Source organism: Scyliorhinus torazame, chromosome 19 (assembly GCF_047496885.1).
Source record: "Scyliorhinus torazame isolate Kashiwa2021f chromosome 19, sScyTor2.1, whole genome shotgun sequence".
NCBI lineage: Eukaryota > Metazoa > Chordata > Chondrichthyes > Carcharhiniformes > Scyliorhinidae > Scyliorhinus > Scyliorhinus torazame.
This window is the reverse complement of record NC_092725.1, coordinates 22,058,013-22,202,191: the sequence shown is the minus strand read 5'-3', so window position 1 is coordinate 22,202,191 and position 144,179 is coordinate 22,058,013. Positions and strand designations below refer to the sequence as shown.

The following is a 144,179-nucleotide window of genomic DNA, read 5'->3' as shown; positions in this document are numbered from 1 at the left end:
TTGGGGAGTGTGGCACTGTCGGAGGGTCAGTGTTTTGGGAGTGTGGCATTGTCGGAGGTTCAGTGTTTGGGAGCGTGGCACTGTCGGAGGGTCAGTGTTTGGGGAGCGTGGCACTGTCGGAGGGTCAGTGTTTGGGGAGTGTGGCAGTGTCGGAGGGTCAGTGTTTGGGGAGCGTGGCTCTGTCAGAGTGTCAGTGTTTGGGGAGCGTGGCACTGTCGGAGGGTCAGTGTTTGGGGAGTGTGGCACTGTGGGAGGGTCAGTGTTTGGGGAGTGTGGTTCTGTGGGAGGGTCAGTGTTTGGGGAGTGTGGCACTGTCGGAGGGTCAGTGTTTGGGGAGTCTGGCTCTGTCGGAGGGTCAGTGTTTGGGGAGTGTGGCACTGTCGGAGGATCAGTGTTTGGGGAGTGTGGCACTGTCGGAGGGTCAGTGTTTGGGGAGTGTGGCACTGTCGGAGGGTCAGTGTTTGGGGAGCGTTGCACTGTCAGAGGGTCAGTGTTTGGGGAGTGTGGCACCGTCAGAGGGTCAGTGTTTTGGAGCGTGGCACTGTCGGAGGGTCAGTGTTTGGGGAGCGTGGCTCTGTCGGAGGGTCAGTGTTTGGGGAGCGGGGCACTGTCGGAGGGTCAGTGTTTGGGGAGCGTGGCACTGTCAGAGGGTCAGTGTTTGGGGAGCGTGGCTCTGTCAGAGGGTCAGTGTTTGGGAGCGTGACACTGTCGGAGGGTCAGTGTTTGGGGAGTGTGGCACTGTCGGAGGGTCAGTGTTTGGGGAGTGTGGCACTGTCGGAGGGTCAGTGTTTGGGGAGTGTGGCACTGTCAGAGGGTCAGTGTTTGGGGAGTATGGCACTGTCGGAGGGTCAGTGTTTGAGGAGCGTGGCACTGTCGGAGGGTCAGTGTTTGCGGAGCGTGGCTCTGTCGGAGGGTCAGTGTTTGGGGAGTGTGGCACTGTCGGAGGGTCAGTGTTTGGGGAGTGTGGCACTGTCGGAGGGTCAGTGTTTGGGGTGCGTGGCACTGGCAGAAGGTCAGTGTTTGGGGAGCGTGGCACTGTCAGAAGGTCAGTGTTTGGGGAGCGTGGCTCTGTCGGAGGGTCAATGTTTGGGGAGCGTGGCTCTGTCGGAGGGTCAGTGTTTGGGGAGAGTGGCACTGTCGGAGGGTCAGTGTTAGGGGAGAGTGGCTCTGACGGAGGGTCAGCGTTTGGGGAGCGTGGCTCTGACGGAGGGTCAGTGTTTGGGGAGCGTGGCACTGTCGGAGGGTCACTGTTTGGGGAGCGTGGCACTGTCGGAGGGTCAGTGTTTGGGGAGCGTGGCACTGTCTGAGGGTCAGTGTTTGGGGAGTGTGGCACTGTCGGAGGGTCAGTGATTCGGGAGCGCGGCACTGTCGGAGGGTCAGTGTTTGGGGAGTGTGGCACTGTCGGAGGGTCAGTGTTTGGGGAGCGTGGCACTGTCGGAGTGTCAGTGTCTGGGGAGCGTGGCACTGTGGGAGGGTCAATGCTTGGGGAGTGTGGCACTGTCGGAGGGTCAGTGTTTGGGGAGTGTGGCACTGTCGGAGGGTCAGTGTTTGGGGAGTGTGGCACTGTCAGAGGGTCAGTGTTTGGGAGCGTGGCACTGTCCGAGGGTCAGTGTTTGGGGAGTGTGGCACTGTCGGAGGGTCAGTGTTTGGGGAGTGTGGCACTGTCGGAGGGTCACTCTTTGGGGAGTGTGGCACTGTCGGAGGGTCAGTGTTTGGGGAGTGTGGCACTGTCGGAGGGTCAGTGTTTGGGGAGTGTAGCTCTGTCGGAGGGTCAGTGTTTGGGTAGCGTGGCTCTGTCGGAGGGTCAGTGTTTGGGGAGTGTGGCACTGCCGGACAGTCAGTTTTTGGGGAGCGTGGCACTGTCAGAGGGTCAGTGTTTGGGGAGTGTAGCACTGTCGGAGGGTCACTCTTTGGGGAGTGTGGCACTGTCGGAGGGTCAGTGTTTGGGGAGTGTGGCACTGTCGGAGGGTCAGTGTGAAGGGAGCGTGGCTCTGTCGGAGGGTCAGTGTTTGGGGAGTGTGGCACTGTCGGAGGGTCAGTGTTTGGGAGCGTGGCACTGTCGGAGGGTCAGTGTTTGGGAGCGTGGCACTGTCGGAGGGTCAGTGTTTGGGGAGTGTGGCACTGCCAGAAGGTCAGTGTTTGGGGAGCGTGGCTCTGTCGGAGGGTCAGTGTTTGGGGAGCGTGACACTGTCGGAGGGTCAGTGTTTTTGGAGTGTGGCACTGTCGGAGGGTCCGTGTTTGGGGAGCGTGGCTCTGTCGGAGGGTCAGTGTTTGGGGCGCGTGGCACTGTCGGAGGGTCAGTGTTTGGGGAGCGTGGCTCTGTCGGAGGGTCAGTGTTTGGGGAGCGTGGCTCTGTCGGAGGGTCAGTGTTTGGGGAGTGTGGCACTGTCTGAGGGTCAGTGTTTGGGGAGCGTGGCACTGTCGGAGGATCAGTGTTTGGGGAGTGTGGCACTGTCGGAGGGTCAGTGTTTCTGGAGCGTGGCTCTGTCTGAGGGTCAGTGTTTGGGGAGTGTGGCACTGTCGGAGGGTCAGTGTTTGGGTAGCGTGGCACTGTCGGAGGATCAGTGTTTGGGGAGCGTGGCACTGTCGGAGGGTCAGTGTTTGGGGAGTGTGGCACTGTCAGAAGGTCAGTGTTTGGGGAGTGTGGCACTGTCAGAAGGTCACTGTTTGGGGAGCGTGGCTCTGTGGGAGGGTCAGTGTTTGGGGAGCGTGGCTCTGTCGGAGGGTCAGTGTTTGGGGAGCGTGGCTCTGTCGGAGGGTCAGTGTTTGGGGAGCGTGGCACTGTCGGAGGGTCAGTGTTTGGGGAGCGTGGCACTGTCGGAGGGTCAGTGTTTGGGGAGCGTGGCACTGTCAGAAGGTCATTGTTTGGGGAGCGTGGCACTGTCAGAAGATCAGTGTTTGCGGAGCGTGGCACTGTTGGAGGGTCAGTGTTTGGGGAGTGTGGCACTGTCAGAAGGTCAGTGTTTGGGGAGCGTGGCTCTGTCGGAGGGTCAGTGTTTGGGGAGTGTGGCACTGTCAGAAGGTCAGTGTTTGGGGAGCGTGGCTCTGTCGGAGGGTCAGTGTTTGGGGAGCGTGGCTCTGTCGGAGGGTCAGTGTTTGGGGAGCGTGACACTGTCGGAGGGTCAGTGTTTTGGGAGTGAGGCACTGTCGGTGGGACCGTGTTTGGGGAGCGTGGCTCTGTCGGAGGGTCAGTGTTTGGGGAGCGTGGCACTGTCGGAGGGTCAGTGTTTGGGGAGCGTGGCACTGTCGGAGGGTCAGTGATTGGGAGTGTGGCACTGTTGGAGGGTCAGTGTTTGGGGAGCGTGGCACTGTCGGAGGGTCAGTGTTTGGGGAGCGTGGCACTGTCGGAGGGTCAGTGATTGGGAGTGTGGCACTGTCGGAGGGTCAGTGTTTGGGAGCATGTCACTGTCGGAGGGTCAGTGTTTGGGGAGTGTGGCAGTGACGGAGGGTCAGTGTTTGGGGAGTGTGGCACTGTCGGAGGGTCAGTGTTTGGGGAGTGTGGCACTGTCGGAGGGTCAGTGTTTGGGAGCGTGGCACTGACGGAGTGTCAGTGTATGGGGAGCGTGGCACTGTCGGAGGTCAGTGTTTGGGGAGTGTGGCACTGTCGGAGGGTCAGTGTTTTGGGAGTGTGGCACTGTCGGAGGGTCAGTGTTTGGGGAGCGTGGCACTGTCGGAGGGTCAGTGTTTGGGGAGCGTGGCACTGTCGGAGGGTCAGTGTTTGGGGAGTGTGGCACTGTCGGAGGGTCAGTGTTTGGGGAGTGTGGCACTGTCGGAGGGTCAGTGTTTGGGGAGTGTGGCACTGACGGAGGGTCAGTGTTTGGGGAGTGTGGCACTGTCGGAGGGTCAGTGTTTCGGAGCATGTCACTGTCGGGGGGTTAGTGTTTGGGGAGTGTGGCACTGACGGAGGGTCAGTGTTTGGGAGCGTGGCACTGTCGGAGGGTCAGTGTTTGGGGAGTGTGGCACTGTCGGAGGGTCAGTGTTTGGGAGCGTGGCACTGTCGGAGGGTCAGTGTTTGGGGAGTGTGGCACTGTCGGAGGATCAGTGTTTCTGGAGCGTGGCTCTGTCCGAGGGTCAGTGTTTGGGGAGTGTGGCACTGTCGGAGGGTCAGTGTTTCTGGAGCGTGGCTCTGTCGGAGGGTCAGTGTTTGGGGAGTGTGGCACTGTCGGAGGGTCAGTGTTTGGGGAGTGTGGCACTGTCGGAGGGTCAGTGTTTCTGGAGCGTGGCTCTGTCGGAGGGTCAGTGTTTGGGGAGTGTGGCACTGTCGGAGGGTAAGTGTTTGGGGAGTGTGGCACTGTCGGAGGGTCAGTGCTTGGGCAGCGTGGCTCTGTCGGAGGGTCAGTGTTTGGGGAGTGTGGCTCTGTCGGAGGGTCAGTGTTTGGGGAGTGTGGCACTGTCGGAGGGTCAGTGTTTGGGGAGCGGGGCACTGTCGGAGGGTCAGTGTTTGGGGAGCGTGGCACTGTCGGAGGGTCAGTGTTTGGGGAGTGTGGCACTGTCGGAGGGTCAGTGTTTGGGGAGTGTGGCACTGTCGGAGGGTCAGTGTTTGGGGAGCGTGGCACTGTCGGAGGGTCAGTGTTTGGGGAGTGTGGCACTGTCAGAGGTTCAGTGTTTGGGGAGTGTGGCACTGTCAGAAGGTCAGTGTTTGCGGAGCGTGGCTCTGTCGGAGGGTCAGTGTTTGGGGAGTGTGGCACTGTCAGAAGGTCAGTGTTTGGGGAGCGTGGCTCTGTCGGAGCGTCAGTGTTTGGGGAGTGTGGCACTGTCAGAAGGTCAGTGTTTGGGGAGCGTGGCACTGTCGGAGGGTCAGTGTTTGGGGAGCGTGGCACTCTCGGAGGGTCAGTGTTTGGGGAGTGTGGCACTGTCAGAAGGTCAGTGTTTGGGGAGCGTGGCTCTGTCGGAGGGTCAGTGTTTGGGGAGTGTGGCACTGTCAGAAGGTCAGTGTTTGGGGAGCGTGGCACTGTCGGAGGGTCAGTGTTTGGGGAGCGTGGCACTGTCGGAGGGTCAGTGTTTGGGGAGTGTGGCACTGTCAGAAGGTCAGTGTTTGGGGAGCGTGGCACTGTCGGAGGGTCAGTGTTTGGGGAGTGTGGCACTGTCAGAAGGTCAGTGTTTGGGGAGCGTGGCTCTGTCGGAGGGTCAGTGTTTGGGGAGTGTGGCACTGTCAGAAGGTCAGTGTTTGGGGAGCGTGGCACTGTCGGAGGGTCAGTGTTTGGGGAGCGTGGCACTGTCGGAGGGTCAGTGTTTGGGGAGTGTGGCTCTGTCGGAGGGTCAGTGTTTGGGGAGCGTGGCTCTGTCGGAGGGTCAGTGTTTGGGGAGCGTGGCACTGTCGGAGGGTCAGTGTTTGGGGAGCGTGGCACTGTCGGAGGGTCAGTGTTTGGGGAGCGTGGCACTGTCAGAAGGTCATTGTTTGGGGAGCGTGTCACTGTCAGAAGATCAGTGTTTGCGGAGCGTGGCACTGTTGGAGGGTCAGTGTTTGGGGAGTGTGGCACTGTCAGAAGGTCAGTGTTTGGGGAGCGTGGCTCTGTCGGAGGGTCAGTGTTTGGGGAGTGTGGCACTGTCAGAAGGTCAGTGTTTGGGGAGCGTGGCTCTGTCGGAGGGTCAGTATTTGGGGAGCGTGGCTCTGTCGGAGGGTCAGTGTTTGGGGAGCGTGACACTGTCGGAGGGTCAGTGTTTTGGGAGTGAGGCACTGTCGGTGGGACCGTGTTTGGGGAGCGTGGCTCTGTCGGAGGGTCAGTGTTTGGGGAGCGTGACACTGTCGGAGGGTCAGTGTTTTGGGAGTGAGGCACTGTCGGTGGGACCGTGTTTGGGGAGCGTGGCTCTGTCGGAGGGTCAGTGTTTGGGGAGCGTGGCACTGTCGGAGGGTCAGTGTTTGGGGAGCGTGGCACTGTCGGAGGGTCAGTGTTTGGGGAGTGTGGCACTGTCGGAGGGTCAGTGTTTGGGGAGTGTGGCACTGTCGGAGGGTCAGTGTTTGGGGAGTGTGGCACTGACGGAGGGTCAGTGTTTGGGGAGTGTGGCACTGTCGGAGGGTCAGTGTTTCGGAGCATGTCACTGTCGGGGGGTTAGTGTTTGGGGAGTGTGGCACTGATGGAGGGTCAGTGTTTGGGAGCGTGGCACTGTCGGAGGGTCAGTGTTTGGGGAGTGTGGCACTGTCGGAGGGTCAGTGTTTGGGAGCGTGGCACTGTCGGAGGGTCAGTGTTTGGGGAGTGTGGCACTGTCGGAGGATCAGTGTTTCTGGAGCGTGGCTCTGTCCGAGGGTCAGTGTTTGGGGAGTGTGGCACTGTCGGAGGGTCAGTGTTTCTGGAGCGTGGCTCTGTCGGAGGGTCAGTGTTTGGGGAGTGTGGCACTGTCGGAGGGTCAGTGTTTGGGGAGTGTGGCACTGTCGGAGGGTCAGTGTTTCTGGAGCGTGGCTCTGTCGGAGGGTCAGTGTTTGGGGAGTGTGGCACTGTCGGAGGGTCAGTGTTTGGGGAGTGTGGCACTGTCGGAGGATCAGTGCTTGGGCAGCGTGGCTCTGTCGGAGGGTCAGTGTTTGGGGAGTGTGGCTCTGTCGGAGGGTCAGTGTTTGGGGAGTGTGGCACTGTCGGAGGGTCAGTGTTTGGGGAGCGGGGCACTGTCGGAGGGTCAGTGTTTGGGGAGCGTGGCACTGTCGGAGGGTCAGTGTTTGGGGAGTGTGGCACTGTCGGAGGGTCAGTGTTTGGGGAGTGTGGCACTGTCGGAGGGTCAGTGTTTGGGGAGCGTGGCACTGTCGGAGGGTCAGTGTTTGGGGAGTGTGGCACTGTCAGAGGTTCAGTGTTTGGGGAGTGTGGCACTGTCAGAAGGTCAGTGTTTGCGGAGCGTGGCTCTGTCGGAGGGTCAGTGTTTGGGGAGTGTGGCACTGTCAGAAGGTCAGTGTTTGGGGAGCGTGGCTCTGTCGGAGCGTCAGTGTTTGGGGAGTGTGGCACTGTCAGAAGGTCAGTGTTTGGGGAGCGTGGCACTGTCGGAGGGTCAGTGTTTGGGGAGCGTGGCACTCTCGGAGGGTCAGTGTTTGGGGAGTGTGGCACTGTCAGAAGGTCAGTGTTTGGGGAGCGTGGCTCTGTCGGAGGGTCAGTGTTTGGGGAGTGTGGCACTGTCAGAAGGTCAGTGTTTGGGGAGAGTGGCACTGTCGGAGGGTCAGTGTTTGGGGAGCGTGGCACTGTCGGAGAGTCAGTGTTTGGGGAGCGTGGCACTGTCGGAGGGTCAGTGTTTGGGGAGCGTGGCACTGTCGGAGGGTCAGTGTTTGGGGAGTGTGGCTCTGTCGGAGGGTCAGTGTTTGGGGAGCGTGGCTCTGTCGGAGGGTCACTGTTTGGGGAGCGTGGCACTGTCGGAGGGTCAGTGTTTGGGGAGTGTGGCTCTGACGGAGGGTCAGTGTTTGGGGAGTGTGGCACTGCCAGAAGGTCAGTGTTTGGGGAGCGTGGCACTGTCGGAGGGTCAGTGTTTGGGGAGCGTGGCTCTGTCAGAAGGTCAGATTTTGGGGAGCGTGGCACTGTCAGAGGGTCAGTGTTTGGGAGCGTGGCAGTCGGAGGGTCAGTGTTTGGGGAGCATGGGAGTGTGGCACTGTCGGAGGGTCAGTGATTCTGGAGCATGGCTCTGACGGAGGGTCAGTCTTTGGGAGCGTGGCACTGTCGGAGGGTCAGTGTTTGGGGAGCATGGGAGTGTGGCACTGTCGGAGGGTCAGTGATTCTGGAGCATGGCTCTGACGGAGGGTCAGTCTTTGGGAGCGTGGCACTGACGGAGGGTCAGTGTTTGGGGAGCATGGGAGTGTGGCACTGTCGGAGGGTCAGTGATTCTGGAGCATGGCTCTGACGGAGGGTCAGTCTTTGGGAGCGTGGCACTGTCGGAGGGTCAGTGTTTGGGGAGTGTGGCACTGTCAAGGGTCAGTGTTTGGGGAGCGTGGCACTGTCGCAGGGTCAGTGTTGGGGAGAGTGGCACTGTCGGAGGGTCAGTGTTTGGGGAGTGTGGCACTGTCAGAGGGTCAGTGTTTGGGAGCGTGGCTCTGACGGAGGGTCAGTGTTTGGGGAGCGTGGCTCTGTCAGAAGGTCAGATTTTGGGGAGCGTGGCACTGTCAGAGGGTCAGTGTTTGGGAGAGTGGCAGTCGGAGGGTCAGTGTTTGACGAGCATGGGAGTGTGGCACTGTCGGAGGGTCAGTGTTTGGGAGCGTGGCAGTCGGAGGGTCAGTGTTTGGCGAGCATGTGAGTGTGGCACTGTCGGAGGGTCAATGTTTGCAGAGCGTGGCACTGTCGGAGGGTCAGTGTTTGGGAGCGTGGCTCTGTCGCAGGGTCAGTGTTTGCGGAGCGTGGCACTGTCAGAGGGTCAGTGTTGGGGAGAGTGGCACTGTCGGAGGGTCAGTGTTTGGGGAGCGTGGCTCTGTGGGAGGGTCAGTGTTTGGGGAGCGTGGCTCTGACGGAGGGTCAGTGTTTGGGGAGCGTGGCTCTGTCAGAAGGTCAGATTTTGGGGAGCGTGGCACTGTCGGAGGGTCAGTGTTTGGGGAGCGTGGCACTGTTGGAGGGTCACTGTTTGGGGAGCGTGGCACTGTCGGAGGGTCAGTGTTTGGGGAGCGTGGCTCTGACGGAGGGTCAGTGTTTGGGGAGCGTGGCTCTGTCAGAAGGTCAGATTTTGGGGAGCGTGGCACTGTCAGAGTGTCAGTGTTTGGGAGCGTGGCAGTCGGAGGGTCAGTGTTTGGGGAGCATGGGAGTGTGGCACTGTCGGAGGGTCAGTGATTCTGGAGCATGGCTCTGACGGAGGGTCAGTCTTTGGGAGCGTGGCAGTCGGAGGGTCAGTGTTTGGCGAGCATGGGAGTGTGGCACTGTCGGAGGGTCAGTGTTTGGGGAGCGTGGCACTGTTGGAGGGTCAGTGTTTGGGGAGCGTGGCTCTGTCGGAGAGTCAGTGTTTTGGGAGCGTGGCACTGTCGGAGGGTCAGTGTTTTGGGAGCGTGGCACTGTCGGAGGGTCAGTGTTTGGGGAGCGTGGCACTGTCGGAGGGTCAGTGTTTGGGGAGCGTGGCACTGTCGGAGGGTCAGTGTTTGGGGAGCGTAGCACTGTCCGAGGGTCACTGTTTGGGGAGCGTGGCACTGTCCGAGGGTCACTGTTTGGGGAGTGTGGCACTGTCGGAGGGTCAAAGTTTGCAGAGCGTGGTACTGTCGCAGGGTCAGTGTTTGCGGAGCGTGGCACTGTCAGAGGGTCAGTGTTGGGGAGCGTGGCTCTGTCAGAAGGTCAGATTTTGGGGAGCGTGGCACTGTCAGAGGGTCAGTGTTTGGGAGCGTGGCAGTCGGAGGGTCAGTGTTTGGGGAGCATGGGAGTGTGGCACTGTCGGAGGGTCAGTGATTCTGGAGCATGGCTCTGACGGAGGGTCAGTCTTTGGGAGCGTGGCAGTCGGAGGGTCAGTGTTTGGCGAGCATGGGAGTGTGGCACTGTCGGAGGGTCAGTGTTTGGGAGCGTGGCAGTCGGAGGGTCAGTGTTTGGCGAGCATGGGATTGTGGTACTGTCGGAGGGTCAGTGTTTGCGGAGCGTGGCACTGTCGCAGGGTCTGTGTTTGCGGAGCGTGGCACTGTCGGAGGGTCAGTGTTTGGGGAGCGTGGCACTATCACTGGGTCAGTGCTGCATCAGGATCCTCTTGTTTAAACCTTGTTTGTTCACAGTTTTCCCCCTTTCATTTTTGTGCTATTACAATTTCAATCCACAGACAAATAATGGACCTGTGATTTTAGAACAAAGAAATGTACAGCACAGGAACAGGCCCTTCGGCCCTCCAAGCCCGACTAAACTACAACCTTCTTCACTTCCTGGGTCCATATTCCTCTATTCCCATCCTATTCATGTATTTGTCAAGATGCCCCTTAAATGTCCCTATCATCCCTGCTTCCTCCACCTCCTCCGGTAGCGAGTTCCAGGCACCCACTACCCTCTGTGTAAAAAACTTGCCTCGTACATTTACTCTAAACCTTGCCCCTCTCACCTTAAACCTATGCCCCCTAGTAATTGACCCCTCTACCCTGGGGAAAAGCCTCTGACTATCCACTCTGTCTATGCCCCTCATACTTTTGTAGAGCTCTATCAGGTCGCCCCTCAACCTCCGTTGTTCCAGTGAGAACAAACCAAGTTTATTCAACCGCTCCTCATATCTGATGCCCTCCATACCAGGCAACATCCTGGTAAATCTCTTCTGCACCCTCTCTTAAGCCTCCACGTCCTTCTGGTAGTGTGGCTACTAGAATTGAACACTATACTCCAAGTGTGGCCTAACTAAGGTTCTATACAGCTGCAACATGACTTGCCAATTCTTATACTCAATGCCCCGGATGATGAAGGCAAGCATGCCGTATGCCTGCTTGACTACCTTCTCCACCTGTGTTGCCCCTTCCAATGACCTGTGGACCTGTACTCCTAGATCTCTCTGACTTTCAATGCTCTTGAGGGTTCTACCATTCACTGTATATTCCCTACCTGTATTAGACCTTCCAAAATGCATTACCTCACATTTGTCCGGATTAAACTCTATCTGCCATCTCTTCGCCCAAGTCTCCAAATAATCTGAATCCTGCTGTATCCTCTGACAGTCCTCATCGCTATCCGCAATTCCACTCACCTTTGTGTCGTCTGCAAACTTACTAATCAGACCAGTTACATTTTCCTCCAAATCATTTATATATACTACAAAGAGCAAAGGTCCCAGCACTGATCCCTGTGGAACACCACTGGTCACAGCCCTCCAATTAGAAAAGCATCCTTCTACACACATTGCTACTCTCTGCCTTCTATGGCCTAGCCAGTTCTGTATCCGCCTTGCCAGCTCACCCCTGATCCCATGTGATTTCACCTTTTGTACTTGTCTACCATGAGGGACCTTGTCCAAGGCCTTACTGAAGTCCATATAGACACCATCCACTGCCCTACCTGCATCAATCATCTTTGTGACCTCCTCGAAAAACTCTATCAAGTTAGTGAGACACGACCTCCCCTTCACAAAACCATGCTGCCTCTCACTAATACGTCCATTTGCTTCCAAATGGGAGTAGACCCTGTCTCGAAGAGTTCTCTCCAGTAATTTCCCTACCACTGACGTAAGGCTCACCAGCCTGTAGTCCCCTGGATTATCCTTGCTACCCTTCTTAAACAGAGGAACAACATTGGCTATTCTCCAGACCTCCGGGACATCACCTGAAGACAGTGAGGATCCAAAGATTTCTGTCAAGGCCTCAGCAATTTCCTCTCCAGCCTCCTTCAGTATTCTGGGGTAGATCCCATCAGGCCCTGGGGACTTATCTACCTTAATATTTTTCAAGACGCCCAACACCTCAGCTTTTTGGATCTCAATGTGACCCAGGCTATCTACACACCCTTCTCTAGACTCAACATCTACCAATTCCTTCTCTTTGGTGAATACTGATGCAAAGTATTCATTTAGTACCTCACCCATTTCCTCTGGCTCCACACATAGATTCCCTTGCCTATCCTTCAGTGGGCCAACCCTTTCCCTGGCTACCCTCTTGCTTTTTATGTACGTGTAAAAAGCCTTGGGAACCCTATTTGCCAATGACTTTTCGTGACCCCTTCTAGCTCACCTGACTCCTTGCTTAAGTTCCTTCCTACTTTCCTTATATTCCACACAGGCTTCGTCTGTTCCCAGCCTTATAGCCCTGACAAATGCCTCATTTTTCTTTTTGAGGCCTACAATATCTCTCGTTATCCAAGGTTCCCGAAAATTGCTGTATTTATCCTTCTTCCTCACAGGAACATGTCGGTCCTGAATTCCTTTCAACTGACACTTGAAAGCCTCCCACATGTCAGATGTTGATTTACCCTCAAACATCCGCCCCCAATCTAGGTTCTTCAGTTCCCGCCTAATATTGTTATAATTAGCCTTCCCCCAATTTAGCACATTCACCCTAGGACCACTCTTATCCTTGTCCACCAGCACTTTAAAACTTACTGAATTGTGGTCACTGTTCCCGAAATGCTCCCCTACTGAAACTTCTACCACCTGGCCGGGCTCATTCCCCAATACCAGGTCCAGTACCGCCCCTTCCCTAGTTGGACTGTCCACATATTGTTTTAAGAAGCCCTCCTGGATGCTCCTTACAAACTCTGCGCCGTCTAAGCCCCTGGCACTAAGTGAGTCCCAGTCAGTATTGGGGAAGTTGAAGTCTCCCATCACCACAACCCTGTTGTTTTTACTCTTTTCCAAAATCTGTCTACCTATCTGCTCCTCTATCTCCCGCTGGCTGTTGGGAGGCCTGTAGTAAATCCCCAACATTGTGACTGCACCCTTCTTATTCCTGATCTCTACCCATATAGCCTCACTGCCCTCTGAGGTGTCCTCCCGTAGTACAGCTGTGATATCCTCCCAAACCAGTAGCGCAACTCCGCCACCCCTTTTACATCCCCCTCTATCCCGCCTGAAACATCTAAATCCTGGAACGTTGAGCTGCCAATCCTGTCCTTCCCTCAACCAGGTCTCTGTAACGGCAACAACACCACAGTTCCAAGTACTAATCCAAGCTGTAAGTTCATCTGCCTTACCCGTAATACTTCTTGCATTAAAACATATGCACTTCAGGCCACCAGACCCGCTGTGTTCAGCAACTTCTCCCTGTCTGCTCTGCCTCAGAGCCACACTGTCCTTATTCCCTAGTTCTCCCTCAACGCTCTCACCTTCTGGCCTATTGCTCCGGTGCCCACCCCCCTGCCATACTAGTTTAAACCCTCCGTGTGACACTTGCAAACCTCGCGGCCAGGATATTTATGCCTCACCAGTTTAGATGCAACCCGTCCTTCTTATACAGGTCACACCTGCCCCGGAAGAGCTCCCAGTGGTCCAGATAACGGATACCCTCCCTCCTATACCAGCTGTTTAGCCACGTGTTTAACTGCTCTATCTTCCTATCTCTAGCCTCACTGGCACGTGGCACAGGGAGTAATCTCGAGATTACAACCCTAGAGGTCCTGTCTTTTAACTTTCTGCCTAGCTCCCTGAACTCCTGCTGCAGGACCTCATGCCCCTTCCTGCCTATGTCGTTAGTACCAATATGTACAACAACCTCTGCCTGTTTGCCCTCCCCCTTCAGGATTCCCTCTACCCGTTCAGAGACATCCTGGACCCTGGCACCAGGGAGGCAACATACCACCCTTTCTGGTGGTCACCCATTTCTCTGCCTGCACCTTGTGTGTGACCACATTTATATATAACTGCGATCTATGACGCTTTCCACCACCTGCATGCTCCTAAGTGCATCCAATTGCTGCTCCAACCGAACCATGCGGTCTGTGAGGAGCTCCAGTTGGGTGCACTTTCTGCAGATGAAGCCATCCGGGACGCTGGAAGAGTCCCGGACCTGCCACATCTCACAGTCAGAGCACTGCACCCCTCTAACTGACATTGCGCCAATTAATTAATAAATTAAAGTTAAAAGTTCAAATTAAAAAAAAAAAAGTTTCTGTTAACTATCTGTTTCCTAGCACTAGATTTCTACTATAAATGTGAAAGCTAAATACAGTACTCTCCGATCTCTGGCTTAGATACCCCTCTAAATTATAATTAAGTAATTATGTTTAATTAGTTACCAATGCTTAGTTTTTAAAATTTAGTGTAGATTGCCAACCAGCGACTCAGGTCACAGCTTTTCTGTGATGTCACTTCAGTTTACCCCCCCCACACACACACAATTTGAAAAGGTAATAAAAGTAAAAATGAGTAAAAATCACTTACTTACCTTCTGAGGGTCTCAGATGTTCTCAGGTTCTCCCCTGCTGATTAAAAGTTACAGGCCAGAAGAAAGAGAGAGAACAAAACAGTAGGGAAAAAGCACCTTCTCCCACTCTGCACCGAATTACCTCACTGCACCAAATTACCAAGTTTCAAACTCTCACTCTGTCTGTGTCTCACTCACTCAGGCTGTGTCTGCTTCACCTGCGCAATGCTTACTAAGTGCGCTTTCTGTCTGTCTTTTATACAGACTTTAGGATGACTCACACTAAAACTTCAAAGAGAAGAATACAATGTGTACCTTTGTGCCCCTAAACAGGCCTCAGTTGACTGACAGATAACTGCCTCTCAGCAATTAGGGTGGGGGCAGCTTCAGCCAATCAGACACTAATCTACACTGCACTTTTAACTGAAAAACAGCAGATTTAGATTCATCACTTACCTTTCCTGGTTACCTCACTGCACCAAATTACCAAGTTTCAAACTCTCACTCTGTCTGTGTCTCACTCCCTCAGGCTGTGTCTGCTTCACCTGTGCAACGCTTACTAAGTGCGCTTTCTGTCTGTCTTTTATACAGGCTTTAGGATGACTCACACTAAAACTTCAAAGAGAAGAATACAATGTGTACCTTTGTGCCCCTAAACAGGCCTCAGTTGACTGACAGATAACTGCCTCTCAGCAATTAGGGTGGGGGCAGCTTCAGCCAATCAGACACTAATCTACACTGCACTTTTAACTGAAAAACAGCAGATTTAGATTCATCACTTACCTTTCCTGGTTACCTCACTGCACCAAATTACCAAGTTTCAAACTCTCACCCAGTCTGTGTCTCACTCACTCAGGCTGTGTCTGCTTCACCTGCGCAACGCTTAAGGCAGACTTTGCCTTTAATTCGAGCTGGAGGAATCAGTGATGACTCAGTTTGACTGACGTGGCTGGCGGCCAATGAACTGACTCAAAATGCTGGGCTTTGCCGATAACCGGTGGTGATTAGTCCTGATTTCTCCGGAATATTCTCAGTGTGATGAGGCTGGGTTTTTAGTCTCACTTTTGGTCCTGAAGCTGGAAGAAGCGGCTCTGCTTCTCTCTCTCTTTGCTACGATGAAATCTCTCTCGCAAACTGTAAAGGATTGAAATTAAAACTTGGCTGGAGGCTGGGTTTGATGAGCGACAAAGTGTCTTTCGAGATATGTAGTCTGACGGTGTGTAATGATATATATATAGTCAGGTTAGTGAAGGATTAATAATTACATCTCTGTGTAAATCAAACACTAGAGGGCGTTACTGTATTTAAGACAGCCTCTCAGGGAATTCTGGGAGTAGTATAAGGAGAAGTATGGTGAAAGCACAAGAAGAAGCTTAAGAGTAGATAGAGCTACCACGAGGTTAGGTCATAGCGTAGCTAGTGACTAGATAGATTATTGAATACTGTAAGACAGATCCAATATCGTTTAATTATTATCTGTAGCTCAGTAGAGTGTTTGAACTTCATTTAATTAGTAGCGGAATAATAAATTAGTTTTGTTTCAATCTTTTGATTGGTGTATTTTTTGTCAACAATACATTGGGTTATTCTGGAAGAAAAGACAAAGAATACAACATATTACCAACCATGGTAATGTAACAAGATGGGCATTTAATTGATGGCCCAGGTTAATAAAGGCTCGATTGTCTTTCCAGAAGAAATCCTACAGCCTGTGAGTACTGAATGAGAGTTCCTGCCAGAAGACCATCACCAACTTCACATTGGTGGCTGTGGTCAAGCGGCATGCTGGGAGGACAACCTGTGGCAAAGAGTTCAAAATGGAAAGCAAGGGGCGGGATTCTCTGCCCTGCCGCACCCATTTTCCGCTGCGCCCCCTCACCCCCCCTCCGCCGGCTGCTGGATCCTCTGTCCTGCCAGTCGGCCAATTGGGTTTCCAGTTGTGGGCCACCCCCTTGCCGTCAGGAAATCCGCGACCCGAGAGTGCGCTGCTGGTGAAGGGGAGGATCCTGCCGATGGAGAATCCAGCCCAAAGACTCATCGTTTTTACCTCAAACCTGATTATTTCCCCCCTTTCCACCCCTCTGCGTTTGTCTGTCTTGTATTTATGAACAATGGTTGGGGCAGTAAAGTGGGAGGTGGTTAGCTTGCCATTATTCTAATGTCATTACTGAAGATATCATCTTTATTTCTCTTATAAATGAACAGTAATTATGTTTCAACTTACAAACCTGATAAGTGTAATCATTGGGCAGTTCAGGGACAACGTTTTCCTGAATTTTTTTTTGAATTATTGTTTAATTCACTTTTGGGTTTTTTTGGAAAATATTTTATTTGTAATTTTCACAGTTTTAACACATTAACATTCCTTAAACAACCGCACGGGCCGACACACGCAAAAAACAGAAAAATAACATTCCTGACTACCCCCGTCCTATTTCCTAATAACCCGTATACAAAGTCTCTGTCCTTGTCTGACATTGCCATGCCCCCCATTCCCCCCCTCCTTACTGCTGACGTTCAATTTTTCTTGAAGAAGTCGATGAACGGCTGCGACCTCCGGGTGAACCCCTGAATTGATCCTCTCAGCTGAACTTAATCTGAGAATTTAGCTTGAGAAATCCCGTCATGTCACTAACCCAGACTCCTGACTTTGGAGGCTCCGAGTCCACTCCATCCCAGCAAAATCCGTCTCCGGGCTACCAGGGAGGAGAAGGCCAGAACATCGGCCTCCCTCCCTCCCTGGGCCCCGGATCTTCCGATACCCCAAATATCGCCAATTCTGGACTCGGAGTCACCCTCCCTCCCAGGATCTCTGACATGACGTCCGCAAATCCGCCAGAATCCCCTCAACTTCGGACACGCCCAGAACCTGTGCAAATGATTCGCCGGGCTTCCCCCCCCCCCCCCGCAGCGTCCGCACCTATCCACCACTTCCTCAAAAAACCTGCTCACCCGGGCTACCGGCCTGTGGGCTCCATGGACCACCTTAAACTGGGTCAGGCTAAGCCTGGCACACGGCGAGGAGGTGTTGACTCTCCTCAAGGCCTTTTCCCAGAGTCCGACTTCCAACTCCCCTCCCAACTCCTCCTCCCACTTCCTCTTCACCTCCCCGATTGGGACCCCTTCTCACTCCATCAATTCCTTGTATATCTCTGAGACCCTCCCCTCCCCAACACCTGTTTTTGACATCACCTTATCCTGTCGTCCCCTCAGGGGGCGGCGAGGAAAGCTTGGAACCTGCCTCCGGACAAACCGAAACCCATTCCCACCCGGCAACTCAAACTCCTCCTCTAATGCCTCCAGGCTCGGGAAACCCTCCGGAATGAAGAGATCCACAAACCTCTCAATCCCTGCCCGCTGTCACCTCCTAAAGCCCCATCCAGTGGCCCCCGGAACAAAACGGCGATTGTCACAGATCGGTGACCACACTGACTCTCCAATCCCATGTGCTGAATCCATTGCTCCCACACCCTCAGGGTTGCCACCACCACTGGGCTTGTTGAGTACCGAGCCGGCAAGAACGGCAGGGGCGCCATCAATAAAGCCTCCAAACTCGTACCCTTATCGGATGCCGCCTCTACTCGCTCCCAAATCGACACCTCCCCCTCTACCCATTTTGTTGGCCGCCCAGTAATAATTAATAAAACGCGGGTGGGCCAAGCCCCCTTCTCCCCGCGACCCCGTTCCAGGAGTGCCTTCTTCACCCGTCGGGGATTTACCAGCCCACACAAAACCCGAGATTATCGCATTCATTTTCCCAAAAAAGGCCTTCGGGACAAAAATTGGGAGGCATTGAAAAAAGAGCAGCCTCGGGAGGACCGCCATCTTCACCGTCTGTACCCTCCCCGCCAGTGTCAGCGGGAGCACGTCCCACCTGCGGAAATCCCTTTCCATCTGACCGGCTGCTTTACCCAAATTTAACTTGTGGAGCTGCCCCCAATCCTGAATCCCCAGATACTGGAGCTCTTCGCCACCACTTTAAAAGGTGGCTCCCTCAGTCTCCTTTCCTGCCCCCGTGCCTGAATCGCAAACACCTCGCTCTTTCCCATGTTTAACTTGTTGCCTGAAAACCGCCCAAATTCTTCCACTGTCTCCATGGTTCCGGTCATTCCCGATAAGGGAATAGCGTAGATGGGCTTTAGAGTGGTTTCACAGGTCGGCGCAACATCGAGGGCCGAAGGGCCTGTACTGCGCTGTAATGTTCTATGTTCTATGTTCTAACGGGTCTGTGATATAAAGAAGTCAATTGTCCGTGTTGAGCGAGGCCCTATGCCCCCCCCCCCCCCCTCACTATCCCCCGCCAGACATTCGATGACCTAAGGACCATTGCCAAGGGCTCTATGGCCTGGGCAAACAGTAGTAGGGAGAGCGGGCATCCCTGTCTTGTCCCCCTACAAAGACTAAAACATTCTAACCGGACCCGCTTGGTTCTTACATTTGCCATCAGAGCCTGGTATAGCAACCGGACCCAATCCACAAATCCCTGCCCAAACCTGAACCTGCTTAGAATATCCCATAGGTAATTCCACTCCACCCGGTCAAAGGCCTTTTCTGCATCCATAGCTACTCCTACCTCAACCTAGCGCCCCTCCACTGGCATCATTATAACATTTAAGAGTTGTCTAATGTTGGACGTCAGGTGTCGTCCCTTCACAAATCCCGCCTGGTCCTCCCCGATTATCTCCGGGACACAGTCCTCAAGACGTGTTGGCCAAGATCTTTGCCAGCAATTTAGCGTCTACGTTCAAAAGGGAAATCGGCCTGTATGATCCACAGCTCTCCGGGTCCTTACCCCGTTTCAAGATGAGAGAGATTAATGCCTGTGATAGTGTTGGGGGGAGCACTCTCAGCTCCTTGCACTCATTAAAGGCCTTAACCAGGAGCGGCCCCAGTAACCCAGAAAACCTCTTATAAAACTCCACTGGGAATCCATCCGGTCCTGGGGCCTTACCCGATTGCATTGCCCCCAATCCGTCTATCACCTCCCTGTGTCCAATTGGGCCCCCCAGGACTTCCACCAGCTCCTCATCTACCTTCGGGAACTCTAGTCCCCCAAAAGATTGCCTCATGCCCTCCTTCCCGGCTGGGAGTTCTGATTTATAAAGTCGACTGTAGAATTCACAAAACACATCATTTATTGCCCCCCCCCCCCCCCCGGGTCCACCACTACCTTCCCCCTCATATCCTTTACTTACCCAATTTCTCTTGCCGCCTCCTGCTTCCTCAGCTGGTGTGTTAACATCCTGCTGGCTTTCTCCCCATATTCATATATTGCCCCTTTTACCCCCTTCAGCTGCCCCTCTGCCTTACCTGTGGGCAGGAGCCCAAATTCCATTTGAAGTCTCTGACGCTCCTTCAGGAGCTCCTCATCTGGAGACTCCACATATCTCCTGTCCACCTGTAAGATTTCACCTACCAGCTTGGCGAACTCGGCCCGTTCATTCTTCTCCCTGTGGGCCCGAATCGAAATACATTCCCCTCTGATAACCACCTTCAATGCTTCCCAAACCACCCCTGCCGCTGCCTCAGCCATGTCGTTGCTCTTTATGTACCCCCGAATGGCCTCCCTCACCCGCTCACAGATCTCATCCTCCGCTCGCAGCCCTACATCTCACCTCCAGTGCGGACACTGGGTCTTTCCTGTGCTCACCCGTAGGTCTATCCAGTGTGGGGTGTGATCCGACACCACGATTGCTGAGTATTCAGTACCCTCCACCCCCGCTAACAGCGTTTTGTCAAGTACGAAAAAGTCTATCCTGGAATATACCTTGTGCACATGGGAGTAGAATGAATAGTCCTTGGCCTCCCGAATCTCCACGGATCCACCCCCACCATGCGCTCCATGAACCCCCGCAGCTCTTTCCCCATTGCCGATACATTTCCCGACCTGGAACTCTAGTCTCGGATATAGAACCGTGTTAAAATCTCCCCACATAATCAGCCGGTGCGAGTCCAGGTCCGGAATCTTCCCCAGCACCCACCTGACAAACACGACATCATCCCAGTTTGGGGCGCATATATTGACCAACACCACTGCCATTCCCTCCAGCTTCCTGCTAACCATAATAAATCTACCCACCCCCCCGCCCCGGGTCTGCCTCTATCTTCCCCACCTCGAATGCCACCTCTTCATTAACCAGAATTGCCACCCCCCGCGTCTTAAAGTCCAATCCCGAATGGATCACCTGTACGACCCATCAATTCTTCAGTCTGACCTGGTCTCCCAGCTTCAAGTGTGTCTCTTGCAGCATTGGCCTCGTCGCCTTCAGCTGCCTCAAGTGTGCAAACACGTGGGCTCTTTAACTGGCCCATTCAGTCCACGAACATTCCACGTGACCAGCCTGCTCGGGGAGGGCACCTCCCCTGTCGATCAGCCATGACCTTTCCGAGGCCAGCCCTTGGCCTAAGCCCCGCCCATCACCTGGCCCGCCCCCCCTCTCCCCACCCCCCCCCCCCCACCCCCCGGCATCTACCGTCATCCACTCTCCTCCTTCAACACCCTAAAAGTCCCCTCCTCGTCAGCAGTTTATCCCCCCCCCCCTTCCATACATAATTAATCTTCAGCTCATCCCCCACTTTCTTCCGTGAACTAGCCCTCCCAGCTAGCCTGGCAGCTCCCACCCCCTGGCGCCTAGCATCCTACCACCTGCTGTTCCCCCCCCCCCCCAACTCTCAGTATAAGTTCCCAGAACAATGGCACAAAGCACAAAAAACAAACAAACAATCCCTCCCGAGGTCCAAGCACATTGGCCCAGCCTTCCTCCTTTAACAAAATCTGATCCAGTCAAACCCGTTCAAACAGGGTGTGGTGGTATGTATTGGGGGTCATGTGGGACTGTGAAGCCGTGATGCTATTGGCTGACAGATCCCGGGTCCTGGTTGGCTGCTGACTCCTAGCTCCGCCCTGAAGGCGGAGTATAAGAACCCGAGCTTCTCCCCGCCGCTCCATTCTGTTGCTGAACTGCTGGGGACAAGTCTCGCTTAATAAAGCCTCATCGACTTCATCACTTCTCGTCTCTCTCGTAAGTCATTGTGCGCTACAATTTATTAAGCGAGACTTGTCCCCAGCAGTTCAGCAACAGAATATAAATTGTAGCGCACAATGACTTACAAGAGAGACGAGAAGTGATGAAGTCGATGATGCTTTATTAAGCGAGACTTGTCCCCAGCAGTTCAGCAACAGAATATAAATTGTAGCGCACAATGACTTACGAGAGAGACGAGAAGTGATGAAGTCGATTGAGGCTTTATTAAGCGAGACTTGTCCCCAGCAGTTCAGCAACAGAATATAAATTGTAGCGCACAATGACTTACGAGAGAGACGAGAAGTGATGAAGTCGATTGAGGCTTTATTAAGCGAGACTTGTCCCCAGCAGTTCAGCAACAGAATGGAGCGGCGGGGAGAAGCTCGGGTTCTTATACTCTGCCTTCAGGGCAGAGCCAGGAGTCAACAGCCAACCAGAACCCGGGATCTGTCAGCCAATAGCATCACGACTTCACAGTCCCACATGACCCCGAATACAGACCACCACACAGGGCCAAATGGAACAGACCGAGAGAAAAAAAAGCAAAAGCAATTATACATGCAGAACCTCAAACACCTTTTCGAACATCGCAAATTAAATTACAGGGTTAAAAATTACAGAGTTTTTACAAGGCAAAACATCACTTCTAACTCCGTTATCTACAGGTAAGGTTCAAGGTCCGAGTTTTCCCATCAGGTTATTGTCGTTCATAAAGTGCGTCACGTCCTCCGGTGAGCCAAAGTACAGCTCCCGACTCTCATTGATCACCCATAAACGGGCCGGGTAAAGCAGTCCGAACTTTATTTGCTTCTCGTATAGGGCCGCCTTGACCTTATTAAAACTCGCCCTCCTCTTTCCGCTCCCAAGTCCTGGTACAGCCGGATCTCAGAATCTTCCCACATGCACGGTTTCGTCTGCCTTGCCCATCTCATGATGCGTTTCTAACCTCGGGACCGAGGCAGCTGTACCCCCATCGCCCTCAGAGGCTCACTCCCTTGGGGCTTACGCATAAGCTCCCTATGGGCCCGCTCCACCTCCAACGGCGTGGGGAACGCACCCTCCGCTATCAGCCTCTCCAGCACCTTCCCCACATATGCACCAGCATCCGATCCTTCCTTCCCGCCTGGCAGACCGACGAGCCGGATGTTCCGTCTCCGAGAACGGCTCTCCAGGTCCTCCACTTTCTCCAGAAGTCGTTTCTGTTGGTCCCGTAGCATCCCGATCTCCGCTTCCATCGAGGTGGACTGCTCCTCTCGTTCCGTCGCCAGCTCCTCCAGCCTCTTGATCGCCTGTCCCTGGGTTCAATCTCTCCTCCAAGTCGTCGCCCACTGATCGAGTTCACCGCCCGGGCCTGGTCTTCCGCACACTCCTTGCGAAGTTGAGTGAACTCAGTAAAGATGCTCACCACCTGGTCCGTCGACCATTGAGCTGCTGAGGTCTGGGTATTGCCTCCTTCGAACTCAGGTCCTCGCTTCCAACCAACTTTTGATTCACCATTTTTCGATTTTACCTCGGGCGCAGCTCCATAAACTAGGGGTCACCTCCTTCTCTTCCCGCTTTTACACACTTATTCTGGAAAATTCCGATGGAAATCCAACTTAAAAACCACACAAAGACCACCAAGAGCGGGAGCAGCCAAATGTGCGACCGATCACTCGATGGCCGCCACCGGAAGATCATTAATTCACTTTTCTTGGGACTCCGGAGCCTGTGGGACTGGAATTGAACGTGCACGAGGCCAATGTGTCATTGCAAATGAGGGAGCATCACCCTGTGTGAGGGTCAGCTCTGAGGGAGAGCCGCACTGTGTGAGAGTCAGTACTGAGGGAGTGCCGCACTGTGTGAGGGTCAGTACTGAGGGAGCATCACCCTGTGTGAGGGTCAGTACTAAGGGAGTGCCGCACTGTGTGAGGGTCAGTACTGAGGGAGTGCCGCACTGTGTGAGGGTCAGTACTGAGGGAGTGCCGCACTGTGTGAGGGTCAGTACTGAGGGAGTGCCGCACTGTCAGAGGGTCAGTACTGAGGGAGTGCCGCACTGTCAGAGGGTCAGTACTGAGGGAGAGCCGCACTGTCGGAGGGTCAGGACTGAGGGAGTGCCGCACTGTCAGAGGGTCAGTACTGAGGGAGCGCCGCACTGTCGGAGGGTCAGGACTGAGGGAGTGCCGCACTGTCAAAGGGTCAGTACTGAGGGAACATCACCATGTGTGAGGGTCAGTACTGAGGGAGCATCACCCTGTGTGAGGGTCAGTACTAAGGGAGTGCCGCACTGTGTGAGGGTCAGTACTGAGGGAGAGCCAAACTGTGTGAGGGTCAGTACTGAGGGAGAGCCGCACTGCGTGAGGGTCAGTACTGAGGGAGAGCCGCACTGGGTGAGAGTCAGTACTGAGGGAGAGCCGCACTGTGTGAGAGTCAGTACTGAGGGAGAGCCGCACTGTGTGAGGGTCAGTACTGAGGGAGAGCCGCACTGCGTGAGGGTCAGTACTGAGGGAGAGCCGCACTGGGTGAGAGTCAGTACTGAGGGAGAGCCGCACTGTGTGAGAGTCAGTACTGAGGGAGAGCCGCACTGTGTGAGGGTCAGTACTGAGGGAGTGCCGCACTGTCAGAGGGTCAGTACTGAGGGAGAGCCGCACTGTGTGAGGGTCAGTACTGACGGAGCATCACCCTGTGTGAGGGTCAGTACTGAGGGAGTGCCGCACTGTCAGAGGGTCAGTACTGACGGAGCATCACCCTGTGTGAGGGTCAGTACTGAGGGAGCATCACCCTGTGTGAGGGTCAGTACTGACGGAGCATCACCCTGTGTGAGGGTCAGTACTGAGGGAGTGCCGCACTGTCAGAGGGTCAGTACTGAGGGAGCATCACCCTGTGTGAGGGTCAGTACTGACGGAGCATCACCCTGTGTGAGGGTCAGTACTGAGGGAGCATCACCCTGTGTGAGGGTCAGTACTGAGGGAGTGCCGCACTGTCAGTGGGTCAGTACTGAGGGAGCGCCGCACTGTCAGAGGGTCAGTACTGAGGGAGCGCCGCACTGTTAGAGAGTCAGTACTGAGGGAGCGCCGCACTGTCGGAGGGTCAGGACTGAGGAAGAGCCGCACTGTCAGAGCGTCAGTACTGACGGAGCATTACCCGGTGTGAGGGTCAGTACTGACGGAGCATCACCCTGTGTGAGGGTCAGTACTGAGGGAGCATCAACCTGTGTGAGGGTCAGTACTGAGGGAGTGCCGCACTGTCGGAGGGTCAGGACTGAGGGAGAGCCGCACTGTCAGAGGGTCAGTACTGAGGGAGCATCACCCTGTGTGAGGGTCAGTACTGACGGAGCATCACCCTGTGTGAGGGTCAGTACTGAGGGAGCATCAACCTGTGTGAGGGTCAGTACTGAGGGAGTGCCGCACTGTCAGTGGGTCAGTACTGAGGGAGTGCCGCACTGTCAGAGGGTCAGTACTGAGGGAGCGCCGCACTGTCAGAGGGTCAGTACTGAGAGAGTGCCGCACTGTCAGAGGGTCAGTACTGAGGGGGAGCCGCACTGTGTGGGGGTCAGTACTGAGGGAGTGCCGCACTGTTAGAGAGTCAGTACTGAGGGAGCGCCGCACTGTCGGAGGGTCAGGACTGAGGAAGAGCCGCACTGTCAGAGCGTCAGTACTGACGGAGCATTACCCGGTGTGAGGGTCAGTACTGACGGAGCATCACCCTGTGTGAGGGTCAGTACTGAGGGAGCATCAACCTGTGTGAGGGTCAGTACTGAGGGAGTGCCGCACTGTCGGAGGGTCAGGACTGAGGGAGAGCCGCACTGTCAGAGGGTCAGTACTGAGGGAGCATCACCCTGTGTGAGGGTCAGTACTGAGGGAGTGCCGCACAGCCAGAGGGTCAGTACTGAGGGAGTGCCGCACTGTCAGAGGGTCAGTACTGAGGGAGCGCCGCACTGTCAGAGGGTCAGTACTGGGAGAGTGCCGCACTGTCAGAGGGTCAGTACTGAGGGGGAGCCGCACTCTGTGGGGGTCAGTACTGAGGGAGTGCCGCATTGGGTGAGGGTCAGTACTGAGGGAGTGCCGCACTGTGTGATGGTCAGTACTGAGGGAGCGCTGCACTGTCAGAGGGTCAGTACTGAGGGAGCGCTGCACTGTCAGAGGGTCAGTACTGAGGGAGTGACGCACTGTGTGATGGTCAGTACTGAGGGAGAGCTGCACTGTGTGAGGGTCAGTACTGAGGGAGTGCCGCACTGTGTGAGGGTCAGTACTGAGGGAGAGCCGCACTGTGTGATGGTCTGTACTGAGGGAGCGCTGCACTGTCAGAGGGTCAGTACTGAGGGAGTGACGCACTGTGTGATGGTCAGTACTGAGGGAGAGCTGCACTGTGTGAGGGTCAGTACTGAGGGAGTGCCGCACTGTGTGAGGGTCAGTACTGAGGGAGAGCCGCACTGTGTGGGGGTCAGTACTGAGGGAGAGCCGCACTGTGTGGGGGTCAGTACTGATGGAGAGCCGCACTGTGTGGGGGTCAGTACTGAGGGAGCATCACCCTGTGTGAGGGTCAGTACTGACGGAGCATTACATTGTGTGAGGGTCAGTACTGAGGGAGTGCCGCACTGTGTGATGGTCAGTACTGAGGGAGCGCCGCACTGTCGGAAGGTCAGTACTGAGGGAGTGCCGTACTGTGTGAGGGTCAGTACTGAGGGAGAGCCGCACTGTCAGAGGGTCAGTACTGAGGGAGTGCCGTACTGTGTGAGGGTCAGTACTGAGGGAGCGCCGCACTGTCGGAAGGTCAGTACTGAGGGAGTGCCGTACTGTGTGAGGGTCAGTACTGAGGGAGAGCCGCACTGTGTGAGGCTTAGTGCTGAGGGAGTGCCGCACTGTCAGAGGGTCAGTACTGAGAGAGTGCCGCACTGTCAGAGCGTCAGTACTGAGGGAGAGCCGCACTGTGTGAGCGGCAGTACTGAGGGAGTGCCGCACTGTGTGATGGTCAGTACTGAGGGAGCGCCGCACTGTCGGAAGGTCAGTACTGAGGGAGTGCCGTACTGTGTGAGGGTCAGTACTGAGGGAGAGCCACACTGTGTGGGGGTCAGTGCTGAGGGAGCGCCGCACTGTCAGAGGGTCAGTACTGAGGGAGAGCCGCACTGTGTGAGGGTCAGTACTGAGGGAGAGCCGCACTGTGTGAGGGTCAGTACTGAGGGAGTGCCGCACTGTGTGGGGGTCAGTACTGAGGGAGAGCCGCACTGTGTGAGAGTCAGTACTGAGGGAGAGCCGCACTGTGTGGGGGTCAGTACTGAGGGAGAGCCGCACTGTGTGAGGGTCAGTACTGAGGGAGCGCCGCACTGTGTGCGGGTCAGTACTGAGGGAGAGCCGCACTGTGTGAGGGTCAGTACTGAGGGAGCGCCGCACTGTGTGGGGGTCAGTACTGTGGGAGTGCCGCACTGTCAGAGGGTCTGTACTGAGGGAGCCGCACTGTGTGGGGGTCAGTACTGTGGGAGTGCCGCACTGTCAGAGGGTCAGTACTGAGGGAGCATCACCCTGTGTGAGGGTCAGTACTGACGGACCATCACCCTGTGTGAGGGTCAGTACTGAGGGAGCATCACCCTGTGTGAGGTTCAGTACTGAGGGAGCGCCGCACTGTCGGAGGGTCAGTACTGAGGGAGTGCTGCACTGTCGGAGGGTCAGTACTGAGGGAGTGCCGCACTGTCGGAGGGTCAGTACTGAGGGAGTGCCGCCCTGTCGGAGGGTCAGGACTGAGGGAGAGCCGCACTGTCAGAGGGTCAGTACTGACGGAGCATCACCCTGTGTGAGGGTCAGTACTGAGGGAGAGCCGCACTGTCGGAGGGTCAGTACTGAGGGAGAGCCGCACTGTCAGAGGGTCAGTACTGAGGGAGTGCTGCACTGTCGGAGGGTCAGTACTGAGGGAGTGCCGCACTGTCGGAGGGTCAGTACTGAGGGAGTGCCGCCCTGTCGGAGGGTCAGGACTGAGGGAGAGCCGCACTGTCAGAGGGTCAGTACTGACGGAGCATCACCCGGTGTGAGGGTCAGTACTGACGGAGCATCACCCTGTGTGAGGGTCAGTACTGAGGGAGCATCACCCTGTGTGAGGGTCAGTACTGAGGGAGTGCCGCACTGTCGAAGGGTCAGGACTGAGGGAGAGCCGCACTGTCATGGGTCAGTACTGAGGGAGCATCACCCTGTGTGAGGGTCAGTACTGAGGGAGTGCCGCACAGTTAGAGGGTCAGTACTGAGGGAGTGCCGCACTGTCAGAGGGTCAGTACTGAGGGAGCGCCGCACTGTCAGAGGGACAGTACTGAGAGAGTGCCGCACTGTCAGAGGGTCAGTACTGAGGGGGAGCCGCACTGTGTGGGTGTCAGTACTGAGGGAGTGCCGCACTGTGCGAGGGTCAGTACTGAGGGAGTGCCGCACTGTGTGATGGTCAGTACTGAGGGAGTGCCGCACTGTGTGAGGGTCAGTACTGAGGGAGAGCCGCACTGTGTGAGGGTCAGTACTGTGGGAGTGCCTCACTGTGTGAGGGTCAGTACTGAGGGAGAGCCGCACTGTGTGGGGGTCAGTACTGGTGGAGAGCCGCACTGTGTGGGGGTCAGTACTGAGGGAGTGCCGCACTGTGTGGGGGTCAGTACTGAGGGAGCACCGCTCTGTGTGGGGGTCAGTACTGACGGAGCATCACCCGGTGTGAGGGTCAGTACTGACGGAGCATCACCCTGTGTGAGGGTCAGTACTGAGGGAGAGCCGCACTGTCGGAGGGTCAGTACTGAGGGAGCGCCGCACTGTCAGAGGGTCAGTACTGACGGAGCATCACCCGGTGTGAGGGTCAGTACTGACGGAGCATCACCCTGTGCGAGGGTCAGTACTGAGGGAGCATCACCCTGTGTGAGGGTCAGTACTGAGGGAGTGCCGCACTGTCGAAGGGTCAGGACTGAGGGAGAGCCGCACTGTCATGGGTCAGTACTGAGGGAGCATCACCCTGTGTGAGGGTCAGTACTGAGGGAGTGCCGCACAGTTAGAGGGTCAGTACTGAGGGAGAGCCGCACTGTGTGAGGGTCAGTACTGAGGGAGTGCCGCACTGTGTGGGGGTCAGTACTGAGGGAGTGCCGCACTGTGTGGGGGTCAGTACTGAGGGAGAGCCGCACTGTGTGATGGTCAGTACTGAGGGAGAGCCGCACTGTGTGAGGGTCAGTACTGAGGGAGTGCCGCACTGTGTGAGGGTCAGTACTGAGGGAGAGCCGCACTGTGTGAGGGTCAGTACTGTGGGAGTGCCGCACTGTGTGGCGGTCAGTACTGAGGGAGTGCCGCACTGTGTGGGGGTCAGTACTGAGGGAGAGCCGCACTGTGTGGGGGTCAGTACTGAGGGAGCGCCGCACTGTCAGAGGGTCAGTACTGAGGGAGCACCGCACTGTGTGGGGGTCAGTACTGACGGAGCATCACCCTGTGTGAGGGTCAGTACTGACGGAGCATCACCCTGTGTGAGGGTCAGTACTGAGGGAGTGCCGCACTGTGTGAGGGTCAGTACTGAGGGAGTGCCGCACTGTGTGAGGGTCAGTGCTGAGGCAGAGCCGCACTGTGTGAGGGTCAGTACTGTGGGAGTGCCGCACTGTGTGAGGGTCAGTACTGAGGGAGAGCAGCACTGTCAGAGGGTCAGTACTGAGAGAGTGCCGCACTGTCAGAGGGTCAGTACTGAGGGAGTGCCGCACTGTCAGAGGGTCAGTACTGAGGGAGCATCACCCTGAGTGAGGGTCAGTACTGACGGAGTGCCGCACAGTCAGAGGGTCAGTACTGAGGGAGTGCCGCACTGTCAGAGGGTCAGTACTGAGGGAGCATCACCCTGTGTGAGGGTCAGTACTGAGGGAGTGCCGCACAGTCAGAGGGTCAGTACTGAGGGAGTGCCGCACTGTCAGAGGGTCAGTACTGAGAGAGTGCCGCACTGTCAGAGGGTCAGTACTGAGGGAGCGCCGCACTGTCAGAGTGTCAGTACTGAGAGAGTGCCGCACTGTCAGAGGGTCAGTACTGAGGGAGAGCAGCACTGTGTGGGGGTCAGTACTGAGGGAGTGCCGCACTGTGTGAGGGTCAGTACTGAGGGAGTGCCGCACTGTCAGAGGGTCAGTACTGAGGGAGCGACGCACTGTGTGAGGGTCAGTACTGAGGGAGTGCCGCACAGTCAGAGGGTCAGTACTGAGGGAGTGCCGCACTGTCAGAGGGTCAGTACTGAGGGAGCATCACCCTGTGTGAGGGTCAGTACTGAGGGAGTGCCGCACAGTCAGAGGGTCAGTACTGAGGGAGTGCCGCACTGTCAGAGGGTCAGTACTGAGAGAGTGCCGCACTGTCAGAGGGTCAGTACTGAGGGAGCGCCGCACTGTCAGAGTGTCAGTACTGAGAGAGTGCCGCACTGTCAGAGGGTCAGTACTGAGGGAGAGCAGCACTGTGTGGGGGTCAGTACTGAGGGAGTGCCGCACTGTGTGAGGGTCAGTACTGAGGGAGTGCCGCACTGTCAGAGGGTCAGTACTGAGGGAGCGACGCACTGTCAGAGGGACAGTACTGAGAGAGTGCCGCACTGTCAGAGGGTCAGTACTGAGGGGGAGCCGCACTGTGTGGGTGTCAGTACTGAGGGAGTGCCGCACTGTGTGAGGGTCAGTGCTGAGGGAGTGCCGCACTGTCAGAGGGTCAGTACTGAGGGAGTGCTGCACTGTGTGATGGTCAGTACTGAGGGAGCGCTGCACTGTCATAGGGTCAGTACTGAGTGAGTGCCACACTGTGTGATGGTCAGTACTGAGGGAGAGCCGCACTGTGTGAGGGTCAGTACTGAGGGAGTGCCGCACTGTGTGAGGGTCAGTACTGAGGGAGAGCCGCACTGTGTGATGGTCAGTACTGAGGGAGAGCCGCACTGTGTGAGGGTCAGTACTGTGGGAGTACCGCACTGTGTGAGGGTCAGTACTGAGGGAGAGCAGCACTGTGTGGTGGTCAGTACTGAGGGACAGCCGCACTGTGTGGGGGTCAGTACTGGTGGAGAGCCGCACTGTGTGGGGGTCAGTACTGAGGGAGAGCCGCACTGTGTGGGGGTCAGTACTGAGGGAGTGCCGCACTGTGTGGGGGTCAGTACTGAGGGAGAGCCGCACTGTGTGGGGGTCAGTACTGAGGGAGCGCCGCACTGTGTGGGGGTCAGTACTGACGGAGCATCACCCTGTGTGAGGGTCAGTACTGACGGAGCATCACCCTGTGTGAGGGTCAGTACTGAGGGAGTGCCGCACTGTGTGAGGGTCAGTACTGAGGGAGCGCCGCACTGTCAGAGGGTCAGTACTGAGGGAGCACCGCACTGTGTGGGGGTCAGTACTGACGGAGCATCACCCTGTGTGAGGGTCAGTACTGACGGAGCATCACCCTGTGTGAGGGTCAGTACTGAGGGAGTGCCGCACTGTGTGAGGGTCAGTACTGAGGGAGTGCCGCACTGTGTGAGGGTCAGTACTGAGGGAGAGCCGCACTGTGTGATGGTCAGTACTGAGGGAGAGCCGCACTGTGTGAGGGTCAGTACTGTGGGAGTGCCGCACTGTGTGAGGGTCAGTACTGAGGGAGAGCAGCACTGTCAGAGGGTCAGTACTGAGGGAGTGCCGCACTGTGTGGGGGTCAGTACTGAGGGAGAGCCGCACTGTGTGGGGGTCAGTACTGAGGGAGTGCCGCATTGTGTGGGGGTCAGTACTGAGGGAGCGCCGCACTGTCAGAGGGTCAGTACTGAGGGAGCACCGCACTGTGTTGGGGTCAGTATTGACGGAGCATCACCCTGTGTGAGGGTCAGTACTGAGGGAGCATCACCCTGAGTGAGGGTCAGTACTGAGGGAGTGCCGCACAGTCAGAGGGTCAGTACTGAGGGAGTGCCGCACTGTCAGAGGGTCAGTACTGAGGGAGCATCACCCTGTGTGAGGGTCAGTACTGAGGGAGTGCCGCACAGTCAGAGGGTCAGTACTGAGGGAGTGCCGCACTGTCAGAGGGTCAGTACTGAGAGAGTGCCGCACTGTCAGAGGGTCAGTACTGAGGGAGCGCCGCACTGTCAGAGGGTCAGTACTGAGAGAGTGCCGCACTGTCAGAGGGTCAGTACTGAGGGAGAGCAGCACTGTGTGGGGGTCAGTACTGAGGGAGTGCCGCACTGTGTGAGGGTCAGTACTGAGGGAGTGCCGCACTGTGTGATGGTCAGTATTGAGGGAGAGCCGCACTGTGTGAGGGTCAGTACTGAGGGAGTGCCGCACTGTGTGAGGGTCAGTACTGAGGGAGAGCCGCACTGTGTGATGGTCAGTACTGAGGGAGAGCCGCACTGTGTGAGGGTCAGTACTGAGGGAGTGCCGCACTGTGTGAGGGTCAGTACTGAGGGAGAACCCCACTGTGTGGGGGTCAGTACTGAGGGAGAGCCGCAGTGTGTGGGGGTCAGTACTGAGGTAGTGCCGCACTGTGTGGGGGTCAGTACTCAAGGAGAGCCGCACTGTGTGGGGGTCAGTACTGAGGGATCGCCGCACTGTCAGAGAGTCAGTACTGAGGGAGTGCCGCACTGTGTGAGGCTCAGTACTGAGGGAGTGCCGCACTGTGTGGGGGTCAGTGCTGAGGGAGCGCCGCACTGTGTGGGGGTCAGTACTGAGGGAGAGCCGCACTGTGTGGGGGTCAGTACTTAGGGAGAGCCGCACTGTGTGGGGGTCAGTACTGAGGGAGCACCGCACTGTGTGAGGCTCAGTGCTGAGGGAGTGCCGCACTGTCGGAGGGTCAGTACTGAGGGAGTGCCGCACTGTCAGAGAGTCAGTACTGAGGGAGTACCGCACTGTCGGAGGGTCAGTACTGAGGGAGCGCCGCACTGTCAGAGAGTCAGTACTGAGGGAGTACCGTACTGTCGGAGGGTCAGTACTGAGGGAGTGCCGCACTGTGTGTGGGTCAGTACTGAGGGAGTGCCGCACTGTGTGAGGCTCAGTGCTGAGGGAGTGCCGCACTGTCGGAGGGTCAGTACTGAGGGAGTGCCGCACTGTCAGAGAGTCAGTACTGAGGGAGTACCGCACTGTCGGAGGGTCAGTACTGAGGGAGCGCCGCACTGTCAGAGAGTCAGTACTGAGGGAGTACCGCACTGTCGGAGGGTCAGTACTGAGGGAGTGCCGCACTGTGTGTGGGTCAGTACTGAGGGAGTGCCGCACTGTCAGAGGGTCAGGACTGAGGGAGCGCCGCACTGTCAGAGGGTCAGTATTGAGGGAGCACCGCACTGTCAGAGTGTCAGTACTGAGGGAGAGCCGCACTGTCAGAGGGTCAGTACTGAGGGATTGCCGCACTGTCAGAGGGTCAGTACTGAGGGAGAGCCGCACTGTGTGGGGGTCAGTGCTGAGGGAGTGCCGCACTGTCAGAGGGTCAGTACTGAGGGAGTACCGCACTGTCAGAGAGTCAGTACTGAGGGAGTACCGCACTGTCGAAGGGTCAGTACTGAGGGAGTGCCGCACTGTCAGAGAGTCAGTACTGAGGGAGTACCGCACTGTCGGAGGGTCAGTACTGAGGGAGCGCCACACTGTCAGAGAGTCAGTACTGAGGGAGTACCGCACTGTCGGAGGGTCAGTACTGAGGGAGTGCCGCACTGTGTGTGGCTCAGTACTGAGGGAGAGCCGCACTGTGTGAGGCTCAGTGCTGAGGGAGTGCCGCACTGTCAGAGGGTCAGTACTGAGGGATTGCCGCACTGTCAGAGGGTCAGTACTGAGGGAGAGCCGCACTGTGTGGGGGTCAGTACTGAGGGAGAGCCGCACTGTGTGGGGGTCAGTACTGAGGCAGAGCCGCACTGTGTGGGGGTCAGTACTGAGGGAGTGCCGCACTGTGTGAGGAACAGTACTGAGGGAGAGCCGCACTGTCAGAGGGTCAGTACTGAGGGAGAGCCGCACTGTGTGGGGGTCAGTACTGAGGGTGCGCCTCATTGTCAGAGGGTCAGTACTGAGGCAGTGCCGCACTGTGTGAGGGTCAGTACTGAGGGAGTGCCGCACTGTCAGAGGGTCAGTACTGAGGGAGCGCCGCACTGTCAGAGGGTCAGTACTGAGGGAGTGCCGCACTGTGAGAGGGTCAGTACTGAGGGAGAGCCGCACTGTGTGAGGGTCAGTACTGAGGGAGAGCCGCACTGTGTGAGGGTCAGTACTGAGGGAGCACCGCACTGTCAGAGGGTCAGTACTGAGGGAGTGCCGCACTGTGTGAGGGTAAGTACTGAGGGAGTGCCGCACTGTGTGAGGCTCAGTACTGAGGGAGTGACGCACTGTCAGAGGGTCAGTACTGAGGGAGTGCCGCACTGTGAGAGGGTCAGTACTGAGGGAGAGCCGCACTGTGTGAGGGTCAGTACTGAGGGAGAGCCGCACTGTGTGAGGGTCAGTACTGAGGGAGCACCGCACTGTCAGAGGGTCAGTACTGAGGGAGAGCCGCACTGTGTGAGGGTAAGTACTGAGGGAGTGCCGCACTGTGTGGCGGTCAGTACTGAGGGAGAGCCGCACTGTGTGAGGGTCAGTACTGAGGGAGTGCCGCACTGTCAGAGGGTCAGTACTGAGGCAGTGCCGCACTGTGTGAGGGTCAGTACTGAGGGAGTGCCGCACTGTCAGAGGGTCAGTACTGAGGGAGCGCCGCACTGTCAGAGGGTCAGTACTGAGGGAGATCCGCACTGTGTGGGGGTCAGTACTGAGGGAGTGCTGCACTGTGTGAGAGTCAGTACTGAGGGTGAGCCGCACTGTGTGAGGGTCAGTACTGAGGGAGCACCGCACTGTCGGAGGGTCAGTACTGAGGCAGAGCAGCACTGTGTGGGGGTCAGTACTGAGGGAGTGCCGCACTGTGTGAGGGTCAGTACTGAGGGAGTGCCGCACTGTGTGATGGTCAGTATTGAGGGAGAGCCGCACTGTGTGATGGTCAGTACTGAGGGATTGCCGCACTGTCGGAGGGTCAGTACTGAGGGAGAGCAGCACTGTGTGGGGGTCAGTACTGAGGGAGTGCCGCACTGTGTGAGGGTCAGTACTGAGGGAGTGCCGCACTGTGTGATGGTCAGTACTGAGGGAGAGCCGCACTGTGTGAGGGTCAGTACTGAGGGAGTGCCGCACTGTGTGAGGGTCAGTACTGAGGGAGAGCCGCACTGTGTGATGGTCAGTACTGAGGGAGAGCCGCACTGTGTGAGGGTCAGTACTGAGGGAGAGCCGCACTGTGTGGGGGTCAGTACTGAGGGAGTGCCGCACTGTGTGGGGGTCAGTACTGAGGGAGAGCTGCACTGTGTGGGGGTCAGTATTGAGGGAGCGCCGCGCTGTCAGAGGGTCAGTACTGAGGGAGTGCCGCATGTCAGAGGGTCAGTACTCAGGGAGAGCCGCACTGTGAGGGGGTCAGTTCTGAGGGAGTGCCGCACTGTCAGAGAGTCAGTACTGAGGGAGTGCCGCACTGTGTGGGGGTCAGTGCTGAGGGAGCGCCGCACTGTGTGGGGGTCAGTACTGAGGGAGAGCCGCACTGTGTGGGGGTCAGTACTTAGGGAGAGCCGCACTGTGTGGGGGTCAGTACTGAGGGAGTGTTGCACTGTCAGAGGGTCAGTATTGAGGGAGAGCCGCACTGTCAGAGGGTCAGCACTGAGGGAGCGCCGCACTGTCAGAGAGTCAGTACTGAGGGAGTACCGCACTGTCGGAGGGTCAGTACTGAGGGAGTGCCGCACTGTGTGTGGGTCAGTACTGAGGGAGTGCCGCACTGTGTGAGGCTCAGTGCTGAGGGAGTGCCGCACTGTCAGAGGGTCAGTACTGAGGGATTGCCGCACTGTCAGAGGGTCAGTACTGAGGGAGAGCCGCACTGTGTGGGGGTCAGTGCTGAGGGAGTGCCGCACTGTCAGAGGGTCAGTACTGAGGGAGTACCGCACTGTCAGAGAGTCAGTACTGAGGGAGTACCGCACTGTCGGAGGGTCAGTACTGAGGGAGTGCCGCACTGTCAGAGAGTCAGTACTGAGGGAGTACCGCACTGTCGGAGGGTCAGCACTGAGGGAGCGCCGCACTGTCAGAGAGTCAGTACTGAGGGAGTACCGCACTGTCGGAGGGTCAGTACTGAGGGAGTGCCGCACTGTGTGTGGGTCAGTACTGAGGGAGTGCCGCACTGTCAGAGGGTCAGGACTGAGGGAGCGCCGCACTGTCAGAGGGTCAGTATTGAGGGAGCACCGCACTGTCAGAGTGTCAGTACTGAGGGAGAGCCGCACTGTCAGAGGGTCAGTACTGAGGGATTGCCGCACTGTCAGAGGGTCAGTACTGAGGGAGTACCGCACTGTCGGAGGGTCAGTACTGAGGGAGTGCCGCACTGTCAGAGAGTCAGTACTGAGGGAGTACCGCACTGTCGGAGGGTCAGTACTGAGGGGGCGCCGCACTGTCAGAGAGTCAGTACTGAGGGAGCACCGCACTGTCGGAGGGTCAGTACTGAGGGAGTGCCGCACTGTGTGTGGGTCAGTACTGAGGGAGTGCCGCACTGTCAGAGGGTCAGGACTGAGGGAGCGCCGCACTGTCAGAGGGTCAGTATTGAGGGAGCACCGCACTGTCAGAGTGTCAGTACTGAGGGAGAGCCGCACTGTGTGAGGCTCAGTACTGAGGGAGAGCCGCACTGTGTGAGGCTCAGTACTGAGGGAGTGCCGCACTGTCAGAGGGTCAGTACTGAGGGATTGCCGCACTGTCAGAGGGTCAGTACTGAGGGAGAGCCGCACTGTGTGGGGGTCAGTACTGAGGGAGAGCCGCACTGTGTGGGGGTCAGTACTGAGGCAGAGCCGCACTGTGTGGGGGTCAGTACTGAGGGAGTGCCGCACTGTGTGAGGGTCAGTACTGAGGGAGAGCCGCACTGTCAGAGGGTCAGTACTGAGGGAGAGCCGCACTGTGTGGGGGTCAGTACTGAGGGTGCGCCTCATTGTCAGAGGGTCAGTACTGAGGCAGTGCCGCACTGTGTGAGGGTCAGTACTGAGGGAGTGCCGCACTGTCAGAGGGTCAGTACTGAGGGAGCGCCGCACTGTCAGAGGGTCAGTACTGAGGGAGTGCCGCACTGTGAGAGGGTCAGTACTGAGGGAGAGCCGCACTGTGTGAGGGTCAGTACTGAGGGAGCACCGCACTGTCAGAGGGTCAGTACTGAGGGAGTGCCGCACTGTGTGAGGGTAAGTACTGAGGGAGTGCCGCACTGTGTGAGGCTCAGTACTGAGGGAGTGCCGCACTGTCAGAGGGTCAGTACTGAGGGAGCGCCGCACTGTCAGAGGGTCAGTACTGAGGGAGTGCCGCACTGTGTGGCGGTCAGTACTGAGGGAGAGCCGTACTGTGTGAGGGTCAGTACTGAGGGAGTGCCGCACTGTCAGAGGGTCAGTACTGAGGGAGCGCCGCGCTGTCAGAGGGTCAGTACTGAGGGAGAGCCGCACTGTCAGAGGGTCAGTACTGAGGGAGAGCCGCACTGTGTGAGGGTCAGTACTGAGGGAGAGCTGCACTGTGTGGGGGTCAGTACTGAGGGAGTGCCGCACTGTGTGAGAGTCAGTACTGAGGGAGAGCCGCACTGTGTGAGGGTCAGTACTGAGGGAGCACCGCACTGTCAGAGTGTCAGTACTGAGGGAGAGCCGCACTGTGTGAGGCTCAGTACTGAGGGAGCGCCGCACTGTGTGGCGGTCAGTACTGAGGGAGAGCCGCACTGTGTGAGGGTCAGTACTGAGGGAGAGCCGCACTGTGTGGGGGTCAGTACTGAGGTAGAGCCGCACTGTGTGGGGGTCAGTACTGAGGGAGTGCCGCACTGTGTGATGGTCAGTACTGAGGGAGTGCCGCACTGTGTGAGAGTCAGTACTGAGGGAGAGCCGCACTGTGTGAGGGTCAGTACTGAGGGAGTGCCGCACTGTCTGAGGGTCAGTACTGAGGGAGTGCCGCACTGTGTGAGGGTCAGTACTGAGAGAGTGCCGCTCTGTTTGAGGGTCAGTACTGAGGGAGTGCCGCACTGTGTGAGGCTCAGTACTGAGGGAGCGCCGCACTGTGTGAGGGTCAGTACTGAGGGAGAGCCGCATTGTGTGAGGGTCAGTACTGAGAGAGTGCCGCTCTGTTTGAGGGTCAGTACTGAGGGAGAGCCGCACTGTGTGAGGGTCAGTACTGAGGGAGTGCCGCACTGTCTGAGGGTCAGTACTGAGGGAGCGCCGCACTGTGTGAGGGTCAGTACTGAGGGAGTGCCGCACTGTCTGAGGGTCAGTACTGAGGGAGTGCCGCACTGTGTGGGCGTCAGAATCCCGCACCTGGTCCCTGAGCGGGCATGAGTGGTGTTGTTCACCCTGGAGTAACACGGACTGAACAAGATGCAGTTAACTGATCAAGCATACACCAATCATGGGCGTTGTTTTAATTGACGATTTATTGAACTTCAGTAACGAAGCACACAGCTGCCTTTGGGTTGACTCTCTACAACTCTAAGTAAACTAACATTCACTATCTAGACCCGACTAGCGCTGATCCACGTGCAGAAGGTGTTGAATGATTTGTACACCCTGACTGTCACTACAGTTGACATCAGTGGTAAGAGGCAGAGTGCTGATGCCTCGTGAGTTTTATAGTTGGAAGCCCCCCCTTTGGTGTTCTGTCTGGTGATTGGTCGTGTTCTGTTCTGTATGTTGATTGGCTCACCTGGGTGTCTGTCACTGCCTGCTTTTACCTCATGATGTGCATGGGTACATATTATGACAGAAAGGACAGTGTATCTAACACACAGTGACACTGTCCCAGAGGGGGAAAGGACAGTGTATCTAACACACTGTGACACCCGGTCCCAGAGGGGGAAAGGACAGTGTATCTAACACACTGTGACACCCGGTCCCAGAGGGGGAAAGGACAGTGTATCTAACACACTGTTACACCGTCCCAGAGGGAGAAAGGACAGTGTATCTAACACACTGTTACACCGTCCCAGAGGGGGAAAGGACAGTGTATCTAACACACTGTGACACCCGGTCCCAGAGGGAGAAAGGACAGTGTATCTAACACACTGTTACACCGTCCCAGAGGGAGAAAGGACAGTGTATCTAACACACTGTTACACCGTCCCAGAGGGGGAAAGGACAGTGTATCTAACACACTGTTACACCGTCCCAGAGGGAGAAAGGACAGTGTATCTAACACACTGTTACACCGTCCCAGAGGGGGAAAGGACAGTGTATCTAACACACTGTGACACCCGGTCCCAGAGGGGGAAAGGACAGTGTATCTAACACACTGTGACACTGTCCCAGAGGGGGAAAGGACAGTGTATCTAACACACTGTGACACTGTCCCAGAGGGGGAAAGGACAGTGTATCTAACACACTGTTACACCGTCCCAGAGGGAGAAAGGACAGTGTATCTAACACACTGTGACACCCGGTCCCAGAGGGGGAAAGGACAGTGTATCTAACACACTGTGACACCCGGTCCCAGAGAGGGAAAGGACAGTGTATCTAACACACTGTTACACCGTCCCAGAGGGAGAAAGGACAGTGTATCTAACACACTGTTACACCGTCCCAGAGGGGGAAAGGACAGTGTATCTAACACACTGTGACACCCGGTCCCAGAGGGGGAAAGGACAGTGTATCTAACACACTGTGACACTGTCCCAGAGGGGGAAAGGACAGTGTATCTAACACACTGTGACACTGTCCCAGAGGGGGAAAGGACAGTGTATCTAACACACTGTGACACTGTCCCAGAGGGGGAAAGGACAGTGTATCTAACACACTGTGACACCCAGTCCCAGAGGGGGAAAGGACAGTGTATCTAACACACTGTGACACCCAGTCCCAGAGGGGGAAAGGACAGTGTATCTAACACACTGTGACACCCAGTCCCAGAGGGGGAAAGGACAGTGTATCTAACACACTGTGACACCCAATCCCAGAGGGGGAAAGGACAGTGTATCTAACACACTGTGACACCCAGTCCCAGAGGGGGAAAGGACAGTGTATCTAACACACTGTTACACCGTCCCAGAGGGAGAAAGGACAGTGTATCTAACACACTGTTACACCGTCCCAGAGGGGGAAAGGACAGTGTATCTAACACACTGTTACACCGTCCCAGAGGGGGAAAGGACAGTGTATCTAACACATTGTTACACCGTCCCAGAGGGGGAAAGGACAGTGTATCTAACACACTGTGACACTGTCCCAGAGGGGGAAAGGACAGTGTATCTAAAACACTGTGACACTGTCCCAGAGGGGGAAAGGACAGTGTATCTAACACACTGTGACACCCGGTCCCAGAGAGGGAAAGGACAGTGTATCTAACACACTGTGACACCCGGTCCCAGAGGGGGAAAGGACAGTGTATCTAACACACTGTGACACTGTCCCAGAGGGGGAAAGGACAGTGTATCTAACAGACTGTGACACCCGGTCCCAGAGAGGGAAAGGACAGTGTATCTAACACACTGTGACACCCGGTCCCAGAGGGGGAAAGGACAGTGTATCTAACAGACTGTGACACCCGGTCCCAGAGGGGGAAAGGACAGTGTATCTAACACACTGTGACACCCAGTCCCAGAGGGGGAAAGGACAGTGTATCTAACAGACTGTGACACCCGGTCCCAGAGAGGGAAAGGACAGTGTATCTAACACACTGAGACACCCGGTCCCAGAGGGGGAAAGGACAGTGTATCTAACACACTGTGACACCTGGTCCCAGAGGGGGAAAGGACAGTGTATCTAACACACTGTGACACTGCCCCAGAGGGGTAAAGGACAGTGTATCTAACACACTGTGACACTTTGCGGTCCGATCACGCCTTCGTTAAACTCTCCGGTTTTTACGACGGCATCAACACTCTTCCGTCAGTAGGGATAATCCCGCCTCAGGTCTATCATTAATTTTGAACTTGTCTTTTCACATTCGGATTCTGTGTTTTATATGTGATCATGTTTATTTGCTTATTTTAATTTTCACAGCCAACCACACCGCCCTGTTTCAAAATCCACAACCTCCTGTTAACCCAGTGAGTTGTTGTGATCCGGAACGCGCTCCTGTAAGAGCGGGGGAAGCAGAATCAATGGGAACACTCAAAATGGAGAATTGGGTTTTGCAGTGGACAAGGGGCCTGGCTGCAGATACATTGGTAAGAAGGGGCTCTTCACTTGCTGTCTGGAGGGGTACTCATCGGCTCGACGTACGGCTGACCCCGACGGCTGGATGGCTACTGCCCGCCTTGTAACTCAGTGCGGAATCTCAGGTGGCATCCCTTCATCCTCCGCACATAGTCAGCCTCGAAGGCCTTGTCCTGAGCGGCGGTGAAATGGTTCTTCCAGTCCCCCACCTCGCCTGCAGGGGAGAGATAGAAGACAGAGCTGTTAACGAGGGTGTCCTCAGAGGCCTCTCCCCTCTGCCCCGAGGAAAGAGTCAGGTTCCAGGCTGAGCTGAGGTACATGTGACATGCTGAACCCTGGACACAGAGATCAGGAAATGCACAGGCTCCAGTTCGGGCCTAGTGCCATTATCGCGAACCCCACAGCACCGATCAATCTTCCCTGAGGGCAGGCTGCCCAGTGGCGTGTCCAAATTCTGGAATAAGATAAGGGCAGCAATGTTGAACAGGGTAGAGTGTGGGGTAGGAGTGGGGCGATGAGGGCGGGGGGAGGTGGGGGTGCGGTGCCTTCAGGGAAATCGTGGGTGCGCTGTTGCCATTGGAGTGGCCCAGAAAGTCTGCCCTAAAACAAACTATGCCCTTGTACTATTTCCCTCACAGATTGGACTCCTTGACCTTGTTGACATTCCGGGTGCTGCTCCCTCTACTCTCTGCACTGCTCACCGGATGCCACATTCTGCGGTGCAAAGAACAAACATAAACCTCTCACCCATTCCCAACCCACCACCCCTCACAAACATGTTGTTCAGGTCCTGTCACCAACCCACCTTCACCCTACCCTCACCCCACCCCTCACCCCATCCCCCCCCACCCCCCCACTCCACCCCTAACCCCACCCCCCACCCCATCCCCACCCCACCCCCCACACCACCCCCCACTCCACCCCCACTCCACCCCTCGCCCCACCCCCCACCCCACCCCTCACTCCACCCGCACCCCACCCCTCACCCCATTCCCACCCCACCCCCCACTCCACTCCTAACCCCACCCCCCACTCCACCCCCACCCCACCCCTCACCCTACCCCCCACCCCTCACCCCACCCCCCACCCCACCCCTCGCTCCACCACTCACCCCACCCCTCATTCTCCCCCTCACCCCTCACTCCACCCTCATCCCACCCCTCACTCCACTCCTCACTCAAACCCTCACCCCACCCCTCACTCCACCCCTCATTCTCCCCCTCACCCCTCACTCCACTCCTCACTCCACCCCTCACCCCACCCCTCACTCCAACCCTCATTCTCCCCCTCACTCCACCCCTCACTCCACCCCTCACCCCACCCCTCACTCCAACCCTCATTCTCCCCCTCACTCCGCCCCTCACTCTACCCCTCACTACGGGCAGCACTGTGGCACAGTGCTTAGCACTGCTGCCTCACAACGCCAGGGACGCGGGTTCAATTCCAGCCTCGGGTGACTGTCTGTGTGGGGTTTACACATTCCTCCCGTGTCTGCTCCGGTTTCCTCCCACAGTCCACGTTGTGCAGGTTAGGTGGATTGGCCAGGATAAATTTGCCCTTCGTGTCCAAAAGGTTTGGTTGGGTTATTTGGTTCTGTGGATAGGATGGGGATGTGGGCCGAGGTGCTTTGTTCTGTCAGAGGGTCGGTGCAGACTCAATGGGCCGAATCGCCCCCTTTCCCAGCCCAGCAATGAGGACAAGGCCCGCCCCATCCCGCCAGGCGGACCCCCCGACAACCTCACCTTTCCTCATGAACGTGGACACAGTCTGGTCGAAGACAATGGCTGGGACAGAGGCGTAATTACTCATGGGGTTTTCCTTCATGGATTGGAAGGAGGTGTGCTGGACAATTCCATCAACAACTGTGTCTGGCAGCGCCTTCCCCAGGAATCTCATCACCTTCACAATTTCCCGCCTGGGATCCTGTTCCGAGAAAGTGGAGACGGCTTTCAACACTTTAATATTCCACACAGTTAGGGCAGCACGGTGACACAGTGGTTAGCACGCTGCCTCAGGGTGACACAGTGGTTAGCACGCTGCCTCACAGTGACACAGTGGTTAGCACGCTGCCTCACGGTGACATAGTGGTTAGCACGCTGCCTCACAGTGACACAGTGGTTAGCACGCTGCCTCACGCTGGCACAGTGGTTAGCACACTGCCTCTCGGTGACACAGTGGTTAGCACGCTGCCTCACAGTGACACAGTGGTTAGCATGCTGCCTCACGGTGACACAGTAGTTAGCACGCTGCCTCACGGTGACACAGTGGTTAGCACGCTGCCTCACGGTGACACAGTGGTTAGCACGCTGCCTCACAGTGGCACAGTGGTTAGCACGCTGCCTCACGGTGACACAGTGGTTTGCACGCTGCCTCACGGTGACACAGTGGTTAGCACGCTGCCTCAGGGTGACACAGTGGTTAGCACGCTGCCTCAGAGTGACACAGTGGTTAGCACGCTGCCTCACGGTGACACAGTGGTTAGCACGCTGCCTCTCGGTGACACAGTGGTTAGCACGCTGCCTCACAGTGACACAGTGGTTAGCACGCTGCCTCACAGTAACACAGTGGTTAGCACGCTGCCTCAGGGTGACACAGTGGTTAGCACGCTGCCTCACAGTAACACAGTGGTTAGCACGCTGCCTCACGGTGACACAGTGGTTAGCACGCTGCCTCACGGTGACACAGTGGTTAGCATGCTGCCTCTCGGTGACACAGTGGTTAGCACGCTGCCTCAGGGTGACACAGTGGTTAGCACACTGCCTCTCGGTGACACAGTGGTTAGCACGCTGCCTCACAGTGACACAGTGGTTAGCACGCTGCCTCACAGTAACACAGTGGTTAGCACGCTGCCTCAGGGTGACACAGTGGTTAGCACGCTGCCTCACAGTAACACAGTGGTTAGCACGCTGCCTCACGGTGACACAGTGGTTAGCACGCTGCCTCAGGGTGACACAGTGGTTAGCACGCTGCCTCAGGGTGACACAGTGGTTAGCACGCTGCCTCACAGTGACACAGTGGTTAGCACGCTGCCTCACGGTGACACAGTGGTTAGCACGCTGCCTCACAGTGACACAGTGGTTAGCACGCTGCCTCACGGTGACACAGTGGTTAGCACGCTGCCTCACAGTGACACAGTGGTTAGCACGCTGCCTCACAGTGACACAGTGGTTAGCACGCTGCCTCACAGTAACACAGTGGTTAGCACGCTGCCTCAGGGTGACACAGTGGTTAGCATGCTGCCTCACGGTGACACAGTGGTTAGCACGCTGCCTCACGGTGACACAGTGGTTAGCACGCTGCCTCAGGGTGACACAGTGGTTAGCACGCTGCCTCACGGTGACACAGTGGTTAGCACGCTGCCTCACGGTGACACAGTGGTTAGCACACTGCCTCAGGGTGACACAGTGGTTAGCACGCTGCCTCACGGTGACACAGTGGTTAGCACGCTGCCTCACGGTGACACAGTGGTTAGCACGCTGCCTCACGGTGACACAGTGGTTAGCACGCTGCCTCACGGTGACACAGTGGTTAGCACGCTGCCTCACGGTGACACAGTGGTTAGCATGCTGCCTCACGGTGACACAGTGGTTAGCACGCTGCCTCACAGTGACACAGTGGTTAGCACGCTGCCTCACGGTGACACAGTGGTTAGCACGCTGCCTCACGGTGACACAGTGGTTAGCACGCTGCCTCACGGTGACACAGTGGTTAGCACGCTGCCTCACAGTGACACAGTGGTTAGCACGCTGCCTCAGGGTGACACAGTGGTTAGCACGCTGCCTCTCGGTGACACAGTGGTTAGCACGCTGCCTCACGGTGACACAGTGGTTAGCACGCTGCCTCACAGTGACACAGTGGTTAGCACGCTGCCTCACGGTGACACAGTAGTTAGCACGCTGCCTCACGGTGACACAGTGGTTAGCACTGCTGCCTCACGGTGACACAGTGGTTAGCACGCTGCCTCAGGGTGACACAGTGGTTAGCACGCTGCCTCACGGTGACACAGTGGTTAGCACGCTGCCTCACAGTGACACAGTGGTTAGCACGCTGCCTCACAGTAACACAGTGGTTAGCACGCTGCCTCGGGGTGACACAGTGGTTAGCACGCTGTCTCACGGTGACACAGTGGTTAGCACGCTGCCTCACGGTGACACAGTGGTTAGCACGCTGCCTCAGGGTGACACAGTGGTTAGCACGCTGCCTCACGGTGACACAGTGGTTAGCACGCTGCCTCACGGTGACACAGTGGTTAGCACACTGCCTCAGGGTGACACAGTGGTTAGCACGCTGCCTCACGGTGACACAGTGGTTAGCACGCTGCCTCACGGTGACACAGTGGTTAGCACGCTGCCTCACGGTGACACAGTGGTTAGCACGCAGCCTCACGGTGACACAGAGGTTAGCACGCTGTCTCACAGTGACACAGTGGTTAGCACGCTGCCTCAGGGTGACACAGTGGTTAGCACGCTGCCTCTCGGTGACACAGTGGTTAGCACGCTGCCGCACGGTGACACAGTGGTTAGCACGCTGCCTCAGGGTGACACAGTGGTTAGCACGCTGCCTCTCGGTGACACAGTGGTTAGCACGCTGCCTCACGGTGACACAGTGGTTAGCACGCTGCCTCACAGTGACACAGTGGTTAGCACGCTGCCTCACGGTGACACAGTAGTTAGCACGCTGCCTCATGGTGACACAGTGGTTAGCACTGCTGCCTCACGGTGACACAGTGGTTAGCACGCTGCCTCACGGTGACACAGTGGTTCGCACGCTGCCTCACGGTGACACAGTGGTTAGCACGCTGCCTCACAGTAACACAGTGGTTAGCACGCTGCCTCTCGGTGACACAGTGGTTAGCACGCTGCCTCACAGTAACACAGTGGTTAGCACGCTGCCTCTCGGTGGCACAGTGGTTAGCACGCTGCCTCAGGGTGACACAGTGGTTAGCACGCTGCCTCACGGTAACACAGTGGTTAGCACGCTGCCTCACAGTAACACAGTGGTTAGCACGCTGCCTCACGGTAACACAGTGGTTAGCACGCTGCCTCTCGGTGACACAGTGGTTAGCACGCTGCCTCACAGTGACACAGTGGTTAGCACGCTGCCTCACGGTAACACAGTGGTTAGCACGCTGCCTCACAGTAACACAGTGGTTAGCACGCTGCCTCACGTTGACACAGTGGTTAGCACGCTGCCTCACGGTGACACATTGGTTAGCACGCTGCCTCACAGTGACACAGTGGTTAGCACACTGCCTCACAGTGACACAGTGGTTAGCACACTGCCTCAGGGTGACACAGTGGTTAGCACGCTGCCTCACGGTGACACAGTGGTTAGCACGCTGCCTCTCGGTGGCACAGTGGTTAGCACGCTGCCTCTCGGTGGCACAGTGGTTAGCACGCTGCCTCACAGTGACACAGTGGTTAGCACACTGCCTCACGGTGACACAGTGGTTAGCACGCTGCCTCACGGTGACACAGTGGTTAGCACGCTGCCTCACAGTGACACAGTGGTTAGCACGCTGCCTCACAGTGACACAGTGGTTAGCACGCTGCCTCACGGTGACACAGTGGTTAGCACGCTGCCTCACGGTGACACAGTGGTTAGCACGCTGCCTCATGGTGACACAGTGGTTAGCACGCTGCCTCACAGTGACACAGTGGTTAGCACGCTGCCTCTCGGTGGCACAGTGGTTAGCACGCTGCCTCTCGGTGGCACAGTGGTTAGCACGCTGCCTCACGGTGACACAGTGGTTAGCACACTGCCTCTCGGTGGAGCAGTAGTTAGCACGCTGCCTCACGGTGACACAGTGGTTAGCACGCTGCCTCACGGTGACACAGTGGTTAGCACGCAGCCTCACAGTGACACAGTGGTTAGCACGCTGCCTCACAGTGACACAGTGGTTAGCACGCTGCCTCACGGTGACACAGTGGTTAGCACGCTGCCTCTCGGTGGCACAGTGGTTAGCACGCTGCCTCACAGTGACACAGTGGTTAGCACTGCTGCCTCACGGTGACACAGTGGTTAGCACTGCTGCCTCACGGTGTCTGCGTTGATCTCACCCCCACAACCCAAAGGTGTGCAGGTTAGGTGGATTGGCCACGCTAAATTGCCCCTTAAATGGAAAAAAATGAATTGGGTACTTTAAATTTATAATAAGAGTAATATTCCACCCAGTCTAATCCCACTCTCCCGCTCACTCCCGAACCCTTTAATATCCCACCCAGTCTAATCCCACTCTCCCGCTCACTCCCGAACCCTTTAATATCCCACACAGTCTAATCCCACTCTCCCCCTCACTCCCGAACCCTTTAGTATCCCACCCAGTCTAATCCCACTCTCCCCCTCACTCCCGAACCCTTTAATATCCCACCCAGTCTAATCCCACTCTCCCCCTCACTCCCCGCACACTTTAATATCCCACCCAGTCTAATCCCACTCTCCCCCTCACTCCCGAACCCTTTAATATCCCACCCAGTCTAATCCCACTCTCCCCCTCACTCCCCGCACACTTTAATATCCCACCCAGTCTAATCCCACTCTCCCCTCACTCCCCACACACTTTAATATCCCACCCAGTCTAATCCCACTCTCCCCTCACTCCCCGCACCATTTAATATCCCACCCAGTCTAACCCCACTCTCCCCTCACTCCCCGCACCATTTAATATCCCACCCAGTCTAACCCCACTCTCCCCTCACTCCCCGCACCATTTAATATCCCACACAGTCTAATCCCACTCTCCCCTCACTCCCCGCACCCTTTAATATCCCACACAGTCTAATCCCACTCTCCCCTCACTCCCCGCACCCTTTAATATCCCACCCAGTCTAATCCCACACTCCCCCTCACTCTCCACACCCTTTAATATCCCACCCAGTCTAATCTCACTTTCCCCCTCACTCCCCGCACCCTTTAATATCCCACCCAGTCTAATCCCACTCTCCCCCTCACTCCCCGCACCCTTTAATATCCCACCCAGTCTAATCCCACTTTCCCCCTCACTCCCGAACCCTTTAATATCCCACCCAGTCTAATCCCACTCTCCCGCTCACTCCCGAACCCTTTAATATCCCACACAGTCTAATCCCACTCTCCCCCTCACTCCCGAACCCTTTAATATCCCACACAGTCTAATCCCACTCTCCCCCTCACTCCCGAACCCTTTAGTATCCCACCCAGTCTAATCCCACTCTCCCCCTCACTCCCGAACCCTTTAATATCCCACCCAGTCTAATCCCACTCTCCCCCTCACTCCCCGCACACTTTAATATCCCACCCAGTCTAATCCCACTCTCCCCCTCACTCCCGAACCCTTTAATATCCCACCAAGTCTAATCCCACTCTCCCGCTCACTCCCGAACCCTATAATATCCCACACAGTCTAATCCCACTCTCCCCCTCACTCCCGAACCCTTTAGTATCCCACCCAGTCTAATCCCACTCTCCCCCTCACTCCCGAACCCTTTAATATCCCACCCAGTCTAATCCCACTCTCCCCCTCACTCCCCGCACACTTTAATATCCCACCCAGTCTAATCCCACTCTCCCCCTCACTCCCGAACCCTTTAATATCCCACCCAGTCTAATCCCACTCTCCCCCTCACTCCCCGCACACTTTAATATCCCACCCAGTCTAATCCCACTCTCCCCTCACTCCCCACACACTTTAATATCCCACCCAGTCTAATCCCACTCTCCCCTCACTCCCCGCACCATTTAATATCCCACCCAGTCTAACCCCACTCTCCCCTCACTCCCCGCACCATTTAATATCCCACCCAGTCTAACCCCACTCTCCCCTCACTCCCCGCACCATTTAATATCCCACACAGTCTAATCCCACTCTCCCCTCACTCCCCGCACCCTTTAATATCCCACACAGTCTAATCCCACTCTCCCCTCACTCCCCGCACCCTTTAATATCCCACCCAGTCTAATCCCACACTCCCCCTCACTCTCCACACCCTTTAATATCCCACCCAGTCTAATCTCACTTTCCCCCTCACTCCCCGCACCCTTTAATATCCCACCCAGTCTAATCCCACTCTCCCCCTCACTCCCCGCACCCTTTAATATCCCACCCAGTCTAATCCCACTTTCCCCCTCACTCCCCACACCCTTTAATATCCCACCCAGTCTAATCCCACTCTCCCCCTCACTCCCCACACCCTTTAATATCCCACCCAGTCTAATCCCACTCTCTCCCTCACTCCCCGCACCCTTTAATATCCCACACAGTCTAATCCCACTCTCCCCCTCATTCCCCGCACACTTTAATCTCCCACACAGTCTAATCCCACTCTCCCCTCACTCCCCACACCCTTTAATATCCCACACAGTCTAATCCCACTCTCCCCCTCACTCCCCACACCCTTTAATATCCCACACAGTCTAATCCCACTCTCCCCCTCATTCCCCGCACACTTTAATCTCCAACACAGTCTAATCCCACTCTCCCCCGCACTCCCGAACCCTTTAATATCCCACCCAGTCTAATCCCACTCTCCCCTCACTCCCCACACCCTTTAATATCCCACACAGTCTAATCCCACACTCCCCTCACTCCCCGCACCATTTAATATCCCACCCAGTCTAATCCCACTCTCCCCCTCACTCCCGAACCCTTTAATATCCCACCCAGTCTAATCCCACTCTCCCCCTCACTCCCCGCACCCTTTAATATCCCACCCAGTCTAATCCCACTCTCCCCCTCACTCCCGAACCCTTTAATATCCCACCCAGTCTAATCCCACTCTCCCCCCTCACTCCCCGCACCTTTAATATCCCACCCAGTCTAATCCCACTGTGTCTTTAATAGTCCCTTGTTGCAGCAGGAATCTAGATGGTGGGAACATGAACGATAAAGTCACTCGAAGTGAAATTACCTCTTTGATGTCCTCGTAGAAAATGTATAGGATTGGGTGCTTGTCTTTTTGTGCCCACCACCCCTTCACATGGTCATGCCACAGTCCATAGGACACTGGAAAATATCGGGAGAGAAGATGAGAGAAAGAGAGGCAGACACAGGGAGAGAGAGAGGGTGAGAGAGAGAGAGTCAGAGTGTGTGAAAGAGAGGGGAGTGGGAGACAGTGGACAAGGGAGTGACAGGGTGAGAGAGAGGGTGTGAGAGAGGATTGGGAGAGGGGGATGAGGGAGTGACAGGGTGAGAGAGAGAGAGAGAGAGAACGATGATTCACATCTTCACATTATTGCACGTTAATATAGAATGGGACACACTCAGACACACTCACACTCACACACTGTAAGGAACCTCTTGTAAATCCTTGTCAGTCCCTTGTTTTCCTTTGTAATTTCTGTTCTTTTTGGCTTTTATGATTTTTGTACCTGGACAATTCATGGACTTGCACCTTTAAGATGGATTAATTAAAATGTTGCTTTTCAGTGAAGACATCTCTTGATGGACTTGGCTGTCAGCCTATAGACTACTTTATACTCCCAGGTCTCAACTGGCACTCAATGCTGATTGGGGCAGATCGTTCCGGACGGTTCCTCACTTTGTGAGACTGTGCATTTGCTTTCAGTTTTTGTTTTGATCATGAATCTACAGGGCTACATGTAGCTCTTATCTCTCTCTAAAGACCTGAAGAAAAAACCTTTCTCTCTGCACAGCTAATTTCACCTTCAGGGAAATGCAGTCCAGCACCAGCTACAGGCAGGATCGGTTGTTATGAAAACCCTTTATAAACTCTCATGTGGAGAACACTAGTCTTACCTGAGTCAGGCTGAGAGTTAATCTGATGGAGGTGAAAGCAAGTCAGAATTTAACAGATCTGAGTTGGATCTTCTGAGTGAAGGCCCAGGTTAATACAAGTTAAAGTGACTCCCCTGAGGGCTCGCACAGCCTGAGAGTCCTGGCTGAATGTTCCTGTCATAAGAACCTTATGGTTTCCAAACTCCGTTTCCAGGGAAGATAGCCGACTACAACAATTTCAATATCAGCAGCAAGGACAGCATCTCTCTTTCTCCCATTTTAATCCTTATCGTTTTACTCATTTCTGTCCCTCCTGTGTGTGCGTCTGTCTTATGTGTGTTTGGATAGAGGGTGGGGCGGTAAGAAGGCGGGAGTAATAGATTACGTGGCCGTTATTCTATCATGATTATTGCCAGTTTTATCTTTATTATTGTTATAAATAAACAGTTTTTGTGCTTCCCTCACAAATCTGGTGCCTGGGAGTAATTGGAACAGTCAAAGGTCAAAGATCTCAGAAACTTTATCAGAATTATTGGTTAATTCACTGACGTTGGAACTCTGGGGCCTGTGGGACTGGAATCGTAACAACACTCACACTTGCTCACACACACTCACACTCACGCACACACTCATTATACACACACACTCACTCACTCATACACACACACTCCATGCACTCACACACTCGCTACACACACACACACACATACTCACTCATACACACATTCAGTCATACATATACTCACTCACACACACACTCAGTGGACACTCACTCACGACACACACTCACTCACGCACGCACACACTTGCTCACACACACACATCTCTTGAATCCTGAAATCTCTCTTTCTACGTACCATTACCCTGAAGAAATTTGTGAAAATATTCCTCCCAGGTTCCTGGCTCAGGTTGCATCTTGTTCATTGAGTCAAAGTGAAAGTATGAAACCAGAATATCTTTGGCGTTTCTCGCACAGTAGATCATCTGTGCAGATAATGAAGAGGAAATTGGTTAAAGCTCTCGCCGATCACGAACACAGCACCAACTATCTAACTACCTACATTCAGTCGGGAGGACTTCAAACTGAGCTGGACCCAGCCACATAAACACTGGCTCCCAGAGCAGGTCAGAGGCTGGGAATCCTGCGGAGAGTAACTCACCTCCTGACTCCCCCCACCCCCCCCCCAAAGCCTGTCCACCATCTACAAGGACACAAGTCAGGAGTGCGATGGGACCCTCTCCACTTGCCTGGATGGGTGCGGCTCCCAACAACACTCGAGAAGCTCGACACCATCCAGGACAAAGCAGCTCCCGCTCGATCGACATGCTAACCCCCACCTTCGACATCCACTCCCCCCACCACCGACCCACAGCGGCAGCCGTGTGTACCGTCTACAAGATGCATTGCAGCCGCTCGCCGAGGTTCCTTCAACAACACCTTCCAAACCCACCACATCTCCCACCTAGAAGGACAGGGGAGAGCAGACACATGGGGAACACCCACCGCCTGCAAGTTCCCCCTCATGGCCCTATACTGACTGGGAAATATATCGACCGTCCCTTCACTGTCGCTGGGTAAAAAAATCTTGGAACTCCCTCCCTAACAGCACAGTGGGTATACCTACACCACACGGGATTGAAGCTCACCCGCCACCTTCTCAAGAGGCAATTAGGGATGGGGAATGAACACTGGGCCCAGTTAGCGAAGCCCAAATCCTGTGAGAGGACAGAAGAAACAAGGACACACACATACACAGGGCCGGACACAATCCATACCTTGCAATCTTGATCCAGGAAGGACTTTGGCAATAACTGGAATGGAAGATGGGTTTTCATCACTTTCGGAGATGGCATCTTCGCGAGGAGTTCAGTTCCTGCAAAAAGCGACGAGTCAGAAGGAGTGGTCTGAATGGAGGGATTGGGCAGGTGTCTGTCTCTCACTCCGACACTCGGATAAGGGCATTTCAATTGGGTCGTGATCTTAAGGGTTGGACACTCAATGGAGGAGAATTCAGGCTGCAGGGAACCTGAGGCCAATTTTGAACATATCTTGGACAAGTCACACTGACAAAGACAAGATCAGGGATAACTAAGACCAAAATATCTCTGCGGACCAGGACCCAGGAAGGGAAGTTGGAACTTCTTGCTAAGGTAAAATGTAATCGTGGATCAGAAAGTCTGATGCTGAAGGAAAATATTTGGAATAAAAGTGATTGAAGACAAAAGTTATATTTCTATACCTCTGACAGTGCGGAACTCTCTCAGCACTGACCATCGGACAGTGCAGTGCTCCACCAGCACTGACCTTCTGTAAGGGAGGGTCTCCCTCAGCACTGACCCTCCAACAGTGTGGCGCTCCTTCAATACTGCCTCAGCAGTTGTACTTGTCCTCGTAGTGTTTGATTGGGGAAATGCAGAGGGAGCTTTACTCTGTACCTAACCCCGTGCTGTATCTGTCCTGGGAGTGTTTGATGGGGACAGTGTGGAGGGAGCTTTACTCTGTATCTAACCCCATGGTGTACCTGTCCTGGGAGTGTTTGATGGGGACAGTGTAGAGAGAGCTTTACTCTGTATCTAACCCCGTGCTGTACCTGTCCTGGGAGTGTTTGATGGGGACAGTGTGGAGGAAGCTTTACTCTGTATCTAACCCCATGCTGTACCTGTCCTGGGAGTGTTTGATGGGGACAGTGTAGAGGGAGTTTTACTCTGTATCTAACCCGGTGCTGTACCTGTCCTGGGAGTGTTTGATGGGGACAGTGCGGAGGGAGCTTTACTCTGTATCTAACCCCGTGCTGTACCTGTCCTGGGAGTGTTTGCTGGGGACAGTGCGGAGGGAGCTTTACTCTGTACCTAACCCCGTGGTGTACCTGTCCTGGGAGTGTTTGATGGGGACAGTGCAGAGGGAGCTTTACTCTGTTCCTAACCCCGTGCTGTATCTGTCCTGGGAGTGTTTGATGGGGACAGTGTAGAGGGAGCTTTAGTCTGTATCTAACCCGGTGCTGTACCTGTCCTGGGAGTGTTTGATGGGGACAGTGCGGAGGGAGCTTTACTCTGTATCTAACCCCGTGCTGTACCTGTCCTGGGAGTTTTTGATTGGGGAAATGCAGAGGGAGCTTTACTCTGTACCTAACCCCGTGCTGTATCTGTCCTGGGAATGTTTGATGGGGACAGTGTAGAGGGAGCTTTACTCTGTATCTAACCCCGTGCTGCACCTGTCCTGGGAGAATTTAATGTGGACAGTGTAGAGGGAGCTTTACTCTGTATCTAACCCCGTGCTGTACCTGTCCTGTGAGTGTTTGATGGGGACAGTGTAGAGGGAGCTTTACTCTGTATCTAACCCCGTGCTGTACCTGTCCTGTGAGTGTTTGATGGGGACAGTGTAGAGGGAGCTTTACTCTGTATCTAACCCCGTGCTGTACCTGTCCGGGGAGTGTTTGATGGGGACAGTCTAGAGGGAGCTTTACTCTGTATCTAACCCCGTGCTGTACCTGTCCTGGGAGTGTTTTATGGGGACAGTGTAGAGGAAGCTTTACTCTGTATCTAACCCCGTGCTGTACCTGTCCGGGGAGTGTTTGATGGGGACAGTCTAGAGGGAGCTTTACTCTGTATCTAACCCCGTGCTGTACCTGTCCTGGGAGTGTTTTATGGGGACAGTGTAGAGGAAGCTTTACTCTGTATCTAACCCCGTGCTGTACCTGTCCTGGGAGTGTTTGATGGGGACAGTGTAGAGGGAGCTTTACTCTGTATCTAACCCCGTGCTGTACCTGTCCTGTGAGTGTTTGATGGGGACAGTGTAGAGGGAGCTTTACTCTGTATCTAACCCCGTGCTGTACCTGTCCTGGGAGTGTTTGATGGGGACAGTGTAGCGGGAGCTTTACTCTGTATCTAACCCCGTGCTGTACCAGTCCTGGGAGTGTTTGATGGGGACAGTGTAGCGGGAGCTTTACTCTGTATCTAACCCCTTGCTGTACCTGTCCTGTGAGTGTTTGATGGGGACAGTGTAGAGGGAGCTTTACTCTGTATCTAACCCCGTGCTGTACCTGTCCTGGGAGTGTTTGATGGGGACAGTGTAGAGGGAGCTTTACTCTGTATCTAATCCCGTGCTGTCCCTGTCCTGGGAGTGTTTCATGGGGACAGTGTAGAGGGAGCTTTACTCTGTATCTAACCCCGTGCTGTACCTGTCCGGGGAGTGTTTGATGGGGACAGTGTAGAGGGAGCTTTACTCTGTATCTAACCCCGTGCTGTACCTGTCCTGGGAGTGTTTGATGGGGACAGTGTCGAGGGAGCTTTACTCTGTATCTAACCTCGTGCTGTACATGTCCTGGGAGTGTTTGATGGGGACAGTGTAGAGGGAGCTTTACTCTGTATCTAACCCCGTGCTGTACCTGTCCTGGGAGTGTTTGATGGGGACAGTGTAGAGGGAGCTTTACTCTGTATCTAACCCCGTGCTGTACCTGTCCTGGGAGTGTTTGCTGGGGACAGTGTAGAGGGAGCTTTACTCTGTATCTAACCCCGTGTTGTACCTGTCCTGGGAGTGTTTGATGGGGACAGTGTAGAGGGAGCTTTACTCTGTATCTAACCCCGTGCTGTACCTGTCCGGGGAGTGTTTGATGGGGACAGTGCAGAGGGAGCTTTACTCTGTATCTAACCCCGTGCTGTACCTGTCCGGGGAGTGTTTGATGGGGACAGTGTAGAGGGAGCTTTACTCTGTATCTAACCCCGTGCTGTACCTGTCCGGGGAGTGTTTGATGGGGACAGTGTAGAGGGAGCTTTACTCTGTATCTAACCCCGTGCTGTACCTGTCCGGGGAGTGTTTGATGGGGACAGTGCAGAGGGAGCTTTACTCTGTATCTAACCCCGTGCTGTACCTGTCCTGGGAGTGTTTGATGGGGAGTGTAGAGGGAGCTTTACTCTGTATCTAACCCCGTGCTGTACCTGTCCGGGGAGTGTTTGATGGGGACAGTGTTGAGGGAGCTTTACTCTGTATCTAACCCCGTGCTGTACCTGTCCGGGGAGTGTTTGATGGGGACAGTGTAGAGGGAGCTTTACTCTGTATCTAACCCCGTGCTGTACCTGTCCGGGGAGTGTTTGATGGGGACAGTGCAGAGGGAGCTTTACTCTGTATCTAACCCCGTGCTGTACCTGTCCTGGGAGTGTTTGATGGGGAGTGTAGAGGGAGCTTTACTCTGTATCTAACCCCGTGCTGTACCTGTCCTGGGAGTGTTTGATGGGGACAGTGTAGAGGGAGCTTTACTCTGTATCTAACCCCGTGCTGTACCTGTCCTGGGAGTGTTTGATGGGGACAGTGTAGAGGGAGCTTTACTCTGTATCTAACCCCGTGCTGTACCTGTCCTGGGAGTGTTTGATGGGGACAGTGTAGAGGGAGCTTTACTCTGTATCTAACTCCGTGCTGTACCTGTCCTGGGAGTGTTTGATGGGGACAGTGTAGAGGGAGCTTTACTCTCTATCTAACCCCGTGCTGTACCTGTCCGGGGAGTGATTGATGGGGACAGTGTAGAGGGAGCTTTACTCTGTATCTAACCCCGTGCAGTACCTGTCCGGGGAGTGTTTGATGGGGACAGTGTTGATGGTTTCAGTACTCTGCCTTTGTCAGGTTCACTGTGTTGTGCAGATCACGATGCCTCACCTGGAGGGTGAAATCCCTTACAACTGAACTCCAGGAATGGGATCCTGCTGTCCATCGGGGCTCGGCGACACCTGTCCGCATCTCCGTCTTGCAGAATGAAATCCACAATTTCCTGAACCCACGTCGCTCCTGTTGGGAGAGCATCAGAGAGAGAGGATAGAGAGGAGGGGATTAGTGAGGGATCTGTATGGAGCAGAACAGGTTCAACAATGAGGATTCTTGGGGTAGTTCCTGCTCTGGATGTGTGTGATGGGCTGTATGTCCTCTCCTTTCCCGTCCTGACGATATTATCCTGGGCTCCCTCGGTGCCAGAGGACTGGAGAATTGCAGCGGCTGCAGGTCACTCAGAGCCAGCTTTCAAAATCACCCCAGCAATGTCTGACCAGTTTGTTTCCCCTCCGTGCCGGGGAACCTTCTAGAAACAACACTTTGGGACAATATTATTTGTCATAAGGTGAAATGTGGGTTGCTTCGGCAAAACCAGCATGGATTTCTAAATCGGATTTAACAAACTTGCTGGAGTTTTTTGAAGAGGTACCAGAGCAATGGGCGGGGAGTGGGGGGGGCTCAGTGGCAGGTCGGTAGGGGGATGGGAGCAGGGGTTGTTGCTGGGGGGGAGGTGGGGGGGGAGGTACTGCTGACAGGGGTAGAGCTTGTAGAATGTATGGGGAGGAGGGTCGATGACGGTGGGCGCCCGAGGGTGGGCCTGGGGAGGTGCGGGGCACGGGCCGGAGGCTGGCCCAAGTGGGGCTATCGTTGATTGGTGGGGGGGGTTAGGGTGTAAGGTGCCCCCCCGACCAGGCTCGTCACGTGGAACATGTGAGGATTGAATGGGCCGGTCAAGAGGGCCCGCGTGTTTGCACACTGAAAGCAATTGAAGGCTGATGTGGCCATGCTGCAAGAGACACACCTGCAAATGGGGGACCAGAGTAGGCTTAGGAAGCGACGGGTTGGGCAAGTATTTCACTCAGGGTTGGACTTGAAAACAAAGGGGGTGGAGATTTTGGTCAATGGGTGGGTGGCGTTCGAGGTGGGGAGGATATATGGTGGACTCTTGGGGAGGTACGTTATGGTAAGTGGGAAACTGGTGGTGTTGGTCAACATCTATGCCCCGAAGTGAGACGACGTGGAATTTATGAGGCAGGTGACGGGGAAGGTTCCGGACCTAGACTCTTATTGGCTGATTATGGGGGGTGGACTTTAATACGGTGCTGGATCCGAGACTGGACCGGTTGAGCTCGAGGACGGGGAGGGTGTCGGCTATAGCTAAGGAGCTCTGGGGGTTCATGGAACACATGTCAGGGGGGGAGGGATCCGTGGAGATTTGGGAGGCCGAGGGCTAAAGAACTTTCGTTTTACTCCCATGTGCACAAGGTGTATTCCCGAATAGATTATTTTCTGGTACATGAGACATTGTTGGCAGGGGTAGTTGATGTTGAGTATGCAACAATAATGGTATCGGACCATGCCCGCTGGGTAGATTTACAAGTGAGTATGGGGGCGGGGGGGGGAGGGTTAGAATCCATAATGGAGGCTGGATGAGGAAATCCTGCAGGTGAACAAGAGATATGCGGAGGCCCCAGAGAAAGGGCTGCTAAAAGGAACGGCAGAGGCTGCAAATGGAATTTGTGTTGGTAACCACGGGTAAGGCGGTAGGGCAGCTGCGAAGGGTGAGCGGGCCGGTATACAACTACGGGGAGAATGCGAGCAGGGCGTTAGCGCACCAGCTGAGGAAACAGGAGGCGGCGAGAGAAATTGGGAAAGTGAAGAACATAAGAATATAAGAACTAGGAGCAGGAGTAGGCCATCTGGCCCCTCGAGCCTGCTCCACCATTCAATGAGATCATGGCTGATCTTTTGTGGACTCAGCTCCACTTTCCGGCCTGAACACCATAACCCTTAATCCCTTTATTCTTCAAAAAAATAACCATCTTTATCTTAAAAACATTTAATGAAGGAGCCTCTACTGCTTCACTGGGCAAGGAATTCCATAGATTCACAACCCTTTGGGTGAAGAAGTTCCTCCTAAACTCAGTCCTAAATCAACTTCCCCTTATTTTGAGGCTATGCCCCCTAGTTCTGCTTTCACCCGCCAGTGGAAACAACCTGCCCGCATCGATCCTATCTATTCCCTTCATAATCTTATATGTTTCTATAAGATCCCCCCTCATCCTTCTAAATTCCAACGAGTACAGTCCCAGTCTACTCAACCTCTCCTCATAATCCAACCCCTTCAGCTCTGGGATTAACCTAGTGAATCTCCTCTGCACACCCTCCAGTGCCAGTACGTCCTTTCTCAAGTAAGGTGACCAAAACTGAACACAATACTCCAGGTGTGGCCTCACTAACACCTTATACAATTGCAGCAGAACCTCCCTAGTCTTAAACTCCATCCCTCTAGCAATGAAGGACAAAATTCCATTTGCCTTCTTAATCACCTGTTGTACCTGTAAACCAGCTTTTTGCGACTCATGCACTAGCACACCCAGGTCTCTCTGCACAGCAGCATGTTTTAATATTTTATCATTTAAATAATAATCCCTTTTGCTGTTATTCCTACCAAAATGGATAACCTCACATTTGTCAACATTGTATTCCATCTGCCAGACCCTAGCCCATTCACTTAGCCTATCCAAATCCCTCTGCAGACTTCCAGTATCCTCTGCACTTTTTGCTTTACCACTTATCTTAGTGTCGTCTGCAAACTTGGACACATTGCCCTTGGTCCCCAACTCCAAATCATCTATGTAAATTGTGAACAGTTGTGGGCCCAACACTGATCCCTGAGGGACACCACTAGCTACTGATTGCCAACCAGAGAAACACCCATTAATCCCCACTCTTTGCTTTCTATTCATTAACCAATCCTCTATCCATGCTACTACTTTCCCCTTAATGCCATGCATCTTTATCTTATGCAACAACCTTTTGTGTGGCACCTTGTCAAAGGCTTTCTGGAAATCCAGATATACCACATCCATTGGCTCCCCGTTATCTACCGCATTGTTAATGTCCTCAAAAAATTCCACTAAATTAGTTAGGTACGACCTGCCCTTTATGAACCCATGCTGCGTCTGCCCAATGGGACAATTTCCATCCAGATGCCTCGCTATTTCTTCCTTGATGATAGATTCCAGCATCTTCCCTACTACCGAAGTTAAGCTCACTGGCCTATAATTACCCACTTTCTGCCTACCTCCTTTTTTAAACAGTGGTGTCACGTTTGCTAATTTCCAATCCGCCGGGACCACACCAGAGTCTAGTGAATTATGGTAAATTATCACTAGTGCATTTGCAATTTCCATAGCCATCTCTTTTAGCACTCTGGGATGCAATCCATCAGGTCCAGGAGACCTGTCTACCTTTAGCCCCATTAGCTTGCCCATCACTACCTCCTTGGTGATAACAATCCTCTCAAGGTCCTCACCTGTCATAGCCTCATTTCCATCAGTCACTGGCATGTTATTTGTGTCTTCCACTGTGAAGACCGACCCAAAAAACCTGTTCACTTCCTCAGCCATTTCCTCATCTCCCATTATTAAATCTCCCTTTTCATCCTCTAAAGGACCAATATTTACCTTAGCCACTCTTTTTTGTTTTATGTATTTGTAGAAACTTTTACTATCTGTTTTTATATTCTGAGCAAGTTTACTCTCATAATCTATCTTACTCTTCTTTATAGCTTTTTTAGTAGCTTTCTGCTGCCCCCTAAAGATTTCCCAGTCCTCTAGTCTCCCACTGATCTTTGCTACTTTTTATGTTTTTTCCTTCAATTTGATACTCTCCCTTATTTCCTTAGATATCCACGGTCGATTTTCCCTCTTTTTACCGTCCTTCCTTTTTGTTGGTATAAACCTTTGCTGAGCAATGTGAAAAATCACTTGGAAGGTTCTCCACTGTTCCTCAACTGTTTCACTATAAAGTCTTTGCTCCCAGTCTACCTTAGCTAGTTCTTCTCTCATCCCATTGTAATCTCCTTTGTTTAAGCACAAAACACTAGTGCTTGATTTTGCCTTCTCACCCTCCATCTGTATTTTAAATTCCACCATATTGTGATCGCTCCTTCCGAGAGGATCCCTAACTATGAGATCCTGAATCAATCCTGTCTCATTACAAAGGATCAGATCTAGGACCGCTTGTTCCCTCGTAGGTTCCATTCCTTCTGTTCTAGGAAACTATCGCGGATACATTCTATAAACTCCTCCTCAAGGCTGCCTTGACCGACCTGGTTAAACCAATCAACATGTAGATTAAAATCCCCCATGATAACTGCTGTACCATTTCTACATGCATCTGTTATTTCTTTGTTTATTGCCTGCCCCACCATAATGTTACTATTTGGTGGCCTATAGATTACTCCTATCAGTGACTTTTTTGCCTTACTATTCCTGATTTCCACCCAAATGGATTCAACCTTATCCTCCATAGCACCAATGTCATCCCTTACTATTGCCCGGATGTCATCCTTAAATAACAGAGCTACACCACCTCCCTTACCATCCACTGTGTCCTTCCGAAAAGTTTGATACCCTCGGATATTTAACTCCCAGTCGTGACCATCCTTTAACCATGTTTCAGAAATGGCCATTAAATCATAGTCATTCACGATGATTTGCGCTACCAGCTCATTTACCTTATTCCGAATACTACATGCATTCAGGTAAAGTACACTTATGTTGGCTTTTTTACCTCTGTTCTGAATGTTAACACCTCGATCAGTAACCTCTCCTAAGTTATATTTCCTCTTAACCTTTCTCCTAACTTTCCTTGTCGTTGAACCCATATCTTCATGTAACAACCTGCCGCGTCGCTTACCATTAATGTTTTCACCTCCCTGTTTTATTTCTTTTAGTATTCCTGGTCCTATTCACTGAGCTCCCCTCAGTCACTGTACCTTGTACTGTCACCCTTTTTGATTTTTGACTATGGCTTCTCTGCCTTACACTTTCCCCCTTACTGCCTTTTATTTCTGTCCCTGTTTTACTACCTTCCAACTTCCTGCATCGGTTCCCATCCCCCAGCCACATTAGTTTAAACTCTCCCCAACAGCTCTAGCAAACCCCCCCCCTCCCCTAGGACATTGGTTCCAGTCGTGTCCAGGTGCAGACCGTCCGGTTTGTACTGGTCCCACCTCCCCAGAACCGGTTCCAATGTCCCAGGAATTTGAATCCCTCCCTCTTGCACCATCTTTCAAGCCCCACATTCATCCTCTCTATCCTGCCATTCCTACTCTGACTAGCCCGTGGCACTGGTAGCAATCCTGAGATTTTTACCTTTGAGATCCTACTTTTTAGTTTAACTCCTAGCTCCCTAAATTCAGCTTGTAGGACCTTGTCCCGTTTTTTACCTATATTGTTGGTGCCTATGTGCACTGCGACAGTTGGCTGTTCACCTCCCCCCCCCCCCCCCCCCCCCCAAGAATGTCCTGCAGCCGCTCCGAGACATCCTTGACCCTTGCACCAGGGAGGCAACATATCATCCTGGAGTCTCGATTGCGTCCGCAGAACCGCCTGTCTATTCCCCTTACAATTGAGTCCCCTGTCACTATAGCCCTGCCATTCTTCTTCCTGCCCAGTTGCGCAGCAGAGCCAGCCACGGTGCCATGAACCTGGCTGCTGCTGCCTTCCCCTGGTGAGCCATCTCCCCCAACAGTATCCAAAGCGGTATATCTGTTTTGCGGGGAGATGACCGCAGAGGACACCTGCACTGCCTTCCTACTCTTGCTCTGTCTTTTGGTCACCCATTTTCTATCTCCCTCAGTACCTTTCACCTGCGGTGTGACCAACTCGCTAAACGTGCTATCCACGACGTCCTCAGCATCGCGGACGTTCCAAAGTGAGTCCATGCGCAGCTCCAGAGCCGTCAAGCGGTCTAACAGGAGCTGCATCTGGACACACTTCTTGCATGTGAAGGAGCCAGGGACAGTGGACGTGTCCCTGAGCTCCCACATCGCACACGAGGAGCATGACACGGGTCTGAGATCTCCTGCCATGTCTTAAACCTTCGGTTAACTTCAACAACTACAATTTCAACAACAACAAAAAAACAACAAAGAAAAAATAAATAAATATACCAATGAAAAGAAACAGAAAAACAGAAACACTACTTACCAGTCACTTACCAGGGATAAAAAGCACTTCCTCCCCACCCAGCTTCGAATTCCCACCTAGATTCAAATTCCCAAACTCACTCTTAGCTGTGTCTCACTCCTGGCTCTGTCTTCTCTGGCTCACTGGGAGAACTCACTGGGAGTGGGTTTACAAGTAGCTCTTTTTAAACTGTCCTGAATTGACTCCCCTCCCCCACCTGCTTTTAGATCAAGGTAGATTTAAGTGACTGACACTTAACTGCCAACCAGTTATGTGAGGGGGTGAGGCAGCCCTTGTTAACCCACACTGCACAATACTAGCTTAATTTAAATTAATTTAAACTCCTGAAATTTAAAAGGAGCTGCCTTACTGATTTAATTCAATTCCCACCGAGATTCAAATTCCCAAACTCACTCTTAGCTGTGTCTCACTCCTGGCTCTGTCTTCTCTGGCTCACTGGGAGAACTCACTGGGAGTGAGTTTACAGGTGGGAACACGGTCTTGGACCCGGCGGGGGTGAATCGGGTGGTTCGGGAGTTTATAGTAAACGGCCACGGAGGAGGGGATGGGGAGGTTTCTGGGAAGGTTAGAGATCCCGAAGGTGGACAATGAGCTGGTGGGGGGCTTGGGGGCCCCAGTCGGGCTTGTAGAAGTAGTGGAGGGGCTGGAGGCGATGCAGTCGGGTAAGGCCCTAGGTCCGGACGGGTACACGGTGGAATTCTACAAGAAGTTCTCGGGGGTGTTGGGACCGCTGCTGGTCAGGGCCTTCAATGAGGCAAAGGAGTTGGGAGTACTCCCCCGGCGTTGTCACAGGCGTCAATCTCCCTCATTTTAAAACGGTATAAGGACCCGGAAAACTGTGGGTCATATCGGCCGATCTCCCTGTTAAATGTGGACGAATGTTGGCGAATTTCCTGGCTACAAGGATTGAAGTCCCAGGGGTAATTGGGGAGGGCCAAATGGGGTTCGTTAGGGGGCGGCATTTGGTGACCAACTTGAGGAGGTTACTCAATGGAATCATGATGCTTCCAGAGGGGCGCGAGATGGAGGTGGTGGTGGCCGTGGACGCAGAGAAGGCCTTTGACCGGGTGGAGTGGGAATACTTGTGGGGGGTCCTGGGGCGGTTTGGGTTTGGGCAGGGGTTTGTGGACTGGGTCCGGTTGTTATTTCAGGCACCGGGGGCGAGTGTGTGAACGAATCGGGTGAGATTGGCCGACTTCAGGTTACACCGGGGGGCGGGATAGGGATGTCCACTTAGCCCACTGCTGTTTGCCCTGGCTATAGAGCCGTTGGCATTGAGAGGCTCGAGGGTCTGGCAGGGGATAGTATGGGGTGGAACACAGGAACTCGCTGTCTACGGGGTCTAAGCGGACGATCTGCTGCTGTACATCTCGGACCCGCTGGGGGGAATTGGAGGGATTATGGGGATATTTGATGAATTCGGCCAGTTTTCGGGAAACAAATTGAATATGAGCAAGAGTGAGGTCTTTGCGATCCAGGTGAGGGGGGCAGGAGAAGAGATTGGGAGAGCTGCCGTTCAAGGTGGTGGGAGGGAGCTTTCGATATTTGGCTATCCAGATGGCCCGGGAGTGGGAGCAGCGACACAAACTGAATCTGGGGCGGCTGGTGGAACAGATGAGGGGGGATTTCCGGAGGTAGCGCGCGCTCCCGTCGTCATTGGCGGGGCGGGTACCGACAGTTAAAACGATGGCCCTCCCGAGGTTTCTGTTTGTTTCCCAGAGTCTCCCAGCCTTTATTCCCAAGACGTTCTTCAAAGAGGCGAATGCAGAGATGCCGGGATTTCTTTGGGCGGGTAAAACCCCGCGGGTGCAGAAGGTGCTGCTGGAGCGGGGGCCGCGGTGGGAGGGGCCGGGGGGGGGGGGGAGGGAGGGGGAGAGGGGCAGGCCCTCCCGAATTTCACAACTATTACTGGGCGGCGAATATTGCGATGGTCAGGGAGTGGGTAGCGGGGGAGGGGTCGGTATGGAGACGGGTGGAGGCGGCCTCTTGCACGGACACGGATTTGGGGGCATTGTTAACAGCACCTCTGCCCAGCACGCCGGCTCGGTACTACACCAGCCCGGTAGCAGTGCCAGCCCTGAGGGTTTGGGGATTATTATTATTATTACATGGGGTTGGGGGGGGGGTCGGTGTGGACGCCAATTTGTGATAATCGCCGGTTTGCTCAGGGGGTGTTTCGGGGGTGGATGCGGGCAGGGACCGAGAACAGGAGTGGGAGAGGGGAAGGTCTCAGAGATCTATGAGGAGCTGATGGAGTGGAAGGGAGCCCCCATAGGGGAGGTGAAGAGAAAGTGGGAAGAAGAGCTGGGGGGGGGGGGGAGTTGGAGGCCGGGTTATGGGAGGAGGCCCTGAGGAGAGTTAATGCGTCTTTGCCGTGTGCCAGGCTCAGCCTGATACAGTTACAGGTTGTCCACAAGGCACAAATAACTGTGGCCTGGGTGAGCAGGTTCTGTGAGGAGGTGGAGGATAGGTGCGGGCACTTTGCGGGTGGAACTGCGAACCATGCCCATATGTTTTGGGCATGTCCAAGGCTGAGGGGTTTCTGGCAGGGGTTTGCTGACCTCATGGTATCAGAGGCATTACAAACGAGGGTGGCGCCAAGTCCAGAGGTGGCGACCTTCGGTGTGTCGGAATAACCCGGGAGCCCAGGGGGCGAGAGAGGCCGACGTCCTGGCCTTTGCCTCCCCAGTGGCCCAGAGACGGATCTTACTGGGGTGGAGGGACTCGGAGCCCCGAAGTCGGGGGGTGTGGGTGAGCGACATGGTGGTGTTTCTCAGGCTTGAGAAAATTGAGGGGTTCCTTGCAGGGGTTTGCTCGGAGCTGGCAGCCTGTCATCGATGTCTTTGAGGAAAATGAAGCTGTCAGCAGGGAGGGGGGGCTGCAAAGGGAGGTGTGGGAGGTGGTTGGGGAAGGTGGTACTGTTTGTGTGAGCCATGTTGGCTGGGGTTTGTGCCCAGGGGAGTTTGTTGGATATATTATTGTGGTTTTGTTTATATTAAAATTTGTTAAAATTGTTTCAATTATAAATGCCTCAAAAAAAAAAATTCTAAAAAAAAAAGAGGTACCACAGAGGGTCGATGAGGGTGATGCTGTTGATGCGATGTACTTGGACTTTCAGAAGACATTCGATTCCGTGCCACACAACAGGCTTGTGAGAAAAGTTCAAGCTCCTGGAATAACGGGGATAGTGGCAATTTGGATGCAAAATTGACAACGAATAGAAAGCAGAGAGTAATGGCCGATGGATATTTATCGGGCTGGAGGAAGGTTTGTAGTGGGGTTCCTCAGGGCTCTGTATTGGGACCCTTCCTTTTACTGATATATGTTAATAATCTTGGTGTGCAAGAGATCATTTAAAAGTTTGCCGATGACACAAAACTTGGAAGTATGGTAAACTTTACGGAAGACAGTGTGTAACTTCAAAAGGACATTAACAAGTTGGTGGAGTGGGTACCCGTCTGTCAGATCAGTGCGGAGGAGTGTGAATTGATTCATTTTGGTGGGGAAAAGGTGGATTGACACGATTAAATAATCTTAAAGTGGGTGAAAGAGCAGAGGGACCTGGGGGTACACATGAATAAATCACTGAAGTTGACAGGACAGGGTGAGGGCGGGGTTAATAAAACAAACAGTACCCTGGGGTTATTAACGGGCACAGAATTCCAGAGCCAGGACGCTCTGTTAAACCTGGATCAAACACCAGTTCTACCCCAACTAGAGTATTGTGGCCAGTTCGGGGCAGCACGGTAGCCATGTGGATAGCACAATTGCTTCACAGCTCCAGGGTCCCAGGTTCGATTCCGGCTTGGGTCACTGTCTGTGCGGAGTCTGCACATCCTCCCCGTGTGTGCGTGGGTTTCCTCCGGGTGCTCCGGTTTCCTCCCACAGTCCAAAGATGTGCAGGTTAGGTGGATTGGCCGTGATAAATTGCCCTTAGTGTCCAAAATTGCCCTTAGTGTTGGGTGGGGTTACTGGGTTATGGGGATAGGATGGCGGTGTTGACCTTGGGTAGGGTGCTCTTTCCAAGAGCCAGTGCAGACTCGATGGGTCGAATGGCCTCCTTCTGCACTGTAAATTCTATGTCTACTATAGGAAGGATGTGGAGGAATTGTACAGAGATACAGAGAGAGAGGGAGATACAGAATGAGAGGGAGAGACAGAGCGAGAGGGAGAGAGGGAGACAGAGAGAGGGAGACAGAGAGGCAGACAGAGAGGGAGAGACAGAAAGGGAGAGAAAGAGAGAGAGAAACAGCGAGAGAGCGAGACAGTGAAATAGGCAAAGAGAGAGAGAGACAGTGAGACAAAGAGAGAGACAAAAACTGAGACAGGCAGAGGATCAGAGACATGCACAGAGAGAGAAAAAGAGAGAAAGTGAGAGAGTGTGACAGAGAGAGAGAGCAAGAGAGAGATATAGAGAGAGCAACACAGAGAGAGACAAACAGAAAGACAGAGAGAAACAGAGAGAGAGTGTGTGGAGACAAGATTGACGAGCATGGTTCCAAGGTTGAGGAAGCTTCGGTGATGGGGAGAGATCGGAGAAGTTGGGGAATGTTCTCCTCGGAGAGAGAAGGTTGAGAGGAGATTTGGGTCGAGGTTCAAAATCAGGAGGGGGTCCCGGACAGAGGCGAGGGATGAAACCGCTCCCATTGGTGGGAGGATGGAGAACCCGAGGGAGGGGGACACAGATCGGGGAGAGAAGCGAGGGAGACACGAGGGAAACAGATTCACACAGCGAGCGGTGAGGGTCTGGCACACACTGTCCCAGAGTGTGGTGGAGGCAGCTTCGAGCGAGGATTTCAAGAGGGAATCGGATTGTTATCGGAGAAGGGAGAATGTGCAGGGTCACGGGGAGAAGGCTGGGGTGGTATTGCTGAATTGCTCGTTTGACACATGAGTGAAATGCCTCCTTCTGCACTTTAACCATTCTGTGAGTCTTTGCACTGACCAGCCATGTTCTGATAGATTAAGAAATCTTTGCCTGAGAACTCTAGGAAGAAGCCTAGGCGAGAAGCTGTGGAGTTTGAGGCCTAGGTGAGAGGCAGTAGAATTTAGAGCCTCAGAGAGAGGCCGTGGGGTTGTGATGATTGATTACTGCACCTTTAATGTAATGATCCCTTTAAGACTGGGTTTGGAACCCTGGGGGGCTCCACCTCTAGCTCCCTCTAGCAGGGAGCCGTATTTAAGGTAATGTTCAGTGGGCAGTGTGCATTGAGCACACTTCTCGGCAGCTGTCTGGTTCTCTGCTAATTAAAGCCTTTGTATTACCAATCATCTCTCTCGAGTCGTAATTGAGGGTATCTCAATTTAATTAGCAGATTACTTCAAGATGGACAGCGGTCTAAAGCCGGAGAAACTCAATTTGGACGCTCGGTCGCCGGAGGCCGCTGAAATTTTTAAATACTGGCTCCGGTGCTTTGAGGCCTACCTGAACTCCTCAGGCACTCCAGTTGGCGCAAGCTGAGCATACTACATACCCGGGTGGGCCACAGACTCTCCTCCACGATCGAAAAGGCCACCACATACGAAGCGGTGGTCAAAATCCTGCAGAAGCGCTTCGTTAAGCCAATAAACGAAGTACACGCCCGGCATTTGCTCTCGACCTGCCGGCAGCACTCCGGGGAAACGCTGGACGAGTACGTGGAAAGACTTACCGCGCTCGCTAGGAACTGCGACCACAAGGAGGTGACGGCAGGAGTCCATATGAACTTGCACCTCCGAGATGCTTTCGTGTTCGGTATACGATCCACATACATTAGGCAGCGACTCCTCGAAGACGGAGCAAAAGACCTCCAAGGCACTGGAAGCGGCCCACCATAATCTCCGCATGTACTCCGCGGACCTTGCGAGCCCCTCTCGATCCCCTCCAGACTCGGCCATGCTACAGACCTGCGCGGCGTGGCGACCGGCTCACACCAGGGGCACACCGTGCTATTTCTGTGGGCAAGGCCCGCACCCACGTCAGCGATGCTCAGCCCGCTCCGCTATCTGCAACGACAGCGGAAAGAAGGGGCACTTTGCAAAGGTCAGCCTAGCTGGGCCCAAGGTCCAGGAACAAAAGTCTCATCGGGCCCGAAAATTGAGCTCACAGGCCCCCAGGCCCCGCAACGCTGGCTGCGCGCCGGCCGGACACGCCCCCTTCTGACGCGTCATCGGCCTCTTGTGAGTCATGGGGGCGGCCATCTTGGCGGTGGCCATCTTCAAAATCCGACACGTGCAACCGACGGCGTCGGCCATTTTGTGACTCCGGGCAGCCATTATGTGGGTCCGACTCAACCGAGGACTCTGACTACCCGCAACTGGGAGTGATCACTCTCGATCAATCACGGCCAAAGCACCTACGGAACGCCATGATGCAGGTCCAAATCAACGGACGCGACACCCCCTGCCATTTTGACTCCAGGAGCACGGAGAGCATTATTCACCCAGAAACGGGAAGGCGTTGCTCCTTGCGCACCTATCCCGCCTCCCAAACTATCGTCCTCGCGTCCGGGTCCCACTCGGTCCAAATCACGGGGTATTGTGTCGCGAACCTCGCGATCCAGGGCGCCGAATACACCCGTTTCAAACTTTATATCCTCCCTCACCTCTGCCCCCCCCCTGCTGCTCGGTCTGGACATTCAGTGTAGCCACCGAAGCCTGACCCTGAAGTTCGGCGGACCCCTGCCCCCACTCACGGTATGCAGCCTGGCAACACTCAAAGTTGCAACCCCCCCCCCCCTTCGCCAACCTCACCCCCGGCTGTAAGCCCGTCGCCACCAGGAGTCGGCGGTACAGTGCCCAAGATATGACTTTTATCAAGTCAGAGGTTCAGCGGTTGCTGAAAGAAGAGGCGAGCAACAGCCCTTGGAGGGTACAAGTACTGGTAGTCCGGTCTGGGGAAAAGAAACGAATGGTGGTGGACTATAGTCAGGCCATAAACCGTTTTACGCAACTCGATGCGTACCTCCTTCCCCGCATAGCAGAAATGGTTAACCAGATCGCCCAGTACCGAGTATTCTCCACGGTTGATCTAAAATCCGCCCATCATCAGCTCCGTATCCGCCCGGAGGACCGCCCCTACACGGCCTTCGAAGCAGCCGGTCGGCTTTTTCACTTACTGAGGGTCCCTTTTGGCGTCACAAACGGGGTCTCCGTCTTTCAAAGGGCGATGGACCAAATGGTGGACCAGTACGGTTTGCGGGCTACATACCCGTACTTGAACAACGTCACCATCTGCGGCCATGACCAGCAGGACCACGACGCAAACCTGAGGAAGTTCCTCCAGACCGCCCGGGCCCTCAATCTGACCTACAACAAAGAGAAATGCGTTTTCCACACAACCCGACTAGCCATCCTCGGCTACGTCGTGGAAAACGGGGTCCTAGGCCAAGGCCCTGACCACATGTGCCCCCTAAAGGAACTTCCCCTCCCCGTAGCCTCAGGGCACTCAAACGGTGCCTGGGGCTCTTTTCCTATTACACCCAGTGGGTCCCCAGATATGCGGACAAAGCTCGACCACTCATTAAGACCACGGTCTTTCCCCTGACGGCTGAGGCTCAGTCGGCCTTCAGTCGTATCAAGGCCGATATCATCAAGGCCGCCATGCACGCGTTGGACGAAACCATCCCCTTCCAGGTAGAAAGCGATGCATCAGACGTCGCCCTGGCTGCTACCCTCAACCAGGCGGGCAGGCCAGTAGCCTTTTTCTCCCGAACCCTCACCGCCTCGGAGATTCGACACTCTGCAGTCGAAAAGGAGGCACAAGCCATTGTGGAGGCTGTGCGGCGCTGGAGACACTACCTCGCCGGTAGGAGGTTCGCCCTCGTCACCGACCAACGGTCGGTCGCCTTCATGTTCGATAACGCACAACGGGGCAAAATAAAGAATGATAAAATTCTGAGGTGGAGGATCGAACTCTCCACCTACACGTACGATATTACATATCGTCCGGGGACGCTCAACGAGTCCCCAGGTGCCCTGTTCCGCGGCACGTGCGCCAACGCGCAGAAAGACCATCTGTGGGCCAGCCACGATGACCTCTGTCACCCGGGGGTCACCCGGCTTGGTCATTTCATCAAGTCCCGCAACCTACCTTACTCCACCGAGGAGGTCAAGGCCATGACCAAGACTTGCCAGATCTGTGCGGAGTGCAAACCGCACTTCTATCGACCAGACAAGGCTCGCCTGGTAAAGGCCTCTGGGCCCTTTGAGCGACTAAGCATGGACTTCAAAGGGCCCCTCCCGTCCACCAACCGCAACAGTTATTTCCTCACTGTCATCGACAAATTCTCCCGCTTCCCATTCGCTGTCCACTGCCCCGATATGACCTCGGCCACCGTAATCAAGGCACTGCACAGCATCTTCACCGTGTTCGGTTTCCCCGCCTATATCCACAGCGACCGTGGTACATCGTGCATGAGCGATGAGCTGCGTCAGTATCTGCTCAACAAGGGCATTGCCTCGAGCAGAACGACCTGCTAAAACCGCGGGGAAACGGGCTGGTGGAGAGGGAGAACGCGACAGTTTGGAAGGCTGTCCTTCTAGCCCTACGGTCAAGAGGTCTCCCAACCACCCACTGGCAGGAGGTCCTACTCGATGCCCTACATTCCATTAGGTCACTCCACTGCATGGCCACAAACGAGACCCCTCACAATCGCTTGTTTGTCTTCCCCAGGAAGTCCACATCTGGGGTCTCGCTTCCACGTTGGCTGATGACTCCAGGACCAGTTCTACTCCGGAGGCACGTGAGGAGCCATTAGACGGTCCAGAGTGTCCAGCTGCTGCATGCGAACACGCCTACGTCGAGCACCTCGACGGAAGGCAAGACACAGTTTCCTTGCGAGACCTGGCACCCGCTGGCTCTCCCACTGACGCCCCCCCTCTACCGACGCTCCCCTCCCCGCACCGGCTGCCAATACCGATAGCCCCCCCCTCTAGCGCCCCTCCCCCCCCCCCCCCCCCCCCGCCGGCGCCGGCCCCAATCACCCTAGTCACCCGAGATACCCCCCCGGCTCCAACACGGGCAAAGGCTCAGACCACCGTGCTCCCGGTTATACCCCCAGTGAAGATGACCATGTCCGCCGCACCACCGGCGGAGCTGAGAAGGTCAACACGGACAATCAGACCACCCAAAAAATATTGGACATGTAATTCCACTTCACCTCCAATGGACTCTGTGTTTTCTTTTAAAACAGGGGGTGAATGTGATGATTGATTACTGCACCTTTAATGTAATGATCCCTTTAAGACCGGGTTTGGAACCTTGGGGGACTCCGCCTCCGGCTCCACCCCCCAGGGAGCCATTTTTAAGGTAATGTTCAGTGGGCAGTGTGCAGTGAGTACACGTCTTGGTAGCTGTCTGGTTCTCTGCTAATTAAAGCCTTTGTATTACCAATCATCTCTCTCGAGTTGTAATGTCTCAGGCGTTTGAGGCCGAGGAGAAAGGCTGTGGAATTTGGAGCCTAGGTGAAACACTGCATTGTTTGACGCCTAGATTAGAAGCTACAGAGTGTGAGGCCTAGGTGAGAGGCTTGTGGTGATTGTTGTCGAGGGGAGAGGTTGCTGTATTTTTGGCCTAGTTGAAAGGCTGATGTATTTGTGGCCTGGGTGAAAGGCTGTGTGGGGTTTGAGGCCTCGGGGAGAGACTGCAGTATTTGAGGCCTAAGTGAAAGGCCTATAAGGCCTAGGTGACAGGCTGCAGTGTTTGAGGCCCAGATGAGAAGCTGTTCAGTTTTAGGCTGAGGTGAGAGTCTGCAATGTTTTATGCTTTGGCAAAAGGCTGCGGTGTTTGAAGTCTAGATGAAGGTGCGCTGAGTTTGTGGCTCAAATGAGCAGCTGCGATGTTTGAGTCTGAGGTGAAAGGATGTGTGAGATCTAGGTGGAAGGCTAGAGTGGTTGAGGCCCAGAAGAGAGGTTTCAGAGTTAGAGGCCTATTTGAGTTGCTGTAGGATTTGAGGCCTAGCTGAGAGGCTGTGGTGTGTGAGGCCCAGAGAGGCTGTGAAGCTTGTGGCCGAGGTGAGAGGCTGCAGTCTCTGACACCCACGCGAGAGGCTGTGGTGTTTGAGGTCTATCTGCTTTCCATGGCTTGTCGTCAGATGGAGGAGCAGGTGTTGGGGGGACGGCTGTCACGGTCCCAGCTGACGTTACCATTGGACAAGTCAGATCTCAGGGTGGAACCTGGCTTGATAGATCCTAACTTTAATTAATTGTTCAGAAACATGGATAGCTACTACTGAACAGAGTCAAAGGAGTCAGCTGATGAATTTTTAACAAAAGATTAAAAGATTTATTCAACAAGAAAAGATTAACTATAATACACTATTCCTTCACCCCAACGTTATAGATATATTCAAATTCATAAGAAAGTTATGAATTAAGTTACAAAACCTACCTAATACTTCAATGATCTCAATAAGTACACAGGAAGCCAACAGGCAAAATGTAGTCAGACGCCCCAAACACTGAAACCAACTTACAGATTCTGCCTGAAACCTTCTGAGGATGTCTCATCAATCCCCCCCCCCCCCCAAATCCTCCATACACGTGTCAGATTGTGGACCAACTGGTCTGACTGGAACTCTGGCCGGGAATACCCCCTCTGGGCCACGCCAAATGAACGTCACTTCTTCTCAGGCCTGTAGGCAGGAGTTACAGACCTTAGGCTATTCCAGTAGGTCCTCTGGCACACGTTATTTCCGCTCTGCGGCCTTGTCTTTCAGTTTGAAGCCTCTGCTCCTCGCTCTTAACTTCACTGAAGAGAAACCTTTCCCGCCCCCCCCCCCCCCCCCCCGCCATTCATGTTCCTTCCATTTGATGAGATGGTCGACTGGGAACATCCTTCCGAAGGATTTATGCCCATTTGGAAACAAATGGACACGGAAGCGATAGACAGCATGGTTTTGTGAAGGGGTGGTCGTGCCTCACTAACTTGATCGAGTTTTTTTGAGGAGGTGACAAAGGTGATTGATGAGGGGAGGGCGGTGGATGTTGTTTACATGGACTTCAGTAAGGCTTTTGACAAAGTGCCTCATGGCAGACTAGTACAAAAAGTGAAGTCATGCGGGATCAGAGATGAGGTTGTAAGATGGATACAGAACTGGCTCGGTCACAGAAGGCAAAGGGTAGCAGTAGAAGGGTGTTTTTCTGAATGGAAGGTTGTGACTAGTGGTGTTCCACAGGGATCGGTGCTGGGGCCTCTGTTGTTTGTGGTGTACATAATCGATTTGGAGGAAAATGTAGCTGGTCTGATTAGTAAGTTAGCAGATAACACCAAGGTTGGTGGAGTGGCAGATGGTGTTGAGGATTGTCAGAGGATACAGCAGGACGTAGATAGCTTGAAGACTTGGGCAGAGAAATGGCAAATGGAGTTTAGTCCGGACAAATGTGAGGTAATGCATTTTGGTAGGTCTAACATAGAGGGGAAATATACAATAAATTGCAAAACTCTCAGGAATATAGAAAGTCAGAGAGATCTGGACGTGCATGTCCACAGATCTTTGAAGGTGGCAACACAAGTGGACAAGTTAGTGAAGAAAGCATACGGAATACTTGCCTTCATTGGACGGGGCATCAGTATAAAAACTGGCAAGTCACGCTACAGTTGTACAGAACCTTGGTAAGGCCGCACTTGGAATATTGCGCACAATTCTGGTTGCCACACTACCAGGAGGATGTGAAGGCATTGGTGGACGTTTACCAGGATCTTGCCTGGTCTGGAGGGTGTTAGCTGTGTGGAAAGGCTGAGTAGACTATGACTGTTTTCATTAGAACGACGGAGGTTGAGGGGTGACCTGTTAGAGGTCTACAAGATTATGAGGACATGGATAGAGTGGATGGGCAGGCACTCTTTCCCAGGGTGGAGGGGTCAGTCACCGGGGGGCATAGGTTTAAGGTCCGTGGGGCAAAGTTTAGAGGAGATGTGCGAGGCAGGTTTTTTACACAGCGGGTGGTCAGTGCCAGGAACGCGTTGCCAGGGGAGGTTGTGGAAGCAGATACATTAATGGTGTTCAAAAGGCATCTTGACAAACACATGGATAGGACGGGTATAGAGGGTGTTTTGTTATGCTTCCTTTGTAACATAAGCGGCTTCCTTGTGTTGCATTTGTCAAGGAAGGTCGAGACGTGTAAATAACTTCAACTCATTGATTTACACTATGTACACTTTTATAACTTGAGTTCGACACTACTGCTAATCCTATTGTAGCTACCTAACTGACTAACCAGCTGCTGTCTTCCACGTGGTGGGTGTAACATTGAATCAACCCTGTGCCTCTCCTCACTGACTGTCTCCACTGGCCAAAGGGGCAGATCACGTGTGTGGTGTCCTTTATGTATGGGTTGGTGTAATGCCCTCCTGTGGTCGTGTCACCTCCTTGTGTATCGTGAATGTCCATTGGTCGCCTCCTATCTAACTTATCTATTGGTTGAGTGTGTGTGTGTGATGTTTCTGGTGCTCCCGCTAGTGTCTGTCTAGCTTACATGTATTTACAGTGATGCACATCACCACATCCTCCCTTTTTTATATGTTCATATTTTCTGTACACTTTAAGAAAAACTGAACAAAGAACAGGTCGAGAAGGTAAGGTATATACAAGTCATGGGAACGGTGATTAAACAATAAGTCCAAATCATTCATGTGAGTCCATAAACCATCAATCGTCATGGTCAAATGTCTCTCTTGGTTATGAACGCCATCAACAGGAACCAAGAATTGGTCGAATCACTGCGCTGTCCGATTTGGAGTCTTTTTCTTTTTATGTTTGTGGTGGTGCTGTCGGATGGCATCTTGTAGCTGATAGGTCGTTGACATTGAAGAGGTACCATCACCAGTATCATTCGAGGTCATGGATGTGCCAGATGTTGAAGTCGGATGAGACTGGGCATGCTGGTCCTGGCCACATGCTGTGCTGGAAGGGTGATTCTGCTGAGAAGCGTTGAAGCTTGTCGATTTGGAGACAGAATTGCTGCTCGCATCAATGTCTGGTGATGGTGTGAAACTAGAACCTTGCATCTGATAGGAATATGCAGTCTGGCCAGGCTGTGGTGCAGCAAATCCTGGGCAGTAACTAAGGCATCCAGTCTGTAGTGCAGATTGCGCTGGCGGGAGTCCTCCTTCGGTCTTGATTCCATTAGTGGGCAATCCGTAGTGCTGGCCTGTTTGAGAATATGCTGCATAGACTGCTGGCTGCTGCAGGCTTGAATACTGGGTTTGTCCAGCATGAGCTGTCATTGGCCGCACTGTCGGTGTGGAACAAATGTGTGGACATAGCTGTGGTGAAAATTGGTGTATTCCTCTTGGACTGTCGCTGCTGCTTGTCATTGCTGACCCAGTGTGATTGTCACGTGATCCATCTCCTGTCGTTGTGGCATCTGCTGTCACCCTGAGCGTGCCATCACTGAGGTTGCGGCACTCCCTGTCTGGAGTAAAGTCTGGCTTACGTGAATCAGAGTCGGCGTTTGGTTGCTCCCCATCTGGAGTCTGGTCTGTTTTTTGTTGATGCTCCCCGTCCGGAGTCTTAGCAGGTTCACTGGAGTCAGCTGAGATTTCTTGAAGCTGCACGTCTGGAGTCGGAACATGCAGGAATGCATTGACTAGTGGAGAGGTTCGAGCAGTTGAGGGTGGAAGTAGTGTGGTGTCACCGGAGTCACCAGTGGTCTCACCGTGATCGTCGAGTGCCTCTGTACACACTAGCTGAGGTCTGTCACTTTGCACCTCTTGCATGGGAAGTGGGATGCTGTCGTCACTCATCTCACATTCCGTGGGTAGATCCTCAGTAGCTGCTTGCTGTTCCCTAGGGTTGGGTAAATTGTCAGAGTTTTCATCTGGTGGTGCAAACAATGTGGGTGGACTGTCATTGTCTTGCCGTTGTCCTTCATTTGGGCTTGAACAGTCATCATCGCTTTGTCCTTCATTGTAGCATGATAGACCGTCATGGTCGTCCTGCTGTGCAGTGGAGCCTGGTAGACTGTTCTAGTCTTCTTGCTGTTTACGTGAGCATGGCAGACTTGCATCGTCTGCCGCTAGTTGGTCAGAGGAGGTTGCTAGACCCTCATGGTCTTGTTCCTGCAAGGACTGCGCTTCGGAGTCTTGCGTTTCTGCCATTGTGGAGTCTGTCCACGAGCTTGCTGTGGAGACTTGTGACACTGGAGTCACGTCTTGTTCCTGCAAGGACTGCGGTGTGGAGTCTTGCATGTCTTCTTTCGTAGAGTCGGGAACCCTGAGCGGGGCGTGGACCACGCTCTGTGTGGCAGCAGGGCGCTCTCCGTGGGCTTGTACCGCTCTCTGTCTCTTAATTTAAGGCTGGAGCATCATCCTGCACTGATGAGTTGGGACGTCATATCTGCTGGGTTGAAGATCCTCAAATCCGAAGAATGAATCTGCGTCTGCGTCGGATTCAATACGGGGGTCGCCAATGTACAACACGTCCAGTTGCGGTTCAGATTTGGTCTTGTGGTAGCCTCTCAAGGTGAAAGGTTTGTCCGAGTCATAGTCGTCCAGGACCATGGAGCTGTCATTGGGCTCGCGAGGTCCAGAGAAAATGTAAAGGTCAGTATCGAAGTATTCGAGGTCGGAATCATCGGTTTGTGCGTAGGTAACTGCTTGTTGCAGGGTTCTTCGGAGGTTAAATTCATTTCCTGGGTCAATTTGCGGCACTGTGCTGTCATTCCAGGTGAAGGAAGGTTGTTTTACAGCTTTAAAAGATTTTTTCTTTGATTTGGGACGTTTCCCCTTTAAATTGGATTTGGGACGTTTCCCCTTTAAATTGGTGCGGTCTGGGGCCTCTGACGTCATGACGCGCGTGACGTAGCACATAGGAAGCGATTGCGCATGCTCAGATCGCTGTTCCTTTACCGATGGCCGTTTTCTTGATTGCGCGTGCACGGCGTCTCGCGCATGTGCAAACGAACCTTCCGGTTCTGCGCACTTCTCGCGCAACTGCGCTAGTGTAGTCCCTTTAGCAAGATGGCCGCCGACCTCGACCCAAATCGCTCTCTGGTCCGGGCCCTCGGCCTCGAGGTGAGTACTGCCGCTTCTCTTACCTTTCCTCGCCGATTGGAGTGTGTTTTCCTCACAGTATTTGCCAAATTTGTCCAGGACTGCCTGGAAGTCGCATTTGTTTTGCCCCTTGGAGAACTTGAATTTTTAAAAGATTTCTTCTGCTCTGGCACCGGCGAGGGTGAGGAGAAACTCTGTTTTTTCAACATCGGCCAGGTCTTTTAGTTCGGCTGCCACCAGAAAGAATTCAAACGTTTGCCGGAATCGCTGCCAGTTTTCGCGGAGATCGCCGTGGCACTGGAGCGGCTGCGGAACCGGGAGCCCGTACATCTTGCCTGGGTATTGCTGGTTGTCTCTGTACGCTGAGGTATGGCTATCTGGATTTAAGCAGTTCACTACTGGTACCATGTTTTGTTATGTTGCCTTTGTAACATAAGCGGCTTCCTTGTGTTGCATTTGTCAGAGGAAGTGTAAATAACTTCAACTCATTTATTTACACTATGTACACTTTTATAACTTGAGTTCAACACTACTGCTAATCCTATTATAGCTACCTAAACTGACTAACCAGCTGCTGTCTTCCACGTGGTGGGTGTAACATTGAATCAACCCTGTGCCTCTCCTCACTGACTATCTCCACTGGCCAAAGGGCTGATCATGTGTGTGGTGTCCTTTATGTATGGGTTGGTGTAATGTGGTCGTGTCACCTCCTTGTGTATCGTGAATGTCCATTGGTCGCCTCCTATCTAACTTATCTATTGGTTGAGTGTGTGTGTGTGATGTTTCTGGTGCTCCCTCTAGTGTCTGGCTAGCTTACATGTATTTACAGTGATGCACATCACCACAGAGGGTACGGCACAAAGATGCGCTGAGGGTTTTGGCAAAGGTTGGTACCTTGACCGGTACAGGGTTGGAGGCCGACGGGCCTGTACCTGTGCTGGATTGTTCTTTGTTCTGCTCGTCGCCTTGCTTTTGAGGCACCCCATTCTTCTATTTGGGACTTACTATCTGCCCCGTTTCCATGTCCCGCCCGTCTCCACGCTTTCTGTGAACCCGTTTCCATCTGGGTCGTTCTCTTGCAACTGAACTGAAACTGCTTTGTTCTGTCTCTGTGGGCCCCCTGTTGCTGGGCAACAGCATCATTCTCCTCCCCCCCCCCCCTACTTTCAGGGTCGTAAAACCTCATTGAAATGCAGGCAACGTTTCAAATGAAATTAAAACTCAAGTTTCCTCAACATGCGACTACAGAAAGATAAATTAAGATCAATCTTCAAGTTGAAAAGTAAACTTAAAGCTGTAACTTATGCCTGACGCACACATGAATATAAATTTCCAGAACCATGTTCTAACGCGGCCGTCACCTGCTTTGGGATAGGTAGCAATCAGAAGGTCCTGGGGATCTGCCTGGAATTTCTCCACAGCCTCCCAGTTCTCCAGAAAGATGTCCGGCATGGGAACGCCATGCAAGGGCACAAGTTTCGGCCTCTGGAGCTCAGCGCTGCCTCCCCCTGGCCCATCGTGCCTCGACATGTTAGTCAGCTGACTCCGGGTCCTCGCTCTCTTCTGACGCCTGCTTCCTGGTCTGCCTGTCACACACAAGAATTGAAAGGAGATTCCGCAAACCATGCACTTTGGAACTTGGCAGAGTGAAAATTGCGCAACGCAGCGATGGGAGCAGGAGAGTTAGAGAGTCTCCAATAAGACAGTGACAGCACTCACTAAGATACAGTTACACTCACACCATTACAGACATCCTCAAATATACACCCATACACAGTGAAATACACACTCTCACACACACACTAACAAACTGACACACACAGATTATCACACACACTCACATACACTCACACTGACACACACATTCTCACAGACACTCAGATACACTGACACACACTCTCACACTCACACACACTGACACACACATACTCATAGATACCTGCTCACACACACACTCCGATACATTCACACTCTCAGACACACGCTCACATTCACATACACACACGCTCACACACACAAACTCACATACACACACAAACTCACACACGCTCATACTGACACACACACTCACATACAAAACACACTCACACATGCTCACACACTCACGCTCACACACATGTCCACACTCACCCACACATACTCAGATACTCGCTCACACTCACACACACGTTCACACACTCAGATGCACACACACACAGATATACACACACTCACATACGCACACTCACATGCACACAATTAGATACACACTCACTCATACACACTCACTCACATACACACAACACACTCATTCTCACACACACACTCACACACATACACAAGATTCACGTACACACACTCACACATAATTACAAACACACACACTGACACAAACTCACACACACCCTCACACAATCACAAACACATACAGACTGCCCCTCACACAGGCATACTCTCACACACAATTACACAAACTCAGACTTCTGGACACTCGCACACACTCTTGCACACACACACAAACACTGATTCACACTCCCACATGCACTCTCACACACACACACACACACACACTGATTCACCCCCCCACATGCACTCACACACACACACACACGCACACACACACTGATTCACACTCCCACATGCACTCACACACACACACTGATTCACACTCCCACATGCACTCACACACACACTGATTCACCCCCCCACATGCACTCACACACACGCACACACACACTGATTCACACTCCCACATGCACTCACACACACACACACTGATTCACACTCCCACATGCACTCACACACACACACACTGATTCACACTCCCACATGGACTCACACACACACACACTGATTCACACTCCCACATGCACTCACACACACACACACTGATTCACACTCCCACATGCACTCACACACACACACTGATTCACACTACCACATGCACTCACACACACACACACTGATTCACACTCACGCACACACACACACTGATTCACCCCCCACATGCACTCACACACACACACACTGATTCACACTCACACACACACACACACACACACTGATTCACACTCCCACACGCACTCAAACACACACACACTGATTCACACTCACACACACACACACACACACACTGATTCACACTCCCACATGCACTCACACACACACACAGATTCACACTCCCACATGCACTCACACACACACACACACTGATTCACACTCCCACACGCACTCACACACACACAAACACTGATTCACACTCCCACATGCACTCACACACACACTGTTTCACACTCCCACATGCACTCACACACACTGATTCACACTTCCACATGCACTCACACACACACACACACTGATTCACACTCCCACATGCACTCACACACACACACTGATTCACAATCCCACATGCACTCACACACAAACACACACACACTGATTCACACTCCCACATGCACTCACACACACACACACACTGATTCACACTTCCACATGCACTCACACTCACACACACATGATTCACACTCACACATGCACTCACACACACACACACATGATTCACACTCCCACATGCACTCACACACACACACACTGATTCACACTCCCACATGCACTCACACACACACACACTGATTCACACTCCCACATGCACTCACACACAAACACACACACACACACTGATTCACACTCCCACATGCACTCACACACACACACACACACACACTGATTCACACTCCCACATGCACTCACACACACACACACTGATTCACACTCCCACATGCACTCACACACACACACACTGATTCACACTCCCACATGCACTCACACACACACACACACTGATTCACACTCTCACACGCACTCACACACACACACACTGATTCACACTCCCACATGCACTCACACACACACACTGATTCACACTCCCACATGCACTCACACTCACACACACACTGATTCACACTCCCACATGCACTCACACACACACTGATTCACACTCCCACATGCACTCACACACACACACACACACACACTGATTCACACTCCCACATGCACTCACACACACACACACACACACACTGATTCACACTCCCACATGCACTCACATACACACACACACACACACTGATTCACACTACCACATGCACACACACACACACATACTGATTCACACTCCCACATGCACTCACACACACACACACTGATTCACACTCCCCCATGCACTCACACACACACACACACTGATTCACACTCCCACACGCACTCACACACACACACACTGATTCACACTCCCACATGCACTCACACACACACTGATTCACACTCCCACATGCACTCACACACACACACACACACACACTGATTCACACTCCCACATGCACTCACACACACACACACACACTGATTCACACACCCACATGCACTGACACACACACACACACACTGATTCACACTCCCACACGCACTCACACACACACACACTGATTCACACTCCCACATGCACTCACACACACACACACACACACACTGATTCACACTCCCACATGCACTCACACACACACACACTGTTTCACACTCCCACATGCACTCACACACACACACTGATTGACACTCCCACATGCACTCACACACACACACACACACTGATTCACACTCCCACATGCACTCACACACACACACACACACTGATTCACACTCCCACATGCACTCACACACACACACACACACACACACACTGATTCACACTCCCACATGCACTCACACACACACACACTGATTCACACTCCCACATGCACTCACACACACACACTGATTCACACTCCCACATGCACTCACACACAAACACACACACACACTGATTCACACTCCCACATGCACTCACACACACACACACTGATTCACACTCCCACATGCACTCACACTCACACACACACTGATTCACACTCACACATGCACTCACACACACACACTGATTCACACTCCCACATGCACTCACACACACACACACACACACACTGATTCACACTTCCACATGCACTCACACACACACACACACTGATTCACACTCCCACATGCACTCACACACACACACACTGATTCACACTCCCACATGCACTCACACACACACACACTGATTCACACTCCCACATGCACTCACACACACACACACACACACACACTGATTCACACTCCCACATGCGCTCACACTCACACTCACACACACACTGATTCACACTCCCACATGCACTCACACTCACACACACGCTGATTCACACTCCCACATGCACTCACACACACACACACACACACACTGATTCACACTCCCACATGCACTCACACACACACACACACACACTGATTCACACTCCCACATGCACTCACACACACACACTGATTCACACTCCCACATGCACTCACACACACACACACACACTCACACACACTGTTTCACACTCTCACACGCACTCACACACACACTGATTCGCACTCCCACATGCACTCACACACACACACACACACACACTGATTCACACTACCACATGCACTCACACACACACACACATACACACACTGATTCACACTCCCACATGCACTCACACACACACACACACTGATTCACACTCCCACATGCACTCACACACACACACACACTGATTCACACTCCCACACGCACTCACACACACACACATTGATTCACACTCCCACACGCACTCACACACACACACACTGATTCACACTCCCACACGCACTCACACACACACACACACTGATTCACACTCCCACATGCACTCACACACACACACTGATTCACATTCCCACATGCACTCACACACACACACACACTGATTCACACTCCCACATGCACTCACACACACACACACACTGATTCACACTCCCACACGCACTCACACACACACACACACTGATTCACACTCCCACACGCACTCACACACACACACACTGATTCACACTCCCACACGCACTCACACACACACACACACTGATTCACACTCCCACACGAACTCACACACACACACACTGATTCACACTCCCACACGAACTCACACACACACACACATTGATTCACACTCCCACACGAACTCACACACACACACACACACTGATTCACACTCCCACACGCACTCACACACACACACTGATTCACACTCACACATGCACTCACACACACACACTGATTCACACTCCCACATGCACTCACACACACACACACACTGATTCACACTCCCACATGCACTCACACACACACACACTGATTCACACTCCCAAATGCACTCACACACAAACACACACACACACTGATTCACACTCCCACATGCACTCACACACTCACACACACACTGATTCACACTCCCACGTGCACTCACACACACACACACACTGATTCACACTCCCACATGCACTCACACACAAACACACACACACACTGATTCACACTCCCCCATGCACTCACACACACACACACACACTGATTCACACTCCCACATGCACTCACACACAAACATACACACACACACTGATTCACACTCCCACATGCACTCACACACACACACACACTGATTCACACTCCCACACGCACTCACACACACACACACTGATTCACACTCCCACATGCACTCACACACACACTGATTCACACTCCCACATGCACTCACACACACACACACACACTGATTCACACTCCCACATGCACTCACACACACACACACACACTGATTCACACTCCCACATGCACTCACACACAAACACACACACACACACACTGATTCACACTCCCACATGCACTCACACACACACACACACACACACTGATTCACACTCCCACATGCACTCACACACACACACACACTGATTCACACTCCCACATGCACTCACACACACACACACACACACTGATTTACACTCCCACATGCACTCACACACACACTGATTCACACTCCCACATGCACTCACACACACACACACACTGATTCACACTCTCACACGCACTCACACACACACACACTGATTCACACTCCCACATGCACTCACACACACACACACACTGATTCACACTCCCACATGCACTCACACAAACACACACACACACACACACTGTTTCACACTCCCACATGCACTCACACACACACTGATTCACACTTCCACATGCACTCACACACACACACACTGATTCACACTCCCACATGCACTCACACACACACACACACTGATTCACACTCCCACATGCACTCACACACACACACACACTGATTCACACTCCCACACGCACTCACACACACACACACTGATTCACACTCCCACATGCACTCACACACACACTGATTCACACTCCCACATGCACTCACACACACACACACACACACACACTGATTCACACTCCCACATGCACTCACACACACACACACACACTGATTCACACACCCACATGCACTGACACACACACACACACACTGATTCACACTCCCACACGCACTCACACACACACACACACTGATTCACACTCCCACATGCACTCACACACACACACACACACACACACTGATTCACACTCCCACATGCACTCACACACACACACACTGTTTCACACTCCCACATGCACTCACACACACACACTGATTGACACTCCCACATGCACTCACACACACACACACACACTGATTCACACTCCCACATGCACTCACACACACACACACACACTGATTCACACTCCCACATGCACTCACACACACACACACACACACACACACTGATTCACACTCCAACATGCACTCACACACACACACACTGATTCACACTCCCACATGCACTCACACACACACACTGATTCACACTCCCACATGCACTCACACACAAACACACACACACACTGATTCACACTCCCACATGCACTCACACACACACACACTGATTCACACTCCCACATGCACTCACACTCACACACACACTGATTCACACTCACACATGCACTCACACACACACACTGATTCACACTCCCACATGCACTCACACACACACACACACACACACACTGATTCACACTTCCACATGCACTCACACACACACACACACTGATTCACACTCCCACATGCACTCACACACACACACTGATTCACACTCCCACATGCACTCACACACACACACACTGATTCACACTCCCACATGCACTCACACACACACACACACACACACACTGATTCACACTCCCACATGCGCTCACACTCACACTCACATACACACTGATTCACACTCCCACATGCACTCACACTCACACACACGCTGATTCACACTCCCACATGCACTCACACACACACACACACACATACTGATTCACACTCCCACATGCACTCACACACACACACACACACACTGATTCACACTCCCACATGCACTCACACACACACACTGATTCACACTCCCACATGCACTCACACACACACACACACACTCACACACACTGTTTCACACTCTCACACGCACTCACACACACACTGATTCGCACTCCCACATGCACTCACACACACACACACACTGATTCACACTACCACATGCACTCACACACACACACACATACACACACTGATTCACAGTCCCACATGCACTCACACACACACACACACTGATTCACACTCCCACATGCACTCACACACACACACACACTGATTCACACTCCCACACGCACTCACACACACACACATTGATTCACACTCCCACACGCACTCACACACACACACACTGATTCACACTCCCACACGCACTCACACACACACACACACTGATTCACACTCCCACACGCACTCACACACACACACACACTGATTCACACTCCCACATGCACTCACACACACACACTGATTCACATTCCCACATGCACTCACACACACACACACACTGATTCACACTCCCACATGCACTCACACACACACACACACTGATTCACACTCCCACACGCACTCACACACACACACACACTGATTCACACTCCCACACGCACTCACACACACACACACTGATTCACACTCCCACATGCACTCACACACACACACACACTGATTCACACTCCCACACGCACTCACACACACACACATTGATTCACACTCCCACACGCACTCACACACACACACACTGATTCACACTCCCACACGCACTCACACACACACACACACTGATTCACACTCCCACATGCACTCACACACACACACTGATTCACATTCCCACATGCACTCACACACACACACACACTGATTCACACTCCCACATGCACTCACACACACACACACACTGATTCACACTCCCACACGCACTCACACACACACACACACTGATTCACACTCCCACACGCACTCACACACACACACACTGATTCACACTCCCACACGCACTCACACACACACACACACTGATTCACACTCCCACACGAACTCACACACACACACACTGATTCACACTCCCACACGAACTCACACACACACACACATTGATTCACTCTCCCACACGAACTCACACACACACACACACACTGATTCACACTCCCACACGCACTCACACACACACACTGATTCACACTCACACATGCACTCACACACACACACTGATTCACACTCCCACATGCACTCACACACACACACACACTGATTCACACTCCCACATGCACTCACACACACACACACTGATTCACACTCCCAAATGCACTCACACACAAACACACACACACACTGATTCACACTCCCACATGCACTCACACACTCACACACACACTGATTCACACTCCCACATGCACTCACACACACACACACACTGATTCACACTCCCACATGCACTCACACACAAACACACACACACACTGATTCACACTCCCCCATGCACTCACACACACACACACACACTGATTCACACTCCCACATGCACTCACACACAAACATACACACACACACTGATTCACACTCCCACATGCACTCACACACACACACACACTGATTCACACTCCCACACGCACTCACACACACACACACTGATTCACACTCCCACATGCACTCACACACACACTGATTCACACTCCCACATGCACTCACACACACACACACTAATTCACACTCCCACATGCACTCACACACACACACACACACTGATTCACACTCCCACATGCACTCACACACAAACACACACACACACACACTGATTCACACTCCCACATGCACTCACACACACACACACACACACACTGATTCACACTCCCACATGCACTCACACACACACACACACTGATTCACACTCCCACATGCACTCACACACACACACACACACACTGATTTACACTCCCACATGCACTCACACACACACTGATTCACACTCCCACATGCACTCACACACACACACACACTGATTCACACTCTCACACGCACTCACACACACACACACTGATTCACACTCCCACATGCACTCACACACACACACACACTGATTCACACTCCCACATGCACTCACACAAACACACACACACACACACACTGTTTCACACTCCCACATGCACTCACACACACACTGATTCACACTTCCACATGCACTCACACACACACACACTGATTCACACTCCCACATGCACTCACACACACACACACACTGATTCACACTCCCACATGCACTCACACACACACACACACTGATTCACACTCCCACACGCACTCACACACACACACACTGATTCACACTCCCACATGCACTCACACACACACTGATTCACACTCCCACATGCACTCACACACACACACACACACACACACTGATTCACACTCCCACATGCACTCACACACACACACACACACTGATTCACACACCCACATGCACTGACACACACACACACACACTGATTCACACTCCCACACGCACTCACACACACACACACACTGATTCACACTCCCACATGCACTCACACACACACACACACACACACACTGATTCACACTCCCACATGCACTCACACACACACACACTGTTTCACACTCCCACATGCACTCACACACACACACTGATTGACACTCCCACATGCACTCACACACACACACACACACTGATTCACACTCCCACATGCACTCACACACACACACACACACTGATTCACACTCCCACATGCACTCACACACACACACACACACACACACACTGATTCACACTCCAACATGCACTCACACACACACACACTGATTCACACTCCCACATGCACTCACACACACACACTGATTCACACTCCCACATGCACTCACACACAAACACACACACACACTGATTCACACTCCCACATGCACTCACACACACACACACTGATTCACACTCCCACATGCACTCACACTCACACACACACTGATTCACACTCACACATGCACTCACACACACACACTGATTCACACTCCCACATGCACTCACACACACACACACACACACACACTGATTCACACTTCCACATGCACTCACACACACACACACACTGATTCACACTCCCACATGCACTCACACACACACACTGATTCACACTCCCACATGCACTCACACACACACACACTGATTCACACTCCCACATGCACTCACACACACACACACACACACACACTGATTCACACTCCCACATGCGCTCACACTCACACTCACATACACACTGATTCACACTCCCACATGCACTCACACTCACACACACGCTGATTCACACTCCCACATGCACTCACACACACACACACACACATACTGATTCACACTCCCACATGCACTCACACACACACACACACACACTGATTCACACTCCCACATGCACTCACACACACACACTGATTCACACTCCCACATGCACTCACACACACACACACACACTCACACACACTGTTTCACACTCTCACACGCACTCACACACACACTGATTCGCACTCCCACATGCACTCATACACACACACACACACACACTGATTCACACTACCACATGCACTCACACACACACACACATACACACACTGATTCACACTCCCACATGCACTCACACACACACACACACTGATTCACACTCCCACATGCACTCACACACACACACACACTGATTCACACTCCCACACGCACTCACACACACACACATTGATTCACACTCCCACACGCACTCACACACACACACACTGATTCACACTCCCACACGCACTCACACACACACACACACTGATTCACACTCCCACACGCACTCACACACACACACACACTGATTCACACTCCCACATGCACTCACACACACACACTGATTCACATTCCCACATGCACTCACACACACACACACACTGATTCACACTCCCACATGCACTCACACACACACACACACTGATTCACACTCCCACACGCACTCACACACACACACACACTGATTCACACTCCCACACGCACTCACACACACACACACTGATTCACACTCCCACACGCACTCACACACACACACACACTGATTCACACTCCCACACGATCTCACACACACACACACTGATCCACACTCCCACACGAACTCACACACACACACACATTGATTCACACTCCCACACGAACTCACACACACACACACACACTGATTCACACTCCCACACGCACTCACACACACACACTGATTCACACTCACACATGCACTCACACACACACACTGATTCACACTCCCACATGCACTCACACACACACACACACTGATTCACACTCCCACATGCACTCACACACACACACACTGATTCACACTCCCAAATGCACTCACACACAAACACACACACACACTGATTCACACTCCCACATGCACTCACACACTCACACACACACTGATTCACACTCCCACATGCACTCACACACACACACACACACTGATTCACACTCCCACATGCACTCACACACAAACACACACACACACTGATTCACACTCCCCCATGCACTCACACACACACACACACACTGATTCACACTCCCACATGCACTCACACACAAACACACACACACACACTGATTCACACTCCCACATGCACTCACACACACACACACACACTGATTCACACTCCCACACGCACTCACACACACACACACTGATTCACACTCCCACATGCACTCACACACACACTGATTCACACTCCCACATGCACTCACACACACACACACTGATTCACACTCCCACATGCACTCACACACACACACACACACTGATTCACACTCCCACATGCACTCACACACAAACACACACACACACACACTGATTCACACTCCCACATGCACTCACACACACACACACACACACACTGATTCACACTCCCACATGCACTCACACACACACACTGATTCACACTCCCACATGCACTCACACACACACACACACACACACTGATTTACACTCCCACATGCACTCACACACACACTGATTCACACTCCCACATGCACTCACACACACACACACACTGATTCACACTCTCACACGCACTCACACACACACACACTGATTCACACTCCCACATGCACTCACACACACACACACACTGATTCACACTCCCACATGCACTCACACAAACACACACACACACACACTGTTTCACACTCCCACATGCACTCACACACACACTGATTCACACTTCCACATGCACTCACACACACACACACACTGATTCACACTCCCACATGCACTCACACACACACACCCTGATTCACACTCCCACATGCACTCACACACACACACACACACACACTGATTCACACTCCCACATGCACTCACACACACACACTGATTCACACTCCCACATGCACTCACACACACACACACACTGATTCACACTCCCACATGCACTCACACACACACACACACACACTGATTCACACTCCCACATGCACTCACACACACACACACTGATTCACACTCCCACATGCACTCACACACACACACTGATTCACACTCCCTCATGCACTCACACACACACACACACTGATTCACACTCCCACATGCACTCACACACAAACACACACACACACTGATTCACACTCCCACATGCACTCACACACACACACACAGTGATTCACACTCCCACATGCACTCACACTCACACACAGACTGATTCACACTTTCACATGCACTCACACACACACACTGATTCACACTCACACATGCACTCACACACACACACTGATTCACACTCCCACATGCACTCACACACACACACACACTGATTCACACTCCCACATGCACTCACACACACACACACTGATTCACACTCCCAAATGCACTCACACACAAACACACACACACACTGATTCACACTCCCACATGCACTCACACACACACACTGATTCACACTCCCACATGCACTCACACACACACACACTGATTCACACTCCCACATGCACTCACACACACACACACACACACACACTGATTCACACTCCCACATGCGCTCACACTCACACTCACATACACACTGATTCACACTCCCACATGCACTCACACTCACACACACGCTGATTCACACTCCCACATGCACTCACACACACACACACACACATACTGATTCACACTCCCACATGCACTCACACACACACACACACACACTGATTCACACTCCCACATGCACTCACACACACACACTGATTCACACTCCCACATGCACTCACACACACACACACACACTCACACACACTGTTTCACACTCTCACACGCACTCACACACACACTGATTCGCACTCCCACATGCACTCACACACACACACACACACACACTGATTCACACTACCACATGCACTCACACACACACACACATACACACACTGATTCACACTCCCACATGCACTCACACACACACACACACTGATTCACACTCCCACATGCACTCACACACACACACACACTGATTCACACTCCCACACGCACTCACACACACACACATTGATTCACACTCCCACACGCACTCACACACACACACACTGATTCACACTCCCACACGCACTCACACACACACACACACTGATTCACACTCCCACACGCACTCACACACACACACACACTGATTCACACTCCCACATGCACTCACACACACACACTGATTCACATTCCCACATGCACTCACACACACACACACACTGATTCACACTCCCACATGCACTCACACACACACACACACTGATTCACACTCCCACACGCACTCACACACACACACACACTGATTCACACTCCCACACGCACTCACACACACACACACTGATTCACACTCCCACACGCACTCACACACACACACACACTGATTCACACTCCCACACGATCTCACACACACACACACTGATCCACACTCCCACACGAACTCACACACACACACACATTGATTCACACTCCCACACGAACTCACACACACACACACACACTGATTCACACTCCCACACGCACTCACACACACACACTGATTCACACTCACACATGCACTCACACACACACACTGATTCACACTCCCACATGCACTCACACACACACACACACACTGATTCACACTCCCACATGCACTCACACACACACACACTGATTCACACTCCCAAATGCACTCACACACAAACACACACACACACTGATTCACACTCCCACATGCACTCACACACTCACACACACACTGATTCACACTCCCACATGCACTCACACACACACACACACTGATTCACACTCCCACATGCACTCACACACAAACACACACACACACTGATTCACACTCCCCCATGCACTCACACACACACACACACACTGATTCACACTCCCACATGCACTCACACACAAACACACACACACACACTGATTCACACTCCCACATGCACTCACACACACACACACACACTGATTCACACTCCCACACGCACTCACACACACACACACTGATTCACACTCCCACATGCACTCACACACACACTGATTCACACTCCCACATGCACTCACACACACACACACTGATTCACACTCCCACATGCACTCACACACACACACACACACTGATTCACACTCCCACATGCACTCACACACAAACACACACACACACACACTGATTCACACTCCCACATGCACTCACACACACACACACACACTGATTCACACTCCCACATGCACTCACACACACACACTGATTCACACTCCCACATGCACTCACACACACACACACACACACACACACTGATTTACACTCCCACATGCACTCACACACACACTGATTCACACTCCCACATGCACTCACACACACACACACACTGATTCACACTCTCACACGCACTCACACACACACACACTGATTCACACTCCCACATGCACTCACACACACACACACACTGATTCACACTCCCACATGCACTCACACAAACACACACACACACACACTGTTTCACACTCCCACATGCACTCACACACACACTGATTAACACTTCCACATGCACTCACACACACACACACACTGATTCACACTCCCACATGCACTCACACACACACACCCTGATTCACACTCCCACATGCACTCACACACACACACACACACACACTGATTCACACTCCCACATGCACTCACACACACACACTGATTCACACTCCCACATGCACTCACACACACACACACACTGATTCACACTCCCACATGCACTCACACACACACACACACACACTGATTCACACTCCCACATGCACTCACACACACACACACTGATTCACACTCCCACATGCACTCACACACACACACACTGATTCACACTCCCTCATGCACTCACACACACACACACACTGATTCACACTCCCACATGCACTCACACACAAACACACACACACACTGATTCACACTCCCACATGCACTCACACACACACACACAGTGATTCACACTCCCACATGCACTCACACTCACACACACACTGATTCACACTTTCACATGCACTCACACACACACACTGATTCACACTCACACATGCACTCACACACACACACTGATTCACACTCCCACATGCACTCACACACACACACACACTGATTCACACTCCCACATGCACTCACACACACACACACTGATTCACACTCCCAAATGCACTCACACACAAACACACACACACACTGATTCACACTCCCACATGCACTCACACACTCACACACACACTGATTCACACTCCCACATGCACTCACACACACACACACACTGATTCACACTCCCACATGCACTCACACACAAACACACACACACACTGATTCACACTCCCCCATGCACTCACACACACACACACACACTGATTCACACTCCCACATGCACTCACACACAAACATACACACACACACTGATTCACACTCCCACATGCACTCACACACACACACACACTGATTCACACTCCCACACGCACTCACACACACACACACTGATTCACACTCCCACATGCACTCACACACACACTGATTCACACTCCCACATGCACTCACACACACACACACTAATTCACACTCCCACATGCACTCACACACACACACACACACTGATTCACACTCCCACATGCACTCACACACAAACACACACACACACACACTGATTCACACTCCCACATGCACTCACACACACACACACACACACACTGATTCACACTCCCACATGCACTCACACACACACACACACTGATTCACACTCCCACATGCACTCACACACACACACACACACACACACTGATTTACACTCCCACATGCACTCACACACACACTGATTCACACTCCCACATGCACTCACACACACACACACACTGATTCACACTCTCACACGCACTCACACACACACACACTGATTCACACTCCCACATGCACTCACACACACACACACACTGATTCACACTCCCACATGCACTCACACAAACACACACACACACACACACTGTTTCACACTCCCACATGCACTCACACACACACTGATTCACACTTCCACATGCACTCACACACACACACACACTGATTCACACTCCCACATGCACTCACACACACACACACACTGATTCACACTCCCACATGCACTCACACACACACACACACTGATTCACACTCCCACACGCACTCACACACACACACACTGATTCACACTCCCACATGCACTCACACACACACTGATTCACACTCCCACATGCACTCACACACACACACACACACACACACACTGATTCACACTCCCACATGCACTCACACACACACACACACACTGATTCACACACCCACATGCACTGACACACACACACACACACTGATTCACACTCCCACACGCACTCACACACACACACACACTGATTCACACTCCCACATGCACTCACACACACACACACACACACACACACACTGATTCACACTCCCACATGCACTCACACACACACACACTGTTTCACACTCCCACATGCACTCACACACACACACTGATTGACACTCCCACATGCACTCACACACACACACACACACTGATTCACACTCCCACATGCACTCACACACACACACACACACTGATTCACACTCCCACATGCACTCACACACACACACACACACACACACACTGATTCACACTCCCACATGCACTCACACACACACACACTGATTCACACTCCCACATGCACTCACACACACACACTGATTCACACTCCCACATGCACTCACACACAAACACACACACACACTGATTCACACTCCCACATGCACTCACACACACACACACTGATTCACACTCCCACATGCACTCACACTCACACACACACTGATTCACACTCACACATGCACTCACACACACACAATGATTCACACTCCCACATGCACTCACACACACACACACACACACACACTGATTCACACTTCCACATGCACTCACACACACACACACACTGATTCACACTCCCACATGCACTCACACACACACACTGATTCACACTCCCACATGCACTCACACACACACACACTGATTCACACTCCCACATGCACTCACACACACACACACACACACACACTGATTCACACTCCCACATGCGCTCACACTCACACTCACATACACACTGATTCACACTCCCACATGCACTCACACTCACACACACGCTGATTCACACTCCCACATGCACTCACACACACACACACACACATACTGATTCACACTCCCACATGCACTCACACACACACACACACACACTGATTCACACTCCCACATGCACTCACACACACACACACACACTCACACACACTGTTTCACACTCTCACACGCACTCACACACACACTGATTCGCACTCCCACATGCACTCACACACACACACACACACACACTGATTCACACTACCACATGCACTCACACACACACACACATACACACACTGATTCACACTCCCACATGCACTCACACACACACACACACTGATTCACACTCCCACATGCACTCACACACACACACACACTGATTCACACTCCCACACGCACTCACACACACACACATTGATTCACACTCCCACACGCACTCACACACACACACACTGATTCACACTCCCACACGCACTCACACACACACACACACTGATTCACACTCCCACACGCACTCACACACACACACACACTGATTCACACTCCCACATGCACTCACACACACACACTGATTCACATTCCCACATGCACTCACACACACACACACACTGATTCACACTCCCACATGCACTCACACACACACACACACTGATTCACACTCCCACACGCACTCACACACACACACACACTGATTCACACTCCCACACGCACTCACACACACACACACTGATTCACACTCCCACACGCACTCACACACACACACACACTGATTCACACTCCCACACGATCTCACACACACACACACTGATCCACACTCCCACACGAACTCACACACACACACACATTGATTCACACTCCCACACGAACTCACACACACACACACACACTGATTCACACTCCCACACGCACTCACACACACACACTGATTCACACTCACACATGCACTCACACACACACACTGATTCACACTCCCACATGCACTCACACACACACACACACTGATTCACACTCCCACATGCACTCACACACACACACACTGATTCACACTCCCAAATGCACTCACACACAAACACACACACACACTGATTCACACTCCCACATGCACTCACACACTCACACACACACTGATTCACACTCCCACATGCACTCACACACACACACACACTGATTCACACTCCCACATGCACTCACACACAAACACACACACACACTGATTCACACTCCCCCATGCACTCACACACACACACACACACTGATTCACACTCCCACATGCACTCACACACAAACACACACACACACACTGATTCACACTCCCACATGCACTCACACACACACACACACACTGATTCACACTCCCACACGCACTCACACACACACACACTGATTCACACTCCCACATGCACTCACACACACACTGATTCACACTCCCACATGCACTCACACACACACACACTGATTCACACTCCCACATGCACTCACACACACACACACACACTGATTCACACTCCCACATGCACTCACACACAAACACTGATTCACACTCCCACATGCACTCACACACACACACACACACACACTGATTCACACTCCCACATGCACTCACACACACACACTGATTCACACTCCCACATGCACTCACACACACACACACACACACACTGATTTACACTCCCACATGCACTCACACACACACTGATTCACACTCCCACATGCACTCACACACTGATTCACACTCTCACACGCACTCACACACACACACACTGATTCACACTCCCACATGCACTCACACACACACACACACTGATTCACACTCCCACATGCACTCACACAAACACACACACACACACACTGTTTCACACTCCCACATGCACTCACACACACACTGATTCACACTTCCACATGCACTCACACACACACACACACTGATTCACACTCCCACATGCACTCACACACACACACCCTGATTCACACTCCCACATGCACTCACACACACACACACACACACACTGATTCACACTCCCACATGCACTCACACACACACACTGATTCACACTCCCACATGCACTCACACACACACACACACTGATTCACACTCCCACATGCACTCACACACACACACACACACACTGATTCACACTCCCACATGCACTCACACACACACACACTGATTCACACTCCCACATGCACTCACACACACACACTGATTCACACTCCCTCATGCACTCACACACACACACACACTGATTCACACTCCCACATGCACTCACACACAAACACACACACACACTGATTCACACTCCCACATGCACTCACACACACACACACAGTGATTCACACTCCCACATGCACTCACACTCACACACACACTGATTCACACTTTCATATGCACTCACACACACACACTGATTCACACTCCCACATGCACTCACACACACACACACACACACACACACTGATTCACACTCCCACATGCACTCAAACACACACACACTGATTCACACTCCCACATGCACTCACACACACACACACACTGATTCACACTCCCACATGCACTCACACACACACACACTGATTCACACTCCCACATGCACTCACACACACACACACACAGATTCACACTCCCACATGCCCTCAGACACACACACACTGATTCACACTCCCACATGCACTCACACTCACACACACACTGATTCACACTCCCACATGCACACACACACACACACACACACACACTGATTCACACTCCCACATGCCCTCACACTCACACTCACACACACACACTGATTCACACTCCCACATGCCCTCACACTCACACTCACACACACACACTGATTCACACTCCCACATGCACTCACACACACACACACACACACACTCACTGATTCACACTCCCACATGCACTCACACACACACACACACACACTGATACACACTCACACACAAACACACTGATTCACACTCCCACATGCACTCACACACACACACATACACACACTGATTCACACTCCCACATGCACTCACACACACACTGATTCACACTCCCACATGCACTCACACACACACACACACTGATTCACACTCTCACACACACTCACACACACACACACTGATTCACACTCCCACATGCACTCACACACACACACACACTGATTCACACTCCCACACGCACTCACACAAACACACACACACACACACTCTTTCACACTCCCACATGCACTCACACACACACTGATTCACACTTCCACATGCACTCACACACACACACACACTGATTCACACTCCCACATGCACTCACACACACACACACACTGATTCACACTCCCACATGCACTCTCACACACACACACACACACACTGATTCACACACCCACATGCACTCACACACACACACACACTGATTCACACTCCCACATGCACTCACACACACACTGATTCACACTCCCACATGCACTCACACACACACACACACTGATTCACACTCCCACATGCACTCACACACACACACACACACTGATTCACACTCCCACATGCACTCACACACACACACACTGATTCACACTCCCACATGCACTCACACACACACACTGATTCACACTCCCACATGCACTCACACACACACACACACTGATTCACACTCCCACATGCACTCACACACAAACACACACACACACTGATTCACACTCCCACATGCACTCACACACACACACACAGTGATTCACACTCCCACATGCTTCACACTCACACACACACTGATTCACACTCACACATGCACTCACACACACACACTGATTCACACTCACTCATGCACTCACACACACACACACACACACTGATTCACACTCCCACATGCACTCACACACACACACACACTGATTCACACTCCCACATGCACTCACACACACACACACACTGATTCACACTCCCACATGCACTCACACACACACACACTGATTCACACTCCCACATGCACTCTCACACACACACACACACTGATTCACACTCCCACATGCCCTCACACTCACACACACACACACTGATTCACACTCCCACATGCACTCACACTCACACACACACTGATTCACACTCCCACATGCACTCACACACACACACACACACACACTGATTCACACTCCCACATGCACTCACACACACACACACACACACACACTGATTCACACTCCCACATGCCCTCACACTCACACTCACACACACACACTGATTCACACTCCCACATGCCCTCACACTCACACTCACACACACACACACTGATTCACACTCCCACATGCACTCACACACACACACACACACTGATTCACACTCCCACACGCACTCACACACACACACACTGATTCACACTCCCACACACACTCACACACACACACACACTGATTCACACTCCCACATGCACTCACACACACACACACACTGATTCACACTCCCACACGCACTCACACACACACACTGATTCACACTCCCACATGCACTCACACACACACACACTGATTCACACTCCCACATGCACTCACACACACACACTGATTCACACTCCCACATGCACTCACACACACTGATTCACACTCCCACATGCACTCACACACACACACACACTGATTCACACTCCCACATGCACTCACACAAACACACACACACACTGATTCACACTCCCACATGCACTCAGACACACACACTCACTGATTCACACTCCCACATGCACTCACACACAAACACACACACACACTGATTCACACTCCCACATGCACTCACACACACACACACACACTGATTCACACTCCCACACGCACTCACACACACACACACACTGATTCACACTCCCACATGCACTCACACACACACTGATTCACACTCCCACATGCACTCACACACACACACACTGATTCACACTCCCACATGCACTCACACACACACACACACACTGATTCACACTCCCACATGCACTCACACACAAACACACACACACACACTGATTCACACTCCCACATGCACTCACACACACACACACGCACACTGATTCACACTCCCACATGCACTCACACACACACTGATTCACACTACCACATGCACTCACACACACACACACACACACACTGATTCACACTCCCACATGCACTCACACACAAACACACACACACACTGATTCACACTTCCACATGCACTCACACACACACACAGTGATTCACACTCCCACATGCACTCACACTCACACACACACTGATTCACACTCACACATGCACTCACACACACACACTGATTCACACTCCCACATGCACTCACACACACAGACACACACACACTGATTCACACTCCCACATGCACTCACACACACACACACACTGATTCACACTCCCACATGCACACACACACACACACACACTGATTCACACTCCCACATGCACTCACACACACACACACACTGATTCACACTCCCACATGCACTCACACACACACACACACACACTGATTCACACTCCCACATGCCCTCACACTCACACACACACACACTGATTCACACTCCCACATGCACTCACACTCACACACACACTGATTCACACTCCCACATGCACTCACACACACACACACACACACACTGATTCACACTCCCACATGCACTCACACACACACACACACACTGATTCACACTCCCACATGCCCTCACACTCACACTCACACACACACACACTGATTCACACTCCCACATGCACTCACACACACACACACTGATTCACACTCCCACACGCACTCACACACACACACACACTGATTCACACTCCCACATGCACTCACACACACACACACACTGATTCACACTCCCACACGCACTCACACACACACACACTGATTCACACTCCCACATGCACTCACACACACACACACTGATTCACACTCCCACATGCACTCACACACACACACTGATTCACACTCCCACATGCACTCACACACACACACACACTGATTCACACTCCCACATGCACTCACACACACACTGATTCACACTCCCACATGCACTCACACACAAACACACACACACACTGATTCACACTCCCACATGCACTCACACACACGCACTCACTGATTCACACTCCCACATGCACTCACACACAAACACACACACACACTGATTCACACTCCCACATGCACTCACACACACACACACACACACTGATTCACACTCCCACATGCACTCACACACACACACACACTGATTCACACTCCCACATGCACTCACACACACACTGATTCACACTCCCACATGCACTCACACACACACACACTGATTCACACTCCCACATGCACTCACACACACACACACACACACACTGATTCACATTCCCACATGCACTCACACACAAACACACACACACACTGATTCACACTCCCACATGCACTCACACACACACACACGCACACTGATTCACACTCCCACATGCACTCACACACACACACACTGATTCACACTACCACATGCACTCACACACACACACACACACACACTGATTCACACTCCCACATGCACTCACACACACACTGATTCACACTCCCACATGCACTCACACACACACACACTGATTCACACTCTCACACGCACTCACACACACACACACTGATTCACACTCCCACATGCACTCACACACACACACACTGATTCACACTCCCACATGCACTCACACAAACACACACACACACACACTGTTTCACACTCCCACATGCACTCACACACACACTGATTCACACTCCCACATGCACTCACACACACACACACTGATTCACACTCTCACACGCACTCACACACACACACACTGATTCACACTCCCACATGCACTCACACACACACACACACTGATTCACACTCCCACATGCACTCACACACACACACACACACACACTGATTCACACTCCCACATGCACACACACACACACTGATTCACACTCCCACATGCACTCACACACACACACACTGATTCACACTCCCACATGCACTCACACACACACACACACACACTGATTCACACTCCCACATGCACTCACACACAAACACACGCACACACTGATTCACACTTCCACATGCACTCACACACACACACACACTGATTCACACTCCCACATGCACTCACACTCACACACACTGATTCACACTCCCACATGCACTCACACTCACACACACACTGATTCACAGTCCCACATGCACTCCCACACACTGATTCACACTCCCACATGCACTCACACACACACACACACTGATTCACTCTCCCACATGCACTCACACACACACACACACACTGATTCACACTCCCACATGCACTCACACTCACACACACACTGATTCACACTCCCACATGCACTCACACACACACACACACACTGATTCACACTCCCACATGCACTCACACACACACACACACACTGATTCACACTCCCACATGCGCTCACACACACACACACACTGATTCACACTCCCACATGCACTCACACACACACACACACTGATTCACACTCACACGTGCACTCACACACACACACTGATTCACACTCCCACATGCACTCACACACACACACACACACACTGATTCACACTCCCACATGCACTCACACACACACACACACTGATTCACACTCCCACATGCACTCACACACACACACACACTGATTCACACTCCCACATGCACTCACACACACACACACTGATTCACACTCCCACATGCACTCACACACACACACACACACACACACTGATTCACACTCCCACATGCCCTCACACTCGCACTCACACACACACACTGATTCACACTCCCACATGCACTCACACACACACACACTGATTCACACTACCACATGCACTCACACACACACACACACACACACTGATTCACACTCCCACATGCACTCACACACACACTGATTCACACTCCCACATGCACTCACACACACACACACTGATTCACACTCTCACACGCACTCACACACACACACACTGATTCACACTCCCACATGCACTCACACACACACACACACACTGATTCACACTCCCACATGCACTCACACAAACACACACACACACACACTGTTTCACACTCCCACATGCACTCACACACACACTGATTCACACTCCCACATGCACTCACACACACACACACTGATTCACACTCTCACACGCACTCACACACACTGATTCACACTCCCACATGCACTCACACACACACACACACACTGATTCACACTCCCACATGCACTCACACACACACACACACACACTGATTCACACTCCCACATGCACACACACACACACACACTGATTCACACTCCCACATGCACTCACACACACACACACTGATTCACACTCCCACATGCACTCACACACACACACACACACACACTGATTCACACTCCCACATGCACTCACACACAAACACACGCACACACTGATTCACACTTCCACATGCACTCACACACACACACACACTGATTCACACTCCCACATGCACTCACACTCACACACACTGATTCACACTCCCACATGCACTCACACTCACACACACACTGATTCACACTCCCACATGCACTCACACACACTGATTCACACTCCCACATGCACTCACACACACACACACACTGATTCACTCTCCCACATGAACTCACACACACACACACACACTGATTCACACTCCCACATGCACTCACACACAAACACACACACACACTGATTCACACTCCCACATGCACTCACACTCACACACACACTGATTCACACTCCCACATGCACTCACGCACACACACACACACACACTGATTCACACTCCCACATGCACTCACACACACACACACACACACACACTGATTCACACTCCCACATGCCCTCACACTCACACTCACACACACACACTGATTCACACTCCCACATGCCCTCACACTCACACTCACACACACACACACTGATTCACACTCCCACATGCACTCACACACACACACACACACTGATTCACACTCCCACACGCACTCACACACACACACACTGATTCACACTCCCACACACACTCACACACACACACACACTGATTCACACTCCCACATGCACTCACACACACACACACACTGATTCACACTCCCACACGCACTCACACACACACACACTGATTCACACTCCCACATGCACTCACACACACACACACTGATTCACACTCCCACATGCACTCACACACACACACTGATTCACACTCCCACATGCACTCACACACACTGATTCACACTCCCACATGCACTCACACACACACACACTGATTCACACTCCCACATGCACTCACACAAACACACACACACACTGATTCACACTCCCACATGCACTCAGACACACACACTCACTGATTCACACTCCCACATGCACTCACACACAAACACACACACACACTGATTCACACTCCCACATGCACTCACACACACACACACACACTGATTCACACTCCCACACGCACTCACACACACACACACACTGATTCACACTCCCACATGCACTCACACACACACTGATTCACACTCCCACATGCACTCACACACACACACACTGATTCACACTCCCACATGCACTCACACACACACACACACACTGATTCACACTCCCACATGCACTCACACACAAACACACACACACACACTGATTCACACTCCCACATGCACTCACACACACACACACGCACACTGATTCACACTCCCACATGCACTCACACACACACTGATTCACACTACCACATGCACTCACACACACACACACACACACACTGATTCACACTCCCACATGCACTCACACACAAACACACACACACACTGATTCACACTTCCACATGCACTCACACACACACACAGTGATTCACACTCCCACATGCACTCACACTCACACACACACTGATTCACACTCACACATGCACTCACACACACACACTGATTCACACTCCCACATGCACTCACACACACAGACACACACACACTGATTCACACTCCCACATGCACTCACACACACACACACACTGATTCACACTCCCACATGCACACACACACACACACACACTGATTCACACTCCCACATGCACTCACACACACACACACACTGATTCACACTCCCACATGCACTCACACACACACACACACACACTGATTCACACTCCCACATGCCCTCACACTCACACACACACACACTGATTCACACTCCCACATGCACTCACACTCACACACACACTGATTCACACTCCCACATGCACTCACACACACACACACACACACACTGATTCACACTCCCACATGCACTCACACACACACACACACACACTGATTCACACTCCCACATGCCCTCACACTCACACTCACACACACACACACTGATTCACACTCCCACATGCACTCACACACACACACACTGATTCACACTCCCACACGCACTCACACACACACACACACTGATTCACACTCCCACATGCACTCACACACACACACACACTGATTCACACTCCCACACGCACTCACACACACACACACTGATTCACACTCCCACATGCACTCACACACACACACACTGATTCACACTCCCACATGCACTCACACACACACACTGATTCACACTCCCACATGCACTCACACACACACACACACTGATTCACACTCCCACATGCACTCACACACACACTGATTCACACTCCCACATGCACTCACACACAAACACACACACACACTGATTCACACTCCCACATGCACTCACACACACGCACTCACTGATTCACACTCCCACATGCACTCACACACAAACACACACACACAGATTCACACTCCCACATGCACTCACACACACACACACACACTGATTCACACTCCCACATGCACTCACACACACACACACACTGATTCACACTCCCACATGCACTCACACACACACTGATTCACACTCCCACATGCACTCACACACACACACACTGATTCACACTCCCACATGCACTCACACACACACACACACACACACACTGATTCACACTCCCACATGCACTCACACACAAACACACACACACACTGATTCACACTCCCACATGCACTCACACACACACACACGCACACTGATTCACACTCCCACATGCACTCACACACACACACACTGATTCACACTACCACATGCACTCACACACACACACACACACACACACTGATTCACACTCCCACATGCACTCACACACACACTGATTCACACTCCCACATGCACTCACACACACACACACTGATTCACACTCTCACACGCACTCACACACACACACACTGATTCACACTCCCACATGCACTCACACACACACACACTGATTCACACTCCCACATGCACTCACACAAACACACACACACACACACTGTTTCACACTCCCACATGCACTCACACACACACTGATTCACACTCCCACATGCACTCACACACACACACACTGATTCACACTCTCACACGCACTCACACACACACACACTGATTCACACTCCCACATGCACTCACACACACACACACACTGATTCACACTCCCACATGCACTCACACACACACACACACACACACTGATTCACACTCCCACATGCACACACACACACACTGATTCACACTCCCACATGCACTCACACACACACACACTGATTCACACTCCCACATGCACTCACACACACACACACACACACACTGATTCACACTCCCACATGCACTCACACACAAACACACGCACACACTGATTCACACTTCCACATGCACTCACACACACACACACACTGATTCACACTCCCACATGCACTCACACTCACACACACTGATTCACACTCCCACATGCACTCACACTCACACACACACTGATTCACACTCCCACATGCACTCCCACACACTGATTCACACTCCCACATGCACTCACACACACACACACACTGATTCACTCTCCCACATGCACTCACACACACACACACACACTGATTCACACTCCCACATGCACTCACACTCACACACACACTGATTCACACTCCCACATGCACTCACACACACACACACACACTGATTCACACTCCCACATGCACTCACACACACACACACACTGATTCACACTCCCACATGCGCTCACACACACACACACACTGATTCACACTCCCACATGCACTCACACACACACACACACTGATTCACACTCACACGTGCACTCACACACACACACTGATTCACACTCCCACATGCACTCACACACACACACACACACACTGATTCACACTCCCACATGCACTCACACACACACACACACTGATTCACACTCCCACATGCACTCACACACACACACACACTGATTCACACTCCCACATGCACTCACACACACACACACTGATTCACACTCCCACATGCACTCACACACACACACACACACACACACTGATTCACACTCCCACATGCCCTCACACTCGCACTCACACACACACACTGATTCACACTCCCACATGCACTCACACACACACACACTGATTCACACTACCACATGCACTCACACACACACACACACACACACTGATTCACACTCCCACATGCACTCACACACACACTGATTCACACTCCCACATGCACTCACACACACACACACTGATTCACACTCTCACACGCACTCACACACACACACACTGATTCACACTCCCACATGCACTCACACACACACACACACTGATTCACACTCCCACATGCACTCACACAAACACACACACACACACACTGTTTCACACTCCCACATGCACTCACACACACACTGATTCACACTCCCACATGCACTCACACACACACACACTGATTCACACTCTCACACGCACTCACACACACTGATTCACACTCCCACATGCACTCACACACACACACACACTGATTCACACTCCCACATGCACTCACACACACACACACACACACTGATTCACACTCCCACATGCACACACACACACACACACTGATTCACACTCCCACATGCACTCACACACACACACACTGATTCACACTCCCACATGCACTCACACACACACACACACACACACTGATTCACACTCCCACATGCACTCACACACAAACACACGCACACACTGATTCACACTTCCACATGCACTCACACACACACACACACTGATTCACACTCCCACATGCACTCACACTCACACACACTGATTCACACTCCCACATGCACTCACACTCACACACACACTGATTCACACTCCCACATGCACTCACACACACTGATTCACACTCCCACATGCACTCACACACACACACACACTGATTCACTCTCCCACATGAACTCACACACACACACACACACTGATTCACACTCCCACATGCACTCACACACAAACACACACACACACTGATTCACACTCCCACATGCACTCACACACACGCACTCACTGATTCACACTCCCACATGCACTCACACACAAACACACACACACACTGATTCACACTCCCACATGCACTCACACACACACACACACACTGATTCACACTCCCACACGCACTCACACACACACACACACTGATTCACACTCCCACATGCCCTCACACTCACACTGATTCACACTCCCACATGCACTCACACACACACACACTGATTCACACTCCCAAATGCACTCACACACACACACACACACACACTGATTCACACTCCCACATGCACTCACACACAAACACACACACACACAGATTCACACTCCCACATGCACTCACACACACACACACGCACACTGATTCACACTCCCACATGCACTCGCACACACACACACTGATTCACACTACCACATGCACTCACACACACACACACACACACACACTGATTCACACTCCCACATGCACTCACACACACACTGATTCACACTCCCACATGCACTCACACACACACACACTGATTCACACTCTCACACGCACTCACACACACACACACTGATTCACACTCCCACATGCACTCACACACACACACACTGATTCACACTCCCACATGCACTCACACAAACACACACACACACACACTGTTTCACACTCCCACATGCACTCACACACACACTGATTCACACTCCCACATGCACTCACACACACACACACTGATTCACACTCTCACACGCACTCACACACACACACACACTGATTCACACTCCCACATGCACTCACACACACACACACACTGATTCACACTCCCACATGCACTCACACACACACACACACACACACTGATTCACACTCCCACATGCACACACACACACACTGATTCACACTCCCACATGCACTCACACACACACACACTGATTCACACTCCCACATGCACTCACACACACACACACACACACACTGATTCACACTCCCACATGCACTCACACACAAACACACGCACACACTGATTCACACTTCCACAAGCACTCACACACACACACACACTGATTCACACTCCCACATGCACTCACACTCACACACACTGATTCACACTCCCACATGCACTCACACTCACACACACACTGATTCACACTCCCACATGCACTCACACACACTGATTCACACTCCCACATGCACTCACACACACACACACACTGATTCACTCTCCCACATGCACTCACACACACACACACACACTGATTCACACTCCCACATGCACTCACACTCACACACACACTGATTCACACTCCCACATGCACTCACACACACACACACACACTGATTCACACTCCCACATGCACTCACACACACACACACACTGATTCACACTCCCACATGCGCTCACACACACACACACTGATTCACACTCCCACATGCACTCACACACACACACACACTGATTCACACTCACACGTGCACTCACACACACACACTGATTCACACTCCCACATGCACTCACACACACACACACACACACTGATTCACACTCCCACATGCACTCACACACACACACACACTGATTCACACTCCCACATGCACTCACACACACACACACACTGATTCACACTCCCACATGCACTCACACACACACACACTGATTCACACTCCCACATGCACTCATACACACACACACACACACACACTGATTCACACTCCCACATGCCCTCACACTCACACTCACACACACACACTGATTCACACTCCCACATGCACTCACACACACACACACTGATTCACACTACCACATGCACTCACACACACACACACACACACACTGATTCACACTCCCACATGCACTCACACACACACTGATTCACACTCCCACATGCACTCACACACACACACACTGATTCACACTCTCACACGCACTCACACACACACACACTGATTCACACTCCCACATGCACTCAAACACACACACACTGATTCACACTCCCACATGCACTCACACAAACACACACACACACACACTGTTTCACACTCCCACATGCACTCACACACACACTGATTCACACTCCCACATGCACTCACACACACACACACTGATTCACACTCTCACACGCACTCACACACACTGATTCACACTCCCACATGCACTCACACACACACACACACTGATTCACACTCCCACATGCACTCACACACACACACACACACACTGATTCACACTCCCACATGCACACACACACACACACACTGATTCACACTCCCACATGCACTCACACACACACACACTGATTCACACTCCCACATGCACTCACACACACACACACACACACACTGATTCACACTCCCACATGCACTCACACACAAACACACGCACACACTGATTCACACTTCCACATGCACTCACACACACACACACACTGATTCACACTCCCACATGCACTCACACTCACACACACTGATTCACACTCCCACATGCACTCACACTCACACACACACTGATTCACACTCCCACATGCACTCACACACACTGATTCACACTCCCACATGCACTCACACACACACACACACTGATTCACTCTCCCACATGAACTCACACACACACACTGATTCACACTCCCACATGCACTCACACTCACACACACACTGATTCACACTCCCACATGCACTCACACACACACACACACACTGATTCACACTCCCACATGCACTCACACACACACACACACTGATTCACACTCCCACATGCGCTCACACACACACACACACTGATTCACACTCCCACATGCACTCACACACACACACACACTGATTCACACTCACACGTGCACTCACACACACACACTGATTCACACTCCCACATGCACTCACACACACACACACACACACACTGATTCACACTCCCACATGCACTCACACACACACACACACTGATTCACACTCCCACATGCACTCACACACACACACACACTGATTCACACTCCCACATGCACTCACACACACACACACTGATTCACACTCCCACATGCACTCACACACACACACACACACACACTGATTCACACTCCCACATGCCCTCACACTCACACTCACACACACACACTGATTCACACTCCCACATGCACTCACACTCACACACACACTGATTCACACTCCCACATGCACTCACACACACACACACACTGATTCACACTCCCACATGCACTCACACACACACACACACACACTGATTCACACTCCCAAATGCACTCACACACACACACTGATTCACACTCCCACATGCACTCACACACACACACACACACACACACACTGTTTCACACTCTCACACGCACTCACACACACACTGATTCACACTCCCACATGCACTCACACTCACACACACACACACACTGATTCACACTCCCACATGCACTCACACACACACACACACACTGATTCACACTCCCACACGCACTCACACACACACACACTGATTCACACTCCCACACGCACTCACACACACACACACTGATTCACACTCCCACACGCACTCACACACACACACACTGATTCATACTCCCACAGGCACTCACACACACACACACTGATTCACACTCCCACATGCACTCACACACACACACTGATTCACAGTCCCACATGCACTCACTCACACACACACACTGATTCACAATCCCACATGCACTCACACACACACACACACACACACTGATTCACACTCCCACATGCACTCACACACACACACACACACACTGATTCACACTCCCACATGCACTCACTCACACACACACACTGATTCACACTCCCACATGCACTCACACACAAACACACACACACACTGATTCACACTCCCACATGCACTCACACACTCACACACACACTGATTCACACTCCCACATGCACTCACACACACGCACACTGATTCACACTCCCGCATGCACTCACACACAAACACACACACACACTGATTCACACTCCCACATGCACTCACACACACACACACACTGATTCACACTCCCACACAAACACACACACACACTGATTCACACTCCCACATGCACTCACACACATACACACACTGATTCACACTCCCACACACACTCACACACACACACACACTGATTCACACTCCCACATGCACTCACACTCACACACACACTGATTCACACTCCCACATGCACTCACACACACACACACTGATTCACACTCCCACATGCACTCACACACACACACACACACGCTGATTCACACTCCCACATGCACTCACACACAAATACACACACACACTGATTCACACTCCTTCATGCACTCACACACACACACACACACACTGATTCACACTCCCACATGCACTCACACACACACACACTGATTCACACTCCCACATGCACTCACACACACACACACACACACACTGATTCACACTCCCACATGCACTCACACACACACTGATTCACACTCCCACATGCACTCGCACACACACACACACTGATTCACACTCTCACACGCACTCACACACACACACACTGATTCACACTCCCACATGCAGTCACACACACACACTGATTCACACTCCCACATGCACTCACACTCACACACACACACTGATTCACACTCCCACATGCACTCACACACACACACTGATTCACACTCCCACATGCACTCACACACACGCACACTGATTCACACTCCCGCATGCACTCACACACAAACACACACACACACTGATTCACACTCCCACATGCACTCACACACACACACACTCTGATTCACACTCCCACATGCACTCACTCACAAACACACACACACACTGATTCACACTCCCACATGCACTCACACACATACACACACTGATTCACACTCCCACACACACTCACACACACACACACACTGATTCACACTCCCACATGCACTCACACTCACACACACACTGATTCACACTCCCACATGCACTCACACACACACACACTGATTCACACTCCCACATGCACTCACACACACACACACACACACTGATTCACACTCCCACATGCACTCACACACAAACACACACACACACTGATTCACACTCCCACATGCACTCACACACACACACACACACACTGATTCACACTCCCACATGCACTCACACACACACACACTGATTCACACTCCCACATGCACTCACACACACACACACACACACACACTGATTCACACTCCCACATGCACTCACACACACACTGATTCACACTCCCACATGCACACACACACACACTGATTCACACTCTCACACGCACTCACACACACACACACTGATTCACACTCCCACATGCACTCACACACACACACTGCTTCACACTCCCACATGCACTCACACTCACACACACACACTGATTCACACTCCCACATGCACTCACACACACACACTGATTCACACTCCCACATGCACTCACACACACACACACACTGATTCACACTCTCACACGCACTCACACACACACACACACTGATTCACACTCCCACATGCACTCACACACAAAGATTCACACTCCCACATGCACTCACACACACACACACACACACTGATTCACACTCCCACATGCACTCACACTCACACACACACACACAGATTCACACTCTCACATGCACTCACACACACACTGATTCACACTCCCACATGCACTCACACACACACACACTGATTCACACTCCCCCATGCACTTACACTCACACACACACACACTGATTCACACTCCCACATGCACTCACACACACACACTGATTCACGCTCCCACATGCACTCACACACACACACACACACACTGATTCACACTTCCACATGCACTCACACACACACACACACACACACTGATTCACACTCTCACACACACACACACACACACACTGATTCACACTTCCACATGCACTCACACACACACACACACTGATTCACACTCCCACATGCACTCACACACACACTGATTCACCCCCCCACATGCACTCTCACACACACACACACACACACACTGATTCACACTCCCACATGCACTCACACACACACTGATTCACACTCCCACATGCACTCACACACACACTGATTCACACTCCCACATGCCCTCACACACACACACACACACACACGGGTTCACACTCCCACATGCACTCACACACTCACACACACTGATTCACACTCACACATGCACTCACACACACACACACTGATTCACACTCACACATGCACTCACACACACACACTGATTCACACTTTCACACACACACACACACACACACACACTGATTCACACTCCCACATGCACTCACACACACACACACTGATTCACACTCCCACATGCACTCACACACACACACTGATTCACACTCCCACATGCACTCACACACACACACACTGATTCACACTCCCACATGCACTCACACTCACACACACTGTTTCACACTACCACATGCACTCACACACACACACACTGATTCACACTCTCACACACTCACACACACACACACACACACTGATTCACACTCACACATGCACTCACACACACACTGATTCACACTCCCACATGCACTCACACACACACACTGATTCACACTCTCACACACACACACACACACACACTGATTCACACTCCCACATGCACTCACACACACAGACACTGATTCACACTCCCACACGCACTCACACACACACACACACACACACACTGATTCACACTCTCACACACACACACACGCACACACACACTCACACACACACACACTGATTCACACTCTCACACACACACACACACTGATTCACACTCCCACATGCACTCACACACACACACACTGATTCACACTCCCACATGCACTCACACACACACACACTGATTCACACTCCCACATGCACTCACACACACACACTGATTCACACTCGCACATGCACTCACACACACACACTGATTCACACTCTCACATGCACTCACACTCACACACACACACACACTGATTCACACTCCCACATGCACTCACACACACTCACACACACACACACACTGATTCACACTCCCACATGCACTCACACACACACACACACTGATTCACACTCCCACATGCCCTCACACACACACACACTGATTCACACTCCCACATGCACTCACACACTCACACACACACTGATTCACACTCCCACATGCACTCACACTCACACACACACTGATTCACACTCACACATGCACTCACACACACACACACTGATTCACACTCCCACATGCACTCACACACACACACTGATTCACACTCTCACACACACACACACACACTGATTCACACTCCCACATGCACTCACACACACACACACTGATTCACACTCCCACATGCACTCACACACACACACTGATTCACACTCCCACATGCACTCACACACACACACACTGATTCACACTCCCACATGCACTCACACTCACACACACTGTTTCACACTACCACATGCACTCACACACACACACACTGATTCACACTCTCACACACTCACACACACACACACACACTGATTCACACTCACACATGCACTCACACACACACTGATTCACACTCCCACATGCACTCACACACACACACACTGATTCACACGCTCACACACACACGCACACACACACACACACACACTGATTCACACTCCCACATGCACTCACACACACAGACACTGATTCACACTCCCACACGCACTCACACACACACACACACACACACTGATTCACACTCTCACACACACACGCACACACACACTCACACACACACACACACTGATTCACACTCTCACACACACACACACACTGATTCACACTCCCACATGCACTCACACACACACACTGATTCACACTCCCACATGCACTCACACACACACACACACACACACTGATTCACACTCCCACATGCACTCACACACACACACACTGATTCACACTCCCACATGCACTCACACACACACACTGATTCACACTCCCACATGCACTCACACACACACACTGATTCACACTCCCACATGCACTCACACACACACACACACTGATTCACACTCCCACATGCACTCACACACACACACTGATTCACACTCCCACATGCACTCACACACACACACACTGATTCACACTCCCACATGCACTCACACACACACACTGATTCACACTCCCACATGCACTCACTCACACACACACACTGATTCACAATCCCACATGCACTCACACACACACACACACACACTGATTCACACTCCCACATGCACTCACACACACACACACTGATTCACACTCCCACATGCACTCACACACACACACTGATTCACACTCCCACATGCACTCACACACACACACTGATTCACACTCCCACATGCACTCACACACACACACACTGATTCACACTCCCACATGCACTCACACTCACACACTGATTCACACTCCCACATGCACTCACACACACACACACTGATTCACACTCCCACATGCACTCACACACACACACTGATTCACACTCCCACATGCACTCACACACACACACTGATTCACACTCTCACATGCACTCACACTCACACACACACACACACTGATTCACACTCCCACATGCACTCACACACACTCACACACACACACACACTGATTCACACTCCCACATGCACTCACACACACACACACACACACACACTGATTCACACTCCCAGTCCGAGGACCAGTCTCACGCTAGTTACATACCAGACCTGTACGAACAGGAAAAACCAAGTTGGTATCACAAATGCCCTGCTTTTGTGTTTCAGAGTTGTTTGGTGTGGGTGTGAGACCAGAGCTCAGTTTTCACGCGCACAACTAATTACTCACTAGGCAACAGGACACGGAAATTCTTATGTTGACATCGAAGTAAACTTTGGAATCTGAAATAAATCACTGCTCCCAATGTGCTCTCCTCTACTTTGGGAAGGTTAAACACAGACTGGGCGACCGTTTGCGGAATATCTTCACTAAGCCGTAAGATCGACCCCCAACCTCCCCGCCACTCGACATTTTCACTCAGAATCTTGCTCTCATGTCCACGTGTCTGCCCCTGACCTGCTCCAATAAGACCATCAGACACAGGAGCAGAATTAGGCCACTCGGCCCATCGAGTCTGCTCCGCCATTCAATCACGGCTGATATTTTTCTCATCCCCATTCTCCGGCCTTCTCCCCAGAACCCCTGATCCCCTTATTGATCAAGAACCTATCTATCTCTGTCTTTTTTTTCTTTTAAATACCTTTATTCAAATTTTCAACAGATTTTCAACAAACCCCCCCCTACAGAAAAAAGAAACAAGGACATAAGAACCCAACCTGCAAGAATTATACATCGAATTTCCCCAAACTACAATCACCCCCCATATAACAATAAAAACACAAAGAGGGAAACACCCCACCCTAACCCAAACGCCATCCCAGAAGAAACAAAATCCCTCTCCAGCTTGATGAACCCTGCCATGTCATTGATCCAAGCTTCCACGCTGGGGGGGGCTTCGCATCCTTCCACAGTAACAAAATCCTCCGCCAGGCTACCAGGGACGCAAAGGCCAGAATACCGGCCTCTTTCGCCTCCTGCACTCCCGGCTCATCCGACACCCCAAATAATGCCAATCCCCAGCTCTGCTCGACCCGGGCGTTCACCACCTTGGACATAGTCCTCGCAAAACCCCTCCAAAACCCATCCAGTGCCGGGCATGACCAGAACATATTGACGTGATTTGCTGGGCTCCCTGAGCACCTCACACATCTGTCCTCCACCCCAAAGAACTTACTCAACTTCACCCATGTCATATGCGCTCTGTGAACAACTTTAAACTGAGCCTGGCGCAGGAGGAGGAAGAATTAACCCTACTCAGGGCATCAGCCCACAGACCACCATCTATCTCCTCCCCGAGCTCCTCCTCCCACTTGCCCTTTAGCTCCTCCACCGAGGTCTCCTCCTCTTCTGTCAAACACACACTGATCCACAAACTCACACACCTACACACTAATTCACAGACTCACACACACACTGATTCACAAACTCACACACCTACACACTAATTCACAAACTCACACACACACTGATCCACAAACACACACCTACACACTAATTCACAAACTCACACACATTGATTCACAAACTCACACACACAGACTGATTCACAAACTCACACACACACTAATTCACAAACTTACACACACACTGATCCACAAACTCAAACACACACTGATTCACAAACTCACACACACACTAATTCACAAACTTACACACACACTGATCCACAAACTCACACACCTACACACTAATTCACAAACTCACACACACTGATCCACAAACTCACACACACACTGATCCACAAACTCACACACACACTGATTCACAAACTCACACACACACTGATTCACAAACTCACATACACACTGATTCACAAACTCACATACACACTGATTCACAAACTCACACACACACTGATTCACAAACTCACACACACACTGATTCACAAACTCATACACACATTGCTTCACAAACTCACACACACACTGATTCACAAACTCATACACACACTGATTCACAAACTCACACACACACTGATTCACAAACTCACACACATTGATTCACAAACTCACACACATTGATCCACAAACTCACACACACACTGATTCACAAACTCACACACACAGATTCACAAACTCACACACACACTGATTCACAAACTTACACACACACACTGATTCACAAACTCACACACACGCTGATTCACAAACTCACACACACACACTGATTCACAAACTCACACACACACTGATTCACAAACTCACACACATTGATTCACAAACTCACACACATTGATTCACAAACTCACACACACACTGATTCACAAACTCACACACACACTGATTCACAAACTCACACACACACTGATTCATGAACTCACACACAGACGGATTCACAAACTCACACACAATGATTCACAAACTCACACACACACTGATTCATAAACTCATACACACACTGATTCACAAACTCACACACACTGATTCACAAACTCACACACACTGATTCACAAACTCATACACACACTGATTCACAAACTCACACACACACTGATTCACAAACTCACACACAATGATTCACAAACTCACACACACTGATTCACAAACTCACACACACTGATTCACAAACTCACACACATTGATTCACAAACTCACATACACACTGAGTCACAAACTCACACACACTGATTCACAAACTCACACACACACTGATTCACAAACTCACACACACTGATTCACAAACTCACACACATTGATTCACAAACTCACACACACACTGATTCACAACTCACACACACACTGATTCACAAACTCACACACACACTGATTCACAAACTCATACACACTGATTCACACACTCACACACACACTGATTCACACACTCACACACACTGATTCACAAACTCACACACAATGATTCACAAACTCACACACACACTGATTCACAAACTCACACACACTGATTCACAAACTCACACACATTGATTCACAAACTCACACACACACTGATTCACAAACTCACACACACACTGATTCACAAACTCACACACACACTGATTCACAAACTCACACACACTGATTCACAAACTCACACACAATGATTCACAAACTCACACACACACTGATTCACAAACTCACACACACTGATTCACAAACTCACACACATTGATTCACAAACTCACACACACACTGATTCACAAACTCACACACACACTGATTCACAAACTCATACACACTGATTCACAAACTCACACACACACTGATTCACAAACTCACACACACACTGATTCACAAACACACACACTGATTCACAAACACACACACTGATTCACAAACTCACACACACACTGATTCACAAACTCACACACACTGATTCACAAACTCACACACAATGATTCACAAACTCACACACACTGATTCACAAACTCATACACACACTGATTCACAAACTCACATACACTGATTGACAAACTCACACACACACTGATTCACAAACTCACACAGACACTGATTCACAAACTCACACACACACTGATTCACAAACTCACATACACACTGATTCACAAACTCATACACACACTGATTCACAAACTCACACACAGACTGATTCACAAACTCACACACACACTGATTCACAAACTCACACACACACTGATTCACAAACTCACATACACACTGATTCACAAACTCACACACACACTGATTCACAAACTCACACACACACTGATTCACAAACTCATACACACACTGCTTCACAAACTCACACACACACTGATTCACAAACTCATACACACACTGATTCACAAACTCACACACACACTGATTCACAAACTCACACACATTGATTCACAAACTCACACACACACTGATTTACAAACTCATACACACACTGATTCACAAACTCACACACACATTGATTCACAAACTCACACACACACTGATTCACAAACTCACACACACACTGATTCACAAACTCACACACACACTGATTCATGAACTCACACACAGACTGATTCACAAACTCACACACAATGATTCACAAACTCACACACACACTGATTCATAAACTCATACACACTGATTCACAAACTCATACACACTGATTCACAAACTCACACACATACTGATTCACAAACTCATACACACACTGATTCACAAACTCACACACACACTGATTCACAAACTCACACACAATGATTCACAAACTCACACACACACTGATTCACAAACTCACACACACACTGATTCACAAACTCACACACACTGATTCACAAACTCATACACACACTGATTCACAAACTCACACACACACTGATTCACAAACTCACACACAATGATTCACAAACTCACACACACACTGATTCACAAACTCACACACACTGATTCACAAACTCACACACATTGATTCACAAACTCACATACACACTGATTCACAAACTCACACACACTGATTCACAAACTCACACACATTGATTCACAAACTCACACACACACTGATTCACAAACTCACACACACACTGATTCACAAACTCACACACACACTGATTCACAAACTCATACACACTGATTCACAAACTCACACACACACTGATTCACACACTCACACACACTGATTCACAAACTCACACACAATGATTCACAAACTCACACACACACTGATTCACAAACTCACACACACTGATTCACAAACTCACACACATTGATTCACAAACTCACACACACACTGATTCACAAACTCACACACACACTGATTCACAAACTCACACACACACTGATTCACAAACTCACACACACTGATTCACAAACTCACACACAATGATTCACAAACTCACACACACACTGATTCACAAACTCACACACACTGATTCACAAACTCACACACATTGATTCACAAACTCACACACACACTGATTCACAAACTCACACACACACTGATTCACAAACTCACACACACACTGATTCACAAACTCATACACACTGCTTCACAAACTCACACACACACTGATTCACAAACTCACACACACACTGATTCACAAACACACACACTGATTCACAAACACACACACTGATTCACAAACTCACACACACACTGATTCACAATCTCACACACACTGATTCACAAACTCACACACACTGATTCACAAACTCACACACACTGATTCACAAACTCATACACACACTGATTCACAAACTCACATACACTGATTGACAAACTCACACACACACTGATTCACAAACTCACACAGACACTGATTCACAAACTCACACACACACTGATTCACAAACTCACATACACACTGATTCACAAACTCATACATACACTGATTCACAAACTCACACACACACTGATTCACAAACTCACACACACACTGATTCACAAACTCACACACACACTGATTCACAAACTCACACACATTGATTCACAAACTCACACACATTGATTCACAAACTCACACACACACTGATTCACAAACTCACACACACACACTGATTCACAAACTCACACACACACTGATTCACAAACTCACACACACACTGATTCACAAACTCACACACACACTGATTCACAAACTCATATACACACTGATTCACAAACTCACACACACACTGATTCACAAACTCACACACACACTGATTCACAAACTCACACTGATTCACAAACTCACACACACACTGATTCACAAACTCACACACACTGATTCACAAACTCATACACTCACTGATTCACAAACTCACACACACACTGATTCACAAACTCACACACAATGATTCACAAACTCACACACACACTGATTCACAAACTCACACACACTGATTCACAAACTCACACACATTGATTCACAAACTCACATACACACTGATTCACAAACTCACACACACTGATTCACAAACTCACACACATTGATTCACAAACTCACACACACACTGATTCACAAACTCACACACACACTGATTCACAAACTCACACACACACTGATTCACAATCTCATACACACTGATTCACAAACTCACACACACACTGATTCACACACTCACACACACTGATTCACAAACTCACACACAATGATTCACAAACTCACACACACACTGATCCACAAACTCACACACACTGATTCACAAACTCACACACATTGATTCACAAACTCACACACACACTGATTCACAAACTCACACACACACTGATTCACAAACTCACACACACTGATTCACAAACTCACACACAATGATTCACAAACTCACACACACACTGATTCACAAACTCACACACACTGATTCACAAACTCACACACATTGATTCACAAACTCACACACACACTGATTCACAAACTCACACACACACTGATTCACAAACTCACACACACACTGATTCACAAACTCATACACACTGATTCACAAACTCACACACACACTGATTCACAAACTCACACACACACTGATTCACAAACACACACACTGATTCACAAACACACACACTGATTCACAAACTCACACACACACTGATTCACAATCTCACACACACTGATTCACAAACTCACACACACTGATTCACAAACTCACACACACTGATTCACAAACTCATACACACACTGATTCACAAACTCACATACACTGATTGACAAACTCACACACACACTGATTCACAAACTCACACAGACACTGATTCACAAACTCACACACACACTGATTCACAAACTCACATACACACTGATTCACAAACTCATACACACACTGATTCACAAACTCACACACACACTGATTCACAAACTCACACAGACACTGATTCACAAACTCACACACACACTGATTCACAAACTCACATACACACTGATTCACAAACTCATACACACACTGATTCACAAACTCACACACACACTGATTCACAAACTCACACACACACTGATTCACAAACTCACACACACACTGATTCACAAACTCACATACACACTGATTCACAAACTCACACACACACTGATTCACAAACTCACACACACACTGATTCACAAACTCATACACACACTGCTTCACAAACTCACACACACACTGATTCACAAACTCATACACACACTGATTCACAAACTCACACACACACTGATTCACAAACTCACACACATTGATTCACAAACTCACACACACACTGATTTACAAACTCATACACACACTGATTCACAAACTCACACACACATTGATTCACAAACTCACACACACACTGATTCACAAACTCACACACACACTGATTCACAAACTCACACACACACTGATTCATGAACTCACACACAGACTGATTCACAAACTCACACACAATGATTCACAAACTCACACACACACTGATTCATAAACTCATACACACTGATTCACAAACTCATACACACTGATTCACAAACTCACACACATACTGATTCACAAACTCATACACACACTGATTCACAAACTCACACACACACTGATTCACAAACTCACACACAATGATTCACAAACTCACACACACACTGATTCACAAACTCACACACACACTGATTCACAAACTCACACACACTGATTCACAAACTCATACACACACTGATTCACAAACTCACACACACACTGATTCACAAACTCACACACAATGATTCACAAACTCACACACACACTGATTCACAAACTCACACACACTGATTCACAAACTCACACACATTGATTCACAAACTCACATACACACTGATTCACAAACTCACACACACTGATTCACAAACTCACACACATTGATTCACAAACTCACACACACACTGATTCACAAACTCACACACACACTGATTCACAAACTCACACACACACTGATTCACAAACTCATACACACTGATTCACAAACTCACACACACACTGATTCACACACTCACACACACTGATTCACAAACTCACACACAATGATTCACAAACTCACACACACACTGATTCACAAACTCACACACACTGATTCACAAACTCACACACATTGATTCACAAACTCACACACACACTGATTCACAAACTCACACACACACTGATTCACAAACTCACACACACACTGATTCACAAACTCACACACACTGATTCACAAACTCACACACAATGATTCACAAACTCACACACACACTGATTCACAAACTCACACACACTGATTCACAAACTCACACACATTGATTCACAAACTCACACACACACTGATTCACAAACTCACACACACACTGATTCACAAACTCACACACACACTGATTCACAAACTCATACACACTGATTCACAAACTCACACACACACTGATTCACAAACTCACACACACACTGATTCACAAACACACACACTGATTCACAAACACACACACTGATTCACAAACTCACACACACACTGATTCACAATCTCACACACACTGATTCACAAACTCACACACACTGATTCACAAACTCACACACACTGATTCACAAACTCATACACACACTGATTCACAAACTCACATACACTGATTGACAAACTCACACACACACTGATTCACAAACTCACACAGACACTGATTCACAAACTCACACACACACTGATTCACAAACTCACATACACACTGATTCACAAACTCATACACACACTGATTCACAAACTCACACACACACTGATTCACAAACTCACACACACACTGATTCACAAACTCACACACACACTGATTCACAAACTCACACACACACTGATTCACAAACTCACACACATTGATTCACAAACTCACACACATTGATTCACAAACTCACACACACACTGATTCACAAACTCACACACACACACTGATTCACAAACTCACACACACACTGATTCACAAACTCACACACACACTGATTCACAAACTCACACACACACTGATTCACAAACTCATATACACACTGATTCACAAACTCACACACACACTGATTCACAAACTCACACACACACTGATTCACAAACTCACACTGATTCACAAACTCACACACACACTGATTCACAAACTCACACACACTGATTCACAAACTCATACACTCACTGATTCACAAACTCACACACACACTGATTCACAAACTCACACACAATGATTCACAAACTCACACACACACTGATTCACAAACTCACACACACTGATTCACAAACTCACACACATTGATTCACAAACTCACATACACACTGATTCACAAACTCACACACACTGATTCACAAACTCACACACATTGATTCACAAACTCACACACACACTGATTCACAAACTCACACACACACTGATTCACAAACTCACACACACACTGATTCACAATCTCATACACACTGATTCACAAACTCACACACACACTGATTCACACACTCACACACACTGATTCACAAACTCACACACAATGATTCACAAACTCACACACACACTGATTCACAAACTCACACACACTGATTCACAAACTCACACACATTGATTCACAAACTCACACACACACTGATTCACAAACTCACACACACACTGATTCACAAACTCACACACACTGATTCACAAACTCACACACAATGATTCACAAACTCACACACACACTGATTCACAAACTCACACACACTGATTCACAAACTCACACACATTGATTCACAAACTCACACACACACTGATTCACAAACTCACACACACACTGATTCACAAACTCACACACACACTGATTCACAAACTCATACACACTGATTCACAAACTCACACACACACTGATTCACAAACTCACACACACACTGATTCACAAACACACACACTGATTCACAAACACACACACTGATTCACAAACTCACACACACACTGATTCACAATCTCACACACACTGATTCACAAACTCACACACACTGATTCACAAACTCACACACACTGATTCACAAACTCATACACACACTGATTCACAAACTCACATACACTGATTGACAAACTCACACACACACTGTTTCACAAACTCACACAGACACTGATTCACAAACTCACACACACACTGATTCACAAACTCACATACACACTGATTCACAAACTCATACACACACTGATTCACAAACTCACACACACACTGATTCACAAACTCACACACACACTGATTCACAAACTCACACACACACTGATTCACAAACTCACACACACACTGATTCACAAACTCACACACATTGATTCACAAACTCACACACATTGATTCACAAACTCACACACACACTGATTCACAAACTCACACACACACACTGATTCACAAACTCACACACACACTGATTCACAAACTCACACACACACTGATTCACAAACTCACACACACACTGATTCACAAACTCATATACACACTGATTCACAAACTCACACACACACTGATTCACAAACTCACACACACACTGATTCACAAACTCACACTGATTCACAAACTCACACACACACTGATTCACAAACTCACACACACACTGATTCACAAACTCACATACACACTGATTCACACACACACACTGATTCACAAACTCATACACACACTGCTTCACAAACTCACACACACACTGATTCACAAACTCATACACACACACTGATTCACAAACTCACACACACACTGATTCACAAACTCACACACATTGATTCACAAACTCACACACACACTGCTTCACAAACTCACACACACACTGATTCACAAACTCACACACACTGATTCACAAACTCACACACACATTGATTCACAAACTCACACACACACTGCTTCACAAACTCACACACACACTGATTCACAAACTCACACACACTGATTCACAAACTCACACACACACTGATTCACAAACTCACACACATTGATTCACAAACTCACACACATTGATTCACAAACTCACACACACACTGATTCACAAACTCACACACACATTGATTCACAAACTCACACACACACTGATTCACAAACTCACACACATTGATTCACAAACTCACACACACAGACTGAGTCACAAACTCACACACACAGACTGATTCACAAACTCACACACACACTGATTCACAAACTCACACACACACTGATTCACCAACTCACACACACAGACTGATTCACAAACTCACACACACACTGATTCACAAACTCACACACACAGACTGATTCACAAACTCACACACACACTGATTCACAAACTCACACACACACTGATTCACAAACTCACACACACACTGATTCACAAACTCATACACACACTGATTCACAAACTCACACACACACACTGATTCACAAACTCACACACACACTGATTCACAAACTCACACACACAGACTGATTCACAAACTCACACACACTGATTCACAATCTCAGACACACACACTGATTCACAAACTCACACACACACTGATTCACAAACTCACACAAATACTGATTCACAAACTCACACACACACTGATTCACAAACTCACACACACAGACTGATTCACAAACTCACACACACTGAGTCACAAACTCACACACACAGACTGAGTCACAAACTCACACACACAGACTGATTCACAAACTCACACACACACACTGATTCACAAACTCACACACACACACTGATTCACCAACTCACACACACAGACTGATTCACAAACTCACACACACACTGATTCACAAACTCACACACACAGACTGATTCACAAACTCACACACACACTGATTCACAAACTCACACACACACTGATTCACAAACTCACACACACACTGATTCACAAACTCACACACACAGACTGATTCACAAACTCACACACACACTGATTCACAAACTCACACACACAGACTGATTCACAAACTCACACACACAGACTGATTCACAAACTCACACACACACTGATTCACAAACTCACACACACAGACTGATTCACAAACTCACACACACACTGATTCACAAACTCACACACACACTGATTCACAAACTCACACACACACTGATTCACAAACTCACACACACACTGATTCACAAACTCACACACACACACTGATTCACAAACTCACACACACTGATTCACAAACTCAGACACACACATTGATTCACAAACTCACACACACATTGATTCACAAACTCACACACACACTGATTCACAAACTCACACACACTGATTCACAAACTCACACACACTGATTCCCCAACTCACACACACTGATTCACAAACTCAGACACACACATTGATTCACAAACTCACACACACACTGATTCACCATCTCACACACACACACTGATTCACAAACTCACACACACACTGATTCACAAACTCACACACACTGATTCACCAACTCACACACACTGATTCACAAACTCAGACACACACATTGATTCAGAAACTCACACACACACTGATTCACAATCTCACACACACACACTGATTCACAAACTCACACACACGCACAGATTCACACTCACACGTTCACTCTCACACACACTTTGTTCTTCAAGAAGGCATTCGAATGACAAAAGTAAATTGTTAATTTTGATACTGATATTAAGGAACTGCTAAAAGCCATTCTAAGACCGACAGTCAGAGAGGGAGAGAGAGAGGGAACGAGAGAGAACGAGAGACAGAGAGAGTGAACGAGTGAGAGAGACCGAGAGAGAACAAGAGAGACACACAGGGAGAACGAGAGAGAATGAGACACATAGAGACACAGAGAGCAGAGAAAGTGATAGAAAGAGAGGAGAGAAAGAAATTCAAAGTGAAGAGAGACAGAGAGAAGGTTAGAGTGTGACAGAGACAAAGACGGAGAGAGACAGTGAGATTCACAGAGGGAGTGACAGAGAAAGTGGGAGACAGAGAGAGAAAAAGAGAGACCGAGGGAGACAGAGATAAAGAGAGAGAGAGACTGTCACACTCACCCACCTTGACATACAGACACACACTCAAACACAATCTCTCTCTCTCACACACACAGACAATCCTTATCCTGCTCTGGAAGAAAGGATGTTCTTGCTATGGAGGGAGTGCAGCGGAGGTTTACCAGACTGATTCCTGGGATGGCGGGACTGTCATATGAGGAGAGACTAAATTGGTTAAGATTATATTTAATGGATTTAGAAGAGTGAGATGGAATCTCTTAGAAACGTATAAAATTCGAACAGGTATTAGGCAGGGTAGATTCAGAAAGAATGTTCCCGATGGTGGGGGAGTCCAGAACTAGGGGGGTCATAGATTGAGGATAAGGGGGTAAACCTTTTGGGACTGAGGTGAGGAGAAATTTCTTCACCCAGAGAGAGTGGTGAATCTGTGGAATTCACTCCCACAGAAATGATGGAATTCATTACCACAAAAGTTGTGTAATTTCAAGCAGGAATTAGATATAGCTCTGGGATGAAGGGATATGGGGGGAAGGCGGGATCAGGGTATTGAACTTGATGATCAGCCGCGATCATAATGAATGGCGGAGCAGGCTCGAGGGGCCGAATGGCCTCCTCCTGCTTCCATTTCCTCTGTATGTTTCTATGTATCGCTCACACACAGGGCGGGATTCTCCGATGCTGGGGCTAAGTGTTGACGCTGTTGTAAACGCCGGAGCATTTTACGACGCCGTCATCTGGCCCCTCGGATCAGCGATTCTGCGCCGCACAGGGGGCCAGCACGGCCCTGGAGAGCCTCACGCTGCTCCAGTTGCTGATACAAGCATCAGAACGGGCGCCCCTGGGTCCACGCATGCCCGATACGGCCGGCGAGAGGTCGCGCATGTGCGTGGGTTCCTTCTCCGCACCGGCCCCGACGCAACATGACGGAGAGCTCCAGGGGCCCGGTGTGGAGGAACATAGGTCCCCAGTGGGATAAGCCCGCCCACCGATCGGTAGGCCCCGATCACGGGCCAGGCCACTGTGGATGCCCCCACTGGGGTCGGATAGCCCCCTCCCCCCCCACCATGCCGGCCCCCTCAACATGAGCGCCGAGGTCCCACCGGGTAGGACCAAACGAGAACGCCGCCGGTGGGACTCGGCCTAACTCGGCAGGCACTCGGCCCATCCTGCGGGGAGAATCGCCGGGGGGGGGGGGGTTTCGGGCGGGGGCAGAGTTAACGCCGCGCCGGTTGTTTCCTGGCTACGCTCGCCGGCGTGAAATGGACATGACCCATCACGGCGGGACCTGGCTTATAGGCCAGCTAGGTGAGCCCCCGGGGGATCCTGTCCCGGGGGGGGGGGGGGGGGGGGCACGGTGGCCTGACCCGCGATCGCGGCCCACCACGTCGGCCTCTGTAGGGCTCCGTCATGGCCGGCACGGAGAAGAACTCCCCTGCACATGCATGGAACACTCCGCCGGTCTGCGCATGCGCGGAACCACGTGGTGCCAAGCTCTCCGGCGCTGGCCTCGCCCCTGGGAGTGCAGAGGATTCCACACCTTCCGGTCGGCCCGATGCTGGAGTGGTTCACTCCGCTCTTGGCGCTGGCGTCGGGCCATCCAGCCAGTTGTGGGAGAATCCCCCCCAATCTCTCACCCACACAATCTCTCACACACACAATCTCTCACCCACACAATCTCTCACACACACAATCTCTCACACACACAATCTCTCACACACACAATCTCTCACACACACAATCTCTCACCCACACAATCTCTCACACACACAATCTCTCACACACACAATCTCTCACACACACAATCTCTCACACACACAATCTCTCACACACACAATCTCTCACCCACACAATCTCTCACACACACAATCTCTCACACACACAATCTCTCACACACACAGTCTCTCACACACACAATCTCTCACCCACACAATCTCTCACACACACAATCTCTCACACACACAATCTCTCATACACACAATCTCTCACCCACACAATCTCTCACACACACAATCTCTCACACACACAATCTCTCACACACACAATCTCACACATACACAATCTCTCACACACACACAATCTCTCTCACACACACAGTCTCTCACACACAATCTCTCACCCACACAATCTCTCACACACACAATCTCTCACACACACAATCTCACACACACACAATCTCTCACACACACACAATCTCTCTCACACACACAGTCTCTCACACACAATCTCTCACCCACACAATCTCTCACCCACACAATCTCTCACACACACAATCTCACACACATACAATCTCTCACACACACACAATCTCTCTCACATACACAGTCTCTCACACACAATCTCTCACACACACAATCTCTCACGCACACAATCTCTCACACACAATCCCTCACACACACAATCTCTCACGCACACAATCTCTCACACACAATCTCTCACACACATAATCTCTCACACACACAATCTCTCACACACACAATCTCTCACCCACACCATCTCTCACACACAATTTCTCACACACACAATCTCTCACGCACACAATTTCTCACACACAATCTCTCACACACACAATCTCTCACCCACACAATCTCTCACCCACACAATCTCTCACACACACAATCTCTCACACACACAATCTCTCACCCACACAATCTCTCACACACAATCTCTCACACACACAATCTCTCACGCACACAATCTCTCACGCACACAATCTCTCACACACACAATCTCTCACGCACACAATCTCTCACACACACAATCTCTCACGCACACAATCTCTCACACACACAATCTCTCACCCACACAATCTCTTACGCACACAATCGCTCACGCACACAATCTCTCACACACACAATCTCTCACCCACACAATCTCTTACGCACACAATCTCTCACACACACAATCTCTTACGCACACAGTCTCTCACGCACACAATCTCTCACACACACAATCTCTCACACACACAATCTCTCACACACACAATCTCTCACACACACAATCTCTTACGCACACAATCTCTCACGCACACAATCTCTCAGACACACAATCTCTCACACACACAATCTCTCACCCACACAATCTCTCACACACACAATCTCTCACACACACAATCTCTCACCCACACAATCTCTCACACACAATCTCTCACACACACAATCTCTCACGCACACAATCTCTCACACACAATCTCTCACACACACAATCTCTCACGCACACAATCTCTCACACACACAATCTCTCACGCACACAATCTCTCACACACACAATCTCTCACGCACACAATCTCTCACACACACAATCTCTCACCCACACAATCTCTGACGCACACAATCTCTCACACACACATTCTCTTACGCACACAATCTCTCACGCACACAATCTCTCACACACACAATCTCTCACCCACACAATCTCTTACGCACACAATCTCTCACACACACAATCTCTTACGCACACAATCTCTCACGCACACAATCTCTCACACACACAATCTCTCACACACACAATCTCTCACACACACAATCTCTCACACACACAATCTCTTACGCACACAATCTCTCACGCACACAATCTCTCACACATACCAGCTCTCACACACAATCTCTCACGCACACAATCTCTCACACACACAATCTCTCACGCACACAATCTCTCAAGCACACAATCTCTCACGCACACTATCTCTCACACACACAATCTCTCACACACAATCTCACACACACAATCTCTCACACACAATCTCTCACACACACAATCTCTCACGCACACAATCTCTCACACACACAATCTCTCACGCACACAATCTCTCACACACACAATCTCTCACTCACACAATCTCTCACACACACAATCTCTCACACACACAATCTCTCACACACACAATCTCTCACGCACACAATCTCTCACGCACACAATCTCTCACACATACAAGCTCTCACACACAATCTCTCACGCACACAATCTCTCACACACACAATCTCTCACGCACACAATCTCTCACGCACACAATCTCTCACGCACACAATCTCTCACACACACAATCTCTCACACACAATCTCACACACACAATCTCTCACACACACAATCTCACACACACAATCTCTCACACACACAATCTCTCACACACACAATCTCTCACGCACACAATCTCTCACGCACACAATCTCTCACACACACAATCTCTCACACACAATCTCACACACACAATCTCTCACACACACAATCTCACACACACACAATCTCTCACCCACACAATCTCTCACACACACAATCTCTCACACACACAATCTCTCACACACACAATCTCTCACACACACAATCTCTCACGCACACAATCTCTCACACACACACACAATCACTCATACACACAATCTCTCACCCACACAATCTCTCACCCACTCAATCTCTCACCCACACAATCTCTCACGCACACAATCTCTCACGCACACAATCTCTCACGCACACAATCTCTCACACACACAATCTCTCACCCACACAATCTCTCACCCACACAATCTCTCACACACACAATCCCTCACACACACAATCTCTCACACACACAATCTCTCATACACACAATCTGTCACACACACAATCTCTCACACACACAATCTCTCACACACACAAGCTATCACCCACACAATCTCTCACTCACACAATCTCACACACACAATCTCTCACACAGTCTTACACACACAATCTCTCACACACACAATATCTCACACACACAATCTCACACACAGTCTTACACACACAGTCTCTCACACACAGTCTTACACACACAATCTCTCACCCACACAATCTCACACACACAATCTCTCACACACAGTCTTACACACACACACACAATCTCTCACCCACACAATCTCTCACACACACAATCTCTCACACACACAATCTCTCACACACACAATCTCTCATACACACAATCTCTCACCCACACAATCTCTCACTCACACAATCTCACACACACAATCTCTCACCCACACAATCTCTCACTCACACAATCTCTCACACACAGTCTTACACACACAATCTCTCACACAGTCTTACACACACAATCTCTCACACACACAATCTCTCACACACAGTTTTACACACACAATCTCTCACACACACAATCTCTCACCCACACAATCTCTCTCACACACACAATCTCTTACACACACAATCTCTCACACACACACAATCTCTCACCCACACAATCTCTCACCCACACAATCTCTCACACACGCAATCTCTCACACACACACAATCTCTCACCCACACAATCTCTCACACACACAATCTCTCACCCACACAATCTCTCACACACACAATCTCTCACCCACACAATCTCTCACCCACACAATCTCTCACACACACAATCTCTCACACACAGTCTTACACACACAATCTCTCACACACAGTCTTACACACACAATCTCTCACACACACAATCTCTCACCCACACAATCTCTCACACACACACAATCTCTTACACACACAATCTCTCACACACACACAATCTCTCACACACACAATCTCTCACACACACACAATCTCTCACCCACACAATCTCACACACACACAATCTCTCACCCACACAATCTCTCACCCACACAATCTCTCACCCACACAATATCTCACCCACACAATCTCTCACACACACACAATCTCTCACACACACAATCTCTCACACACACACAATCTCTCACCCACACAATCTCTCACACACACAATCTCACACACACACAATCTCTCACACACACAATCTCTCACCCACACAATCTCTCACACACACAATCTCTCACACACACAATCTCTCACACACACAATCTCTCACACACAATCTCTCACACACAGTCTTACACACTCAATCTCTCACCCACACAATCTCTCACACACACAATCTCTCACACACAGTCTTACACACACAATCTCTCACCCACACAATCTCTCACACACACAATCTCTAACACACACAATCTCTCACCCACACAATCTCTCACCCACACAATCTCTCACACACATTCTTACACACACAATCTCTCACACAAAGTCTTACACACTTAATCTCTCACACACACAATCTCTCACCCACACAATCTCTCACACACACAATCTCTCACACACAGTCTTACACACACAATCTCTCACACACACAATCTCTCACCCACACAATCTCTCACACACACACAATCTCTTACACACACAATCTCTCACACACACACAATCTCTCACACACACAATCTCTCACACACACACAATCTCTCACCCACACAATCTCACACACACACAATCTCTCACACACACAATCTCACACACACAATCTCTCACACACACAATCTCTCACACACACAATCTCTCACGCACACAATCTCTCACGCACACAATCTCTCACGCTCACAATCTCTCACCCACACAATCTCTCTGACACAATCTCACACACACAATCTCTCACACACACAATCTCACACACACACAATCTCTCACCCACACAATCTCTCACACACACAATCTCTCACACACACAATCTCTCACACTCACAATCTCTCACACACACAATCTCTCACGCACATAATCTCTCACACACACACACAATCTCTCATACACACAATCTCTCACCCACACAATCTCTCACCCACACAATCTCTCACCCACACAATCTCTCACGCACACAATCTCTCACACACACAATCTCTCACACACACAATCTCTCACACACACAATCTCTCACGCACACAATCTCTCACACACACACACAATCTCTCATACACACAATCTCTCACCCACACAATCTCTCACCCACACAATCTCTCACCCACACAATCTCTCACGCACACAATCTCTCACGCACACAATCTCTCACACACACAATCTCTCACCCACACAATCTCTCACACACAATCTCTCACACACACAATCTCTCATGCACACAATCTCTCACACACAATCTCTCACACACACAATCTCTCACGCACACAATCTCTCACACACACAATCTTTCACGCACACAATCTCTCACACACACAATCTCTCACTCACACAATCTCTCACACACACAATCTCTCACACACACAATCTCTCACACACACAATCTCTCACACACACAATCTCTTACGCACACAATCTCTCACGCACACAATCTCTCACACATACAAGCTCTCACACACAATCTCTCACGCACACAATCTTTCACACACACAATCTCTCACGCACACAATCTCTCACGCACACAATCTCTCACGCACACAATCTCTCACACACACAATCTCTCACACACAATCTCACACACACAATCTCTCACACACACAATCTCTCACGCACACAATCTCTCACGCACACAATCTCTCACACACACAATCTCTCACACACAATCTCACACACACAATCTCTCACACACACAATCTCACACACACAATCTCTCACACACAGTCTTACACACACACACACAATCTCTCACCCACACAATCTCTCACACACACAATCTCTCACACACACAATCTCTCACACACACAATCTCTCATACACACAATCTCTCACCCACACAATCTCTCACTCACACAATCTCACCCACACAATCTCTCACTCACACAATCTCTCACACACAGTCTTACACACACAATCTCTCACACAGTCTTACACACACAATCTCTCACACACACAATCTCTCACACACAGTTTTACACACACAATCTCTCACACACACAATCTCTCACCCACACAATCTCTCTCACACACACAATCTCTTACACACACAATCTCTCACACACACACAATCTCTCACCCACACAATCTCTCACCCACACAATCTCTCACACACGCAATCTCTCACACACACACAATCTCTCACCCACACAATCTCTCACACACACAATCTCTCACCCACACAATCTCTCACACACACAATCTCTCACCCACACAATCTCTCACCCACACAATCTCTCACACACAGTCTTACACACACAATCTCTCACACACAGTCTTACACACTCAATCTCTCACCCACACAATCTCTCTCACACACAATCTCTCACACACAGTCTTACACACACAATCTCTCACACACACAATCTCTCACCCACACAATCTCTCACACACACACAATCTCTTACACACACAATCTCTAACACACACACAATCTCTCACACACACAATCTCTCACACACACACAATCTCTCACCCACACAATCTCACACACACACAATCTCTCACCCACACAATCTCTCACCCACACAATCTCTCACCCACACAATCTCTCACCCACACAATCTCTCACACACACACAATCTCTCACACACACAATCTCTCACACACACAATCTCTCACCCACACAATCTCTCACACACACAATCTCTCACACACACAATCTCTCACACACACAATCTCTCACACACAATCTCTCACACACAGTCTTTCACACTCAATCTCTCACCCACACAATCTCTCACACACACAATCTCTCACACACAGTCTTACACACACAATCTCTCACCCACACAATCTCTCACACACACAATCTCTAACACACACAATCTCTCACCCACACAATCTCTCACCCACACAATCTCTCACACACAGTCTTACACACACAATCTCTCACGCACAGTCTTACACACTCAATCTCTCACCCACACAATCTCTCACACACATTCTTACACACACAATCTCTCACACAAAGTCTTACACACTCAATCTCTCACCCACACAATCTCTCACACACACAATCTCTCACACACAGTCTTACACACACAATCTCTCACACACACAATCTCTCACCCACACAATCTCTCTCACACACACAATCTCTTACACACACAATCTCTCACACACACACAATCTCTCACACACACAATCTCTCACACACACACAATCTCTCACCCACACAATCTCACACACACACAATCTCTCACCCACACAATCTCTCACCCACACAATCTCTCACACACACGATCTCTCACACACAATCTCTCACACACACAATCTCACACACACAATCTCTCACACACAGTCTTACACACACAATCTCTCACACACACAATCTCACACACACACAGTCTCTCACACACACAATCTCTCACACACACAATCTCTCACACACACAATCTCTCTCACACACACACGAAGAAAGACTCTCCATCACTCACTCACACTGAACCATTCTCTAACACTCACACACACTCTATTCACTTCACCTTGATTTTCCCAGTGTGTTCTCCTCACTCCCCTTTCCCACACTCCCAGTCCGAGGACCAGTCTCACGCTAGTTACATACCAGACCTGGACGAACAGGAAAAACCAAGTTGGTATCACAAATGCCCTGCTTTTGTGTTTCAGAGTTGTTTGGTGTGGGTGTGAGACCAGAGCTCAGTTTTCACGCGCACAACTAATGACTCACTAGGCAACAGGACACGGAAATTCTTATGTTGACATCGAAGTAAACTTTGGAATCTGAAATAAATCACTGCTCCCAATGTGCTCTCCTCTACTTTGGGAAGGTTAAACACAGACTGGGCGACCGTTTGCGGAATATCTTCACTAAGCCGTAAGATCGACCCCCAACCCCCCCGCCACTCGACATTTTCACTCAGAATCTTGCTCTCATGTCCACATGTCTGCCCCAGACCTGCTCCAATAAGACCATAAGACACAGGAGCAGAATTAGGCCACTCGGCCCATCGAGTCTGCTCCGCCATTCAATCATGGCTGATATTTTCTCATCCCCATTCTCCGGCCTTCTCCCCATAACCCCAGATCCCCTTATTGATCAAGAACCTATCTAATCTCTGTCTTAAAGACACTCAGCGATTTGCCCCCAAAGCCCTCTGCAGCAATGCCCAGGTTCACCACCTTCTGGCTGAAGAAATCCCTCCTCATCTCTGTTTTAAAGGATCATCTCTTTAATCTGGGCTGTGCCCTAAGGTTCTAGTCGCTCCTACTGGTGGAAACATCCTCTCCACGTCCACTCTATCCAGGCCTCTCAATGTTCCGTAAGTTTCAATAAGATCCCCGCTCATCCCTGGTCCTGTATTTTAGCCCTCTCGACACGAATGCTGACATTGCATTTGCCTTCCTAACTGCCGACTGAACCTGCACGTTAACCTGAAGAGAATCGTGAACTGGGACTGCTAAGTCCCTTTGTGCTTCTGATTTCCTGAGCATTTCCCCATTTAGGAAATAGTCCAGGCCTCCTACCAAAGTGCACAATCTCACACTTTTCCACATTGTATTTCATCTGCCACTTCATTGCCCGCTCTCCTAGCCTGTCCAGGTCCTTCTGCAGCCCCACTGCTTCGCAAACTCTACCTGTCCCTCTGCACACTTTGCATCATCTGCAAACTGAGCACCAGGGCCTTCAGCTCCTTCTGCCAGACCGTTAATGCAAATGTGAAAAGTGAAGCCCACCACAAACTGGAGGAACATCAACATTAGCAACATGGGATTGTGAACTTTCTCCTTCCGCTCAATCCCTTTGTTGGATAAAGCCCCTCCGCCACAGGGCCACCTGTCACTTGTTCCTTCGGTTTGCTTTCAGTGAGAACTGACCTTTCGGCTGCCATCAGGACCGACTTCAATCCTTAATGTCACCGTGAACGCTGAGCTTGTGTCCATGAGTCTGTCAATATTTCCGAAGCTCCAGCCTATCCCTGACCTCCTATTCTGCTCCACCTCCTCTATCACCCCTTTCAAATTATACAACAAAAAACATTTTTACCTCCAGCTCGTACGGCCTCGAAACATGAACTCCCTTTTTCCCTCCACAGGTGCTGCCAGACCTGCTGAAATGTTTATATTGTTACCTGGGATGTGAGTGTCACTGGCCCGTCAGAAGTTGCCCCTTGAGAAGATGGTGGTGAGCGGCATTACTGAACTGCTGCAAACCGTATGGGCGATGTCAGTGCTGAGGGAGCACCGCTCTGTCTGAGGGTCAGTGCTGAGGGAGCACCGCACTGTCTGAGGGTCAGTGCTGAGGGAGTGCCGCACTGTCTGAGGGTCAGTGCTGAGGGAGCACCGCTCTGTCTGAGGGTCAGTACTGAGGGAGCACCGCACTGTCTGAGGGTCAGTGCTGAGGGAGTGCCGCACTGTGGGCGTGTCAGTACTGAGGGAGCACCGCACTATCTGAGGGTCAGTGCTGAGGGAGCACCGCACTGTCTGAGGGTCAGTACTGAGGGAGCACCGCACTGTCTGAGGGTCAGTACTGAGGGAGCACCGCACTGTCTGAGGGTCAGTGCTGAGGGAGTGCCGCACTGTGGGCGTGTCAGTACTGAGGGAGCACCGCACTGTCTGAGGGTCAGTACTGAGGGAGTACCGCACTGTCGGAGGGTCATTGCTGAGGGAGCACAGCACTGTCTGAGGGTCAGTGCTGAGCGAGATCCGCACTGTCTGATGGTCAGTGCTGAGGGAGCACCGCACTGTCTGAGGGTCAGTGCTGAGCGAGATCCGCACTGTCTGAGGGTCAGTGCTGAGGGAGCACCGCACTGACGGAGGGTCAGTGCTGAGGGAGCACCGCACTGTCAGAGGGTCACTGCTGAGGGAGCACCGCATTGTGGGCGTGTCTGTACTGAGGGAGCACCACACTGTCTGAGGGTCAGTACTGAGCGAGATCCGCACTGTCTGAGGGTCAGTGCTGAGGGAGCACCGCACTGTGGGCGTGTCAGTACTGAGGGAGATCCGCACTGTCTGAGGGTCAGTGTTGAGGGAGCACCGCACTGTCTGAGGGTCCAGTGCTGAGGGAGCACCGCACTGTCTTGATGGTCAGTGCTGAGGGAGTGCCGCACTGTTAGAGGGTCAGTACTGAGGGAGCTCCGCACTGTCGGAGGGTCAGTTCTGAGGGAGCACCGCACTGTCAGAGGGTCAGTACTGAGGGAGAACCGCACTGTGGGCGTGTCACTACAGAGGGAGCACCGCGCTGTCTGAGGGTCAGCACTGAGCGAGATCCGCACTGTCTGAGGGTCAGTGCTGAGGGAGCTCCGCACTGTGGGTGTGTCAGTACTGAGGGAGATCCGCACTATCTCCACAAACGTGCCCATGTGATATGCACGGTAGCATTGTGGATAGCACAATTGCTTCACAGCTCCAGGGTCCCAGGTTCGATTCCAGCTTGGGCCACTGTCTGTGTGGAGTCTGCACATCCTCCCCGTGTGTGCGTGCGTTTCCTCCGGGTGCTCCGGTTTCCTCCCACAGTCCAAAGATGTGCAGGTTAGATGGATTGGCCATGATAAATTGCCCTTAGTGTCCAAAATTGCCCTTAGTGTCGGGTGGGGTTACTGGGTTATGGGGATAGGGTGGAGGTGTTGACCTTGGGTATGGTGCTCTTTCCAAGAGCCGGTGCAGACTCGATGGGCCGAATGGCCTCCTTCTGCACTGTAAATTCTATGATTATCTATGAAATAACTCTTTCAGGTCAGTTTGTTTTTCCTCTGGAAGGTAACTCAACAATTTATCCCAATTTTTCAGAACATCCTCGTTTTCCAATTTAATTTGAGGTATGTCAAATTCACAGTCATCTGGATTTGGTTCGTCACTTTGAGTTAGAATCATTAAAACCTCCTTTTTCTCTCCTTCCCTTTCGTAGTACCTTTTAAGCATATTCACATGACACACTCGGTGAGTCTTCCTTCTATCTGGTGTGTTTACCACATAATTCACCTCACTTAATTTCCTTTCAATCTGATAAGGTCCACAAAACCTAGCTTTTAAAGGTTCACCTACCACTGGTAACAACACTAAAACTTTATCTCCACATGCAAAACTACGAACTTTGGATTTCTTGTCCGCTACCCATTTCATCACATTTTGTGCAACTTTCAAATGTTGTCTCGCCAATTCACCTGCTCTATTTAATCGTTCCCTAAAATTTGACACGTAATCCAATAATGTAATTTCCGATTTCTCACCCACCAGTTTTTCCTGAATCAATTTAAGTGGTCCTATCGCCTCATGATCAAAAATTAGTTCAAAAGGACTGAATTTGGTTGACTCATTAGGTGCATCCCTAATTGCAAACAGTACGAATGGAATTCCTTTATCCCAATCCTCTGGATAATCTTGACAATAAGCCCTCAACATTGTCTTTAATGTCTGATGCCACCTTTCTAACGCTCCCTGCAATTCTGGATGGTACGCAGTTGATTTAAATTGTTTTATTCCTAAACTAGCCATAACTTCTTTGAATAACTTTGAGGTAAAATTTGATCCTTGATCCAATTGTATTTCTGTATCATTCTGTTGTAACTCCGCCAATTATTCTGAACTAAAAATATCCGCCTCATCCTCCGCCTGTTCTTGTTCTTTTTCAACCATCTGATCAAAAATCGTCTCTGATAATTGCACGTCAACTTCATCTTCACTCGCTGATTTATCCTCTTGTCTTAACCTGTGACTGCGACCTTGTTACTACACAATCCGGAAAAATCCCAGGATATTCGTCCTTCAACACTTCAGTTGTCTGATTTTCCACTGGCTTATCAACCACAGTAGGCATCACTCCCACCTGCGATCCAGCTACATCATTACCCAAGATAAACTGTATTCCTGGACAAGATAGTTTCTCTATTACTCCTACTACCACTTCACCACTCTTCACTGGACTTTCCAACCTTACCTTATATAATGGGACACTACTCCTCTCACCCTGAATTCCACATATTACAACCTTTTCTGCCAACATTCTTCCCAAACTACATAACTCCTCATCTCTTACCGTTAAAGATTAACTAGCTCCCGTATCTCTTAAAATTGTGACTTCTTTACCTGCTCCTCCTGATACACATGAGTAAACTTTACCCACACAAGTAAATTCTTTAAAGAGATCTGGCACCTTCTTATCAATCACCTCTTGATCAGGCTGTACAATCTTTTGCACCTCCTTCGCTTTACTTGGGCTTTCCTTTACCACTTTAACAAACCCCACTGTCTTATCCTGTTTTACCACATCAGCCTTCCCAGTGCTTTTCTTCAACCACCAACGCTGTGACTTTACATGGCCTAGTTTATTACAGTGAAAACATTTGAAACTTTTAATTTCTTTTCCACCCTCCTAGATTTATTTTTTAATCTGAGGTACACTCTCCTTATTAGCTCCCATCAGATCACCTTTACCTTTACCACTTGAGTATTTCTCATGTCCCCAGTTTCTATCCCTCACCGGCTGAAACTGATGTCGGAAACCAAGCTTTGATTTATGAACTAATTCATAATCATCTGCCATTT

At 51.3% G+C, this 144,179-nt stretch overlaps 1 protein-coding gene across 4 annotated transcripts; it reads right to left on the bottom strand.

Annotated features, from left to right (window-relative positions):
* Positions 1-37,025: 37,025 nt before the first annotated feature.
* LOC140396046 (sulfotransferase 1A1-like) lies at positions 37,026-139,283 on the bottom strand. 4 transcript variants are annotated; one of them, XM_072484123.1, is made up of 8 exons: positions 139,243-139,283; positions 77,564-77,788; positions 55,119-55,247; positions 51,248-51,345; positions 50,329-50,455; positions 48,645-48,739; positions 41,502-41,682; positions 37,026-39,973 (listed from the first exon to the last, which is right to left on the bottom strand). In XM_072484123.1, exons 2-8 carry the CDS (start codon positions 77,730-77,732, stop codon positions 39,849-39,851), a joined length of 924 nt encoding a protein of 307 aa, XP_072340224.1. In that variant the 5' UTR covers positions 77,733-77,788; positions 139,243-139,283; the 3' UTR covers positions 37,026-39,848. The 4 variants fall into 4 exon arrangements, with proteins under 4 accessions (XP_072340224.1, XP_072340223.1, XP_072340221.1 ...); XM_072484122.1 differs by having other exon boundaries at positions 139,163-139,282; XM_072484120.1 differs by lacking the exon at positions 139,243-139,283 and adding an exon at positions 117,366-117,502.
* Between the last annotated feature and the right edge of the window lie 4,896 nt (positions 139,284-144,179).

Coding starts and splice junctions, on each gene's coding strand:
- LOC140396046 (XM_072484123.1), bottom strand. CDS start 77,732: ATGTCGAGGCACGATGGGCCAGGGGGAGGCAGCGCTGAGCTCCAGAGG. Junction 48,740..50,328: donor CAAATTTCTTCAGGGTAATG/GTACGTAGAAAG, acceptor GATATTTTCCAG/TGTCCTATGGACTGTGGCAT. Junction 39,974..41,501: donor GTCCACGTTCATGAGGAAAG/GTGAGGTTGTCG, acceptor TCTCCCCTGCAG/GCGAGGTGGGGGACTGGAAG.